This window comes from Bufo gargarizans, chromosome 1 (genome assembly GCF_014858855.1).
Source record: "Bufo gargarizans isolate SCDJY-AF-19 chromosome 1, ASM1485885v1, whole genome shotgun sequence".
NCBI classification, from domain to species: Eukaryota; Metazoa; Chordata; class Amphibia; order Anura; family Bufonidae; genus Bufo; species Bufo gargarizans.
In genome coordinates this window covers 132,260,828-132,382,723 of record NC_058080.1, presented here as the reverse complement: position 1 = coordinate 132,382,723, position 121,896 = coordinate 132,260,828, and the positions used below count along the sequence as shown (strand labels likewise).

The 121,896-nt window shown below is 44.2% G+C and overlaps 1 protein-coding gene across 1 annotated transcript; it reads right to left on the bottom strand.

The window, feature by feature from the left end:
• Positions 1 to 3,578: 3,578 nt before the first annotated feature.
• SLC30A9 (solute carrier family 30 member 9) lies at positions 3,579 to 116,128 on the bottom strand. Its single transcript, XM_044298669.1, has 18 exons — positions 115,937 to 116,128; positions 97,524 to 97,685; positions 83,018 to 83,080; positions 78,973 to 79,072; positions 77,737 to 77,829; positions 74,234 to 74,316; positions 73,151 to 73,209; positions 65,068 to 65,135; positions 64,786 to 64,888; positions 60,868 to 60,923; positions 57,721 to 57,856; positions 57,598 to 57,637; positions 55,199 to 55,270; positions 52,859 to 52,966; positions 48,639 to 48,804; positions 45,342 to 45,471; positions 34,608 to 34,721; positions 3,579 to 3,885 (listed from the first exon to the last, which is right to left on the bottom strand). The coding sequence occupies exons 1-18, from the start codon at positions 116,034 to 116,036 to the stop codon at positions 3,841 to 3,843; spliced, it is 1,698 nt and encodes a 565-aa protein (XP_044154604.1). The 5' UTR covers positions 116,037 to 116,128; the 3' UTR covers positions 3,579 to 3,840.
• Positions 116,129 to 121,896: the final 5,768 nt, after the last annotated feature.

Sequence of the window (121,896 nt, the reverse complement as noted above, 5' to 3'; positions counted from 1 at the left end):
CAAAGTAATCTGCAGGCAGTACGTTATAGAGCCGATTGATATATAATTTTGTGTTAAAAGATTCAGTAAAACTGTATTTTATACATTTAAAGGGAACCTGTCACTGGGATTTTGTGTAGAGAGCTGAGGACATGGGCTGCTAGATGGCCGCTAGCACATCCACAATACCCAGTCCCCATAGCTCTGTGTGCTTTTATTGTGGAAAAAAAAAAAGATTTGATACATATGCAAATTACCCTGAGATGAGTCCTGTCCCTGACTTATCTCACATACAGGACTCATCTCAGGTTAATTTGCATATGTATCATAGTCCTCCCCCCCCCCCCCCCCCACAATAAAAGCACACAGAGCTATGGGGACTGGGAATTGCAGATGTGCTAGTGGCCATCAAGCAACCCATGCCCTCTATACACAAAATCCCGGTGACAGGTTCCCTTTAAATTCCTGCTCAATCTGAGCTTTGATTACTGCTAGGACCGTCTCCTTGACTTCAAAGCCCAGAATGAACAGGAATAGAAATGTATAAATTACATATTTTACTGAACCTTTTCCCATAAATCTATACATCAATCTGCTCAGTTCCTCCTGCTCTATAACATACTGCCGGCAGTTCAGACACCATGTTCAACCTGTCATGTTTCCTTTAAGCACACAGTAGTAGCTTTTTTTCCCCCTGCTAGATACCATAACAAATACAGCATGGACCATGAAGTCCTTCTGTGGACCCTGGGAGGACATTGATGTATATGATACCACTGACCCACTACATAGCGAGCCTTTGTATGCTGTAAATCCCAATCTATCAAACCCATGAGCAGAGACCAGGAGAAGGTTAGACATATGGACACCAGAAGTCTTTAGGCTATGGCTACAAGGTGACATCGGCTGCCTACTGACCCACTGGCAGAATTCTTACCCTGCATGTGGTCCAGTGTGACAAGGTGGTGCACCCCGAAGTAAAGAATTTCTGTATACAGGTGTATTTCTGTGTAGGTGCAGAGTCGGATCATTTGGTGGAAGCACGTAGGAAGAAGTCAGTGGATCTCCATATGTGACACTGGGTCACCAGTAAGGTTTAAAGGGGTTGTCCGAGTTATAAAAAAAAATAAAAAATCTAGCACTGTAAATCTGATGGGCAGCAATATAAAACTAAGCTAAGCAAGTTTTAGTGAAAAAAAAAAATGTATTTCCTCATTTCCCTGGTTCTCTTTTGGCTCTTTGTTTACATGCAATAACAATCTCTGCCCCTCCCCCTGCTCTGCAAAAGGAGTGAATACAAGCCTGCCCTGAGTGACATGTCCGCCTGCTGGGATACTCAGCAGCATGTTGTAAGTGTAGGACTACAAGTCCCAGCTGTACACTGCTGATACACACAGGATCTAACCCCCTACCTGTTCTTGTGCAATGCTCTGCCTAACTCCTCTGTCAGCTCCTGTGCCCAGCATTCGTCTCCTCAGTGCCTGCATCTACTCAGTAAAGCCTTCAGCCCCGAGTCTGTGCAGCTGAAGGGGTTAATGTTTTTCCTTAAGAATCCAGGGAGAGAGCAAAAAGCAGCGAAGTGAAAATGGAGGTTTGTGAAAGCTAAAGTATCAAATATCAAAAAATGATGGGAACAATCCAGGCCTAGCCTTCAGATCTGGGGAAAACTTATTATAGCCATATACACTATTCTTAACGGATTTGTGACATAACTTAACATTGCATTTCTTAGTATTCGGACAGATAATCGCTCAAAAGCGTTCATAAGAAAACTCGTTAGCGATTATCTGCCAGTGTAAAGATGCCGCCAATTGCCAGATGAACAAGTGAAACGTTTGTGTATCGGGTAATATGATAGTTTCTGCGGTCACCTAAATTATTACTGCTGAAAGCAGATCATGCCGTCTAATCACACACTGCTGGCAAACTGATTCTGTATGGGGACAAACCATGGCATTAGTGATCTGTCCTCCCCATACTGTGGAGGAGATTACTGCATGTAATTGCAGAGGTCTCCTTTACTGACGAGCAAGTGCTTTTTCCTAACAATCGTCTGTTAAATCTTTCAGTGTTACGGGACCTTTAGATCACACAAAGGTTAACAACTGTTCAATTAGGATATTTTAATAAAAATGCTCCTGTGTCTAGATATTTCTGTTGCATATTTGGTACAGCGCCGCCTCATTTTCTTTTAATTCACTGTCAGAATGACCGCCGGATGTGTCCATTGCTGGTAAGAAGAAGCTGCTTCTAGTGCTCTGGTTGGCTGCATAGATGGTGGGACTGAGCATGTGTGACCACCGACACTGCACACATTACATGGACATTTTGAGAGGGAATTGGGCACCATAACATTTTTTATAAAAGCAATATCTAAACACAGGAGCATTATTTTATGCAATTATGCAATAAAATGAAATATTATTCATGGGATAAGCCCTTTGCAGGTTCAGCCAACAAATCTTATTCTTTGTATAACTGTCGTTCTGAAATTTCTCAGTACACTTTCAGTATCAATTCCTTGCACTTTCAAGATCTGTGCTTGCAGTTACTCAGTTGGACCCGTCATGCGGTGCTCACACAGTATGGATATCAGAGTTCTGTCTTGTAATGAGCTGTGCACTTGTGGGTCCATCACTCGCCCAAAACAAATGTTTTACCTGCTGGAAATATACAATGAACGAGTCTATTAAATGACCGCACTGCTTAGTCAATCTGCAGTGTGAATGACCAAGCAGTATTGAAGGTGCCACACGGCCGGTAACAATATGGCTGCACGGTACTCGACCACCGAATGGCCGCATCACCACCGTGCCATGTGGTCGAAACCTCAATGTTTCTAAACTACAGTAGAAGGACAGCAAGCATGGAATATAAAGATAAGATGTAGTGTCGCTCCCAATGTCGTCATGTTGTGTGGTGCTCGGCGGTTTGATTTTACATAGCTCAGGGTACTTACACACTAGCGGTTTTCTTTTCCGGCATTGAGTTCTGTCACAGGGGCTCAATACTGGAAAAAAAAAAAAACATGCATTCTGAATGGAGAGCATTACGTTCAGTATGCATCAGTTCAGTCCCTCTTACGTTTTTTGGCCGGAGAAAATAATGCAGCATGCAGTGTTCCGGCAAAACGGATCCGGATTGCCTTTAGAAATGCAAAAAAATAAATAAAAAAATACCGGATCCGTTTTTCTGGATGACACCGGAGAGACGGATCCGGTATTTCAATGCATTTGTCAGATGGATCCGCATCCAGATCCGTCTGACAAATGCCATCCGTTTGCGTCCGGATTGCCTGCCGGAATCCTCTGCCACAAGTGTGAAAGTACCCTTACCTAACTTTCACTAAAAAGGTTTCATAGATTAAAAGAACATTCTAACCACTTCCTCAAAAACAACATGATCTAACAGCTTTTGATTTACAACTAGGTTGGCGGAATGGCCTCAATGATTATTACACTTGCAAAAAAAATGTCCAATTAATAAAAAATAAAAAAATAATAAAAAAAATAAAGAAAAAAGGAAAAAAAATCCTTCCTGCTAATAAAAAGGAACAAAATAAAACCAAAAACTATAGTCTATTATACAGGCCCATGGAATGGAGTAAAACAATGTGGTTTACTGAGGTGCGTTACAAATAAATAACATTCGCTTTCCTTCGCCCTGCATAAAATGCCTAATAATGTTACAACAACGGACTGTACAAGGCTCCTGTAAACATGACTTATTATGCCAAGCATTTGCATTGCACTCATTTACAATTTAGTCATGGAGCATGCACCCTGGAAAATGAAATGAAGCTTCTTGTACAGTCTTCTCCTCTTCCTCTATGAATTGCATGAATAGGAAATTCTCCGGCTTCTATAAAATTTCCAAGTCAACGTGCCGAACGTCAGGATTGCATTGCTGTAACAAAGGAGAGATGTAATTAATGACAAGTAGGGAAACATTTGCATCCTCTGTCTTCAGCAATAGAAAAATGGTCTCTACTCTACATATCTCCTATGAAAGACAACAGTCGGGGAAGATGTGCCCCCTGCTAGCAGAAGTGCAGACGTGCTCTGCAACCGAAAATCTGTGCACATCACAAGTGAGGCATAATGGTCATAATTAACACTGCAAAGTCCTCTACTCCCTGCTCCCAGGAAGGTGAACAAGGAAGTTTGGGAGAAACAGGCGGCTGAGCAGATGCAGACAGCAGGTCTCTCTCCTGACCACACTCAGCCTGTAGCTATTGGGCACTTCTGTCAGGGCGGCTCAGAGTTTCCTTCAGACAGAGCCATATGTATTCAAGTAGGTTGTCATCCCCAGAAGAGCTTCACTCCTAAGCATCAGAGTTTACTATAGACGGCATATATACAGCATAAATGAACAGAGAAGACATGATGGTAGGTGACAAAGCTTCATATGACCCACAAAGCCATCCTAGTAATAACTGATGGTTCTATAGTACTGAAATGTTAGGGTATCATCAGGGAATATCAGCTGAAGGTTTACAATACTGAGCTTGCCAAGAGCTCATTCGCATACCCTCTTCCCAGAATTCCAGAGGTGTGATGCTTCACCTAAGAGAGGGCCTCACACCTTTAGGCCCTCTCTATAAGGAGATATACTTTTCTCCCTTCTCCCAAAAAGATTTAGAATTTAAGGCATGTTTTAAAGGTTTTGTGTCATTTTAGGGTCAAGGGCTGACCCTTGGGTTTTGGCCACCAATTTGCACTGAAACGGATCTGCAAAAAAAGACAAGCCCCATTATCATCATTGGGGCCAATCCCTAGGCTTTCTGTGCAGAATAAGTGGCAAATCAATCATTCACTTTTGTACTGTAGATTGAAATTTTCAATGCAAGTGAACGCGGTTGCGGAAACCCCACTTACTCGCACTGGAGTTGGACATTTAGTAGATTTAATGCAGATTTCGGCACGGAACACGCAACCAAATCTGACCCTTATGACAAAAGATTAACCATGTAACTGTGACCCACATTTGGCAAGTCATGAGCAGTTATTCTCTCTGACGCATAATAAAGTGTATAAAATACAGTTATCATTTTGTATTTATGTTGCAGAAGGGAGTCCCCCGTTTAGGACCGTCATCTAGTAGCCAGTGTAGAGAGTGGCTACAAAGAGGGTCTTTCACACCGGAGGACACATCACAACAGTGGCAGTCAACTAAGGCTACTTTCACATTTGTGTTCGGGGCTCCGCTTGCAAGTTCCGTTTGAAGGCTCTCACAAGCGGCCCCGAACGGATCCGTCCAGCCCTAATGCATTCTGAGTGGATGCGGATCCGCTCAGAATGCATCAGTCTGGCACCGTCTGTCCTCCGCTTCGCTCAGCAGGTGGACACCTGAACGCAGCTTGCAGCGTTCGGATGTCCGCCTGGCCGTGCGGAGGCAAACGGATCCGTCCAGACTTACAATGTAAGTCAATGGGGACGGATCCGTTTGAAGTTGACACAATATGGCTCAATTTTCAAACGGATCCGTCCCCCATTGACTTTCAATGTAAAGTCAAAACGGATCCGTTTGCATTATCATGAACAAAAAAAATAATATATATTTTTTTTTTTTTATATATATATATTTTTTTTTCATGGTAATGCAAACGGATCCGTTCTGAACAGATCTAAGCGTTTGCATTATAGGTGCGGATCCGTCTGTGCAGATACCAGACGGATCCGCACCTAAACGCAGGTGTGAAAGTAGCCTTACTGAAAAGGGTTTTCCCATCTTATAAAATGATGTAAATCACTAGGATGATGGGGTCCAACCTCCCCCGTGGGGCCCGACCTCTGAGATCCCCACCCCTGATCTTGAAAATGAGGAGGGCATGCTGGTTTACACTGTACATTCTCATAACTAGTGGGGTTCCCCTCTTTGACCCCCAATGATCATATAGCGATTGAATATCAGAGCAATAGGATAAAATGAGAAAAAAAACCATCAAAATGTTATTCTTAAAACAATATAAATAAATCACAGGCCATACACTCCATATGATTAGCAGAAGGATAGACCACATCTACTTCTTAATACAGCTGGGGCATTAAGAGGAAAAAAAAATAAAAGATCTCAATTTTTTTTCTCTAGGTGACCGTCATTACTTCATCTGTACAAAGCAAGTTTCTGGTCCTGCAGATCAGCCTCATTCACTATTATATTGATGAGCTAAAATAGCAGACATAGCCCACGGACAAATGATCCTCTGTTTCAGTATAATCATATTAGATTCTGTGGTAGAACAAGGGTTAATGAGTATTTGTGGTTGGCACTACACTCTTGTAAGCCCTGAAGCTTCTGGATTCCACCTCAACCATGGCACGGCCTGCTTGGACATAGGGTTTCCTCTGGGTACTACACTTTTTCCGCAGCTTTCATTAACATTGCTTATGTGCGTGTGTATGAATGCAGAATATTATGGAACGGAAAAAAAAACTGCAATAAAAAAAAATATATATGCAATTACGGAGTCCCAGAGTTTGGAAGTTTCTGTATTCTATACGCTTCAGACTTTCAATATAAAAATCTATCAGAGCTGCTCTTATGAAAGCTACATTTAACATGGAAAATCATCAGTCTGCTCCGAAAGACTATTTCACCTTCATACATAGAGCAGTTATTAGTGAAACCCGAGCTGTGATATATCTGCAGTCAATTTAGAGAAGGGAACACAAGCCCAGCCAGGCTGCTTCTGCCAGAGTGGAAATCAATGGAGGTTTTACCCAAGGGACTAGGGGCAAAATAATAATGTTTAGTCACGGACATAAAATTTGTCCCAAATGCCCCTTTCTTCATCATCCTGAGACGCCTTGCACCCTCTTTACATGTAACAGCAGCCACTGATGCCCCAAGAAGTAGGTCCTAAAATACGAGAAATCATTCCCCAGTCAAGACGGTTGACACCTATAGGCCGGCTTCATCAGACACAGGCCAGTGTAGAGGACTGTCTATAGCAGTCCTCGTCCATTAAAGGGGCATCACTCTCTCTCTTCCACAGGATATGCCATAGATGACTAATTGTCTTATCGTTGCGCGCCCCCCCCCCCCCCCCCCCCGGGACCTAAACCCATCAAGAATGAATGGAGGGGTGGTTTCATACCTGCCTGACTCTCTCACTTCTATTTCGGTTACAGAAACTGTCCAGCACGTGTACAAAGGGGGACCAATCATTTCCTGCACATCTTAGGGTACAAAAAACTCAGTTAACCCCTTCCTCTTATGGCAATTCTTTTTTGTGTTCTTGTTTTTAATTCACAGCCATAACTTTTTTTTATTTGTTTTTACCACCTTCACTAAAACTGACCTGTTCCCTTCATTCTTTGGGTCAGTATAACTACAAAAGATATATGTATATAGGGTTCTTTTTTTTTTTTATAGTTACGTCTTTGGAGGTGTGTGGGGCGATTTGTAATTTTTATTGATACCATTTTGTGGTGTGTATGACTTTTTGATTACATTTAAAAAAAAATTTACAGGTCACACAATGAAAAAACCCCCCTGCAAATCAGCTATATTGATTTTTTTATTTTATTTTGCCAATTACTGTATTGGATACTTTTTTTTATATTTTAATAGTATTACGGTACTTTAATAGTTAATTTTTTTCAATTGTTTATTTTTATTTTGGGGAAAGGGGGGGCTGATTTTGAATTTTTTTATTTAAAAACTTTTTCCTATATTTTTTTTAGGACTCCAACATGCAAATCATTAGATTACTTTTTGTATACATTTATGGAATTTTATCCATGACTGTATACAAAGATTGCTATATTCCAATGCAGTGCTGCCACCTGCAGGCCTGCATTGGGAGATACCAGTAATAGGCCTAGAAGCCTAGTACAGGCTCTGGCTTATTACCTTCATGGAACGCCTTATCAAATCTTAGCCAGGGCAAGGTGTTCTGGACCGGGAAACATGCGCTTCCAGGTTAAATGCATCCGACAGGTTAAATGCGCACGATCGGTGCTATCGGGTATCTGCTATGTAAAACAGCAGGCACCCGGTAGCTATGGCGCATGGAGTGGGAGCCATCTTTAAAGAACCAACATCCACCGCACTGTTACAACAGATGTCGGGAAGGGGTTAAAAATTGCCAAACGGTCTCACAGATGCCTTTCTGACAAATGGCCCCTTTGAACTGTATGGGACCCATCTGTCTGTGATAACGGACAAATAGGACATGTCCTATTTTTTCACTGCCGTTATTCACAGTCCATAAAAAAAAAAAACAAACGCTGTGTTAATAGAACCTTAGACTGCAATGGTTCTAAAAAAAAAGGCTGTGACACGGCCCTTTCTCACTCCAGTAGACTTTTTAATAAGAATGATGTATTAAAGTCTTAGTAAATCGGCCTCATAGAATTTAAATGTAATGCAATAACCCAAATATTTTAGTTTAAAGGGCATCTGTCAGCAGATTTGTACCTATGACACTGGCTGACCTGTTACATGTGCACCCGGCAGCTGGAGACATCTGTGTTGGTCCCATGTTCATATGTGTCTGCATTGCTAAGAAAGATGAAGTTTTAATATATGCAAATGAGTCTCTAGGAGCAACGGGGGATTTACCATTACTCCTTTTTCTGCAACTGCCACACCCTCTCCACTTTGATTGACAGAGCCAGGTGTGGTGATGTTTTCACCCCCTGGCACTGTCAATTAAAGTCCAGCAGTTGCAGAGAGAGCTAAACCTCTAGGTGTAATGGTAACGCCCCTGTTGCTCCTAGAGGCTCATTTGCATATATTAAAACTTTATTTTTCTCAGTAATGTGGACACATATGAACATGGGACCAACACAGATGCCTTCAGCTGCCAAGTGCTCATGTAACAGGTCAGCCAGTGTCATAGGTGCATACCTGCTGACAGATGGTGATGTGGGACCTGCACCTATCATTCATGGTATAGTCTACATGTGTTTCATAAAGTCCAAATAGTACAACCCCTTCCCCTTCAACTATACAGCAAGGCAGCGAATGCTGCAAAACTTCTATTATATAGAAATGTGAAAGATGGAGCCCGGATCAAGGAAAACTAGGCCATTCAAGCTGCAGTGTTAGAAGACAGAGGCGGCTCATAAAGTATATTACTGGGCTGATAACTGGATGCACTCCACGTTTCATGATAATTAGCCCACTGAGCAGCACCGGCATTTACAGACAGGATGACAGCTGCTAAAGATAGTATCCAGCTATTTCATGGTCCTAGCCTTGTGTTACAGCACTTTCCTCAGTCCCCGAGTCGCCCTCCTCTGTCACCTTGTTACTAATTGTAGTCGTCAGTTTTTTGGGGGAATTCTACTCATCTGTTTCTGGGAAAGCTGGGTGACAGCTCGCTTCCACAGATTTCGAAATGCCAGATCCACATAGTTATAAAGCAATATGGCAGGGGCAGGACTGGAATGATAGATGACAACATGCACTCAAAGTTGTGATCTAAGAGATGCAGAACCCCAGTTGGAGTTTAGTGGCGCTGTTAGGCTGTTCAGCAGTCCTTGAAAAGATGTGCAGATACATTTGTGTTGAAAATTATTCAACCTCCAATGCTGTAAAGGGTTTTAGGGAATTCAGTGTACATTTGTAATTGTGTTCAGAATGAAATCTTACAAGGACTTTTTAAAGAACCAAATGCAACTAAAATGACATCAATTGTTTTTGTAATACAGTATTAAATGTTTTTTTTGTGATTTCTTCATTGACACAATTATTCAACCCCTTAAAGACTACCACTCTTAAGAACAGAGGTTCATTCAAGTGTTTTCGATCAGGTATTGAAAACGCCTGTGGATTTCAAGGAGCAGCAATCAAGCATAACAAGCACCAATTAGGCAGATTTAAAAGGACTGTGATACTCAGCTTCTTCTAGACATTTACTGGTGTGTTTACAAACATGGTGAAGTCAAGAGAATGGTCCAGGAAGACAAGAGAAGAGGTGATTTCTTTTCACAGGAAGGGCAATGGCTATAAGAAGATTGCAAAGATGTTAAACATACCAAGAGACACCATAGGAAGCATCAATTGCAAATTCAAGGCAAAGGGCACTGTTGAAACGCTACCTGGTCGTGGCAGAAAGAAGATGCTGACTTTGACTGCTGTGCGCCATCTGAAGCGCAAAGTGGAGAAAAGTCCCCGTGTGACTGCTGAGGAACTGAAAAAAAGATTTGTTGGATGTGGGTACTGAAGTTTCAGCTCAGACAATAAGGCGCACACTGCGTAATGAAGGCCTCCATGCCAGAACTCCCAGGCGCACCCCCTTGCTGTCTCCAAAGAATAAGAAGAGTCGACTGCAGTATGCCAAACGTCATGTGGACAAGCCACAAAAGTTTTGGGATAGTGTTCTGTGGACTGATGAAACAAAATTAGAACTGTTTGGGCCAATGGATCAACGCTATGTTTGGAGGAGGAAGAACAAGGCCTATGAAGAAAAGAACACCTTGCCTACTGTGAAGCATGGGGGGGGGGGGGGGGGGGTCAATCATGCTTTGGGGCTGTTTTGCTTCTACAGGTACAGGGAAGCTTCAGCATGTGCAAGGTACCATGTATTCTCTTCAGTACCAGGAGATATTGGATGAAAATGTGATGCAGTCCGTCACAAACCTGAGGCTTGGGAGACGTTGGACCTTTCAACAGGACAATGATCCCAAGCATACCTCCAAGTCCACTAGAGCATGGTTGCAGATTAAAGGCTGGAACATTTTGAAGTGGCCATCGCAGTCACCAGACTTAAATCCGATTAAGAACCTCTGGTGGGACTTAAAGAAAGCAGTTGCAGCGCGCAAGCCTAAGAATGTGACCGAACTGGAGGCTTTTGCCCATGAAGAATGGGCGAAGATACCCGTAGATCGCTGCAAGACACTTGTGTCAAGCTATGCTTCACGTTTAAAAGCTGTTATAACTGGAAAAGGATGTTGTACAAAGTACTAAGATTGAATGTCACTTGGGGGTTGAATAAAACTGATAATGATGTGAGCACAGAAAAGACATTTGTGGTTATTTCATTATAAATGTTATGTTATATTTGTCTGACTTACAAGTGCCTCTTTGATTTAATTGTAAACAAGATGACTGAAATGATCAAAATCAATGTCAAACTGGCCAAAACACTCAATTTCAGTGGGGGTTGAATAATTTTGAACACAACTGTAACTAACACTGATGGAGGAGGACAGCCATGTCAGCCAGTGGCTATGCTCCAATCAATGGGGATAAGTAACTCCACCACCTACTCTTTACCTCTGTATATCACCTCAGGGGTTGAATGTCTTCCGATATAAAAAAGTGATGTCCGCTGACCAGGCCGGCACGGCGTCTCTGTTCTATAGTAACAGGTAGCGGCCCCTTCTGAGCCGGGAATGTGTTCTGCACATAATGTGTTGGATTCTTACCTCATCTAATGATGCATAACTTAATGTGACAGATCTCATCTCTTCAGTACACGCCTCAACAGACATCCTCTGCCTGGATTATGCTCTGCTATATGACTACATTATAGAATGTGCATACAATAGATAAGCAAACAAGCAACATTACTGCAAGCTCAGGAGAACCGACATCTATGGGAAATAAGATCAAAGAAATCCAGAAGATAAGAATCACTGCATGGTAATACAGATAAATTAGCAATGCTGCACAGAGCGGATTAACACAGGAATACAATGGCAGCCATAATAGCTGTGACTTTGCTGGCAGCCATTGCTCCCGACCCATTTATATACAGCACAGTGTGTAAGTGTTCTCCAGAAGCTGGCACGTCTCCTTTGAGAACAAAGGATTGGTCATCTTTCAGGAGAAAATGGGGCACTCATACACATTACATGGTTGGACGTTAATCTACAGTGCACAGGCCCAGTCACACGACCGTATTTTTGTTCCACATCCAATCCGCATTTCAATGGGGGTGCAAAAAAATGTGGACGGCACACTGTGTATGCGGACATTCGTATGTCCATTCCGCGGCCCCGCAAAAAAGATAGACAACAATAGGACATGTTCTGCTTTGCACACAAAAACAGGCATTGTTACAATGGGTGCGCAAAAAAACTAACAGATGCAACACGGATGTCACGCGTCTTGCGGACCACAAAATACATACACGTGAATGCACCCTTAGGCTTAGTTCTCACTAACTTCAAAGGGCTCCCATGTTGCATATATAATGGATCCTGATATGACACTAGGCCTAGACACACCATTCTGTAATGTCCACTACCCCTCCAGAACCCATTTACAGACATGCCTTCAGGCTCTTCATATTCACAATTTGCAGGATTGTACAGAACATCAAAAAAAAAGTTTTTTTTTTATGTTCTAAATTTTACAGCGTTTATTTTTCGATATACAGTAGATATAAAAAGTCTACACACCCCTGTTAAAATGTCAGGTTTTTGTGCTGTAAAAAAAAATGAGACAAAGATAAACCATTTCAGAACTTTTTCCACCTTTAATGTGACCTATAAACCCAATTGAAAAACAAACTGAAATATTTTAGGTGGAGGGAAGAAAACAAAAAAAAACTAAAATAATGCGGTTGCATAAAAGTGCACACCCTCTTATAACTGGGGATGTAGCTGTGTTCAGAATTAAGCAATCACATTCAAAATCATGTTAAATAAGAGTCAGCAAACACCTGACATCATTTAAAGGGGTTGTCCAAGTTCTGAAAAAAAAATATATAGCACTGAAAATCTGATGGGCAGCAATATATAACCGAGCTAAGCAAGTTTTATGCAATAATAAATAAATAAATATATATTTCCTCATTTCCCTGGTTCTTTTCTGGCCCTTTGTTTACATGCAATAAAAACACACTCTGCCCCTCCCCCTGCTCTGCTAAGGGACTCGATACAAGAGCTGCCCTAAGTGACATGTCTGCCTGCTGGGAGACTCTGCAGCATGTTGTATATGTAGGACTACAAGTCCCAGCTGTATAATGACACTGCTAATACACACAGGATCTTCCCCCTACCTTCTTGTGCAATGCTCTCTCTAGTCCTTCAGCTCCTGTGCCCAGGATTGTCACTGCTGTAGATACCCAGTGTGTGCAGCTGAAGGGGTTAAGAATCCTAGGAGAGAGGCAGTTAAGGGGGGCGTGGCCAGCACAGTGAGGTCTCTTTTACAGGCTTGTAAACAAACTTTCAGAGCAGGGAGAGAAGCTGACATCACAGGTCATGTGACCCTCAGTGAAATTTGAGAAACCAGCCACTGGAGATAAAGTGAGTTAATTGGAAAGCTGTTACATTTGCCTAGTAAGGAACATAGAAAGAACAAAAAAATAACTCGGATAACCCCTTTAAAGTGCCTCTGATTACCAAAATAAAAGTTCAGCTGCTCTAGTTAGTCTTTCCTGAAATGTTCTTACTCGCATCCCACAGCAAAAGCAATGGTCCACAGAGAGCTTCCAAAGCATCAGAGGGATCTCATTGTTAAAAGGTATCAGTCAGGAAAAGGGCACAAAAGAATTTCCAAGGCATTATACCATGGAACACAGTGAAGACAGTCATCATCAAATCAAGAAAATATGGCACAGCAGTGACATTACCAAGAACTGGATGTCCCTCCAAAATTTCTGAAAAGACGAGAAGAAAACTGGTCTGGGAGGCTACCAAGAGGCCTACAGCAACATTAAAGGAGCTGCAGGAATATCTGGCAAGTACTGCCTGTGTGGTACATGAGACAACAATCTCCCGTATTCTTCATATGTCTGGGCTATGGGGTAGAGTGGCAAGACGAAAGCCTTTTCTTACGAAGAAAAACATCAAAGCAAGGCTACATTTTACAAAAATACATCTGAAGTCTCCTAAAAGCCTGTGGGAAAAGGTGTTCTGGTCTGATGAAACCATGGTTGAACCTTTTGGCCATAATTCCAAAAGATATGTTTGGCGCAAAAACAACCCACAGTGAAGCATAGTGGTGGCAGCATCATGCTTTGGGGCTGTTTTTCTTCAGCTGGCACTGGGGCCTTAGCTAAGCTAGAGGGAATTATGAACAGTTCCAAATACCAGTCAATATTGGCACAAAACCTTCAGGCTTCTGCTAGAAAGATGAACATGAAGAGGAACTTCATCTTTCAGCATGACAACGACCCAAAGCATACATCCAAATCAACAAAGGAATGGCTTCACCAGAAGAAGATTAAAGTTTGGGAATGGCCCAGCCAGAGCCCAGACCTGAATCCAATTGAAAATCTGTGGGGTGATCTGAAGAGGGCTGTGCACAGGAGATGCCCTCGCAATCTGACAGATTTGGGCAAATCTTGCCAAATCAAAATGTGCCTTACTGATAGACTCAGACCCAAAAAGACTGAGTGCTGTAATAAAATCAAAAGGTTCTTCAACAAAGTATTAGTTTAAGGGTGCGCCCACTTATGCAACCATATTATTTTATCTTTATATTTTTTCTTCCCTCTACCTAAAAGATTTCAGTTTGTTTTTCAATTGAGTTGTACAGTTTATAGGTCACATTATCTTTGTCTCATTTTTTTACCAGGGGTGTGTGACTTTTTTATATCCACTGTAATATTTTTATTCTCTGGGTCAGAACAATTACAGCGATGTTATGTTTTACTACTTTTTTGCAATAAAACAACTTTTTTTTTTTAAAGGAAGAAAATCTTTTTGCATTGCCATTTCCAAAGACCCATAACTTTTTTATTTTTCTTTCTATGGTGTTGTGTGGAGCAATTCTGCCATTTTGTTTTTCAGCATTCACTGTACGAAATTATTTACATGATATTTGTGTAGGGCGGGTCATTACGGACATGGCGATACCAAACATATAGGGGAGATTTTAATATATTTTTTAACTGTTTTATTAACAAAAAGGTGGATTAACAACAATGTCATATCTTGTTGCCGATTACTGTATATGCATAGAGGTCAAGAGACCAGTATGATCTTATTCTTTTGATACAGACAAATATATGAACAAGAAAAAACAATAATAGTCTGAACAATAACTAACCATCTATTGCATTACTATATACTACCTAGTTCATCAGATACATTTATAGAGTATTTTAATATGTACCGGTATCCCCATTAAACCGACTCAGGTTTCAGCTCCATGTGCCAAAAGTCCGCCTCCTGCTCCCCACACCGTGGATGGCACTCTGCCCATTCTATACAACCTAATAGGTGTTCGATATGACTGATGAATTACATACAACTGGATTATTTTGTTATCGATTGCGGGTGATACTTGATACTTGCATGCTGGCTGCAGCAACTACTATGATACCTCTAAGTATGCAAGTATAGTTAGGGAAGTCCTTATTGAATAACTATAACATGTAAAAGAGAAAACGAAAAGTTATAGTTAGCTATATATGAATCACGTCAACTTAGCCTAGCCAGTCCAATGGCTCCATCTGGTGACCAGTCCTTAGATGGTTTCAGGGACTTGTCTTGGAGATCTTTACCATTGTGCTAGCCATTCAGAAACTTCTCCGGGAGAGGTGAAGAAAACTGCTTTGTCCCAGTCTACCACTCTTAGTTTTGCAGGGTATCCCATGGAGTAGGGTATGTTGACTTCTCTCAGCCGCCGTTTGACATCCATGAAGGTGGCACGTTGTTTCTGCAGCTCCATGGAAAAATCTGGAAAGATGGAGAGACTGGTGTTGTCGTATTTGATTTCTTGCAGTCGTCTGGCTAGAGCAAATATCTCATCTCTATCTTTGCAGTTGAGAAATCTTGCGAGCATGGGTCGAGGTGGGGCTCCAGGTGGTGGAGTTTAAGCTGGTACTCTATGAGCGCTTTCCACTGCAAAGTCCGCTGAGAAGTTCTCATGCAGGAAAAGTTATTTTGTCCAGTTTTCTATAAGCTCATCCGATGCATGACCCTCTGCTCTTTCGGGCAATCCGATAATTCTTATATTATTTCTACGGAGCCTGTTTTCTAAGTCATCTGCTTTCTGCTTCCAGAGTACTGCTTTAGTGTTCAGCTCGGATATGGATCTGGGAAAAGTGGCCGTGGCATCTTCTATGAGTGATATGCGCTCTTCAGTATGCTGGACTCTGTCCTGCAGGTTGTGCATGTCCTGACGCAAGAAGCCTAGATTAATTTTGACTTCATCCAATTTCCCTGTAAGAGACGTCTTGCATGCCGTGATAGCCTCTAGGACTTTTGCGGTCACTTGCTTAAGGGTTGGTTTATCGTGAGTTTCCTCAGGGGCTGATGCAGGGGTTGCAGTATCTGATGCAATCTGTAGTAAAGTGAGGAACCGCACTCAGTTCAAAAAGGCGTCACCGGTGCCAATCAAGGGCTGTTAGGCCATTTATCAAAGTAATAAAGTATTGAGGCACTCAGGTTGATTTGCAATTCAGGTGAGGTTTATTTCATAATCTCTGCATCATCCATTTGCCCATGATATATATGAATCAATAACAAAATATTTCTGACCAGACGTTTCAGTCACGGTGGACCTTCGTCAGTGGTCATGTTATCTGAGTGGTGGGTAGCGGTATTTCTGGGGCGCTGCATGCAATACTTTATTACGCCGTATCTGATGCAGTGATAGCCCTAGTATGCATATCTCGCTCTGGTAAAGGAAACCGCGACGCCCGTCTGGTTGTCTTGCAAATTCTCTCAATTTGTCTGCAACACTCTGTGATTTTTGTGGCCCCATTATTATGCTGACTTAGGGATTAATATATTTTAGGCAGAGCTATTGTCTGCATTTATCTAGCGCAATATGCTATTTTGTGGCTGTAATACCTGCCTGGGGAGTGTGCGCAGGGGTTGTCTTTGATAGTGACCTGCACTCCAATTTAAAGATATTAATCCCAGCAGTGGGGTTGCAGGACCCAAAGTCCTTTTTTTGCCTTGTGCCTTGTGGCAGTCTAGAGTCTCCTCTGCCCTGGATAAGTGCGCTGTTCAGGGCTCCCTCCTCCTTCCTGGAGCCAGTAAGATGGCCGACTGGTGGGAAAATCAGCAGGGGATTGTGGTGCCACCTACCCCTTATCTTACCTTGTCTCCGCTTCTCCCTGCCTGCTCCAGCTCCTCTTCCCGTGCCTCTCACCTTGTGACAAGCTGCTGCTGCGCTATGACCGTTCCTCCGCGTTCTTCTGCGATGCACGTGCTGCTGGTTCGGGTCACTGCCGAGTAAGTTTAAAGTGCGGTATCTGCCTGGTGGTAGTATGGCAACTCCAGAGGGTCTGCTGTGCAGGTTATTTATGTATGATCACTCTTTTACTATGCTTGTTTTTCACTATGCACATTGCACTTTATATTTGATAGTCTGTGTTACCGACCTATGATTTGGGTTGGTCGCAGGACTATCATGATATTAGGATTTAATCATGTAGTCCAATTATGTTGTGCACATTTTTTACTGGTATATATGTTGTATCATGCATTTCTTATTTCTATACATCAGATCCTCATTGTATATATTTTTTTATTATGTATTCTGTATTTCTATGTACTAGGGTTTAAATAGACAATGCGGCTCAATCATGTCATATATGGTGTATACTGTATATTCTACATTGTGTATTTTTTATGTTTTTTTTATATTTTCCTGATCATGTATTTTCTATTCTTTTTTTGATTGAATACCGTAGTGCCCGTATTGTGATTGAACAAATGAGGGCCTATATTTTGGTCGAATCATGCAATATATATATCGTAACTGGGTACCCTATGCACTAATCATGGAAAGATGCATTTACCCCTTTTAGGAAATATCAATATCCATCTATCTTGACTTTCATTTATATATGCATCCGTGTCCTCTGAATGATCGATACCTCCCATATAGATTCCATATGCATGATTCCCTAGTATTGGGGTTAATGCGTTAGATATATTCCGGGCATTGTGGTATCTTGTTTACCTGATCAGCTGATGCAGCGCTCTGCTGTGATGCGCTGTGCGCGGGGTCCTGACGAGTGCGTCGTCGTCATTGTGGGCTCGACGTGCATGATCAGGTATGGAGCGCTCGATATTAGGCATCAGCTGTTGTGATTTTCTATTGAGACAACATGTGTTTGGGCCCCATGGGAGATATAAATAGGGTGATATGGCTACACTTTAAAGGGGCGAAACGAGCGTCGAGGTTCCTATCCTGTCCTGTGCCTGCTGTTTTTCACCCCCCATCATGTCTTGTGGTATGCTTTGATTTCTATCTGTAGTCATTTGCTGGGCTCCTCCATATCCTTTATTATAAGGTTCTGTGCATTGTTACCCTCTGAGGGTCCAATCTCTCCCTCTACTGCTAGATTCTAGTGTCTGCTTTATTTTTCCTTAACTGCATTTTGAGTTGAGCTTTGCTTAGTGGTTATGTACCATAATGATGACCATATGCTTTCTACTTTATAATAGTAGCATTATCCGTGCTACTTCATGTGGAATCACCCTGTTATACACCATCGGCATACTTGACATGTTCCCCATCTTTTGGTGGGTAATAGCCAGTGGATTACGGCATCCGGTTTCCTGCTGGTTCTTCATTTTTTTGTTATTTCTTATATTTTATGAATTATGATATGTTTATTATAATTAAATAAATTATATTTTTGGAATATTTTGGGCATTCTTTTGTTGTTTGTCTTTTAACAACATTATAGGTTTATATTTTATAGAAGTTCCTGTGTAGAACTGCGCCGGCCACGGAGCTCTGCTCAAACAAGACCAGCCATCTTGGCTGCTGGCCATGCCCCCGGGAGATTTTATTTTCACATTTTTTTTCATTGAAAAGAGTAATTTTAAAGAAAAAAAAAAGCTTTTTAATTAGAATTATTTTTTATTTAATAATATTTTTTTTTTTACCACTTAATAGTCCCACAAGGAGCAAAACACTCAAGGCTGGCTTGGGGCCCATACCAGGCCCGAGCCAGCTTTACAAACATTGGCACCCCGCGTTCACATTTGCGGGGTGCCGATGGGAGACAGAGGGAGTCCGCTGTTCCCCTGCTGGAAAAGCTTAACGCGAGTTTGAAAGTAGTCATAAATATCTATTCCTGGATAACCCCTTTAATAAATCTGTCACATCTGTGAGGTCCGTGCACCAAAAAATGAAACCAAGGCCAGCTATGTGCTGGTGCAGAGGTCAGTTCTAATTTACAGAAGTGTTATGAGGTAACGTAACTTATACTAAATATTTTAAAGAAAGCAGAGAGAGTTAAGTGAAAACTAAAAGTTTAAAACTTGTCATAAATTAGGCGCATCATGTGCCAGTCTATGCGTCTAGATTGAGATCTACTCCAGCCTTGACTAGAGTAGATTTGAGTGGTCATTTACCCCAGTTTCCTGGCTTTAATGATAGTGAATTTGCCAGAGTAGATGGCCCCACCACTCCCCAGTGTTAAGGTGTAAATTTAGGCAAATGGGTGTCTAAAAAGTCGCACAATGGGATTGTGGGACTTTTGTACACCACAAATTGGTGTAGTGGGCCATATTAAATGACCCAATGACCCCCCCCCCCCCCCCCCCCATTGTCTATTTTTAGGCCAGGAAACTGATGTACAAATTTGGTAAATGACCCCCAATAAGTTCTCAGGGATTGTTCACATAAGCATTGTGTTTTCAATGTTTCTGTTCCATGAGAGGAACCAAAAACCAGGCAAAAAAAACTGCCTTTTTATGTTGAGCATCAGTCTGTGTCAGTTCTGTCAGGTTTCAGTAATTTCTGAAGGGAGAAAATGCCCTGTCCTCGGCGCTTTCTTTTCCAGCATAAATAATGTATACATGACAGACTGGAAATTTCTGGGTTTTATTTTTAACACTGAAGTAAATGAATGATGGATAGGAACAAATAGTGTTCCATTTATATTCATTATTCAATCTGTTTTAAGGATTTTTTTTCTGTTCCTCTGAAAAGAAATACAGAAAACCCAACACTGATGTGAACAAGCCATAAACTGCTGTTGACCAGCTGCTGAAAATCAAGATGAAGTCCTGTATATACGTATTAGTGAGGGAGAGGCAGTGATGATGCCAGAATGCCTGTGATTGCGCTGGAGACTTCATTGTGATCCTCAAGAGTCAATGTGGACTACCTATTATCAAACACGCACCTGGATCTCAAACAGAACCTCTAACATTGTGCAAACTGTCTTATCTGTAGGCTGCATGTTATAGAGCAGGATCATAGATAGTTTTATTGGAACAGGTTCAGTATAACTTGCGCTTCATTCATGTAAATGACTTAGGAGTCCAGTGGGCGGTCCCATCAGTGATTAACCTCTATTTTGTATCAGTAATCCAGGAATGGCTGTCATTAGGACCACCCACTGGACTCCTAGGCACAGAGGTTTATTAGGAATATGTCAATTTGCTCAGCTCCTCCTGCTCTATACCATGCTACACTATGCACATATCAATCATCATATTCTACATGATAGGTTCCCTTTAACGAGTCTATTCAATCAGGGCTATACCTGTCTATATGTCCTTTTAGGCATATGGACATCATAGCCTAGCAGCAGCTCTCAAAGACTTGGGTCCTATATGAAAGGATAGCCATCTGGAGGGTCAGCATGTAATACTTCATTGGTCACCTGCAGTGGCCCTTGGGAGCAAAAGGCCAACTCATATTAAAGGAGTAGCTCTTCAATAAGACATGTGACTTATTATTCCATGAATTATTAGGATTTCTGGATCATAAGGTGCCAGATTACAGGAAAAGAACTACTCACTTAAAAAAATGAAACAATTAAAACTTAGCCATTATATCAGCAAATTACAAGAGCTTTATATAGGACAGAAATAGCAGCAGACACGTGACCACGAACTTCATGCACTTAAAGTGTACTGTATATGCCGATAACCTTTTTAATAGCAATTTTATTAAAAGACCAGGACTCATATTTCATAAAATTCTAAATCATTTCAGTAATAATCACATAATTAATCTTTAATTATCGTTACGCCAAAACATGATATATTATTCTGTTAAACGGCAGACCAGCAAATTAATTATGTGAAGCTATTAGAACTCAAATACTGAGACTTTCCAAAAGGTGCATGTAATAATCTGGTAAAAATATGAAGCTGCTTTTAATTGTATCATCAGAGGATAGTGTTGCAAGACCATAACCCAGCACATCTAGGGGGCAGTTTTTTTTTTGTTTGTTTTTTATAAACAAGAAAGTGAACCCGTCACCATAAAATGTAGTGCAATCTACAGGCAGCATGTTATAGAGCAGGAGGAGCTGAGCAGAATGATCTATAGTTCTATGGGAAAAAAAAGATTCTGTAAAATTTATCCATGCTATCAATCACGGATAACCCCCCCCCCCCGTGTACAGCTATCAGTTACTGACAGCCATCTCTGTATACATACTTACACAGAGAATGCTATCAATGACTGAAAATACCCCACCTGTGTACAGCCATCAGTGACTGACAGCTATCTCTGTATACATACTTACACAGAGAATGCTATCAATAACTGTTAACAACTCCACTGTGTACAACTATCAGTGACTGACAGCCATCTCTGTATACAGACTATCGATATTACTTTTGTACCGGTTTTGATTCGATACAGGGATTTGACATTTACCTAAACTAGTCTGCGCTTCTGTGCTGCTGCCGCCACCAATAAGAAGAGAGCGGGGCGGAGGAAGGGAGGGGCTGTGGCCAATGCGCCACCAATGATCACTCGCCAATTAATACAAATACAGGAGGCGGGCGCCATCACCAGAATCACACAGCCGGCACCCGACCGCTATGACAGGGTGCTGTGATCCGCGGATCGCAGCACCCTGTCATAGAGGTTGGGTGCCGGCTGTGTGATTCTGCCGCCGGCACCCGCCTCCTGTATTTGTATTAAAAGGTTACTTATCTTCATTGGTGGCGAAGTGCGCCCCCCCCCTCCTCCCAGTATTATAACCATTGGTGGCAGTGGCCACAGGGTCCCCTCTCCTCTTCATTGGTTGTGCAGTGGCAGGTTCTGATCGGAGCCCCAGCAGTGTAATCCTGGGGCTCCGATCGGTTACCATGGCATCCAGGACACTATTGAAGCACTGGCTGCCATGGTAATCTCCCTGCTGCTGTGAGCACTATGCACAGGGCAGCAGGGAGAGTGTTAAGTCCTATTTACCCCCAATAGATCTCTATTAGGGTGAATAGACAAAGGGATGAAAAGATCCAGGCTAATAGTTATAATAAAAAAAAATATATATATTTTTTTCAAAACAAACACCAAAATATTAAGTATAAATCACCCCCTTTCCCAATTTTACATATAAAATATATAAACAATAAATAAACATATTACATATCGACACGCCCAAAAAAGGGCGAACTATTAAAAATATTTAAAAAAAATCTCCTATGCAGTGAAACGCCGTAACAGGAAAAAAAAACGGGCGATTCGCCATTTTTTTGTCACCTTGACCCCCCAAAAAAATAGGATCGGACTGATTGATTATGGGCCGGATGTTCCATAAATCGCGGAATGCACTTGGCTTTTTTTGGGGTTTTATTTTTTTTGCGTGTTATCGAAAGGTATCAAGTATCGCAATAGTTTTTTTATGGTATCGAAATGGAATCGAAATTTTGGTATCACAACAACCCTAACACAGACTTAGGGCTCATGCACACGAACGTTTTTTGCGTTCAGTATACTGGCCGTTTTTTTAGTTCAGTATGCGTTACTTATACTGAACCATTCATTTCAATAGGTCAGCCCAAAAAATGGAAGTGTCTCCGTGTGCATTCCGTTTCCGTTCAAAGATAGAACATGTCCTATTATTGCCCGCAAATCACGTTCCGTTGCTCCATTCAAGTCAATGGGTCGGCAAAAAATACGGAACACATACTGAATGTACTACGTATGTCTTCTGTATCCGTTCCGTTTTTGTGGAACCAGCTACTGGAAATTTTATGCCCAGCCCAATTCTTTTCTATGTAATTACTGTATACTGTATATACCATACGGAAAAACGGAACGGAAACACTACTGAAACAAAAAACTGAAAAACGGCCCGCAAAACACTGAAAAAGCCATACGGTAGTGTGCATGAGCCCTTACACAAAGAATGCTATCAATCACTGATAATAACTCCCAAGTGTACAGCTATCAGTGACTGACAGCTATCTCTGTATACGCACTTATTACGTTCATCGGGTAATCGGCGGCAGTATTACACTGTCAGATGATCGATAACGAGCGTTACCACAAACACTCATTAGTGATCATCTAAGTGATTATCTATTGGTGTAATAGGGCCTTTAGACACAGAATGCTATCAATCACTGATAACACCCTACAGGAGCGCCAATGTCTTCTCATCTCAAACAGATTATAGGCGGGGGTCCTGTGCTTAACCCCCACCAATCAGATACTTAGGACTTAGGCCTCATGCACACGACCGTTGTGTGCATCCGTGGCCGTTGTGCCATTTTTCTTTTTTTTTTCGCGGACCTATTGACTTTCAATGGGTCCGTGGGAAGGAAAAAAAAAAAAAAAAACGGAAAATGCACCGTTTGGCAGCCGCATCCGTGATCCATGTTTCCTGGCCGTGAAAAAAATAGGACCTGTCCAATTTTTTTCACGGCCAACGGTTCACGGACCCATTCAAGTCAATGGGTCCGTGAAAAATCACGGATGCACACAAGATTGTCATCCGCGTCCGTGATCCATGTCCGTGATCAGTGTTTTTTCCTATCATTTTAATGGCAAACTTGACTTAATTTTTTTTTTTCATTTTTCATGTCCGTGGATCCTCCAAAAATCAAGGAAGACCCACGGACGAAAAAACGGTCACGGATCACGGACCTACGGACCCCGTTTTTGCGGACCTTAAAAAAAAAAAAACGGTCGTGTGCATGAGGCCTTATTCTGAGGATAGGTCATCAGTATAAAAATCTTAGAAAACCCCTTTAAACCCTATCTTGTAGAACCCTTTAATAATCCTCCCCGCTGCTTTCTAATGTACTGCCCTGCTAAAGTGACACAGTCATTCTGGATAGTCCTGCTTTATGTATGAAGCACATATGTATGTATGAACAACATACTAAAAAGGTCAGATGAACAAATTTCTAAAGGTGTCACAGCTGCTAAGAGACTCCCTTTAACTCCCCAGCAAGGGCCCTCTGTAACAAAGTTCAAGCAGCACCTGGGATATGGTTTACTGCCTTCTTCATCACCTGTCTAGTGATGTCAGCAGTTTTGAGGGGTCAAAACCCCTATGTAAATAGATTGCGGCCATATTGCAAGGATGTACACTTGGGGTTCATTCACATGTCCGTATGTGTTTTGCGGATCCGCAAAACACAGACACCTGCAATGTGCGATCCGCAATTAGCGGACACATCACAGACACTATAATAGAAAATGCCTTTTCTGGTCCGCAATTGCGGACAAGAATAGGACATGTTCTTTTTTTTCAGGAACGGAATTGCGGATCCCGAAAAAACGGATGTGGATCGCGAAAATGCGGATTCGCATCCGTTGCAGCCCCATTGAAAGTGAAAGGGTCCGCAAATTGCGGAACAAATGCGGACCCAAATTACGGACATGTGAATGTCCAACTCTGTAGAAACACAACCTACTGTAGAGAAGGAATTTTTTTTCCCCTAAAATGAGGAAAGTATATACTGTATATATCCAGACTACAATTATTCCAGATTCAGCATGCCTGAGGAAGGGGGAGGCTAGGCTCCTGAAATGTTGCTGATGTGTATCGCGTTCCATCTACCTCCGGAATGAAGCACCCAGCAGATACCCGTATGATGCAGATTTTTGGACCCATTTTGTACACTGATGATATGAATTTGGAATAAGAGTATTTTGGATACATACATACGACCCTTGCATCTTTTCTATTACTTAATGGATCCTTTGAGCAGGGAACTTGGCAGTGTGGTGGTAAATCAGCGTGGCAGTTTCATATCTAAATGATGGTTGGCTTCTACCTCACAGTTTTTATTTTGCCTTCCTCTGGATCAACTTTGCTGGAATCGGACAGATGTCTTTTTTTCAGACTTACAAACTATGGGGGTCATTTATTATTAGATATATGCCAATTTTTTACGTATATTGTGCAGATTCGATCGCAAGGGGAATTTGCGGCCACAAATCTGCCACTTTTTCCTGCTTACGCCAGAGCTGGGGAGGCGGCGGGTCGGCTGGCCCATTTCATTAATCATTTTCTATGCCCGTTTAAGGTGTACAAAATAATCTAAATCTATGCCAGCAAGGGAGCTCGCATAGATTTAGGCGGGCGGTGGATGCGTCTAAGTTATATAGAGGCTGGTGCCTCCACATAGCTTAGACGCATCATGCGCCATTGCAGGGTTATTAAGACCTGCATCTAGAACGCCAGTCTTAAAAGGGGTTCTCCAGGCTCTCCTATATTGATGATCTATCAATATCAGATTGGCGGGGGAGGGGGGCGGACTGTATGAGGAGACGGTGCATGCAGAGTGCACATGCTGTCTCCAGTCTCTCTTCTTGCTTGCTTGCTGCTGTCTATGGCAAAGCAGCGGTGAACAGGAAGATAGACGGCATGTGCACACAGAGCGCGCCGTCTCCTCATACAGCTGATTGTAGGGGTACCGGGTGTCGTACCCTCGCCGATTTGATATTCATGACCTATCCCGAGGATAGGTCATCAATATACGAGAGCCCAGAGAACCTCTTTAATAAATGACCCCATATGTACCTACTGACTAGGGCATCGTAATACACAGATTGCAGACTTTGCTCATGTTTTGCTGGGCAAGTTCTCAGGTCATGAATAGGTTAAACAAATTTAAAAAATATTATAAATGCCACAAATTTTTCACTTATTCACATGTATTCAGCAATTTGGATCAATGATTAATAATTCTATAAAATGAAAGTTTTTTTTTTAAATCTTTTTGACTTTGAATACTCGAGCATCAGGAATCCTGCCAATATGGAGATTCAGAGAATGGACATTCATGTTTCTATTTTGTCAAGCTAGCAAAGAGAATCCAAAAATTAAATAAGTGAGAACGCCCGAAAGGCCGCAGGTTCTATCAAGAGCACTGTGCGAGCACAGCATGGGAAAACACATGTACACAGAACCGAAAATAAAATCTCCGGGGAACTGACAAGTTAAATAGTGAAGAAATTAGCAACTATAAATTAGCGGCAGCAGAATCTGCAGCAGAAACACAGAACTAAATGTCAAAAAATAACTGGTTCATTAAGTGGGGGTTCTGTGACCGCAGGCCCTGTGCCCTCTGACGGCTGCATTTCCAAAGAACATAAAATGCAATTAATCAGCTGTACTTAGAAAATGTAACGTGTGCTGCAAATATCCAGAAATCAGATGCTTAACCTCTTAAGGACACATGACGTACCGGTACGTCATGAATGGTTCCGATCACCGCCGCTCGGCGGGCGGTGATCGGAACCCGGTGCCTGCTCAAATCATTGAGCAGGCACCTGGGGCAAATGCGCCGGGGGGTCCTGTGACCCCCCCATGTCGGCGATCGCAGAAAACCGCAGGTCAATTCAGACCTGCGGTTTTCTGCGTTTCCGGGTTATTCGGGTCTCTGAAGACCCGATAACCCGGAACAGGATGGTGATGGTGGTGTGATTTCACTCCACCAATCACCATCCAGCGATCCTGAGTGGTGATGGTGACATCACCACTCAGGATCGCTTTCTGATTGGTCAGTGGGCGGTCCGGCGGCAGATTCAAAAGAGGCAGGCGCTCCTCTCCTCCTCCTTTTGTGTTCCGGAGCCGGAGGAGAGAGGAGCTGCCTGCACGTGTCTGCTGCCGCTGCCTGCACCCGATCTGTGCCCTCAGGACCCGATCTCTGCCACCAGCACCCCCCATCAGGTACATAGGGACAGCTAGGGAAAGTTTGGGTTAGGCAGGGAAAAAAAGGGAAAGTTAGTTTTTTTACTTTTCATTGCATCACCCTAGTTAGGGTGTCTGGGGTCCACTTGCCCCCCCCCCCCTGCCCCCCCTCCCCCACTTTTTTGGGGTGCAGGATTTTTTAATTTTTTTTTTGTGTACGCTGACTGTGGCCGGCACTCTTAGTGTCCGGCCACTGTTAGCGCATCGCACACCCCACCGCTGATCAACTTCGGACGGTTGATCAGCGGTTTTGAATTTTTTTTCCACATTTTTTGGCCTTTTTTTAGTCAGTTTTTTTTATTTTTTTTTTAGTTTTAGGGTGAGTTCGTGAACACCCGTGCCCCCACACACACGCACACAAAATAAAGAGTTACACACACGCACATATACACGCAGACACACACTCCCCTATGGCCCGCCGGACGTTCTCGGCCGAGGAGGCATACGCCCAGCTTGCCTCCGAATCCGAGAGTCCCAGTGAGGATGAGGATGACCCCACATTCCTGTTGTCATCCGCATCCTCCTCATCATCTAGCGATGATGATGAGCCCCCAAGGCGGCGGAGACGCCGCCAGGCGGAGCAAGGGGACCGCCATGTTAGGGACCCTGTGGCCCAGCCTAGTACGAGCAGCTCTGGGGCTCGTACTGGTTTCCCGGCCCACCAGTTAAATCCACCGGAGCACCCTGCCGGTGAATTTGTCTGGTGTAGCCCAGAGCGATACGAGCCCGCGATTCCTGATTTTGTAGGCCAATCAGGAATCCAGATTTCCACAGTGGGCTACACTGAATATGACTTTTTTCGTCATTTTTTCAGTGACCCACTGGTAAATCTGATGGTGGAGCAGACAAATCTGTACGCCCAACAGTTCGTCGCTCAACACCCGGGCTCCTTTTTGGCCAGGCCCGGTGGCTGGACGCCGGTCAGTGCAGCCGAAATGAGGACATTTTGGGGCCTCGTGCTGCATATGGGCCTGGTCAAGAAACCCAGTGTCAGGCTGTACTGGAGTGGGGACGTCCTATACCAGACCCCACTGTACAGTACGGCCATGACACGCTCCCGGTTTGAGGCCATCCGGAAATGTCTGCATTATTCCGATAATGCAGCATGTCCCCCCCCCGAGGTGATCCTGCCCATGACCGTCTGTACAAGATACGGCCGGTCATCGATCACTTTGGGGCCAAATTCATGGAGGCCTATGTACCTGGAAGAGAGGTCGCGGTTGATGAGTCTCTCATTGCGTTCAAGGGGAGACTCATTTTCCGCCAGTATGTGCCCACCAAGCGAGCGAGGTATGGCGTGAAGCTATACAAAATTTGTGAGAGTACCTCAGGGTACACTTACAAATTTCGTATATACGAGGGGCGAGATTCCCGGATTCAACCCCCAGAATGTCCCCCCACTCTGGGTGTTACCGGGAAACTTGTGTGGGACCTTATGTTCCCACTGCTGGATAAGGGTTACCACCTTTACGTGGATAACTTTTATACCAGTATCCCCTTGTTCCAGTCCCTTGCCGCCAGATCCACGTTCGCTTGTGGGACCGTGCGGAAAAATCAACGCGGCCTCCCTGCCCTCCCCCTCCATCCCCCTCCAGGTACCTATCCCCAGGGGTGAGACCCGTGCCCTTACCACTGGAAACCTGTTGCTGGTCAGGTATAAGGACAAGAGGGATGTCCTTATGCTGTCCACAATTCATGGTAACGGCATCACCCCTGTCCCTGTGCGAGGTACCGCGGCAACAGTCCTCAAGCCCGATTGTATCGTCGCCTACAATCGGTATATGGGAGGAGTTGATCTCTCTGATCAAGTCCTCAAGCCATATAACGCCATGAGCAAAACCCGGGCATGGTACAAAAAAGTTGCGGTCTACTTGGTGCAGGTTGCCATGCACAACTCTTTTGTACTATCCCGAAGCGCTGGCAGCACAGGGACATTCCTCCAGTTCTATGAGGCAGTCCTCAAGGCCCTGATCTTTTCGGACCGGGAAAGAGCAGGCCGGAGTACCTCGGGAACTGTAGGCGCCCGGATCGTCCCTGGCCAACACTTTCCAGGTGTGGTCCCCCATACTGGAAAGAAGGGACGAACCCAAAAAAGGTGCAGAGTGAGTCACAGGAGGGGGATACGGAAGGACACCACAACTCAATGTGACACGTGCCCCGATCATCCGGGCCTCTGCATTATTGGTTGCTTCAGGGAGTATCACACTTCCATGGAGTACTAAATTTATATCCCAATTTAGGACTGACATGGGATAAAAAAAAAAATGGTTCTCAGACTTGAGACACCCAAAAAAACTATAATTTATTAAAAGTAGACATATTGGGTATCGCCGCGTCGGTAATAATCTCCTCTATAAAAATACCCCATGATCCAACCCCCCCAGATTAACACGGTCCAAAAAAAAAAAAAAAAAAAGTGCAAAAAAAGATTTTTTTTTGTCACCAAACATAACAAAAAATTTAATAGCAAGCGATCAAAAAGTCATATAGCCCCCAAAATAGTGCCAGAAAAACCGTCCGCTCGTCCCGCAAAAAATGAGCCCCCACATAAGATAATCAGATAAAAAATAAATAAAAAAAATGACACCTAGACTTTAGAGATACCAAAAAAATGTTTGGGTATCAAAAAGGATAATATAGTCAAAAACCTAAATAATTATAAAAAAAAGTAGACTTATTAGGTATCGCCGCGTCCGTAAGAATCTCCTCTATAAAAATATCCCATGACCCAACCCCCCAGATTAACACGGTTAAAAAAAAAAAATGAAAACGGTGCCAAAAACTCAATTTTTGGCACTTTTTCATTTCAATCCGTTTTTTTCGGTAACAAAACAAGGGTTAACAACCAAACAAAAGTTAATATTTATTACCCTGATACTGCAGTTTACAGAAATGCCATATTTGTGGTCATAAACTGCTGTATCAGTAAAAGGGAGGCCGCAAAAGGAAAGGACCGACATGGTTTCTGGAAGGCCGATTTTGATGGCCTTTTTTATTGACACCATGTCCCTTTTGAAGCCCCCCTGATGCCCCCCTAGAGTAAAAACTCCCTAAAAGTGACCCCATCTAAGAGACTACACCCCTCAAGGTATTCAAAACTGATTATACAAACTTTATTAACCCTTTAGGTGTTCCTCAACAGTTAATGGCAAATGGAGATGAAATTTCAGAATCTCAATTTTTGGTAACCTTGCCTCACAAAAATGTAATATAGAGCAACCAAAAATCATATGTACCCTAAAAATAGTCCCCCAAATAATGCCACCTTATCCCATAGTTTCCAAAATGGGGTCACTTTTAGGGAGTTTCTACTCCAGGGGTGCATCAGGGGGGTTTAAACAGGACACGATGTAAATAAACCGGTCCATAAAAATCAGCCCTCCAAAAACCAAACGGCGCACCTTTCACTCTACGCCCCGCTGTGTGGCCGTACAGTAGTGTACGGCCACATATTGGGTGTTTCTGTAAACGGCAGAGTCAGGGCAATAAAGATACAGTCTTGTTTGGCTGTTAACCCTTGCTTTGTTAGTGGAAAAAATGGGTTAAAATGGAAAATTAGACAAAAAAATCTAATTCTCAAATTTCATCCCCATTTGTCAATAACTCTTGCGCAACGCCTAAAGGGTTAATGACGTATGTAAAATCAGTTTTGAATACCTTGAGGGGTGTACTTTCTTAGATGGGGTCACTTTTAGGGAGTTTCTGCTCTAGGGGTGCATCAGGGGGCTTCAAATGGGACATGGTGTAAATAAACCAGTCCATAAAAATCATCCTTCCAAAAACCATACGGCGCACCTTTCACTCTACGCCCCGCTGTGTGGCCGTACAGTAGTTTACGGCCACATATTGGGTGTTTCTGTAAACGGCAGAGTCAGGGCAATAAAGATACAGTCTTGTTTGGCTGTTAACCCTTGCTTTGTTAGTGGAAAAAATGGGTTAAAATGGAAAATTAGACAAAAAAATGAAATTCTCAAATTTCTTCCCCATTTGCCAATAACTCTTGTGCAACACCTAAAGGGTTAACGACGTATGTAAAATCAGTTTTGAATACCTTGAGGGGTGTAGTTTCTTAGATGGGGGTCATTTTTGGGAGGTTTCTATTATCTAAGCCTCACAATATGACTTCAAACCTGAACTGGTCCATAAAAAGTGGGATTTTGAAGATTTCTGAAAAATTTCAAAATTTGCTTCTAAACTTCTAAGCCTTGTAACATCCCCAAAAAATAAAATATCATTCCCAAAATGCTACAAACATGAAGTAGACATATGGGGAATGTAAAGTCATCACAATTTTTGGGGGTATTACTATGTATTACAGAAGTAGAGAAACTGAAACTTTGAAATTTGCTAATTTTTGCAATTTTGGGGTAAATTAGGTATTATTTTGTGCAAAAAAAAAAATTTTTTTTTTACTTCATTTTACCACTGTCATGAAGTACAATATGTGACGAAAAAACAATCTCAGAACGGCCTGGATAAGTCAAAGCGTTTTAAAGTTATGTGCACTTAAAGTGACAGTGGTCAGATTTGCAAAAAATGGCCTGGTCCTTAAGGTGAAATAAGGCTGTGTCCCTATGGGGTTAAAGGGGACACTGTCACCTGGATTTCACTTACTGAGCTATTAACACCACCACATCAGTCTCCACGATTTATGTTAAAATATACTAGTATTACTGCCCTGTGTCTTGTAATTTGTCTGTAAAATCGCTTTTATTAATATGCTAATTACCTCAATAAGGAGCCCAAGGGGCTGTCCCTCCAGCCGCTGGAGCCCAGCCGCGCCCATTACTTTGGAGCCCAGCACCGCCCCACTGCTGATCGGCAACGTATTTTTTTATTTTTTTATTGTTCATATTTTTTTTAATATAATTTTTAATATGGTGTTTGGTGTTTTGTTTAGGGGCTAGAACCTGGGATCTTTTTATCCCCTGTCCTACTGGAGATCTATTAGGGTGCATAGGATCTCACACTGTCCCTGCTGCCCTGTGCTTTGTGCACATGGCAGCAGGGAGATTACCATGGCAGCCATAGATGGCTTCAGTAGCGTCCTGTCTGCCATGGTAATCAATCGGAGCCCGCAGATTTCACTGCTGGGGCTCCGATCAGAAGCTGCCACTGCACCACCAATAAAAAGGAGAGGGGACCCTGTGGCCACTGCCACCAATGATTATAATACTGGGGGACTTGGGTGCACTGCGCCACCACTGATTATAATTTATAATACTGGGTATGGGGGGGGGGGGGGGGGAACTGTGACACCAATAAATGTAATTAACCTCATGATACAAATATATAGACTGCGGGTGCCTGCCATATCACACAGCCGGCACTCTGCCTCAATGACAGGGATCCCGCTGAACCGTGCCAATTAGCCCCTCAGGTGCCGTATTTGACAGGTAAATTGCCTTTGGTTCTCGGGATCGCTGCTTCCTGTCATTGAGACCGAGTGCCGGGTATGTGATATGGCTGGCACCCGCAGTCTATATTTTAATTGAGGGTAATTCTCATTGGTGACGCAGTGGCCACAGCCCCTCCCCTCCTCCTCACTATTACCTTCTCATCAGTGGCGCAGCGGCAGCCGAATCAGTGGGGAGGGACTCTCCTTCTCCACTGTGCCGGCTGTAATGTGCGCCAGACGTTTTAGAGGCATTCAGCACTGCGACGTGCGATTGCCCCTATGATGTTACTAAAATACAGCAGAAATTAAGAAATGGCGATATCGCCATATCGCAGTTTCTTAATACCGCGGTATATCGTTAATACCGGTTTATTGCCCAACCCTAATTCCTACTAGAAGTTTTGAGTCAATAGCCACCAGTCTGCAATATAGGTTCAAATGGTGTTACCAGTTGCAGATTCTGAAACAATCAAATAAGCATTGCTATTGTCAGGCTGTGCAGGGACATACTCCCTACTGGGAACACCCAGCAGGACCTTCATTGCAGACTGCTGGCAAATCATTAATAACTTTTAGAATGAATAATAGCGGAATGGCACAAATAGTCAGAAGAATGTTCCAGAATTGTTATTACAAGGGGAATACAAGCAGTTACTAAAACATGTATGACTTGAGGGCACAGGAGCTGGAAGTGCTTTCCCCTGGACATACAGACCACCCATAACTTAAAGGGGTTATCCCATGAGTAATGTAAAAAATGGAAATCAGACATCACATAGTACATGACTCCCTCTTCCTAACAAAGCTAGAACCAGCCCTGTACCTCACATGGATCCAGAGATCTCCACGTTCATTGACAACTGACAGCTCAAGGGGAGTGTCTTTTCTGCTGCAGCTAGGGGGCGTGTCCATGCTCTGCCCATCACAGCTCAGGAGGATGAAACTGAGCATGTGCGGCATTCTCAGTGAGCAGGTCACTGAAATAAGGAAAAGGGCAAACAGCAGGTGGCGCTATACAGATACATTTTATTGAATAACTTAGCCCCGCCTAGGCCAGTTGATACAAGTCGTGACGTCACTCGGCCAGCGGTAAACAGTGAGAAGGCCGTGGCGCTGCTGGAGCGCCGCTTCCTTCTTGAACAGCTGATCGGTGGGGGTTTTGGGTGTCGGACCCCAGCCGATCAGATGCTGATGATCTATCCAGAGGATAGATTATCAGTTTAAATAAAGTGCAGAACACCTTTAATATTGCTTATTAGTGGGAAGCCAAAAAACAAATTTCAAATGGGGTGAAAAAAATAAAAATAAAACAATCCCGTCACAGTTTTATGGGTTTTGTTTCTACTGCATTCCCTACCCGTGACCTTCATTCTTCAGGTTAGTACGATTACGGCGATAACACATTTATATAGTTTTTCTTGTGTTTTAATACTAAAAAAAAAAAAAAGAAAAAAAAACTTTGGAAAAAAGGTTTTCTTTTAATCCTCCCATTTTGACCGCCATAACTTTTTTTATTGTTATGCCTATGAAGCTGTGTGAGAGCTCATTTTTTGCACATTGATCTGCCGTCTTTATCGATACCATTTTACGGTGCGTTTTTGATCACTTCTTATTAAATGTTTTTAGACAGATGCTCAGACAGCTCTCCCTCCTGACCCATCTATACACCTGTGACACACTCCATCCAACTGAATATGTGTTCGGCTACATGCACACGACTGTATGCGTTTTGCGGTCCGCAAAAACATACAAACGGATGACATCTGTATGTCATCTGTTTTATTTTGCAGATCCATTGTAACAATGCCTAAAACGAACAAGAATAGGACATGTTCTATTTTTTTTTTTGCGGGGCTACAGAAAGGACATACTGATAAACAGAACGGACACGGAAACAAACAACGTTCGTGTGCATGTAGCCTTCTGCATGGGGGGAGAGGATTAAGCCACTGGTAGACACTTCAGAGGACAAAAGGATTGAGCCTGTGGATATCCAGCTGCCCGATTGTTCTTGTTCTTGATATCTGCCTTCTAGCAACAAGTCTACTTCTCTACATTATTATAATGGGGTGAGACTCCAGGGAAGCACATATATAATAAACACAATAACTGGGGACATTTATGAAACAATGTAAAAGAAAAACCTGTTTTATTGCCCATAGCAGCCAACCATAGAACAGCTTTCATTGGTTGCTATGGGCAACAAAGACCGTTTTTATTTTAGATTATTTCAATTTATCAAAATTAGAACACTGGCCTTGTTGCTCAAAGCAACCAATCAGAGCTCAGCTTCAACTTCTTACACTGGAAACTCCACACTGATTGGCTGATATTGGCAATAAGGCCAGTTTTTTTTCCCTGTTGAGCAGGTTTGATAAATGAGGCCCATAATATTTTGGGCCAGATACAGAAATTGCGTGAAAGAAAAATAAAAATCCCATTGTCACTTACTTTCAGTTCCTTTTCAAGTCTGTCTACTTCTGCTCCTAGCGTGTCTATGATATTTTCCCCATGTTTGAGCATAAAAGCTTCCAAGTCTTCTGGAGTCTTCACCTGTCGGATTTCCTGCATCACAAAACGAGAAGCTGATTAACAAATATTTCACATGGTGCACAACCCCTCAGTACTGCATGAATAATACAAGTATAACTCCACCAAAATACTCGCTATGCAGAGATCAAAGGGCACCTCCCATGAGGAACCCGTCACGTCTCTCGCCAGAAGTGACAAAGGAAAACAAAACCAGAAGTGTGTGCGATCTGATTGCTCAGAAGCCGGATCGTAGCCTAGACCCCAGACCACCCACTGTCACTTTTTAAAAACTGAACACTGGCAAAGCTGGCCATGCACAAGACAAAAATTGTCCAGAATGGCCAATTTCAGACATTTTTGTCAGACTGTTTGAAATAGTAGCACGAACGATTGTTGTGATCAAGGTCCAGGGAGTCAGTTTTTCATAAAAAAATAAAAATAATCGACTCCCTGGCTGGTTTAGGCTACTTTTACACTAGCGTTTTTGCTGGATGCGTCATGGATCTGCAAAATGCTTCCGTTACTGATAATTCAACTGTCTGCATCCGTTATGAATGGATCCGGTTGTATTATCTTTAACATAGCCAAGACGGAACAGTCATGAACTCCACTGAAAGTCAATGGGGGACGTATATGTTTTCTATTGTGTCAGATTGTGTCAGAGAAAAGGGATCCGTCCCCATTGACTTGCATTGTGGGTCGTTTTGCTCCGCATCCCAGGACGGAAAGCAAACTGCAGCATGCTGCGTTTTGCTCTCTGGTATGAGAACGGAATGGAAGGCATTTTGGAGCATTCTGTTCTGTTTTGTCCCCATTCATTGACAATAGGGACAGAACGTAACTGAACAGAAGTGTTTTTTTCCTGTATTGACAACCTATGACAGATCTCAATACCGGAAATAAAAACGCTAGTGTGAAAGTAGCCTAAGTCTGGACTTTTTACGCTATGTGGCCGATCATTATCTCAAGTGTATCAACAGCTTAAAGTGGTATTCCCATCTAAGACATTGGAGGCATTTTACTAGGATATGCCACCAATGTCAGATAGTAGCAGCTCCCACTACTTTCTCCAGAAAGGGCCCTGCTAAAGTGAAGGAGAGTGCACAGCACAAGCACAGCCACCATTTATTTACTACTATCGGAATTTCGAGAAGTGCAGAGCGGTGGCTTGGACAGGTGTCTGCACAGTGCGCTCTCCTATACTTTGGGAGGGCCCATTCTGGAGATAGGTGTGGCTTCCAGAGAAGAGACTTGCACCTACGGTATCTGACATTGCGTGGGAGTTTTGTTTTTATGGCATTGACTTTAACCTGCATTTTAGGTTTTGTTTTCATGGTGTTGACCATGTAAGTTGCCATATACCGTATTTTCCGCTTTATAGTTTGGGGAATATGGCAGTGTGTCCTATAACGCGAATACTAGTGACCACTTTCATTGTAGGAGCACTCACTAGTATGCAGGAGTTGCATTGTACTCACCTCTCCCTGGTCTTCCCCGGGTGCCGCGCTGCACTATACTGACTGTGTACAGCATCAGGACGTAGTGCACACACTAAGACTTGATGCTGCATGCAGTCAGGAGACAGTGAAGAACAGGAAACGTGACTGAATCAGAGAGCGCCGAACCCGGAGAGAATGGCAGAGCAGGAGAGGTAAGTGAATTTATTTCATCTCTGATGGGCATCTGATCTAAGGTCTGACATGGGCATCTGATCTAATATGCGGTCTGATGTGAGCTCTGATGCAGAAAGGCCGACATGGGGGGGGGGGGTCTCATCTGTGGGTTTGATATTGGGGGTCTGATCTGAGATATGATATGGAGGTCTGATAAAGACTGAGGTGTAGTTTGGGCGTCTGTTCTGAAAAATAAAATTTATTTTCTTATTTTCCTCCTCTAAAACCATCATCAGGTGCGTCTTATAAGACAAAAAATACGGTATGGCTACTTTCACACTTGCGGCAGAGTGATCCGGCAAGCAGAACTGTCATCAAAACTGCCTGCCGGATCCGGCAAAACGTATGCCAACTGATGGCATTTGTAAGACTAAGTCTGAAAAATGCCTGGTCACAAAAATGCATTGAAATGCCAGATCCGTCTTTCCGGTGTCATCCGTTAAAATGGATCCAGCATTTATTTTTTTTCACCTTTTTTCAATTCGGCATTTTGAATGGAACTAAAACATTCCTATGGAAAAAAAAATGCCGGATCCGGCATTCAGGCAAGTCTTCAGTTTTTTTGTCCGGAGATAAATCCGTAGAATGTTGCGGTTTTATCTTTTGCCTGATCGGTCAAAAAGACTGAACTGAAGACATCCTGAACAGAATGCTCTCCATTCAGAATGCATGGGGATATGCCTGATCAGTACTTTTCCGGTATAGAGCCCCTAGGACAAAACTCAGTGCCGGAAAAGAAAAACGCAAAAGTGAAAGTAACCTAAGTTGCATGAAAACTTTATTTTGCAGGTGAGTTTTTTTTTTATTGTTTTTCTACTTTTGCTTAATAAAACACTTGTTAAAAAAAATAAAAATAAATTTTTTTGGGGGGGGGGGGGTCACTGCTTTTAAAGAGCGCATTTTTATGTGCGAGCTTGCATTTTTGGAAGACATGTAGTTTTAATTTGTGTCATTTTGGGGGTATAATGAAAAAAATTTATCACTTTTTATTGTATTTTGTAATGAACAAAAAAAACATCTGATTTTGATAAGAAATATTTATGATGTTTATAGTGTGGGATAAATGAAGTCATCACTTTATTGAATGGATCATTATGGATACAGAAATTACATATAGTTTTTTTTATGTACAAAAGGCAAACATTTTTAAATGAAAAGGGCATTTAAAAAAAAAAAAAAAAAAATTGCTCAAATTATTATTTTTTTTATCTTTTATTTACATTTTTTCCCTCATGGTAGACTTGAACATGCAATCCTTTGATCCTCCATAACACACTGCAATATTTCTGTGTTGTTTTACATAAATAAAAAGGTGTAAGTTACATAAAAAACTGACATAATAAGGAAGATTTATCAAAACTGGTGTAAAGGAAACATTACTTAGCTGCCCATAGCAACCAATCAGATTCCACTTTTCATTTTAGCTCTGAAAAATTTGGTGGAATCTGACCAGTTTTGATAAATCTTCCCCATTGCCTATTATGTTTTTTCCAAAGGAGGCCTTCATAGGTATCCCAACATGGTGGGCCTGGGGGCCATTGCTAGGCCCCTGGCTGCCAAAGCAACCCCTCTGCACTTATGATCATATCATTGGGGGAGGGGGGGAATCAGGTGAGAGAGCGAGCCCCTTCCCTCTCCATAACTACTTAGATGCTTCAGTTAGCATTGAAAGTGGCGTCTATGGAAGTTAAATGTCCGGAATAGGGGGGCGTGGCCTGACTGCCGATGTAGGAAGACGCATGGCGTAGAGCTCCTGGAAAAGAATCCTGATTTTCATGTCTGCTCACCTCCTGCCTAACTCCAGAGACAGCCGACTGCACACTGAAGCCTCCCTGGATGCTGGGGTATATCCTGGTGCTATCATGACCCGGCAGAAGCAGAGGGAAAAGGAGGGTAAAGACGGCGGCACGGACACTCCGTCCAAACAAGATGGCGCCGCGCAAGCTGCGAAGCTCACTGATGTGGCGGTAAAGCTGGGGAGGTTCGCCCGCACCCCGGCCGCCGCGGCTACTGATCCGGAGCCTGAGACTGCAGTGTCTGATGAGGTGAGGGGAGCGGAGCCTCAGCAGGCAATTACTTACGCCTCGATTGTAAAGCAGAGAGAGGGCCCAGCATTACTACCGGAGACGGAGCCTGTCCCTGAACCTACCATTGCGGACGTTTATAAAATGGTAGCGCAGTGCAGCGCAGCTCTCACATCCCTGAATACTAATATGGGAGGCCTCAAGGAGGAAGTTTTATTAATCCGCCAGGATATGCGGCAATTTAAGGAGAGAGTGGGAGAACTCGAGGGTCGCGTCAGCGATATGGAGGATCAGTTGCCACCTGTAAAGAGAGACTTGCAGCGAGTTATTCATAATGTGTCATTGCTGATAGCCAAGTCTGATGATATGGAAAATCGTCTGAGGCGCAATAATGTGCGCTTTATTGGGATACCGGAACGCACCGAAGGTTCGGATCCAGTTTCGTATATGGAAAAGTGGCTGGTGGACACTGTTGGCAAAGAAAAGCTATCCCCACTGTTTGCAATAGAGCGGGCCCACAGGGTGCCGTTTCGGCCTCCACCTCCGGGGGCGCCTCCAAGACCTCTCCTGATTAAAGTTCTCCATTACAGAGACCGTGATGCCATTCTTAGAGCTGCCAGAGATACTCCTGACATCCAGATTGCTGGTAGTAGAATCCTGATGTTTCCGGATTTTTCTGCAGAAATTCAGAAAAGGAGGGCGAAATTTTTGGACGTAAAGAGGCGTCTGAGGCTTTTACAATGGCCTTACTCCATGTTATACCCGGCTAAACTTCGGGTTGTGGCTCATGGGTCCACGCACATGTTTGAGGATCCGGCTGAAGCGTGTCAATGGCTGGACAGTCATGAGAAGGATCGGCGTAGCAACAATACCTGAGGACTTGGTGATATTATTGATAGAACTTTTTCTATTATAATGTTTACTTACTGATGGTTTTTACTGCCAGCTATACATGTATAGCGCTCTGTTGTTTCCGTATATGATAGGGCGGCTATATATACTGCCTTAAAATCGGTTGTTTCTTTTCTATTCTGCTTAGGTATTTATAGGGCAGGGTAGGAGGTTGAGTGGTTTGTTCTTATAGTTATCCAGGCTGCTGCGCCACTAAGTGATAGGGTACTACGCTTCAGTGTTCTTGTGCATATACCACTAATTGCGGCAGTTAGGTTCACTTTGTGTGTGTATGGTGTACCCCTATACATCAGATTTATGACTTACAATAGGTTTACGAATGTTGGGGGGGAGGGTGGGAATCTGGGAGCAGGCTCTATTTTTGCATTTACCTCAGGGGGGAGGTTTATATGGATCTATCGACACTGGTTCTTGTATCTGATTCTATATGTTCGTGATGTCTTCTGTTAACATAGTAGCCTGGAATGTGCGGGGCATGTCACAAGCCTCTAAGCGTGCAGCAATATTTCATGCCCTGAGAGATGTACAACCAGCTATTGTTTGTTTGTCTGAGACCCATTTAAATGTGGATAAGACGCACTTGGCGCACAGAGCGTGGGTAGGTTATGAATACCATTCTACTCACTCCACACATGCTAGGGGGGTTACCATCCTGGTTCATAGATCTATACCATTTACTGTGTATGACTCATGTATTGATGATGGTGGGAGGTTTGTGTGTCTGAGTTGTAGTATTTTTCATTTCAGGATTGTTTTGGCGGCGGTGTATGTTCCCCCCCCATATTCAGCTGAAGTTATGAAACTAATTATCTCCTTCAAGTCTAGGTTCCCATCCATTCCGCTGCTGGCCATGGGGGATTTTAATATGTATCTTAATGGCTCCTTGGATAAGTTCCATAATGGGCTGGGAACATGCCCCGCTGCTTCTACTTCTCTGGCGCGTTTGTTGTCAGAGGTGGATCTATGTGATATATGGAGAACTTTGTATCCTACGCAACGTCAATTTTCTTGTTATTCCACCACACATGGTTCCTTGTCCAGAATAGACTTGGCTATTGGATCCTTATCTTTAGTGGCCCTGACAAAGAAGATTTTGTATCTACCTCGTAGCATATCTGACCATTCTCCACTATTGCTGACTCTGGAAGTAGGTCCCCAGACACATGTTATTAGACCTATTTGGCGCCTGAACCCGTTCTGGTTGTCAATAGTGGATACTGGTACTGTGATATCCGGGGCTTTGGCTGATTTTTTGTCTATTAATGTGGGCTCGACGTCTCTGGATGTGGTGTGGGATGCTATGAAGGCATATGTGAGGGGGCTTTACATTAAACATATCAGCATTAAAAAATCTAAAAGTCGTGCTCTGGACAAGGAACTCTCAGATCGGGTTACGCATTTAGAGGCTGATTATGTTGCACAGCCCACGGTAGCTGGGGAGCTGCGATGGAAGGAAGCCCAGAATCTTCTGAAGGAGCATATACAGGCTAGAGCGGAGGATAAACGGTTGTTTACGACCCAAAGGTATTTCGCTGAAGGTGAAAGTGCAGGTCATTTGTTAGCTGTGATTTCTAGGGCTCAGCAGGGTCCTTCTTCCATCACTTCACTTAGGGGAGGGAATGGACAAATGGTGGTGGGGAATGAGAACATTCTGGAAGAATTCTATGTACATTTTAAGGAGGTTTATAGGTCCAGGCTGGTCGCCACTGATTCTTGTAGGTCTGGATATTTGGAGGGAATTGACATGCCTGTCCTGTCTGAGGAGAATAGGGCGATCCTTGAGGAGGATATTACGTTGGAGGAATTGGAAGAGGCACTAAAGTCCTTGCCTAATGAGAAAGCACCGGGTGGGGATGGTCTCCCTGGGGAATTCTATAAAAAACATGGAGAACTGCTACTTCCGCACCTGCTTGCAGTATTTAAGCATGCTTTTGGTAGAGGTATTTTGCCTTCCTCCATGAGAGAGGCTATAGTTGTAGTAATACCCAAACCGGGTAAGGATCCAGCTTTGGTAGATTCGTATAGGCCCATTTCTCTCCTGACAGTTGATGTCAAACTCCTGGCAAAAATTCTAGCTAACCGATTGAATAGAGTTATTCACACCATTATTCATGATGATCAGTCCGGTTTTATGCCTGGTAAGTCTACGGCTTTAAATCTTAGGAGGCTATTCCTGAACCTCCAGTTAGAGGGTAGGGATGTGTCGGATAACAGGGCCGCGGTGGTCTCTCTGGATGCTGCCAAGGCTTTTGACAGTGTTGAGTGGGACTACTTGTGGGCGGTCATGGCTAAAATGGGCTTCGGGTTGGATTTTATGAAGTGGGTTAAACTTTTGTACTGTGAACCCAGGGCTAGAGTGCGAGTTAACGGGCATTTATCGTCAACTATTGCTTTGGAGAGGGGGACAAGACAGGGCTGTCCGCTGTCTCCGTTATTGTTTGCGATAGCCATTGAACCCTTAGCATGTATCCTGCGTTCTACTTCTTCTGTTGGTGGGTTATTGCGGGGCTCAATGGAGGAGCGGGTATCGTTATATGCGGATGATACATGGATATATGTGAACGATCTGGAAAAGTATATGGATGCAGTAATATCTGTGGTGTCTCAGTTTGGCGACCAGTCTGGATTACTAGTAAACTGGGATAAGTCAGTTATTCTTCCAGTATCCTCTCAAGTACCGTCACGTTCTGCTGTCTTCTCCGGTCTTAAGGTGGTGCAATCCTTTAAGTATCTTGGGGTAATAGTGTCCATGAACCCTGCAGATTATATTACTAGTAACCTCCTACCCTTGTTGGAGAAATTCAAACATAAGATCGCAGTGTGGCATAAACTGCCTCTGTCGATGATAGGAAGGGGAAATTTGTTGAAAATGATCCTTATGCCGCAATTGCTTTATGTCCTGCACAACTCCCCTGTTTGGATTCCCGTGCATTACTTTCACAAAATTTTACGACTGTTTCGTTTTTTTCTGTGGAAAAGTAATAGGGGGAGGATAAAGTATGAGACGTTACAGAGGAACAAAGATGCAGGGGGACTTGCTCTGCCCAACCCTTTACTCTATTTTCTATCGGCCCAACTGCAGCATTTTAAGGGGTGGGGAGTGGGGGGTAGCCCAGGTATGAGGAGTGGACGATTGATGGAGTGGGCATCGAATAGATGTCCCCCATTGACGGCCATTGAAGGTAGGGTAAAGGAAGATGTGGGGCGTATCCCAATACTAGTGCTCATGAGGAAAGTCTGGTGTAAAACCAAACATATCTTGGGATTAGAGGGATATGTCAATATCTCGCCTATTTGGAGGAACCCAGCACTGCCAGAGTTGGAAGGTCTAACTGGGTTCTCTGGGTGGAATAACAAGGGAGTATGGAATTTGGGTCATATCTTCTCAGGTGGGGTATTGAAGCAATATCAACAGTTGTGCTCGGAGTTTGGGCTTCCTTCCTCGCAGTTCTATAGATATCTTCAGCTCAGGCATGCACTAGACGCTCAGGCTAAAGTGGCCCCAATAGTGTTCACATCCACTCATGCGCTAAACACGGTGGTGGCTGCTGGTTCGGTGGAAGGGGCAATCTCCGTGATGTATCAAGCCTTGCTAGAAGATTTTCTTAAGGGATATCCGTTAAAATGTAGGCAGCAATGGGAGAAAGATTTGGGTGGGCTTACAGATGCGCAATGGTCAGAGATAGTGGCGCTTACTCCTGATCTATCTCTTAGTGAGGCGGCACGTCTCTCCCAGCTGTATCTAGTGCACAGGGTATATAGGACTCCGGTATTTCTGCATAAAGTGGGTTGCAGGGATAGTCCCAATTGTCCGAAATGTGGCAGCGTCGGAGCTGATCTTCTGCATATGTTATGGTCATGCCCTTCATTGACCTCTTATTGGAGAGCAATACTACATCTTATTAACAAGGTACATAGTACTAAATTTAAAATGGATCCAAGAATATGTATTCTGGGTATACTGCCAGAGGACAATTTGCAGTCTACAGTAGCTACGGGAATAGAAAGGATGCTCTATCAGGCGAGGAAGACTGTTGCAGCAAAATGGATACAGGGGATACCCCCGGCAGTACCGGAGTATGTTGCTAGAATGAATGTGGTAGTGCGTCTTGAGAGGGGTGTGTACCAGAAAAGAAAATGCTTGTCTAAATTTGAGGCTATTTGGGGTAGCTGGATAGATAGATCGGGATGCTGTAGTCCTTGGCTAGCATTGACGAGGAGTGCTTTGATTGCCCGGTAAGGCTGATCTGGGGAAGTGACTGTGTACATCCTGGTGTTTGGTGGACTGTGTGGTGTATGACTGTTGGCGTCTGCTGTGTGATATGTGAATGTGGACTGAGTGCTATGTCTGTGTGGGAGTCTACTTACTTGGGGCTCATAGCCTGTATTGTTTTTTGAGTCCAATCGAACTGGTGCCGATAGAATGAGGAGACATGGAATCTGGAGGTAGTTATGCTCTTATTGCAATGATGGCCTGCTCTTGGAATGTTTGGGAGGGGTGGGGGGGGGGGGGGGCTGTTTATAAGGATGTTTGTTGAGGGAGAAAACAATTAGATGAATAAAGATCTGGATCTAATGTGTATATTCCTACGATGTCATATGGTCATAGGAAGTATATTATGTAAAATGTGCATATGTAATATTTTGTACTCTTGTCTTTTGTACATGCTGTCTTTTGATGACCGAATATTTGATTTGATTTGACTGTCATTTGATGATGAAAACGGGAAAAAGATTTGATAATAAAAGATTATCTGATTTAAAAAATGTCCGGAATCAGATTTATCTCCAATCCTGGCTGTTAGAGTGGACTGTCTTGCTGTGTAACAAGGCTGGCACTCGCAATGAATGAAATGGGAACAGCTCTTGGGCCAGTGCCATTAGAGTGCCATATTACAGTATTACAAAGACAAGTATTAACTACCTATTACAGCAATGTAACAGTACAGTGCAGATCGTGAAAAGGTTAATATCATACTTGCATGCTGACTGTAAATTTGTGCTGCCAATAGCTTTCATGATCAAGTAATGCGGCTACCGTATGCACAACATGCTGCACATAGCCGCATTACTTTATCATGAAAGCTATTTTCTAAGGTGACCTCAGTGCATGTGGTGTCCTCCAGTGGTGTGCGATGACCGATATGGGGCTGTATCACTTAAAGGGTTTGTCTCACTTCAGCAAATGGCATTCATCATGTAGAGAAGGTTGCAATGCACTTACTAATGTATTGTGATTGTCCATATTGCATAGTCACGCATGCGCAGCAGCTCCAATCCTAGCCACCTCTACCTGCACTGCAGTAGTGGTCAGAACCCCTGGAAAACGAGCAGTGTATAATGTGATGGAAAACTGAATCCAGCCAGCAAAGGAAGCAATATGGACGATCACAATACATTAGTAACTGCCTGGTATTAACTTTTTCTACATGATAAATGCCACTTGCTGAAGTGACACAACCCCTTTAAAGAGGATGTCCTCTCAGGTAACATCCGCCCATCTGTGTACTTGGGACCCTACCACGTATTACATGAAGGGCAATTACCTTACAATACTTCAATCAGCTGGATCAGTTTGCCGTGAACTCCGTAAACCTGGCTCCAGTACGCAGTACTCATACCTCCCTAAGGCTACTTTCACACTCGCGTTTGGTGCGGATCAGTCATGGATCTGCACAGACGGATCCGTTCAGATAATACAACTGTCTGCATCCGTTCAGAACGGATCTGTTTGTATTATCTTTAACATAGCCAAGACGGATCCGTCTTGAACACCATTGAAAGTCGATGGAGGACGGATCCATTTTCTATTGTGCCATATTGTGTCATAGAAAACGGATCCGTCCCCATTGACATACATTGTGTGTCAGGACAGATCCGTTTGGCTCAGTTTCGTCAGACAGACAACGATCATTATGGCAATCTTCTCGCTAGCCCATAGCAAAAATGGCAGGATTAGCCATGTTTAACTCTTTCTGACATTTTGTAATTAGGTGTTAGTGTATGTATTTTTATCATTATTAAAGAAGAGGCAATAAACTTACATGTAACACCTGGTCGATATCCTGCTTTTCTAAGTATGACCTGGTTACTACACGTCCATCAAAATCAACCTCTGCTTTAAACCGTACTTTACTCATTCCCATGTCTGTGGCTTTTACATCATGAATGGCCCTGAAAAAAATACATATGGCAAACAGAGCATTCAACATTACCATCTACTGAACATACACCTGACATTAAACCTGTTTTTTCCCCATACTTTTCCATTAGTCGGTAAATGGATTGAAAAATCGGACCATGACTATTAAGTGCTGTGTACCATTAGTGAAGATTAAATGCCTATTAATATACATTTACTGGTCTCTCTCTGCAATTACCACCATGCTGCAGATGAAATGTGTCCTGTAGAAACTGGATACAGATTAATCCTGGCCTCTGATGGCTTATGCTGCAAGACAATAATTGTGTGCAGGTTCGGCGGGAAATGCAGGTCCCCCAATAACAGGAAAGCCGCCGGCTACCCCTTCATAAACATAAGCTTTCCTATGCCATTCAAGTGAATGGGACGAAACTACAATAGCCCCCAAGTGTAGATAGACGGACCCATGTAAACAATCAAGCCGAGGAAGTGATGCGACGCCTTTCATACAGCTGAATGCCAAGAATCAGACCCCCATCAATTTGAATCTAGGAATAGGCCATCAATATACTAATTCTGAAAAACCCCTTTTACTGTTATTTCTCAACTTAAATGAAAAAAATTAGGAAAAAATAAATAAATAAATTTCAGACAAAGACTGTTTGCCAATAAGACACACAAGAAGTTTGACTCGGTACGTTGTTTTCATATTGCTAGTAGAAGGTTAGTTATAAAATAATAGCTGCAAAAGAGCAATTCCCATAATCTCTTTCATTGGCAGAAAACCACCAAAAAAAGAGTGGGGAAAATGTTAACCTCCCTGTAGTTACCCGAGTGGCCCTGTTCGGGTCCTACAGGGAGGCAAATTCTTGAGTACATGAATATATGCAGAAAACATTGGCCACAAATACAGTTGTTTAGAGATATATGTGTGTACATGCCTACCCACTGACCTAACCCTAGCTAAATGTGATGTGAGGCCCTTTGATGGAGTCTAGAACCATATTTGGGTCATGCGGGTTGTCAGGTGGATCATCACTGCTATAGAATGTCAAATAATATTTCAAGTCTGGGTAGCAGGGAAGAGGAGAATTGCCCAAGAGTCCTAATCTATTTGCACATGCTCCAGCTTATTAAATAGGCATTCCCATCTTACAAATTCATGGCATAGCCATAGAATATGCCATAATTCCCATTGCAGGTTTCAACAATATCAAGAAAACCGGGGTACTGTGATAGAATCTGTATTCAGTGGAAAGACAGGATTATGTTAAAGGGGTTCCCTGGGAATTAAGAAAATAAAATTACTGAAAATACCTAAATATTAATTTATTATAAATATATTCCCAAATAACTTTCATTAGTTATAATGGCTCATTTTGTCAGGGGAGTAATCATTAGGAGAAATAAAATGTCTGCCGTCCTATAAATAAAAAACCTGTCCTAATCGCATCGGAGGACACGTTACTTCAGGACACTGAGCTAAAGAGCTGCCTCATTCTCCTCTCCTACTTGTCAGGCACTAGGATTCTGAATACAGCTCATAAGAAAGAGGACGGACAGGACAGACTGTGGTAAAGGAGACTCCATACAAGTGCTGCTGCTCATCAGCCTGCTCCCTACCTCCTCTCTGTACCACATGCCCCCTTATGAACTCCATTCCTATAGAAATTCAGCTGAAGATCATATTAAACTGTATTCAGGATCATAATCCCGGACAAGTAGGAGAGGATGAGGCAGCTCTTCAGCTCAGTGTTGTGAAGTAACTTGTCCTGCTAATACTTATAAAAGGTATTTGGGAATATGTAAGAGATTGATTGAGAATTAATATATATATATATATATATATATATATATATATATATATATATATATATTCTCAATCTAGTGGTTCACCTTCCTGTATTTTAGGGTCAAAGTGCACTGTCTTTGGTGCACCTAATACCAAATAATTGTGTATAATATAATATAAATTGTAATGACAGGCACTATCATCTAGCATCGTATGGAGAGCAATCTACATTACACAGGTCATTGTATCATTTCAATCATTTATTACCCCACATAGCAAAAAAAATATCTAAAACAATAGATACAATACCAATTGATAAACATATAATAATATATGTCTATCTAAATCCCCATGATTAGTTAAAAAAAAAAAAGTAAAACATGATTATCATGCCTTTTATAATTCATTCCATAAGTATCAGTTCATGTCCTTGTGTCTCTCTCAGCCGTTTTGATGAATTATCCTCAATGATACAGTACATACATACAAAAATATGTAAAAAAAATATATGAAACATTCAACAATGTTGAGCTCCTAACTGTATAGTCACCTAACTAGTTACTGGCCAGCAGATCCTGCTGTATAAACAATGATTCTCTAGGGTTGAGCAAACGCAACAGCGATCCCTCATCCCCATTCATTGGAGGCATGTAGATGCAGCTCACACCTCCTCTGACAATCAGGCAATTATTGGGAATAGACAGATACTCCCAGATAAATGCATGTTGTGTTGCCTCATGTAAAGACGGTTTAAAGGGGTTATCCAATACTATAAACTGCCCCTCCCCCATATACCGGGCCCATCAAAGGGAATGTACTTACCCCACGCCACTCCTTGTCCCTGCACCGCAGCTGCTTCTTCTCCCCATGCACCGATGAAAACATCCAGTGTCATCAGGGGGAGCAGCCAATGGCAGGTGGGAATGGGGACGAGCCTCCCTAGTGTCACCCGCGATGCTAGGGAGGCTAGTCTCCATCTGCCATTGGCTGCTCCTCCCCGACACCGAATGTTTTCATCCGCGCACGGGAAGAAGCAGCATTGGCAGTGCGGGGACCAGGAGCGGCGCATGGAGCTGGGAGTGAGGTAAGTATATTGCCTGTGAGGGGCCCGGCATATGGGGGGGGGGGGGGGGGCAGTTTAGTTTATAGTATTGGATAACCCCTTTAAGCCTCAGGACTCTTGGAAGAAAAAGCTGTCGCCAAGCAGGTTCTCTGAAGAACAGACCTTTTTTTTTTATTAAATGGCGCCTAAAATCACAAACTGGAAGAAGCAATACTCCATGAGAAGTCTTGGAGAAGACACAAGATTGCCATAATTTCTCTTAAATATAAGGTTTTTTAACACTAAGACAAAAAGAAGTGCAGTTGTTCCATCTTCTGAAACCAATGTTTGTACAACGCTCTTACCTCACAGCAGGGTCACTTTCAAGGAGTTCGGTAAGACGTTGGAGTTGCTCTGGTTGTATGGACCGACCAATGAGGGCCTCAGTGTTGGTGTAAATGAGGAAGGCAGATACTGCTCCTAATAAAGTCCCCACGCCCAGCGAGCCCAGGCTGTCATAGTAAGGATTCCCTAAAAGACAATTTTGACAGAGGAAAGAGGAGAACAAACTAAATAATAATCCTACTGTTTACTCCAGGTACCGCTTCGGCGGGGACAAGTGGCAGAAGTTTACACAAGAAGTCAGAAGAAAGTCACTGTAGGCAGCACTAGAGATCGGCAGAGCGGATAAGAGTATTAAAAACCCTAAAATGTAACCTGTCTCTGTGACAGGTGCCACGCAATAAAACAAAGACTCGAGCCTGCACTCGGCAGAACTAACAGATGTGACTGCTGAGATTTATGAGGTGCAAGAAAGCATTAAAAGTTCAGAAAATAGCAGCGCACCCATAATTCATGGAGATTTGCCTTGGGTGCCTGTGTCCAATCAAGGAAATGTTTCCAACAACTATATCAAAGCCTGATTTATTACTAAAAAACTGAGGGCAGATGCAGCTTATTGGAACTGCAGGCTAATCACACAGAAACAGACAACTACCTCAGCTTTTTACCTTTCCAATCTGGATTTCAGTAATGCACCAGGGGGTATTCCACACCGAACGGTGACCTGGAACCTCACGTGTCCCGTTCTCCATATAATGACATACAAGAGCATCCATAAGCGTTGAACTGGCTCAATCACCATTACGGTACAGCCGTAGAGAGGAGCGAAGTTCTCAAAACTTTGATTTGGCTGCTTTGCCGCATTTCACAAAGAAAGTTGCTTAGCGACGATTTACTTTGTCTTGAAGTGCAATTCTTTATGAGTAGTAGGCACGATGACGGGGAACAACGATTACGCCGCCCCCAAGCCCCCACCGTCACTGAACCTCATCGCTGCATCCGAGATAAATATTCAGGCCTTTCAGGGGTTGTTGAGGGTTGAACTTCGATTCGCTAGTGCACACTAACAGTTCTTCAATGTATGTTGTACAGCAGATTCCTCTTCTCTATAGCAGCACAGACCGACCAGGGCGCGTGATCTGGTGGATTATATCTATGCACTAGAATAAACAGCATCCTGCTCAGTCTCCTCGGCTTCTGTGCCCAGAATAGGAGCCATAAATCCAACTGACAGCTCATGATACCTGGATGCGTTGCGCGGGAAGGGGCAATCCCCAAAATGAAATAATCCCAGCAAAGTTTTTCTTCTGAATTAATATGCTTTTATTTCATCCACAAATAATATGATACAGGAGGCGTTTCGGCCTGTCCAGCAGTTGAGAAAAGCTGGACGGGCCGAAACGCGTCCTGTATCATATTATTTGTGGATGAAATAAAAGCATATTAATTCAGAAGAAAAACTTTGCTGGGATTATTTCATTACCAGAATAGGAACCAGTGATGTAGGATGTAATGTGATCTAACAGCACTGGGTTCTCTACTAGATCAGTCAGCTGAGGAGATACAGCAGGATGCTGTGTAATCCTGTAGAAGTGGATCTACTACCGAAGAGACAGAGCAGAACGTTCTGTGTCCCAGTAATGAGCAGCCACAGCCGGTCCATGCTGCTGTTTGGAAGCAGAATCTGCCGACCCAACTACATTCTCTAATCAACATTTTTTAAATACTCCTTAAAGAGGACCTTTCATGGGTCCAAAGAATATGAACTAAGTAGCAGGCTGCATAGAGCGGCGCCCAGGGATCTCACTGCACTTACTATTATTCCTAGGCGCTGCTCCATTCGCCCACTGTGGCCCCCGGTAATTTCTCAACATTCAGAGCGAGGAGGAGGAGACGCCATTGTCTCTCCTTCTCCCTGACAGCTGTCCAATCGCAGCTCAGAGCCAGGGAGGTTTTTTTTCTCCCTGGCTCTGAGCTCTGCGTTGCGATTGGACAGCGCTGCTGTCAGGGAGAAGGAGAGACACTGGCGTCTCCTTCTCCTTGCTCTGAATGTTGAGAAATTACCAGGGGCCACAGCGGGCGAATGGAGCGGTGCCTAGGAATAATAGTAAGTGCAGTGAGATCCCTGGGCGCCGCTCTATGTAGCCTGCTACTTAGTTCATATTCTTTGGACCCATGAAAGGTCCTCCTTAAGCCTAGAATGCAGTTTTTAATGCAGCTTTTTACCTGCAGCTACTAACACATGTAACGGAACGCAATCGGAATGTTCAGACGGTGGCTTTTAAAGTAGAATTTTGTCATGGACAGCTGCGCCGAAAACCCGCCAACGGCCCCGTCCTCTCTGCACCCATACATCTCAATGAGCAGCTGCGCCGCTTTGAGGAAGGACATGCCCCTTCTGTCCGCGCCAAAAAGCTGCCGTGTGTATGTCCCCTACAGCTGGGTTTTTTATGTTCCTTTTTTTTTTTTATGACAAAGCAAGGAACGGATGATAACATAAAAGGGAAGACTGCCTTCTCCTCTTTTTCAATCCATTCCTGGCTTTTTGGATTTAAAAGCTGCATAAAAAAAACCTGAACATGTAAACCCGTCCTAACCGTACGGTGACTAAAGCCCCTTTACACGAGTAGATAATTGATTTGATCAAACGAGTCGTTTTTCGAACGACAATCCTTTAGATGCACAAAGTATCATGTAAAAATTTGTGAGTGCGATCATGTCATAGATCGTTTGTCAGGCAAACAGTAGCATTTCCACCCACTGTGTTACCCCCTGTGCTGTAAACATGGCAAGGAATGATGTTCATTCGCTCATTCAGTGCTCTTACACTACTTGATAATTGATCACTTTTGCTCGATTTTAAGACTCTCCAAAATATTATCTACTCTTGAAAGGGGCCTTAAGGAGTCACTGTACTTTCACACAATTTAATTTCATGTAATGAAGAAGACAGCTGAGATGAAGTAGGGGCATGTCAGAGCTAGCTGAGAGCTACACTGTTTCCGAAGATCACAGGAGCCTCTTGTGTGTCTGCAAGTGTGATCTCTCCCTCCTTATCTGTTCTGTGAGCTCTGGAGCTGAAAACAAACATAGTGGGAAGTAAGGGAAAGGACATCACAGCAGTACAATGCTGGCAGAGTCCACAGAAGGGAGGCCTCCCCCACTTGTGAGAGAAATGCATCTAGCTGTGCTGCTGAATAATATGGCAGGAAAAACAGTAGGGAAGCCCCAAAAAGACCTCTTCCTTCACAGCTATGATTGTACAAACTTTTTTTTTTTAAACTTAGGAACGCTTCAAGTCAGGCACTGGTGTGTACATCATATGAGCAGGACCTTATTCAAAGGATGTAAACAATGAAGACTCCTACTGAATGACAGCTAGCAGAGATCTCGAAAACTGTAAACCTGTCAGTATGACACATCAATAAAAACAAGGACATCAGTACGACTGAGACTATACACCTCCCTAAAAGACTAAATCCACAAGCAGATCATATGGATCCAATCTGACTCCTGTTTCTGAGAAGTTATACATCATGTGACATCACAGAACCAAGAAGTGCACTTTTTTTTTTTTTTTTTTTTTTTTTTTTTTACACTTGCGTTTGGTGCTTTGCAGACTGCTTAGTGGATGCAATTACACCCAAGGCTCTGTTACATGATAGGCATTTGACAAATGAGCATCCGATTCATGGCTGACTGCATCCTTCCTACGAGCATTAAAATCTCCACCTGTTGCAGCACTTTCTCCTGTGTAAATAGGAGATGTGCTTCTGACAACTGCACACAGAATGCGGGACGAACAATCGTAATAGTGGTTGCTCGTTCCCATACACTTAGCTTGCAAGAAGATTGTTCTGCTTAAATGGGGCTATCCCTTGGGATGAAAATTTGACTTTGCCATTTTCCCTTGCCATGTCCCAAGGCTTATCAAAAAGTTGAATTTTGACTCAAAGGGAGCCACTTCCATAAGGTGGCGCTAGCAAGATGGTTCTCTTTCCTTGGGGGGGTACCTCTTTGCGTAAACGGGAGCTATAAATGAGCACTTGCTATATAAAACAATTTGCCCTCGATCTGCCAATGTAAAAGGAACAGTCCACTTTCTTCTCCGGTAACATCCCCTGTTTTACTACTTGTATACGTGTATGTGCATACTGCTCAATTACATTTCTGGATCAGTCATACACACAAGAAAGCATGCACACCGACAGGCAGATTTCAGCTAAACTGTGTAACTTATTACCTGTGAGCGAAGTCAGACCCATACAGGAGGCAGCCATAATCACCCCCAAAACTGCGGCAGTATCCTCCATCAGGACCACGTTAGTACTCGGATCCCGAGACTGGATCACTAGAAGAACAATGCCAGAGTTTATCCTGCTGCAAATTATAAACAAGACTCCTAAATGAATGTTTCACTACAAAAATAATCACGCAATACTTTAAAATAGAATATAAAAGAAATACAAATGGACTCACCACTGAATCAATGGAAATACCATGTTATTTCAGGTTTTGATTATAAAGCATTCACTATGCTCTAAAAATGACGTAACAATCTTATTCTGCGGGTCGGTGCGATTACGGCAATACCAAATTTATATTGTTTACATTATGTTTTACCATGTTAAAAAAATAAAAACCTTAAAACATTTTTGCACTGCCATATTCTGCCATCCATCTTTTTTAATTTTCTGTCTATAGAGCTGTGTGAGAGGAGAGATAATTATTTGTGGGGCAAACTGTAGTTGTTATTGGTACCACTTTGGAGTATATAAGCCTTTCTGATCACTTTTTATTCAATTTTCTGGGGTGGGAGAGCAATGCGACCAAAACAGGCTAGTTAAAAATAAAATAAAATCCCCCTTTATGGCATCCACCATACCCATAAAAATCTTAATATTTTATTAGTTTGGACATTTTAATACCTATTATGCTTAAAGGGGCTTCTGTCACCCAACTAAACCTTTTTTTTTTGGGCTTACTTATAATCCCTACACTGCGATTTATGCCTACATAATCTAATTAATGATTTTGGTCCTGTAGATTTTGTTTAAAACATGCTTTTAAAATATGCAAATTACCTTGCTGATAGCAGCCGCATCCTCCGATCCTAAAGACGCCCCCTCCGCATTGTGATTGACAGGGCCAGGGAACGGGATCGCTCTCTGCTGGCCCTGCCTGTTTGCATTCAAAATCTGGCGCCTGCGCCGCGGCCGTACCTGTCTTCAATCGGCGCAGGTGCACTGAGAGGCGGCTGCTCGCTCGGCCGCTCCAACCTCAATGCGCCTGCGCCAATGACGTCACATCTACACCCGGCGCAGGCGCATTGAGGATGGAGCGGCCGAGCGAGGGGCCGCCTCTCAGTGCGCCTGCGCCGATTGAAGACAGGTACGGCCGCAGCGCAGGCGCCAGATTTTGAATGCAAACAGGCAGGGCCAGCAGAGAACGATTCCGTTCCCTGGCCCTGTCAATCACAATACGGGTGACAGATCGGAGGATGCGGTACTTGCTGGTAGCAAGGTAATTTGCATATTTTAAAAGCAAGTTTTAAACAAAATCTACAGGACCAAAATCATTAATTATTTAGGCATAAATCGCAGTGTAGGGATTATAAGTAAGCCCAAAAAAAAAAAAGGTTTAGTGGGGTGACAGAAGCCCTTTAACTGTTTTTTTTTTTATGTAAAATTGGGAAAGGAGTGATTTTGAATTTTCAATGTTTTTTTTTAAATATTTTTGAAACCTTTTTTTTTTTACAAAGTGATTTTTAGTCCCCTTAGGAGACTTGTACATGTGATCTTCTGATCATTTGTATAGACTGCAACAGAATACTACCACAGTCTATGGGATTTTTACACAGACTGGCTCTCAGGCCGTGCCACTGACATGACTGTGAGCATTTACAAGGCCACAGGCTGCCCTAGCAATCAGAGCCTTATGATTTTGATACGGAGTCTTTGATTGGAGGATATATCTTTGTCTAACCCCACAGATGCTGCGGTCGTTATTGACAGCAGCATCGGAGAGGTTAAATGACTGGCATTGGAGTCATCTGCGATCTTGGTCACTGCTGGTAGGTGTCTGCTTTATCATACAGCTGGCAAGGGCTTCGTAGCACCCTCCATACAACCGCTTAATGCATACGACATACAGGTACGTCATATAGCGCTAAGGGGCTATTCTAGACGTATCATACATCCATATCACTGGTGAGTGTCATGGCCCAGCCGTGGGTTCAACAGATCTGAACTGACCGTATCATAGGAATCAGCTGAGCCAACATAATTTTTTGGAAGTGTAACCTGAGTTTAACTAACAACAGTAGAAACATATACTAACTCCAACCATACCCATACGTGCCAATTTAGTTAGTATATTACCCATTCTCAATGGTGTGTACCTCCCCGTATCGTAGTAGTCTAACCATATGTCAGATGCGCCGAGTGCCAAACGTCACACAAATGTTAGCAATTTTACATTTTCATATTCCATATTTAATACATTTCCTTTTCTGAGCTGAATGTGGCTCACAAGATACAGAAACGTTCAGGGTAAGTATACGTCAGTGCCAAGTCTAACATACCATACTGATAAAAGGACAATCCCTTTATTCTCGAGCTTTTCCTAAGCTCATTAATAGCAACCAGGAGTGTAGCTGAAATACAGAAAACATTAGAGCAGAGCGCTCGTTAAGACATCCAAAGCAATACATTTAGGCTGAGACTACACGGGCTGGTACTGATTGGACCTGTGGATTTTATAAATCACACCCACACAGAAAGTAACTTACGGTGTGAATTTTGGAAAGCATGTCAATTTCACATACTGTTTGTGCATTAGTTGCAGATTTTCCCAATTGACTTCAATGGGGAAGTCAAAATCCACAATAAAATCTGCAGGCCATGTGCTGCTGCTGAGGATTAGGCTACTTTCACACTATCGTTTTTCTTTTCCGGCACTGAGTTCCGTCCTAGGGGCTCTATACTGGAAAATAACTGATCAGTTTTATCCCCATGCATTCTGAATGGAGAGCAATCCGTTCAGGATGCATCAGGATGTCTTCAGTTCAGTCTTTTTGACTGATCAAGAAAAAGATAAAACGGCAAAAGGCTACGGTTTAATCTCTGGCGAAAGAAAAACTTGCCTGAATGCATTTTTTTCCATAGGAATGTATTAGTGCCGGATCAGGCATTCAAAATACCGGAATGCCGAATCCGTCCTTCCAGTCTGCGTATGCGCAGACCAAAAAAAAGGTGAAAAAAAATAAATGCCGGATCAGTTTTTCCCGATGACGCCGGAAACACGGATTTGGCATATCAATTTATTTTTCTGACTGATCAGGCATTTTTAAGACTGATCAGGATCCTGATCAGTCTTAGGCCGTATGCACACGCTCGTGGTGTGTTTTTTCATTCCGCAAAACACGGATGGTGTCCATGCACGTTCCGCAATTTGCGGAACGGCACGGACAGCCTTCAATAAAATGCCTATTCTTGTCCGCAAAGCGCGGACAAGAATAGGACGTCATATTTTTTTAGTGGGGCCACGGAACGAAGCAACGGATGAGGACAGCACACGGAGTGCTGTCCGCATCTTTTGCGGCCCCACTGAAGTGAATAGGTCCGCATCCGAGCCGCCAAAACGGCGGTTTGGATGCGGACCCAAACAACGGCCGTGACGGAACTGCTTGCCGGATCACTCTGCCGCAAGTGTGAAAGTAGCCTAGCCCGCAGATTGGTAGTAATACCCACAAATGCGGATGTGTATGAGTTTTTTTCAGCTTCTTAGGAAATTCGCAGAGCCAAATCTGCACCGAATCCATGCAGTTTGTCGCGCGACAATTTTTATAATGGCAGTCTATGGTGTCGCACTGCAACATGCGACATGTTGCGACTGCGATGCGGCAGTCGCAGAAAAATCTATCTTGAATGGATTTTCTGCGACTGTCGCGTCGCAGTATGTCGCATGTCGCAGTGCGACACCATAGACTGCCATTATAAAAATTGTTGCGCGACATTGGTGCAACAAAATGACACGCGACAAATGTCGTCGTGTAGACCTAGCCTTATGGCTCATTCGCACGTCATTGATTGCCATCAGTGATTTTGAGCCAAAACCAGGTGCGGCTCTAAACACAGAACAGGTGCAGATCTTTCCCTTGTACCCTATGTCTGTGGAGGCTCCAATCGTGGTTTTGGCTGACAATCACTGACCAAAACACTGACGCGTGAATTACTGTGGAAATTATCCGCAACAAATTTGACCTCCGTGAACTTACCCTTAGGCCCCATTCACACATCCGTAGCGTGACCGCACATCGCCGGCACTAATAGAATATGCCTATTCTTGTCCGCAATTGCGGACAAGAATAGGACATGTTCTATTTTTTTTCGGGAACGGAAATGCAGACCTGGAAGTGCGGGTCTGCATTTCCGGAGCCAGGCCGCACATCATGCGGCCCCATAGAAATGAATGGGTGTGCAATTCATTTGCGGAACGAAATTGCGGACGTGTGAATGGGGCCTTAGGGTGCTGCCAAACGTTTAGGTTTTTTGATGCAATTTCCAAAATTAGGAGTGGATCATAGAAAGGGTAGAAAGTATTAATGGGCTTGTGCACTTTGGGGGAGGGGATTTTGGCAAACACTCTTCTTGGGAAAACCTGCTACTTACCCGTTTCCCGACACTGGCTCCCAGGTCCTTCTCTCCGCCAGCCCCGGCTGCTCTGTTGCACTCCCAGGATGTCAACTTCTATTTTGATGTAGCTGCAGCCAATCGCTGGCCCCGGGAACCGGATAGGGAAGGAGCGGAAAGCCAGTGCTGGGAAACAAGGTCTGTCTGGGGGGGAGGGGGATATCAATAGTAATGATATTTCTATGGTAAAACTGCTTATTACACTTGTTATTTCTCCTAATTGCACCCGTAATGACAACGGATTCAAGCTAAAGAAAGTAGAACACAATGCGTAGATAATATTACTTACCTCCTTCGGAAACTAATGATCCCGCCAGAATACAATACGCCTGCAAGGAGTAACACAATTCTTTCACTTTCTCACATTGGAGGCTGCATATCAGCGTGCAGTAAGGAGAAACATAGGGCTTACCCAAAGCAGAGACTCTATAGGTTGTGGATGCAGTAACCCCATGATGCCATGGTACCAGGACAGTCCAGAACCCATCATAAAAATGCCAACGCCGCTGATCAATGAAGCAATATAGCGCATATTGGTAAAGCCATACCTGTGTGATGTAAAACAAACAGTTCATATTATCCATTTGCAATACATTCCTAACATTCCTAATACAAACCATACAGTGCCGCCATCTCATGTTAATAAGATCTAGGGTTCCCTGTAATATCCATACAGTACAGAGTCTAAAGGCAGATTCTATTAGTGGATTTTGTTCCATCACTTAAAATACTGTAACCTGCGACCCGTACATAACGACTGTAACATATTCCAAGCCTCTGTTTAAAGGGGTCCTGCGAGAATGATTTAAAATAGTCACCAGCAACCTGTCCTAAAATGCGAACAGAACTGGTTGCCTCCACTTGCAGAGCTGTCTAGGGGGTGAGGGGCCTCACTACACACTGTGCTCTGGCACTTGCATATACTACATATTGGTGAGCGTTCCTGTCAGGCTGCTCAGCCATGATGGCATATCGTAGGCAGGATCAGACCATTTATTGTAGAGCAGTGTAGTTAGGCTCCCTCACCCTCCTAAGAAGCTCTGCATGTGGAGCCAAACCGTTCAACGCATTCTAGGATATTTTAAATCATTCAAGGAGAACCCCTTTAAGGAATCAGATGGGCAACTACTTCACATGCTGAAAATTTTGCTGAAGAAATATTTCTGCGACTGAATCCGTTCTATTCATCTGAATGGGGTGGTTTTGGCTGGAAGCACTTGGATTTCTGCGAGCTCGTTTCAAGTGAACGGGACTGATAGTCACAGAAATGTTTCTGCAACAAAATCTGCCACTTGTGAAGGTCCCCTTAAAAAACTGCATAGGTAAAATGCCTCAAAAGGGTTTAACTAGTACATTACTTTGACAGCTCCCAGAGTAGACGGAATATGGAGCCTGGCATCCAGTTGAAATGAACATAATATGTACATGTTTAAGGGTTTTTTTTATGTTAACTGTACTCAAAATATATTTTCTGTGTATTAACTCGTTTTAAAACCTTTTCCCCCCCCATCAAGGGACTTTTATTGCACATTTACGTTATTTCTGTACAAATAACATTACGGCATACTTCTCCATGCCAGGATATAGTGCCTGTGCACACAGATAGGCACAGGCGCCAACTACGACATAATACAAGCGTGCCCGATAAGCGTACACATGACACACACCTTGGCTGTCTCTATAATGCTATCCCTGGCGACTGTGTCGCTGGGCCCGCTCCGGCGGACTCAGGCTATTCATACGAATAAGCATTCATTCCAATGGGCTCATGTATACTACCTACCTCCCCCTGGTAGTAGCCACAACTTCCCCTGGCAAAATCAAGGGATATCTGTGACCAGACCACCAATGCAAATAATAGGGAGGCCTGGCGTATGTCACAGTAGAATTTTGCAGCGCTGTGTAATAACTGTTACAGAATAACGTGTGGAATTACAGTAAGTAGCGCAAAAGTACACAAATTAAGACCAGGGCAGAAGCTTTTAATAGAGTATTATGACTGCATGGCCTTTTCAGTGTTTCAAAAAAAAAGTAATTTCATTCTGTAGACTTTTTTCTAATCCTCTCCCTGCATAGGCTATTTAGATCTAATCTTATTACTTTAATGTTATGCACCGCAGCTGCTGATGAAATTGATTTAATCCCTTTTTTTAATGCATTCAGATGTTTAATGAACAGGGCAGTGTTTAAACATTCGCTGTAACACCGGCCTGAATTTAATTTCTCCCGTCGTTGTGACCAATTTCAGATATGTTTTGATACATGAAATACATTTTCGGATTTAGAATTTTACAGCATTTAGAAGTCCGGAAAGCTGGTTAATTATTATCAGGGAACAGGCCGATTGTGCCTCCGATGAAAAGGGGCTTTGTAGGAGGGCGGCTGCTTCACAGGTGTATGGTACTCTGCAAGCACTGCACCCCCAGCTCACACTCTAAGGCCTCATGCACACGACCGTTCTTGTGTTCCGTGTCCGTTGTTCCGTTTACCGTGATTTTCTGCGGACCCATTGACTTTCAATGGGTCTGTTGAAAACTCAGATAATGCACCGTTTGTCATCCGCGTCCGTGATCCGTGTTTCAGTCTGTCAAAAAAATAGGACCTGTCCTATTTTTTTCACGGACAACGGTTCGTGGACCCATTCAAGTCAATGGGTCCGTGAAAAACCACGGAGGCACACAAGATTGTCATCCGCGTCCGTGATCCGTTTTTTTCCTATCATTTGCAAGGTAAATTTGACTTAGAATTTTTTTTACTTTCCTTTATGTCTGGTGATCCTCCAAAAATAAAGGAACACACGCGGAAACAAAAACGGACACGGAACAACGGAACCCCTTTTTGCGGACCGCAAAAAAAATACTGTTGTGTGCATGAGGCCTAAGGCAAACAAATGGGAAGGGGGGGGGGGGGGAGTTGGATATTGAAATATTTCAGAAAAAACATGGACAACTATATGCAGGCAGCTGCTCGGTAAAACGAAAAATGGTTCTGGGGGAAACTGACAACTATATTATGAGCATGAGGACCTCTGTGCCGTCCTGTACGTGTATGGGGACGTTGGAAGATCTAACTATTGGCTGAAAGATCACTTGGCCAACAATTATTACAATTTAAGACATTTTATTTTATACTATTTAAACTTTTAAGTATTTTCAGATTAAAAGAATTCTAAAAGATTAGAAAAACATGGCTGCATTCCTCCAAAAAGTGCCACGACTGTCCAAAGGTTGTGTGTAGCAATGCCCCTCAGACCTACTCTCTTCAATGGAGCAGAGCTGCAATACCAGACAGAACCGATGGACAGGTATGGCGCTGTTTCCACAAGAAGGCAGCTATAGGTGTCTCATCCTGGACAACCAATGCATCTCCGACTGAAGAGACCTGGCCTGTGTAGCTCTGCTGTGGTCCATGATACGACATATTCAGCACAGAACGGTTATGAATGCCACAATGCAGATGTGAACAGATCACATGTGAAATAACGAGATCCCAGAAAGTATTAAGTAAACTATCTCGGGATCTTTTCATTGGCTAATTACTTATAAATAACCGCTCTTACGGGTGTCCAGGATCCGGCGTCCGTGCAGACTGTGCAATCCCTAAAGCCAACAGAGCCTGAAATATACAAGCAGGACATTATCAGCTCACATCGCAATCATTCACCTAAAGGGAAGATTGAATAAGGACCATCACCTCCCCTGGCGTGTCAGCTTAGGGGCTCATGCACACAACTGTAGCCTATTTTGCGGTCCGCAAATTGTGGATGTGCAAAACATTTTGCGGAACAGAACGTCCAGGCCATAATAGAACAGTCCTATCCTTATCCGTAATGCGGACAAGAATAGGACATGTGCTATATTTTTGTGGATGCCACAGAACAGAAGTACGGTACATATCCGCATCCGACCCACAAAAAATACAAAGGCCTTTTCTTACAGGCCTTTGTATTCTGTTTCCTGAACGTGATTATGGGGCGGCCATCTTGCCTGAGGCGTTCTTAACAGCATTTACACAGCATTAAAAAGACATGCTTTATGGCAGCCCCATGGGCCATAGACACATTGGTAAGTAGGGACCTCAGTGACTTCTATAGGAGAGGTTTCTAGGCATGCTGTGTGATCTGTGCAGAGGACATTGTACAAGGACAGAATAGATAATCTCTGACAATCACCTATTGTGAATGGTGGATCATGTCTTATCTATACACAGAGGTGATATCGTTACAGGCAGGATTAGAATGACAGATAAGCAGGTAACTGCAGTAAAGTGATCTGCACAGACCAAGAAGTGGTGCTTATTAGGCTTAGTGGCCAGTGAGAAAAAGGCAGAATTTTATGTTTTTTGTATAAATATAGATATTGACATGGAAAATTAAAAATAACATAAAAAATTATTTAAAAATATGTTAAACAATGGGTTATTTTCTGATGACACATTCCCTTTAAGTAAAATCTTTAATAAATATTGTCCTTTGTGGGGGGAGAGTTATCAAAGACCTTTGTTTTATATTTGTCTTCGAAATCTGCAGTGTTGCCGGAGGATGTGGCTAATTTATAGCGAGGTGCAGGTCTGATCATATATTAGGCGCATCCTCTGGAAGTCTGTGCCGTAAATATTTGTCATTTGAGCCTGAAAACAGGAGCAAATAAAGATAAATGTGGCCAAAAAAGAGGCACAGGGAGATGATAAATCTCCAGCTATGTCCTCTTAGAAATGTATAGATACATTGACAACTGGGTGTTACCAGTGAGGACGGTGTCTTTGTAGCATGCAAGTACACACCACTTTGACCAGAGGAATGCCAACACCCAGCTGTATTCATACATTTCCAGTAGGTATAACAGAGGGTTGGCACAGTGCAAAAAAGAAAAGATGCTCCAGAATAGTTATTTCATGGAGAATCAAAATTATCAGCTAATAAAAGAATATTTCAGCATTATAACTGTACAGGAGACAACTAGTCTACATGAGAAGTTACCTGTCCAGTGTTGTAAACTGTCCAAATGAAGACAATATTGAGGACGCAGCAAAGTGAATAATCATATGACTGATGAGTCCTGCAGCATTGTCTGTACGGCAGTAACCCTGACATCCATTCCCTGACCCTAAGGCCTCTTTCACACGAGCACGACGGATTAGCTCCGGATGCGTTCAGTGAAACTCGCACCATTTTGCAAGCAAGTTCAGTCAGTTCTGTCTGCGATTGCGTTCAGTTTTTTCCTTGCGGGTGCAATGCTCTTTGATGCGTTTTTCACGCGTGTGAAAAAAAACTGAAGAAGGTTTACAAACAACTCTTAGCAACCATCAGTGATAAACGCATTACATTCGCACTTTCTTGCAAATGCAATGCCTTTTTTTACGCAGCCCCATTCACTTCTATGGGGCCAGGGCTGCGTGAAAAACGCTGAATATAGAACATGCAACGATTTTCATGCAACGCACAAGTGATGTGTGAAAAACGAGGCTCATGTACACAGACCTACTGAAATGAATGGGCCAGGATTCAGTGCGGGTGCTGTGCGTTCACGTCATGCATTGCACCCGCACGGAAAACTCGCCAGTGTGAAAGGGGCCTAAAACTAGCCACCAGGAACATGTGAACCCCTTTGCAATTGCGGACAAGAAAAGGCATTTTCTATGAGAGTGCCGGCGATGTGCGGTCTGCAAAATGCAGAAGGCACATTGCCGGTGTCCATGTTTTGCGGATCCGCAAAACACATACGGACGTATGAATTGACACATACAGTTCTCTAACGCATAGGCCGGGAAAAGCTCTCAATGTATATAAGTGAGATGTATCCCATGGCCCCCTATTCACCTTTGGAGGTCCAAAGAGTGTCCAGTCAATCTGTCTGGTCAGTATGCATGGACACCATTTTTTCAAATGTATAGGAGAGCGCAGAGGGTCACCACAAAAAGATACAATGAGACCCTATGGGTTACTGTATAGGATCCATCAAAGCCCTCTGTTGGATGTATACACCATGAGCATATACCTCAGGTGGAAGATACAAGATGGTGGAAGTCCGCTCCTTTCTGCTGGCCAACATTTTGGAGAAGCGTATGCAACCTATTACTGATTAGGACTCTTTGTATGCGATGATAATCATTTAACCCCTCCATACCACCCGGTATAAACACTTGCTTCCTTATGTATCACACTCTGGGCACACTCTATGCAGTCTGTACTATGAAACATGCAATGCTGCTACTAGATGAATAAAGAGTAATAACATGACATTAATACTAATGCTATTAGTGCAATAGAGCGGCGAGAGCAGCAGCAACCTAAACCAGAGACCTGCTCACCATTTGATGAAAAGCAGTGCCACCTAGTGCCAAGACAGAATAGTTACACTTATGGTAAATCCACTTCGGCAAGATCTCTGTTTGCTGTCATCGATTAGGAATCTTTAATGCTAACTATTAGTGGATAAATAACGTCTCCTGGTTGTGTAATGGAAGCCTTGTTAGATTTTGAATGTGTATGCCTGGCTATGACTTCTGTTAGTCGACAGCCCTCTCTCCTGACACCATATACATACACATTCAGCTCAGCCAAACGTGTGTATTCTATGGGGAGAGCGGAGAAAGCTGCTAGTCGGACACTTCTGGTGGTGGCTTACCTCCCAGGAGAACAAAACAATTGGGTGAAAATATATTTATCCAACCCTCCGTTCTTGGCAGTATCTCCAACAATATACTAAAAAGTGTATGGGGGCCTTAAAGGGGTTGTCTCATGTGGACAAGGTTAATACATGGCACTTAAAGGGTTTCTGTCACCAGAATTACCCCATTTAGACTGGATGACATTAGCGATGGGGCATCAATAAGCATAAGACTAGTACAGTTACCGTCTGTTGACATTAGCACATCGCTAATGTCAGCCAGGCTAATAGGGTTAATTCTGGTAACAGAAACCCTTTAACTAAAGGGGTTTTCCGAGACTTTAATACTGATGACCTATCCTCTGCATAGGTCATCAGTACATGATAGATAAGGGTCCAACACCTAGGACCCCCGCCGATGAGCTGTTCCAGTAGGCAGCGGCGCTCGCAGTGGCACCGCGGCTTTCTCTCAGCTTTTCCTTGGCCAGTGACGATCTGTTCGTTATGAAAAGCCATCCCATTAAAGAGGTTTTCCGAAGTTTTGCTACTTTAAGTAGGTAAACAATGAAGAGAAGGCTGCGCAGGCACAGTGCACGGCCTTCTCTTCAACCAGCTGATGGGCGGGGATGGCAGGTGTCGGACCCCTGATCTGATATTGATGACCTATCCTGAGAATGGGTCATCAATAAAAATATCACGGAAAATCTCTAATTATAAGCTCCTCAGTGACACACTTGCTGAGATCAGATACCCGTTGTATGCGGTGGCCTGGGTTACAGTCAGCTGTTCTGGTAACCCTCTAAGAATTCCCCCCCAATAACCTATAAGGATATGTCACTTAGCAGCATACATTGTCTTCTGCATCTTACCTGGTTGCAAGTGTCAGCTAAGGAGTGAATAGCTTCAGAAAACATACTGGCTGATCCAGTGTACACCCAGGCCAGCAGCTTAAAGAAGAAGTTTAGTCCATTTCTGCATATCAAGGAAATAAAAACAGGAATAAGTCGGGTCCTTGCATGAATAATGACTAGCAGAATAAATGTATAAGAATAAAACAAGTAGCAGCTTCTTCTTCTCTGGGACCATGTAGAGAATAATACAGCGACAATTACTACAGAAGATCTTTAGTATAGTATATAAAATATACCTACATGCAAATAGCTACCATCACAACTTTCCCAGGGCCCTTTAAGAACATGGATGCTGTACTTAACCGGGGCTGAAACCATAAAAAATACATCCCATATTCAGACCATGCATTGCAAGAAACCAAAGCTAAACTGAAATGTCACATCACATAGGTTCACCGGAATAGTTAATACGGGAAACATTTTGATTGGGGACTTGAACAAGATTTTCTAAGAGTTTTGCTCCTTTCAGACGAGTGAGGTCCAGGCATTGGACTTGCAGGGTGAGTATGCAGCAGCTCCCGTCCTGACCTCCCAACACTGCCAGGGTCGCATAGCATTATACTGATTTATGATGCTATGTAACGCTTGCAGTTCTGGAATGTTTTGTATAACACCGACAGCATTATGTCACTGCTATACAATACATTCCAGACATCTAAGGGTTACATGGCAGCATAAATCAATATAATGCTGGGAGGTCAGGACGGGTGCTGCCGCATACTCACCCTGCAAGTCCAATGAGTGGAACTCATCTAAAAGTATCCTTGTCTGTTTTCAGTGGGAGTCTTTGTCATAGAAATTGATCACCACCAGGTGCCATATTCAACACTTGTCAGGAAGGCAATGTGCACACAGAACAGGATGAGGACATGCCCTCAATTACTCCCATTCATAATACACACAAATAACCAGCTGACATACAGTACAGACCAAAAGTTTGGACACACCTTCTCATTCAGAGAGTTTTCTTTATTTTCATGACTATGAAAATTGTAGATTCACACTGAAGGCATCAAAACTATGAATTAACACATGTGGAATTATATACATAACATGACAAAATGTGTCATATTCTAGGTTCTTCAAAGTAGCCACCTTTTGCTTTGATTACTGCTTTGCACACTCTTGGCATTCTCTTGATGGGCTTCAAGAGGTAGTCACCTGAAATGGTCTTCCAACAGTCTTGAAGGAGTTCCCAGAGATGCTTGGCACTTGTTGGCCCTTTTGCCTTCACTCTGCGGTCCAGCTCACCCCAAACCATCTCGATTGGGTTCAGGTCCGGTGACTGTGGAGGCCAGGTCATATGGCGCAGCACCCCATCACTCTCCTTCATGCTCAAATAGCCCTTACACAGCCTGGAGGTGTGTTTGGGGTCATTGTCCTGTTGAAAAATAAATGATGGTCCAACTAAACGCAAACCGGATGGAATAGCATGCAGCTGCAAGATGCTGTGGTAGCCATGCTGGTTCAGTATGCCTTCAATTTTGAATAAATCCCCAACAGTGTCACCAGCAAATCACCCCCACACCATCACACCTCCTCCTCCATGCTTCACGGTGGGAACCAGGCATGTAGAGTCCATCCGTTCACCTTTTCTGCGTCGCACAAAGACACGGTGGTTGAAACCAAAGATCTCAAACTTGGACTCATCAGACCAAAGCACAGATTTCCACTGGTCTAATGTGTGGCATTGACCTGGTCTCTAATCTGAGCTGCTGTTAACCTGCGATTTCTGAGGCTGGTGATTTGGATGAAGTTATCCTCCGCAGCAGAGGTGACTTGGTCTTCCTTTCCTGGGGTCGGTCCGCATGTGAGCCAGTTTCTTTGTAGCGCTTGATGGTTTTTGTGACTGCACCTGGGGACACTTTCAAAGTTTTCCCAATTTTTCGGACTGACTGACCTTCATTTCTTAAAGTAACGATGGCCACTCGTTTTTCTTTACTTAGCTGCTTTTTTCTTGCCATAATACAAATTTTAACAGTCTATTCAGTAGGACTATCAGCTGTGTATCCACCTGACTTCTCCACAACGCAACTGATGGTCCCAACCCCATTTATAAGGCAAGAAATCCCACTTATTAAACCCGACAGGGCACACCTGTGAAGTGAAAACCATTTCAGGTGACTACCTCTTGAAGCTCATCAAGAGAATGCCAAGAGTGTGCAAAGCAGTAATCAAAGCAAAAGGTGGCTACTTTGAAGAACCTAGAATATTACATATTTTCAGTTGTTTCACACTTTTTTGTTATGTATATAATTCCACATGTGTTAATTCATAGTTTTGATGCCTTCAGTGTGAATCTACAATTTTCATAGTCATGAAAATAAAGAAAACTCTTTGAATGAGAAGGTGTGTCCAAACTTTTGGTCTGTACTGTATGTCCAAAGGCAACAATGTCACATACCAGATCTGGCTGCTCAGCTCCAAATGCACCTACCTACATACACACAGATCTAGTTTTCTGAACATTAGAACAGTGGAATCCGTACACTACTGACATGTCAATGGTGCACGGGGATATGGATTTAAAAGCGCTAAGACCCCTGAACCTCAGGTGCTCGCTCAGCATTTTCCAGAAGCCCCATTGAAATGAATGGGAAATGCACCGCTCCATTCACTTCTATGGAGCTGATGGAAATAGTCGAGCAGCTATTCTCTGGTGGTAGTGCATGCACAGTGCGCCCTCCTTTACTTTGAGGGCTCCGTTCTAAAGATAGGTTCTCGGTCCTACCTCTGGGGCAGTACCTATCAGAGACTGGGGAATAGCGATATGCCCCCAAAGTCTCAGATGAGACAATACCTTTAAAGGGGTTGTCTCATCACAGACAATGGGGGCATATCGCTAAGATATGCCCCCATTGTGTTAGAGGTGTGGGTCCCACGGCCGGAACCCGCACCTGTAATCGAGAACGGAGCCCCGAAAGCGTTGGAGGGCACACTGCGCATGCGCAGCCGCCCTCCATTAATTTTCTATGGGGCTGCCAAAAATAGCCAAGCATTGGCTCGGATATTTCCATCGTGCCCATAGAAGTGAATGGGAGCGGTGGCCAGTCATCTGTGGTGCGCTCCTGTTCACTTCAGTGGGGAGAGCACTTGGTGGTGGTGGCCAGACTGGAGTCCTCCAGCCACCACCTTGCGGGCCTCCGTTCCCGATATATTATTTTAACGGAAGCGGTTTTGCAGATCCCTGATGGATCCGCAAAAAACGCTAATGTGAAAGTAGCCTAAAAGGGGTTGTCTCATCACAGACAATGTGGGGCATATCGCTAGGATATGCTACCATTGTCTTATAGGTGCAGGGTCAACCGCTGGGACTCGCACCTATAAAGAAAATGAGGGCATATCCTAGCGATATGACCCACATTGTCTGTGATGAGACAACCCCTTTTAGGCTACTTTCACATTAGTGCTTTTTGCGGATCTGTCATGGATCTGCAAAAACGCTTCCGTTACAATAATACAACCGCAGGCATCCGTCATGAACAGATACGGTTGTATTATGTATTCTATAGCCATGATGAATCCGTCTCGAACACCATTGAAAGTCAATGGAGGACGGATCCGTTTTCTATTATGCTAGATTGTGTCCGAGAAAACGGATCCGTCCCCATTGACTTACATTGTGTGCCAGGACGGATTGCTCAGCACCACATCGCGGACAAAAAAAAACGCTACATGCAGCGTTATGTTGTCCGCCTCCAGAGCGGAATTGTAACTGAATAGAGGAAAACAGATGGATTCTGAGCGGATCCTTTTCCATTTAGAATGTATTAGGGCAAAACTGATCTGTTTTGGACGCTTGTGAGAGCCCTGGACGGATCTCAGAAACTGAAAGCCAAAATGCTAGTGTGAAAGTAGCCTAAGCCACAAAAACAGTATAATAAGTAAATTATATTGCAAAAATGAATTTTGAACCTTTTAGAATAGTTTAAAATAAACTTAAAGGGGTTCTCCAGGAATTAAGAAAATTAAAATACTTAAAGTTTACTTTATTATACGTATGTTCCCAAATACCTTTCATTAGTTAAAATGTCTCATTTTGTGTGGGGAGCAATCATTAGGAGAAATAAAATGGCCGAAGTAGACACAAAACCTGTCCTAATCTCACAGGTCAAGTTACTTCACAACACTGAGCTAAAGAGCTGCCTCATCCTCCTCTCTACTCTGCTCGTCAGGGATTATGGTCCTGAATACAACCGATAAGATCTTCAGCTGAACCTCTGTAGGAATGGAGACTTGACGTAGGTGGGGATGTGGCTGATGATCAGCAGCACTTGTATGCAGTCTCCATTACCACAGCCTGTCCCACCCCTATGTACTTAGTCTCCTCATGAACATTCCTACAGAGATTCAGCTAAAGGTCCTTTCAGCTGTATTCAGGATCATAATCCCTGACAAATATGAGAGGAGGATGAGGCAGCTTCTAAACTTGTCCTGCTGTGTGCTTAGGACAGGTTTTGTATGAACTAATAGGACGGCGGCCATTCTATTTCTCCTAATGATTGCTCCCCAGGCAAAATGAGCCATTATAACTAATGAAAGGTATTTGGGTATATATTTATAATAAGGTATTTTCATTTTCTTAATTCCCGGAGAACCCCTTTAAGAAAAAGGTTAGTTACCCTTTAGTTAGCCTGAGAAATGTAACACTAGTCGGGTCTCATTTAAAGGGAGTCACCAGGAAATTCACCATTAAACCATTCACAATGCCTTGTAGGACTAGCTCAGCACAATGTAATGATACCTTTCACTTAGCGATCTGTTGCTTCATTCTGGAAAAAAAGTACTTTTAATTGATACGTGAATGAGCAGTAAGGGTCCATTCACACGTCCGCAAGTGTTTTGCGGTCCGCAAATTGCGGATCCGCAAAGCACGGACACTGGCCATGTGTGTTCCGCATTTTGCGAACCGCACATGGCCGGCACTATAATGGAAATACCTTTTCTTGTTCGTGTCTGCGGACAAGAATTGGACATGTTCTATTTTTTTTGCAGGGCTGCGAAACGGAAGAGCGGATGCGAAAAGCACATGGTGTGCTGTTCGCATCTTTTGCGGCCCCATTAAAAATGAATAGGTCCGCACCCATTCCGCAAAATTGCAGAACGGATGCGGACGTGTGAATGGACCCTTAAGTCCACCAAGGGCATCACAAGACATTTGGCGCACCCTTGCTCCAGTGCCTGCTTTAACAGTGAATTTGATGGCGACAGAATTCCCAGAGAGAGCAGACTTGATTCCCTTAGCACTGCAAACAATAAATTAGTTTTACTTCTAGAAAATCAATAACTGTGATTTATGGCTTCATTATTACACAATATCTCAGGTCATTACCCTAAACTTCTATTACAAGAGAAATAGCGAGACATTAGACATTTCATTTGTGCCTCTAATAGCCTGCATTACCAATGATATCAGCTCTTTAAATGAAGTCTGGGGCTGATACACAGGTTAACGACAGGTTAATGCTGTATAAAACTTGTATCCTAAGAAAAGGGCACTGAGGATACAAATGGGCACAGATGTAGAACACCTTCTCAGTCTGGCACATCCACACACTGTGCCGCAACGAGTGCAATTATCACTAGTACGAAAAAGGGTCCGATGCTCAAAGGCCCAGCAGAGTCTTCTCAGCCATTCAGCAGCCCCAGGGCACATGTCCCATCATAAATGGCAAATACCACAGGATAGTCACTGGACTCCAGGGGTGCCACTATTCTCATGGACAGTAACACAGCTGATAGTCTGCCTGTGCGATCGGCTGTGTTTCGGACTGCTGGGCCACAGGATGAAAGCTCCTGCACTCTAGCGGTCGATGACAGGTAGGCTAGGGCTACACAACAACATTTTTCGCAGCAATGTCGCGAGACATTTTTTGTAATAATGTCAATGGTGTCACATTGCAAAATGCTGCAACTGCGGGCGACAGTCACACAAAAATCCATTGTATTTTTGTGTCACTGTCACATGTTGCAATCCGACACCATTGTCTAGCATTACGAAAAATGTTACCCTTTTTGTGTCGTGTAGCCGTTCCCTTAAGGGCAGTGAATAGAGGAACAGCTATGAAGCTATTGGACCCAGGGAGTCACGTGATTGCCAGGTATCTCAGGCAGAGGATGCTCCAGTGGGGGGGGGGGGCAGTGTCCCCCAGGGGGCTTTGACCTCTTGGGAGAGATATGTGCGAAAAAGGTGTGTAAAAATAAGTAAAACATAATAAAATAAAAACACCAAATGTCATTATCCACACTTGGGATATATATTATCTGTCAAAAATAAATGTAAAAAATAATTTTAAAAAAAGTATAATAAAATACAAAAAAAAAGGCCACGGCAACCAAAACCAATGTCATTATCACCTCAGTCACATGAAACTATACATATACATCAAAACGAGCGACACAAAATAGGATACACATTTAGTTTATTTTGGGGTCAGTTTGCATATTTAAATAATAAGGAGCTAAAGTTTGAAACAATTTCATTTTTTTAGATTTTTTGCACAATTTTCCCCAAATAAAAAAAAAAAAAAGCTCAAAAAAATTACAAAAGCCCTACGTGTCACACAAAAAAGAAAAAGTTACAGCCAGTAAACAAAAAAAGCACTAAAACCTAAATATAGTGGTCTTTAAGACCTTTTGAGACCTTGTCATTAACCCCTTCCTGACATTGCGATTTTCCTTTTTCGTTTTTTTAAACCCTAGCATGCCCAGAGCCATAACATTTTTATTTTTCCATTCACATAGCCGTATTGGGGCTTGTTTTTTGTGTAACCAGTTGCACTTTCTAATGGCACCATTTATTTTGCATAGGATGTAGAGGCAAGCTGGAAATAAATTCCAAACGTGGTGGAATTGGATAAAAAAATAAAATAAATACAATTCCACCACAGTTTTATTGATTTTTCCTACATTCACTGTGCGGTAAAACCAACCTGTTTATTTCATACTTTGGATCAGTACGATTACAACAATACCATTTATAGCTTTTCTTGCGTTTTAATACTCAAATAAAAATAATAACTTTGGAAAAAATTCAAATATTTTTTTTTTCAGCTCCAAAATCTGACTCCTATAACTTTTTTTTTTATAGTTCTGTCTATGTAGGGGGGGCCGTGTGTGGGGAGCTGCCACCCTACCACCTGCATTGGGATAGACCAGCAATAGGCCTAGAAGCCTAGTACAGGCTCTGGTTTATTTATACAATGGAACGCCTTAACCAATCTCAGCCAGGCAGAGGTGTTCCCATCCAACGCTTCCGGGTTTTTTTCCTTTCACATGTCACATTTGCCCACGACATCTGAGGTGTTAACTGTCCACTATCAGCATTACCACCGATTGCAGACATTAGCCCCGGGTGTCTCCTGTGAGAAATAGCAGGCACTCGCTCTGCTCCGGAGCGGGTGCCATCTTTAAAGACCCGCCATGTCGAGAAGGGCTCAAAGGCAGCCTATTATCATGAACATGCGAAATAATCTGCAGGCAGCGTTTTATAGAGCAGGAGGAGCTGAGCCAAATGATAAATAGTTTTATGGTTATAGATTCAGTATAATTTATACATTTAAATTTCTGCTCATTCTGGGCTTTGAAGTCCAGGAGGCGGTCCTATCAGTGATTGACAGCTATCTGTATATACACAGTCCTAGAGGGAAGGCTGCCAGTCACTGATTGAAGTCCAGGAGGCGGTCCTAACTGTGTATACACAGTCATAGAGGGCAGGCAGTCACTTATAGGACCTCCTCCTGGAGTTCAAAACCCAGAATGAGTATGGAAATAAATGAATAAAAAAAAAGGTTATACTGAGGTTCTTTCCATGAACGTATGTATAATCTGCTCAGCTCGTCCTGCTCTTTAACATACCGCCTGAAGCTCAGACACCATGTTCAACATGACAGGTTCCCTTTAAAGCATGGGGAAGATGGTCAACCTCACTGACATCCATTAGGGGTCTTTCATCATGATCCGTTTAAGGTATGTGCTGAGGCATATATGCCAAACTTATACTGCTGAAAGATGCCATACAATGCCCCCCCCCCCCTCCCTCATAGGATCACACTTTTAAAAAAGTTTTTTTACTGGATACAGTAATATGGAGTAATGTGGCCTACTACTCTAGTCCATACAGTTTTTTTTATCTTGCAGTACACTGACACATACCGACCAGATGGAGATCAATAGGGTACTTTTTGGTCTCCGACCAGCTAATGTAACCCTCCGGACAGATTTAGCATGTACATTGGGAGCGTTCCGTGCACACATGCTAAACACACATTAAAAGCATGAAGCGAACAGAGCCGAAAAATAACAGTTAGAAAAATATCCATACCTTTGTATTTCCTAGAAAATCTTTGTATTCTTTTAATAATTTCTGATTTCTAAATGAGTCTAAATAAGCCAAGAAGAAACAGACAGATTCAGTAAGATGCGTCACACTGTCCGGGTGTCAAGGAGCCAAATCTTGGACGCTGTTCACATTACCTTCTGAAGCTTCCATAGGGGTTTCCTTCTGCTTTCTTGTGGGAAAGCCATGGATATCATACATTACACATATTAAATCAAACTAAATCATTAAAAGGGTTTTTCCAAGACTTTATAACGGAAGACCTATCCTCTGCATAGGTCATTAGTATCTGATCGGTGGGGTCCGACACCCAGGAACCCCACTGATCAGCTGTTTGAGCGCTGCAGCATTCTCCGTGCTTACTAAGTACAGCGCAATACATTGTTTAGCGGCTGTACTTGGCATTACAGCCCAGGCCTATTCACTTCTATGGGGCTGAGCTGCACCTAGGCCATGTGACCGATGAATGTGATGTCACTGGCCTAGGAAAAGCTAAGAGAAGGCCCGAAGACAGCGAGCACCGCAGCCTTCCCAAATAGCTGATTGGCGGGTCCCGGGTGTCGGACCCCCACCGATTAGATACTGATAACCTACCCGTTTAAGACGCAAGATCACCTGCTACACACACTACCGCTTCACTGAAAGTCTATGGTACCGTTAAGCGCTGTACTAAGCCATCTCTAGCAGTCCCATAGACTTTGATTGGAACAGCAGTGTTTATACTCGACCACCGCTCCAGGACCCCTGTTCTTATGATCAGTGGTGTTTCCAGCAGTCAGCCCCCCACAGATCTAACAGTTATCCCCTATCCTGTGGGTAACTTATGGCTAATAGAAATTTACAATTCCTAGTAGTAAACCTACAGATGTACATACAGCACTGAACCACAATAAATGAATAACCTGCACACCGCAGCCTCACTTTCATTTACTTAACTTATACTGCCATCTGTTGGCCTAATTTATGTAATGCAATATCAGATAGAAATACTGGAAAGGTATGATAAGTTACCATCATGGCGGCCAGGGGTCATGGTAACACCAGCTACATCTGTATATAGCCACTCACTTTCTTTGTAAGCAATCTCTTCTTCTTTCCTTAACTTCCGTTCCCTGAAAATGGCTTCAGGGCTCCCCCAAACTTCCAAAGCTCTGTGAAAAGAATCAGCCATTGTTAGACTCCTATCTTCATGAGTGGATACAGAGTGTCTCCTCGCCATCTCCTCAAGTGTACAGAAGGATTTTCAGCTTACTTAAAATATATTCTTAAAAGCAAACACCATACTGCAAATTGCAGACATGAGGGGATCTGACAGGTTTTCTGGCATGTCCGTTTGACTAAATTCTTGCATCACAGGTGGAATTACATTGCACAAAACTCTAAATGACGACATTCCTCTGTTATTCCTCCTGGAAATATAACTAAATGCACGACTGGGAGTTACCATCACACCTGGCAGCAGGGCGTGTCCTTGCAGTTTGACACAGTCAGAAAGTAACTGCACAACGTGAAATAAGCAAGCCCAGCTGAAGCTATGAAGAGGTCACATTAAGGTGCTGCCATACTATGGCTCGTAAAAAATGCCATAAAATGAATGCGTAAAGAGAGAAGTCAATGGGAAAAGACCTGAAAAATGCTACATTCAGGGCATGCTACAAAGGGAGCAAAAAGTCTAGGAAACGGTCATAAAACTGTACTGCACTGCAAAAAAGCTTTTTTTAAAAGGAGTTTTATAATTTTCTATTGGCCAACATGTAACATCTGGCTGTGTGGGGTTTTTTTTGCTTCCAAAAAAAGCATTTTTGCAAAAAGTGTTAAACTATAAATAAGCGAGAGTCAATTTATTTAACGACTATGAAACAAAAATGTTGTCATGTGATATATTTGTCAGTTCAATAAAAATTCCCAATATTTTAATGGGATTTTCCAGGAATGCACAACTATGATCCATCCCTGGAAGCCCTAATCAGAATGCCGAGGTGGCATCACTCACTGGGTCACCACAGCCCCTTGTGGTTCGGGTACAGCAGTGCACATACACAGGTAGTAGTGCCCTAAACTGCAGCTCAGCCACAACCATTCTGCGGGGATCAATGAGTATTCCCAGAAAATCACTGACTATAAAACCTTTAAAGGGGTTTCCTAGATTTTAGTTCAGATGGCCTCTCCTGAAGATAGGCCATCGCTATCTCCACGGCGGCGGTCCGAAACCTCGCACCTGTTCTACACGGCTGCAAAAGGAGCTGGTTACTGACCTGAACGGGAACAGTGCGGCACTAACCAGCTCCGGATGGAGTTGTCGTTCCAGCGCTGGAGCTGCTGCAGAACAGCTGACCAGCCGGGAAGCAAGGTGCACATCAGAGCCGCTCAGATATTGATGGCCTTTCCTGAGGATAGTAAAATCCTGGACAACCCCTATAAAAGGTCTTATACATTATCCATAGATGTACAGAATCTGTCAGGCATCTCCAAACATAACCATATGCCGAAATCTTCAACGAGGTCCTGTCACCACTCCTGGCAAATCTGTTTTAGTAATATTGCATTCTCATTAAAGGGGTTGTTCACCTTTATCACAGACCTCACAGCATGGATAATCGCACTTACCTGATCCCTATCCTGCAGGTCCTAGCTGTCCTCGCATCAACATCTGCTTTGACGCTGGGTCACATAAGCACTGCAGCAGTGGAGTGTCATGTGACCCAGTGACATGTTGCACAGGGACTCGTAACTGCTGCAGCCAGTCATTGGCTGCAGCAGTCACCTGAACCAACCACAAACCGGATACTGAAACAGGAGACCCGGGACCTGCAGAGCTGGCAGGCCAGCAATGGAGCAGGAACCCATTTGTGGGGATTAGAGGGTCTGGTCAAGCCATCTGGTCTGTACACAAGGTCACTGCATTGTATATGGCGGGGGGGAGAAGGGGGGACAGTGACTACATAGTATATAGTCAACATAGATATGGCTGTAATATAGCTTAGATAGATATAGGTGTCATACTTGACACCATTGTGTATCTAAGCCAATACCTATATTTATCTAAGCTATATTAGATACATAGAGCTTAGGTACACAGAGCTGCCACAGGGCTTAGGTACACAGAGCTGCCACAGGGCTTAGGTACACAGAGCTGCCACAGGGCTTAGGTACACAGAGCTGCCACAGGGCTTAGGTACACAGAGCTGCCACAGGGCTTAGGTACACAGAGCTGCCACAGGGCTTAGGTACACAGAGCTGCCACAGGGCTTAGGTACACAGAGCTGCCACAGGGCTTAGATACACAGAGCTGCCACAGGGCTTAGATACACAGAGCTGCCACAGGGCTTAGGTACACAGAGCTGCCACAGGGCTTAGATACACAGAGCTGCCACAGGGCTTAGATACACAGAGCTGCCACAGGGCTTAGATACACAGAGCCGCCACAGAGCTTAGATACACAGAGCCGCCACAGAGCTTAGATACACAGAGCTGCCACAGAGCTTAGATACACAGAGCTGCCACAGAGCTTAGATACACAGAGCTGCCACAGAGCTTAGATACACAGAGCTGCCACAGAGCTTAGATACACAGAGCTGCCACAGAGCTTAGATACACAGAGCTGCCACAGAGCTTAGATACACAGAGCTGCCACAGAGCTTAGATACACAGAGCTGCCACAGAGCTTAGATACACAGAGCTGCCACAGAGCTTAGATACACAGAGCCTGTGTTTCTACAATGTGACAGGATGATCTGTCTGTGAGCTAGGAGATGATCATGTGACAGTTTTTTTTGTTTGTTTTTTTATGCAAAGTTAGGATGTGCAGAGCAGGGTGAGGGGAAGGTCAGATTGTTCACGCCCAGAAATATTCATGACAGAACCATGAAAAGGTGCAAGTATGGTTTTCTCTCTTAAGAAATCAAGCTTAACTAATGTATATGTATGTCCTTATGAGTTTTATAAAAAAAAAAAAAAAAATTTTTCCATAACTCTGATAACCCCTTTAAGGCATTTTAACCTCTTAGTGATGCAACTAATGTGTGGGGGTGCAATACTTTTTTGATGCCATGATCTGGACGTTGGTAAATATCTGGGTTGTGACATCAATGAAAGGCCTAACTAGGTGCAAAGGGATCATTAGATAAGCTCATCTTCTAACCACTTTTCTGGAGATAAGACCTTCATATGTAACAGAGAGCAAGTATGCTTTTTGATTGATGGGGGGTGTGGTCATCTACAGTTACAAAGGGAGAGGAAATCTTTCCTGTTTCTGAAGCCTGTCAGAATTCCCCCTCTCCTATTCCACCCACAGCTGGGTGAGTAGGTGGGGGCTGCTCCTACCTGGTATAACGCAGGCTTGACAGCAGCTAAAGATATGAGTCAGGTATTAGCTGCAGGTCTCATTCCCAAACTGGTTTCTTAAGGATGTATCTCTGGCTATATGGCAGCTAGAATGACAATCTTAGATTGTCAGTGCAGAATCTAGCCTAAGAAAGTGCCCAAACAGCATTATCCTTTTCTGCTTGAACCCTGCTAGCTGATCAGTTGAGGGGGGTAAACACAGTTGCTCTTACACACAATGTACTTACTTTGCTTCTACATCTGATCTTAAGAACACAGTAAATGATTCACTGTCGTCATGTGGACTTCTTCGTCTAATCTTCCGTAGCGACTCCAGGTCACTGATGTAACAATTAGAAATAATGGTAAAGGCGGATAAACTGGATTTCTCTTGGACAGAACATAATTAAAATTGAAGCTAATCTGGTATTAGCACAGCTTTTCCATTTCTAACTGTACAGTCCAAGCACCACCATATCAATTATATCCCTCTTCACTGCCTGCCTCAGCTGAGACTACATGGACATTCACCTTCAATTTAGGCTCCATTCACACGTCCGCAATTTCGTTCCGCATTTTGCGGAATGGAAATGCGGACCCATTCATTTCTATGGGGCAGCACGTTGCGGAGGTGTGAATGGAGCTTTATGCGGCTTTTATGGCACCTAACATTCTGCATCAGTGTACCGAGACTGTCAATTCTCACAACAGACCCTGTGCCCCATCACAGCACATTGGGCATTATGTGAAGGTGCTGGATGTACGTTCCCAGTGTGCTGGAGTTTTGATCTACCCTAATTTCATATAGGCATGTAAAGGGGATATCCCATCACAAACACCCATCCCATATTCTCAGGATAGCAGATAAGTGTCTGTTCGGAGGGGACCCAACAGCTGTTGCCCCTGCGTGTCACAAGAATGGGTGGCCCCGTGTTCACCCATTTGAATGGAGTAGTCCTCACGCGTGCGCACTAATTCTCCATTCAACTCTATGGGACATAAGATACTGACGGGTGGATACAGCCGAGTACAAGTGCTCAACTATCTCCAGCAGTCCCACAGAGCTGAATGGAGAGGCATCGAACATGCATGAGCACAGCTACATTTAAATGGGGTACCATGGGGTTCCCGTTCTTGCGATCAGCAGGGGTCAGACCGTTTGGGACCCAATGTCGATTTAAGTGTTTGTCATGGGACAACCCCTTAACTGGCTTACAAAATCAGCACCACACCAGTCAAAGAGGTGTCTGATACGGCATCTTGGCTCCACTGAATTGAATGGAGCAAAGATTAAATTCACAACCTATGGACAGGTGTGGTGCCATTTTTGGAAGAAGGCAGCCATGCTTTTCTTATCTTGGGCAACCCCTTGAAGCTCTGGATTTCTTGAGTGACCAGTCTCTATGGTGGCATGCTCCTATAATATATGGACACTCATTTCTTTGATTCAGCAAACAAGGACTTTATGAAAAACAGAGGAATACCTGGGTTTAAGGCAGAATTCATTCATTGCTCGTACTCCGGTAACAAAGTTATTTTTCATGTACTTGCTTCCATATTCTCTCTTTTTCAGCACCGCTTTAACTGTAAAATATATCCAAGCACAGGCAAAGGCTATGAACAGGTCACATTAGTTGCAGGACATACGGTTATCAAAATGTTCTCATGGTATATAGTTGTCCGTTCAGCAAAACTTTCCGAAATCTTTAATGGCTGTTATCCAAGACCTAAAATGCCCCACCATATGCCTGGGCCCCTCACACAGATAGTACTTGTCTCGCTCCCTGGCTCCTGCATCGCTTCTTATGCCAGCATGGCCGCGCATCTTCCCGTCGCACGGATGAAAACATATGACGTTGAGGGTCAGCCAATAGCAGGCCGCGAAGGGAACAAGCCTTCCGAGCATCACCCCCTTACGGCCAGTAATGTCCCCCCAGTGCCCCCCATATGGCCAGTAATGTATATCCCCCCCCCAGTGCCCCCCATATGGCCAGTAATGTATATCCCCCCCCCAGTGCCCCCCATATGGCCAGTAATGTATACCCCCCCCCCCAGTGCCCCCCATATGGCCAGTAATGTATATCCCCCCCCCAGTGCCCCCCATATGGCCAGTAATGTATATCCCCCCCCCAGTGCCCCCCATATGGCCAGTAATGTATATCCCCCCCCCAGTGCCCCCCATATGGCCAGTAATGTATATCCCCCCCCCAGTGCCCCCCATATGGCCAGTAATGTATATCCCCCCCCCAGTGCCCCCCATATGGCCAGTAATGTATATCCCCCCCCAGTGCCCCCCATATGGCCAGTAATGTATATCCCCCCCCCAGTGCCCCCCATATGGCCAGTAATGTATATCCCCCCCCCAGTGCCCCCCATATGGCCAGTAATGTATATCCCCCCCAGTGCCCCCCATATGGCCAGTAATGTATATCCCCCCCCAGTGCCCCCCATATGGCCAGTAATGTATATCCCCCCCAGTGCCCCCCATATGGCCAGTAATGTATATCCCCCCCCAGTGCCCCCCATATGGCCAGTAATGTATATCCCCCCCCAGTGCCCCCCATATGGCCAGTAATGTATATCCCCCCCCCGTGCCCCCCATATGGCCAGTAATGTATATCCCCCCCCCGTGCCCCCATATGGCCAGTAATGTATATCCCCCCCCGTGCCCCCCATATGGCCAGTAATGTATATCCCCCCCCCGTGCCCCCCATATGGCCAGTAATGTATATCCCCCCCCGTGCCCCCCATATGGCCAGTAATGTATATCCCCCCCCCGTGCCCCCCATATGGCCAGTAATGTATATCCCCCCCCGTGCCCCCCATATGGCCAGTAATGTATATCCCCCCGCCGTGCCCCCCATATGGCCAGTAATGTATATCCCCCCCCAGTGCCCCCCATATGGCCAGTAATGTATGTGCCCCCCATATAGCCAGTAATGTATGTCCGCCCCCAGTGCCCCCCATATGGCCAGTAATGTATGCCCCCCCCCAGTGCCCCACCTATGGACAGTAATGTATGTCCCCCCAGTGCCCCCCCTTATGACCAGTAATGTCCCCCCAGTGCCCCCCCCCCCCCCTTATGACCAGTTATGTTGGCACAAAAAAAGCTAAAATCTTATACCCACCTGTGTCCTTTCGCTGGTGCTCACTAGCAGCTGGTACGGCCTGGGATGGTGCTAAGCAGACACCCAGCACAGGCGGGAGTGATGACGACATCACGCCAGCCTGCTCTGGGATTTCACTACCTCAGACCTGTAGCCTATGACAGCGTAGGTGATCGGCGGCCGGGCAAGGAATTATTGTCTCCCGTGCCCCTGTCGCAATATTCAGCTACAGCGTGGCAGCCCTGTCGCAAGTGGCGACAAGGCTAAAAAGGCTTGTTTCAATTTGCTAATTTTAAAAGGCACATTGGCGACTGTTTTGGTCGCCATCTGGAGCGCTGATTATAGGTCTTGGATAAACCCGTTAAAGGGTTTTCCAAGAATGCACATGGCCTATACCTGGAACACCCAGCATCATTACCATTAGGCTGTGTCACTCACCATAACACTACAGTCCCCAAAATGTTTTTCCAACATAGTGGGGAGGGATATTTTGATGGTTACAAATTTTTCACAGAACTTTGCATAAATCAATAGTATAATCAGTACAAGTAAAGTCAAAAAGGGACAGGACATGATGTACCTCCTGACGAAGCCCACGTGGCGAAACACGTGTCGAGGTGGATGTGTTTCGGGATCTGTGTCACCAGTTTACAGCAGCAATATGGGTAGGTAACATGGTACCTTGTGTAGGGTTGGACGGGTGGCTATAGTTATTGTTTAAATTGTCATCTTCATGTTAGCACTCCACCGTCCTTTGATTCCCTACAGTGTCCATATTTGTGATGCTCAGGATGTTAGTTGTCACGAATTAGGGAACAGCATTATGCACCCGCAACTACTCCTGTGTCCTTAGCTCCTGTATATTTGTGTGATCTGCTGTTCATGGTCACGCTCACCCCCAAATGTGATTCTCCACACTGTAGAGCCCCTTAGAGTCTCAGTCTTCATGTTCTGTCCCTTTTTGACTTTTACTTGTACTGATTATGTTATTTGATTTGAATAAAATTATTTTATATCGTTATACATCCTCGCTACTTTTTTTGTATAGTTTGTAGTATGTGGAGGAGTTAGGTATTGCATTTTGGGTTGTATTAAGTTATAAATCAATAGTATAGACAAACATAAGAACCTTTGTAATATATTATATCAAAGAAAAATGCCTCTTTCCACTCTATCAGTTCTTTTCCTGACCAGACACCCCCCCCCCCCCCCCCCCATGCTCACCGAAGGATCAAATTACAGCTGCCTGTACAAGTCTATTTAGAAGGGAGGGGGCTATATCTCACTCTAAGTGCCTTATTCACATCAATGCTGCAAAGAACTTCTCTATAATGTGCAAGATCAGGGATGCCCAACCTGCAGCCCTCAAGATCTTGCAAAACTACAACTCCCAGCATGCCTGGACAGCCTACAGCAGGCCATAGTGGGAGTTGTAGTTTTACAACAGTTTGAGGGTCGCAGGTTGAGCATCCCTGTCCTAGATGGAGCTTCTGGGTGATTCTGAGTTAAAGAGAATTAGGAAGCAGAAACTCCAGTTTTCTCCCTGTGTAGTCTATAGGAGACATGAGAGCAGCTAGTCTTCACTCACTAGCTCAGGGACTACTGAGAATTAGAGATAGAGCCTGCAAAGGAGAAACTGACAAAAAATGCCAGCTATAAGTCATCTAATGGGCAGATTGCTATTACTCGTGTACACACATGGTACTCAAACATGAAGCTAGGTACACTTTAAGTATATATTTTGGTAAACTGTATTGAAGTTGCTTTAAAGTGATTTCTCAACTAACTCACACTCCACAGGATAAACATCTGATCTCTGGGGGTGGTCCGACTGCTGGAGGCCCTGGATTTACCGTATGAGAATGGAGCAGTAGTGCGAATGCGCGACCAATGCTCCATTCACGCTCTGGTGCGGTTGAGTATAGCACTGGTGGCTCTTTCCGCCAGTGGATAGGGTATGTGGATTTTGTGGGAAACGTCCTTTAATATACATATGATGGTAATTCTTCTTTAAGAGCATAAAGGACAAAAATATCAAAAATATATTTAATCCGCTTAAATCACTCAGGAAAGCACTGATAATGTGTCATATCCATATAAATAACATATGTCAGCATAGACAAAGGCAGAAAATAAGATTCATACATTGGCCCTGGGGTCTGTTTCACAGGGGATGTGGTGTTTTTGTGGGAAGAAACAGATACTCTGCAAGGTTATTCTTGCCTTCAAAAACACCCAAAATTACCGTAGTTGGAAACCTCGATGGATCTCATTACGGGTCTATGGGATGCATCAGGTTTCATTGGGATCAGTGTAAAAACATATCTAAGTGTCAGGGATCCATCAGGAAAGAAAGTCGTGGCACTAGTGTGAACAGAGCCCAACACGGAAAAAAATGACTGTAGTAAAACTGACCACAAACCTTTTACTTGAATAGGGTCTGTGAGTAAAGTGCTTCTAGGTTCAGATCTGCCAGGATCCAGTCCTGATAGACACAAGAAATCTGTTAGCAAACCTTCTTCAAAATATACATTCTCATCACTGTTTTCTCAATTTGCATTACTTTTATTGTAGATTTATAAACAAAACGTAAAAATGTTGTTATTTCTAAGAATAAATATTTTTAATGTGACCAGAAAAGTAAAGCAAATATTGCCAATCAGACTGCAATGCAAAAGTAAAAAAAAGTTATTTCATGTTTTTATTCACAATAAAATTATATTTCCCCAATGTAAATTTGGCTCATTTGCCCAAATATCACCTCATATGAAAAATGATCCATTTAGATCAACGCAAGAACGGTACGAGTTGAGCAACTTACTTTACAGACACAGAATCTCATTAGTTGTAAATGGAGTTATGTCTAAGGGTGCATTCACACGATCGTGCCGTGTTTTGCGGTAAGCAAATTGCAGATCCGCAAGACACTGATACCGGCCGCGTGTCGCCCGTGTGCGGACAACAAGGTGTCGCCCGTGTGCGGACAACAAGGTGTCGCCCGTGTGCGGACAACAAGGTGTCGCCCGTGTGCGGACAACAAGGTGTCGCCCGTGTGCGGACAACAAGGTGTCGCCCGTGTGCGGACAACAAGGTGTCGCCCGTGTGCGGACAACAAGGTGTCGCCCGTGTGCGGACAACAAGGTGTCGCCCGTGTGCGGACAACAAGGTGTCGCCCGTGTGCGGACAACAAGGTGTCGCCCGTGTGCGGACAACAAGGTGTCGCCCGTGTGCGGACAAGAATAGGACATGCTCTATATTATTTTGCGTGGGCTGCAGAATGGAACATCCATTCACACGTCCGCACTTTGCGGAACGGAATTGCGGACCCATTCATTTTTATGGTTTTATGGGGGCAGCATGATGTGCTGCCCGGATCTGGAATTGCGGATCCGCACTTCCGGGTCCGCAATTCTGTTCCCGAAAAAAATAGAACATGTCCCTTCTTGTCTGTGTTTTGCGGATCCACAGATCCGTAAAAGACACACACAGACGTGTGAATGGACCCTTATAGCGCAGGTCAGCCATTGGCCGCAGAGACCAAGACACTTCCCGGCTGCTTGTGGTGTCCACCAGTCTGGAACAGGGTAACTGTGTAGGATTGTTTTTTTTTGTGGGCACAGGTTAAGACCATTGTGGTTTCCTGGGCCAGACAACCCCTTAATCTGATTAGTTAATTGGGTGTGTTAGGCTGTGTAAGCCTTCAGTCTATGACACTGATCTTCTTGGAGGGTTACAGATTTTTTCTTCTTTTTTTTATCTAATGGACACATTGCAAATGGACTAAGAGAGAAATAATTGTTGCCCGCAGCAACCAATTACAGCACGGCTTTCATTTTCCAGGAGCAGTATTATAGAAATGAAAGCTATACTGTGACTGGACAACAAAGCAGTCCAAACAGATGAATTTCCAAAAGCATAGAAATCTAAAATGTCAGAGAGACCGAATCACCCGCATAGACTGCTTCTTTGCAGGAAATGTAACACACTTACCAATTAAACGGATTTTGCTCAGGGTCTTCACGTGGAAAAGCAAAGCCCATACAAAAAAACATTTTGGGTCACAGACATGTTATTTATGCAATGTTTCCACAAAAAGGGGGCCCTGGGCAAAATCTACTGGCAGGGGTCTTGGGCTACGTTCACATCTGCATTAGAGGCTCTGTCGTAAATGGTAGATCTGGTTTCTGTTCCAGTGAGCGCCGATATGAACCGAGCATTTGCTTTCCATTTACAGTCTATTTATCACTTCGGGCCGGCCGAACCGCTTCAAAAGTCACTTTCTCCTAGAACAAACTCCACAGGTCACCTTTAGGGCTCGTTCACACGACCGTATGTCTTTTTCAATGTTTTGCGGGCCATTTTTCAAGGATCTGTTTTTCTGGGGGGTTTCAGTAGTGGTTCCGGTTCCGTTCCGTTTTTCCGTATGGCATATACAGTAATTACATAGAAAAAATTGGTCTGGGCATAACATTTTCAATAGATGGTTCCGCAAAAACTGAACCAATATGGAAGACATACGGAGTACATTCCGTATGTGTTCCGTTTTATTTGCGGACCCATGGTACGTGATTTGCGGGCAGTAATAGGACATGTTCTATCTTTCAACAGAAAAACTAAAATGGAATGCATACGGAGTACATTCATTTTTTTTTTATTTTTTTTTTGCGGAATCATTGAAATAAATGGTTCCATAAACAGACGCAAAAAAACGGCTCGTATACGAAACGCAAAAAACTTTGTGTGAACGAGCCCTTAGAGAGAATAGCAACCCCCCGCTAAACAAAACCTTTATGATATTGTGCCCCCAAGTTGATTTCTGTTCCTTTTATTTGAAAAAAAATAAAAATGGAATACAGACAGGGCAGAAATTATATCTACAGTGCCTTGCAAAAGTATTCACCCCCCTTTGACTTTTTCGTATTTTGGTGCCTCACAACCTGGAATTAACATGCATTGTTTGAGGATTTGCATCATGTAATTTACAGAACATGATCACAACTTTGAAGGTGTTTTTTCTTTTTTTTATTGTGAAGCAAACAACAAAATAGGGAAAAATAACAGAAAAAGTAAATGTGCATAACTATTGATCCCCTAAAGTCAATACATCGTAGAGCCAACTTTTGCGGCAATCACAGCTCAAAGTTGCTTTGGATAAGTCTCTATGAGTTTTCCACATCTTACCACTGGGGTTTTTGCCCATTCCTCCTTGCAAGACTGTTCCAGCTCCTTCAGGTTGGATGGTTTGCGCTTGTGAACAACAATCTTCAAGTCTGACCACAGATTTTCTATTGGATTGAGATCTGGGCTTTGACTAGGCCAAACACAATTACATGTTTTCCCTTAAACCACTCAAGTGTTGCTGTAGTAGTGTGTTTGGGGTCATTGTCCTGCTGCTGAAAAACATCCCCACAGTATGATGCTGCCACCACCATGTTTCACTGTGGGGATGGTGTTCTTTGGGTGATGTGATGTGTTGCGCCAGACATAGCGCTTTCTTTGATGGCCGAAAAAATTTCAATCTTAGTCTCATCAGACCAGAGCAGAGCACCTTCCTCCATACATTTTGGGAGTCTCCCACATGCCTTTCGCAAACTCACAACGTGCCTTATTGTTTTTAGCTAAAAGTAATGGCTTTCTTCTGGTCACTCTGCCATAAAGCCCAACTCTATGGAGCGTACGGCTTATTGTCGTCCTATGTACAGATACTCCAGTCTCTGCTGTGGAACTCTGCAGCTCCTCCAGGGTTACCTTAGGTCTCTGTGCTGCCTCTCTGATTAATGCCCTCCTTGCCCGGTCTGTGAGTTTTGGTGGGCAGCAGTCTATTGGCAGGTTTGCTGTTGTGCCATATTCTTTCCATTTGGTTATGATAGATTTGATGGTGCTCCTGGGGATATTTTTTTATAACCTAACCCTGACTTGTATCTCTCAACAACATTGTCCCTTACTTGTTTGGAGAGTTCCTTGGTCTTCATGGCAGTGTTTGGTTAGTGATGCCTCTTGCTTAGGTGTTGCAGCCTCTGGGGCCTTTCAAAAAAAAAAAGGTGTGTATATGTAATGACAGATCATGTGACACTTAGATTGCAGACAGGTGGACATCATTTCACTAATCACGTGACTTCTGAAGGTAATTGGTTGCACCAAAGCTTTTTATGGGCTTCCTAACAAAGGGGGTGAATACACACACACACGACAATTTTCTATTTTCTAATACTAAACAATAGTTTTTTTTATATATTTTTCTCATTTCACTTCACCAACTTAGACTATTGTGTTCTGATCCATTACATAAAATTCAGATTAACAAAATATTGAACTTAAGGCGGTAATGTAATAAAATACAAAAAAATACTGAATACTTTTGCAAGGCACTGTATGAAGAACAACAGTTCATTAGAGTTTAATCACAGCGACATTTATAGAGAAATTCTGTGAAGGTCACGGCTCAGGAGTCTCTTTATTAGGAGTACTCTTGGAATACAGGTCTGTCTATTGCCCAGGAGACGGAAACCAAAGAGCAGTGACTGACCCTCACTTTGACATGGTGTGCCATCACGGGGGTGCATTGAATACCTTTTGCGGACAGAATGTGAATATAATATACTGATAGGTTATCAATGTCAGATTAGTGGGGGTCCGACACCTCCAAAGATCAGCTGTTTTGGGCATCATGCTCTTGAGCGTCGGCTGAAGTTCCATCTGTTCATGTAGACACCTACTGAAACAGCTGATCGGTGGGGGGGGGGGGGGGTGCAGGAAATCGGACCTCTGATATTTGATTCAATTCAAATTCTGGTTAACCCTTTAAATGCTAATTACAGGCTCAAAACGAGTTTTCTTTTATTATGCGAACGCATTCGATATAAGGGATTGTCCCGATTGGTGGGATCACAGCTGTTGCGGTGCAGTGTAACGACAAGTACTCGCTCCATTCACTTGAAGTACTTGTAAATTTGTAATTCCACTATACCACCACTCCACAAGAGACGAGGGGCAATGTAATCACCATGGAGCACAGGCTCCGCTTCAAACAGCTGATCGGCGGGGGTGGCAGGTGTCGGACTCCCGCCGACCCGATACTGATGACCTATCCTCATGATGCTGTAGGTCATCAATATATATGGCAGGACAACCCCTTTAGTACTGTTATAGATCTAGTTTTGCTTACACAGCTATAATGCTAACCAATGCGTTTCCATAGTAACAGACAACAAAAACGGATCCTGCGATCAGACTTTCTTCCATCAGTTTACTACTTCTTGGAAACTACTGAGTGTATGTGAGCATAACGCTGGGAACACATGGAAGCAAGTCTGACTCTAGGATCAGACCATACAGTGTTCGGCGTCCTTTTCCCTGGAGGCTCAATGGTCTGTGTAGAGCTGTAGGCCCAAAATGATAGGACATTTGTAATGAAAGTGAACCCATCGGGTGATTTTTATTGCCACATCCGAGAGCAGGATAGGATAGAGGAAGAGAAGCGGAGGTCTGTGATATATGGGTTTATATGCCTTGGAGCAGGAAGGTCTGCGGGGGCGGGGTACTCAGGACTCTCACTGTCTCTACTAGGAGTCCTGTCTGCTTGTTTACTCAATTCAAATAATCCTATATATCACCAATCTCAGCTTCTCCCCCTCTATCACATCTGCTCTCAGATAGGGCAGCAGAAAGGTTCACTTTAAGACCTATTCCACATCGGGATAATAGCTTGGTTAGGAAGGAGCGTGCAGCCCTAAATGTACTGACTTCAGGGTTTCCCATGAAGATAAGCCCTGTTCTAATGCAAACGGACGTAAATGAAAGGACGTCCATCTATTGGGCAGAATGGAGCGTTGCCCTGTAGGAGCCCCCACTGCCAACACCCTCCTTTTGTACCGCATTGGCTGCTAATCACAAGGGGTATTAATATCAGGCGGAGAAGAATTGGCTCCAGAAAATGTGGCTTTTTCTAAGCCGAAGATTGAAAATCTGATTTTGTTTTTCTACAAAAGACTCAGGACAATACACAGTGACGGAAGGCACGCAATGAATAACTCTAAACACATACATTTATCACAAACCATCACATAGAAAGAACAAAACTTCCCCGAAAATGCAAACAAGCGATGGATTTCAGGGAAATTAATATCCGTTTGTTTTGCTAATGACGGCAGATGGTTTTGTCTTATAAATCTTATGCGGGGGAGATGGAGCTTGAAGTATTGCTGCTTAGATATTCCGGATTTGTAATAAGTGACTAGCTTGTTGCCTTAAAGTACTTCTAGACGTGGTCGGAATTGGAATGATTTTAACCATTTGGTGGCTGGGCACACAATGAAAATGAGCAAAATGTAACATTCCTCTTAATGGGGTTTTATGATTTTATAAGGGGAATGTCCATCCCGCACATATATAGCATATCCACAGGTTATGCCACAAATGTGTGGTCCACAACCACTTTTTTTTGGTCTGGGGGCTATCTCATTGCTCTATTTCAAGGGGCCTCAAAAAATGAGCGCTCTCCTTCCCTGCAGAGGATGGCTACCATTTGTTATTACCGCCTCCTGTCCCCCAGTTACAGGTTATATCTGTACGACCAATAAACGCTTTCCATTACTAGCAGAGAAAGCACTAATTGATTAACCCTTTATAGGGGTTGTCCTCTTTTTAATATTGATGACTCATCCTCAGGATAGGTCATCAATACCAGATCGGCGGGGCTCCAACTACCCGGCACCCCTGCCGATCAGCTGTCTGAACAGAAGGCGGTGCTTGTACAAGCGCTGCCTTCTCTGCTCTGTTTACCTGCTCGCCGCAGTAATCGCAGTGGAGAGCTGTGCAATTACAAGTATGGCGTCCACATTCACTTCTATGGGGCGGATCTGTCTGTTTAAAGGGGTTGTGCAAGTTATTATTATTGATGACCTATCCTCAGGATAGGTCATCAATTTCAGATCGGCAGGGGTCCGACGCCCAGCTGATCAGCTGGTTGAAGAGAAAGCGCATGCCGTGCCAGCACAGCCTTCTCTTCATCGTTTACCTGCTCGCCATCGACATCGCAGCGGAGAGCAGTTGTCATTACAAGAAGCCGTCCCATTCACTTCTATAGGACAGCTCTGTAGTATTCACTTGAATAGGAATGAGGCGTCCCATAGAAGGGAATGGGACAGCTTCTTGTAATGACACCTTCTCTCCGCTGCTGTGATGCCGACGGCAAGCAGGTAAACCATGAAGAGAAGGCTGTTCTGGCACAGCATGTCCTTCTCTTCAACCAGGTGTTTGACCCGCGCCTATCTGATATGGATGACCTATCCTGAGGATTCAATAAAAATAACTTGGACAACCCCTTTAAGTGAATACTTACTACAGAGCCGTCCTATAGAAGTGAATGTAATACTTACTTGTTGTATTTACACCGCTCACCTTGCAAATGCTGCGGCGAGCAGGTAAACAGTCCAGAGAAGGCAGCACTTGCACAAGCGCTGGCTTCTCTTCAAACAGCTGATCGTGGGGGTGCTGGGAGTCAGACCCCCGCCGATCTGATATGGATGACCTATCCTGAGGATAGGTCATCAATAGTAAAAAGTGGAAAACCCCTTAAATGAACAGGTCTTAAAAGGCCTAAATGACCAGAGACTCTTTCGTGATTTATCTCATGTGGTGGTGGTTTAATGGTAGTAACTAAGGCTACTTTCACATCTGCGTTTTCCTTTACGCTATTGAGATCCGTCATAGTATCTCAATAGAGGGGTAAAACGCTTCAGGATTATCTCCATTCACTGTCAACGGGGACAAAACTGAACTGAATGGAACGCAGTGCACCAGAATCCATTCTGTTTCGTTTCATTGCGTTCCCATGACGCACACAAAAGCTCGTCATGGGCTGCGGAGAAAGACGGATCCTGCATGAAACACAAAGTAAGTAAATGGTGCCGGATCAGTTTTCTTGCACACAAAAGAAAACGGATTCGTCCCCCATTGACTTACAATGCTTTTAGTGCCACCCAGTCATGGCTGTTTTAGAGATGATAAAACCGGATCTGTTCATAATGGATGCAGACGGTTGTATTACCATGACGGAAGTGTCTTTGCTGAACCATGACGAATCCATCAAAAACGCAAGTGTGAAAGTAGCCTTATTTGTTGGACTTCCAAAACAATTTTTTTATTTTTTTTTACGACACACAGACTGTGCAAAACAAGGTAATTTTTTTCAAGCTATAGCTCCTTATTTATTAAATATGCAAACTCAATCCAAAATAAATTAGAATTAGTAGTATTATTTTCGGTCGGTCATTTTAAATTATATGTATAGTTTCATGTGACAGGAGGGATAATGGCTATGGTTTTGGTTGGCATGGGTGGTTATTTTTGACATTTGCATTTTATGTCACTTATGTTTTTCTACCTTATTTTTTGTGTGTGTGTGTGTGTGTGTGTGTATATATGTATATACACATTATATATATATATATATATATATATATACAGACGTGGACAAAATTGTTGGTACCCTTTGGTCAATGAAAGAAAAAGTCACAATGGTCACAGAAATAACTTTAATCTGACAAAAGTAATAATAAATTAAAATTCTATAAATGTTAACCAATGAAAGTCAGACATTGTTTTTCAACCATGCTTCAACAGAATTATGTAAAAAAATAAACTCATGAAACAGGCATGGACAAAAATGATGGTACCCCTAGAAAACACAGAACATAATGTGACCAAAGGGACATGTTAATTCAAGGTGTGTCCACTAATTAGCATCACAGGTGTCTACAACCTTGTAATCAGCCATTGGGCCTATATATATGGCTCCAGGTAATCACTGTGTTGTTTGGTGATATGGTGTGTACCACACTCGACATGGACCAGAGGAAGCAAAGGAAAGAGCTGTCTCAAGAGATCAGAAAGAAAATTATAGACAAGCATGTTAAAGGTAAAGGCTATAAGACCATCTCCAAGCAACTAGATGTTCCTGTGAGTACAGTTGCACATATTATTCATAAGTTTAAGATCCATGGGACTGTAGCCAACCTCCCTGGACGTGGCCGCAGGAGGAAAATTGATGACAAATCTAAGAGACGGATAATCCGAATGGTAACAAAAGAGCCTAGAAAGACTTCTAAAGAGATTCAAGGTGAACTTCATGCTCAAGGAACATCAGTGTCAGATCGCACCATCCGTCGTTGTTTGAGCCAAAGTGGACTACATGGGAGACGACCAAGGAGGACACCATTGTTGAAAACGAATCATAAAAAAGCAAGACTGGAATATGCCAAACTACATGTTGACAAGCCACAAAGCTTCTGGGAGAATGTCCTGTGGACAGATGAGACAAAAATCGAAGTTTTTGCCAAGGCACATCAGCTGTATGTTCACAGACGAAAAAATGAAGCATATCAAGAAAAGAACACTGTCCCTACTGTGAAACATGGAGGAGGCTCTGTTATGTTCTGGGGCTGCTTTGCTGCGTCTGGCACAGGGTGTCTTGAATCTGTGCAGGGTACAATGAAATCTCAAGACTATCAAGGAATTCTAGAGAGAAATGTACTAGCCAGTGTCAGAAAGCTTGGTCTCAGTCGCAGGTCATGGGTCTTGCAACAGGACAATGACCCAAAACACACCGCTAAAAACACCCAAGAATGGCTAAGAGGAAAAAATTGGACTATTCTAAAGTGGCCTTCTATGAGCCCTGACCTCAATCCTATTGAGCATCTTTGGAAGGAGCTGAAACATGCAGTCTGGAAAAGGCACCCTTCAAACCGGACACAACTGGAGCAGTTTGCTCATGAGGAGTGGGCCAAAATACCTGCTGAGAGGTGCAGATGTCTCATTGACAGTTACAGGAAGCGTTTGATTGCAGTGATTGCCTCAAAAGGTTGCGCAACAAAATATTAAGTTAGGGGTACCATCATTTTTGTCCATGCCTGTTTCATGAGTTTATTTTTTTACATAATTCTGTTGAAGCATGGTTGAAAAACAATGTCTGACTTTCATTGGTTAACATTTATAGAATTTTAATTTATTATTACTTTTGTCAGATTAAAGTTATTTCTGTGACCATTGTGACTTTTTCTTTCATTGACCAAAGGGTACCAACAATTTTGTCCACGTCTGTATATATATATTTTTCCATAGGTGGTGCTGCCGGTAGATTTTTATACTATATATATATATATACACACACAAATACATTTGCCACATATGCCGCCCAAAAGGCCATTGAAAGAGCTCTGGTGGACACTAACTTTTTTTCCCCTTTTACTATATATTATATTTTTTGTTTTATTTATTTATAGAGATGAGCAAATCGAATCCAAATTTCCTTGTGCTTCGTGTCAGTGAATCGATTTAACCCGAAATAGTATAAAAATCAAAAAAATTCAAACTTACCTCCTCAATTTGCTCGCAACGGGCCGGCTGCCGCCATCTTGCTTGAAGATCTCGGCCGAAATCTTCAAGCAAGATGGCGGTGGCCGGCCAGTTGTGAGCAAATGGAGGCGGTAAGTTTGATTTAATATTTTTTTTTTATTGTTAATTTTACACTAAGATGCCGCGATCATGTATAAGGGGTACAATGACGGGGGCGGCGCTATCGCAGCTCTCTATCATTGCATCCGCTACTTACAAAAAAATGTGCTTTACACTCTACATCGAAATACACTCTGGTTACGCTGGACCAAGCCTTTATTCCACATATAGCACTACCGAACCTACTGCAGATCTCATTCGGAAATCTCCCCCAAATGGTAAAAACGAATCCTCTCCTCATGACAACATGGCGGGCATGGTGCAGGGCAAGAGTTCTGTGTAAATTACATGCATCATTTTCGGTGCATCTGAAACTAGTAAGGAACCCCTCATTTCAGAACGGATCTTCCCACTCAACGTTCAAACGCTGGCAATCGCAAGGCATCACCAACATTGACAAACTTATAAGCACGCAAACACGAATGGTTAAACCACTCCAGGACTTGCAGAAGGAATACCCACACATAGTTTTTCCCTTTTTCCCATACTTACAAGCAAAAAGCCTTGACGGAACGTGAGTTGAGTCCATACTTAAAAAATGGTTCTCGAATGCCAATGAGGGGAAGAAACAAATTTCAACAAATTACAAATTCCTCCATGTACCAATTGACTATTCCACATCCACAGTTCCCATGACTAGATGGCAGACAGAGGTACCACAAGCCACCCCATCAGTGATACTCCGGGCACTGGAATTCTCATACAAACATTTACCTGTAGCAAGATACACAGAGATGATCCTACAAATCTGTCATAGATCATATCTGACTCCGAGAAGGGGGTTTAGAATGGGTATATATGACACCACCAATTGCTTTAAATGCGGGACTTTGGACGCTGGACTTTACCATTGTCTATGGGACTGTCCAATGATAAGAAAGTTCTGGGACAGAGTCATCACCTTCACTAACGCACACTTGACCAATTTTACCCCACGCGACCCACTTTGGGCGCTGTTTGGTTATTTAAATAAGGACAAATACAACTGCACCCCGGGATGTAGGAAACTGCTACACTTTGTGGCAGCGGCGGGCACCAAGGCAATTTTGCAAGTCTGGCTACAGCCCACAGTTCCCCCTTTTAAATTATTCTTGGAGAAACTATCTTATATCATGCGCATGGACTGGGTGGAGGCGTCACACCAAAAAGACAAAAAAGTAGAACATTTCTTTCAGGTGTGGGAAAGCTTTATTAATATACTGCCGTTACATATCCGTTAGGCCATACACGAATGCTTTTCGGGGACCACATGGTTTCTGCAACAGATGACAGCTGGCGAAGAACCGGTTCTACTATCCTGAATTGGGAAGGGGGGGGGATCATTGAGCCCAAACACTCCCGAGCATCTCAGTTTTTGTTCTAGTCTTTTCTTTATTTGTCTGTGTCGTTCTCTAATTCACTACTACAAGGTACAATAGGAATGAGACAATATCAGGGCATCTACCCCGGGAGCCCACTGGGGATCATATCAGTCTATAATATTAAGGCTCTCTCGGGGATGGCTGCTATTGTATCCCACGGAGGCGGACGGCTAATACTGACAGCTTAGTTGGGTTTTTGTCAGCCTCTGTATGTTCATGGACACTACAACTGGTAAATTCCTTTGCACTTGTAAGAATGAATACCAATGGTAGCAGTGCGACACTGCCTTTGTTTGTATGTTTATTCTTTAAAAATGTGAAAACTTAATAAAAACAGTTTAAAAAAAATAAAAATGTGCTTCGTCACAAAGCAAATTTTTGGGTGAAATTCGGTGAATCAGACAAACCAAACTTTTAAGAAATTTGCTCATCTCTATTTATTTCTCTAATCATGCTTTTACTTATTGTTTTAATATATTTTTGCCATACAATATGTCACCCTGGAGATCATTTGAAGACATCTGGGAGACAAACACTTCTTTTTTTTATTTTACTTGTATTTCATTATATATTATTTTTTTATAATTTTTTGCCACATAATTTGCCCCCCCCCCCCCCCCCAAAGGTCATATTTTTTTTCTATTTTGCACTATTTCCACTGAAACTGGGGCATCCAAAGAAGCCCCAGTTACAGGGGATACTGCTAAGACACTCTGTGAGAACATGATCACCAGGTCCAATAGTAGAAGCGGCATAGCAGCATCCTCCATTCCCTGCACAGCGCTATTTAGCGCTAATCACCCATTTGAGGAGAAGGCAGAAGCAGTAAAAATAACAACAACAAAAAAAAAAACACTTCTGTCTTCTCTTGGGGCCCGAGAGTGCAGGAGCAGGACCTTTAATCCAGCCCTGTGCTGCTCCAGTCAGAAACACAGCTGATCGCATGAGGCTGCTGCGAATAAAGAGGCTGTGCATGTGTGGCGCTTTCCATTCATTTAGAGCGCTGCATGGCTATTATTAGAAAGCCCACAAAAAGAACCTAGCCCCCATTCTTCCCTGTAATCCCAGGCCTGCACCGTACAGCACGCCCTTGCAGTAGATCTCTTTGTCCTAGAGTAGGGATCCATGCTCCGAGGGAGTACTGCACAGTGCAGGTGTGGGAAAACATTTCTAAATAATGCCACAATAAATTGGGATGAGTAAGGTGGCATTTTACTCGATGGGGCAGCATTACCAGGCTGGATACTCTTACCCCTGGTGACAGATGCTCTTTAAAGTCCATTTATACAGGCTGATAATCATACGAAGCATGATTTGTACAAAAAAAACTAAAATCACTCAAAATCACTGGCCAAATGACCAGTGATCAAACAATGCACAATTAACCCCTCCAGGACCAGTCTATTTTGAGCCTTTATGGTGAAGCAACTTTCCCCCATATTTCCATTCCAAAAAGTTTCCAAAAATGTTTTTCATTTCGCTGCTCTGCTGGTCCCTCTCAACATGCAGGAGGTGCTCATGATTGAGGTGGGTCACCATTGTATGGGCTCATGCACACAAACATATTTTTTTTGTCCGCATCCAATCCACATTTTGTGTGGGTTGGATGACTACAATGGGGCCACAAAAGATGCAGACAGCACACCGCGTACAGTCCGCATCCATATGTCCATTTATTTTGGACAAGTATAGGGCCGTTATATTATGGGCTGGACGTTCCATAAAATGCGGAACGCACATGGTCAGTATCGGCTTTTTGCGGACCTCAAAACAGAATACGTACGCAAGCATGAGCCCTATGAAGTGAATGACTGATCAGCCCTATGCCTGCTTGAGCTCTGTTTACATCAGCCTCTTTTTTTTTTTTTTTTTTTTTTTTTTTTCTGTACTGTTCCTAAAACAGGAAAAAAAATAAAAACGCTCCTGAGTTTCTGTCAGGGTCTCCAGCAGTTTACCGTACACAATACTGTAGCGTCCCATTGTGTTCTGCGATGAACATTCCATTGCAGACATGAGCACAGATTTACCTTGCCATGTTACGCCATTTTATTTATGCACTTCTATTTTACTCAGCATGGTAATATGAAGCTCAGAGTTTATGCACCACTTTATTTTGCATTTTTATTAACTCACATTACTATTCACCTATCTTTATTGACATCTTTATTATTCATACAATCCTTAAAGGAATTTTACAATATATTTATACCGATAGTCTATTCTCAAGGTTAGGCCATTAATATCAGATCATTGGGGGGTGAGACTACCGCTCTTGGGTAGTCCGCTGGTGTGGTGGACGTAGCTGGTTACTGCAGCACTGCTCCCGTTCAAGTGAATGGGAGCAGCATTGTGGTAACCAGCTCAATCAACTGCACAATGCGCCTACTTCTGACACCAGAGTTACAACAGAACAGCTGATCGTCAGGGGTTGCAAGGTGTCAGATCCTCCTTGATCTAATATCTTGAGGATAATCTATCTATATTAGAATACTAGAGGCGCCCTTTAAGTCCACTGTACTACAACAGTATACCGCACAGTATCCTGCTTTTGCAGTGTTCTACTATACAGGAAAGTGCAGTTTGCTTTCCTATACAGTAGAGAGGAAGGTATACCAACATATACCAGCCTACGGAAGCCAAATACAAACTTTTTTAGCCTCTGTCAGGTTAATGGATTCTTATGGATATGTTAAATGTACAAGTCATGAGCTGTCCTTCATATATATTCCAAGCTTCGGGTTCAGACGGGAGTCCACAGATCCCAATTTAACTTCTAGCCCAGAGATCAGTAACCATTGGCACTCCAGCTGTTCTGAAACTACAACTCCCAGAATCCTTTCACTTCCATGGGAGTCACAAGAACAGCCAAGAAAGTTTTCATGATGGGAGTTGTAGTTTCACGGCAGCTGGAATATCGACAGTTACTGATCCCTGTTCTAGCCCCACACGGAATCTTCATTGGATAATTTGGTCAGAGTAAAAACACTGGTGATGACCCCATAACATCTGGATAGGCTATTCGATAACCAAATAAAGGAATCGGGAGTTCTTTACCTGCTGGAGATTTATCTGTGGAGCCTGTGGCACTGGGCTCGATTGGTCCACCGCCTTCCCTGGGCTCATTGGAAGAATAAAGACGGATTTGTGCTTGCACTGGCAGCCGACTGGATGGCATTAAATACAAGAGCCCTGTACTCTTCACAGAGTGCTGCCATCCTAGAGAAGACACACAGGTAGTTATACAGTAATAATGACATACTATACATACACTATATACTAAGAGATACATAGATGTAGTAAGAGCAAGGACAAGCTTCTCTCCGCTGCGTCCATCAGGAGCCGCATTCTCAAGAGGGGCCACCACAGGTCCTTTTTCAGAATTACATGTACAAAAAAGAAGCAACTAGAAGAGGGTAAGATACAGAAGGTCTAAGTTGGCCACAGCACAGATATGGCTGATGGACAAATATCATGTTAGAAGAAGCCTTAGTGAAGCCTCTAAGTGCTGCAATAGACGTCTGGCCTCTTGCAGGGGCGTTGGCCCTTTCTCAGGACTAGTAGGGGTCCATCCACCAACAGGACATTTTATAACATGTGTAACTGACAAACCATAAGCTATTTTTGGGATGATCCCTTTAAGACATACCCCATAGATGTGCTGCTTGCACAGGCAGCCATGTGTTTTAGTTAGGATAGATGAGACATGTTAAGACGTAATTAGCAGAAAATATGAAATATCCTTTCCCAGAGAAGAGCATGCTGGCATGTCACGAGCCCAAGTACCATCCGACACGCATTATAGCTATGTCCCAGGAATCCGAGGCTGCATCCGGGGACACTCAGGACCACTACAAATTCCATTTGCACCAGAATTCTGGCAGAAAAAAAAGTCACAAATTTTGGTGCACACCATTTTGTGCAAAATTAGCAACTTTTTGTGACTTTTTATACTGTTCTCACTGGGTATAAAAGTGGGCATGGTTAGCTACAATACAATAAAGAGAATCTGTAACTAAAACCAGCTGCATGTTCAGATGTGGACTTGTCAATCTTGGTCCCATCCATATCCGTCTCCCCTATTCTAAGAAATAAGGCTTTTCATTTTATACAAATTAGCCACTTGGTGCAACAAGAGCATTGCTTCTGCACCTCGCTGCACTAGAGCAGTGATGGTGAACCTTTTAGAGACCGAGTGCCCAAACTGCAACCAAATACCCAGTTATTTATCGCAAAGTGCCAACACGGCAATTTAACCTGAATACCAATATAGAATTTCTTCCATGTACTTTATCATTTAGCTATAATAGCTTAATAGCCTACATTCAGGTGTGCTGCCTGTGCTGTTCATAGTGCATCCTGTGCTGATGAATAGTAGGAAAAGTCTAAAGCATATTGGTACACCATAGACTTTTTCCAAGGCGCGGGTGCCCACAGAGTGCCGCCTCTGGCACCCGTGCCATAGGTTCGCCATCACTGCACTAGAGGCTCCACTCATTCTCCTTGCTGCTCACCCCCCTGCTTTGACCGACGTGTTTGACGCCTGCGCTGTACACGGCTGACGATCACCGGGCAGATGGAAATACAAGTATCTACTAAAGTATACATGTCACTGGTCCACACTGAATCTGTCATCTCCAACAAGCCCTATGAAGTAGAGGAAACATCTGGCTGACCTCAGATCTCAGTTTTCTATGTGGACACTCCATGGATTTCAGGTGCACAGGAGGATGGGGGTGAGTATCCTCATACAAATTACTGGTTCAAGCCCAGCAGCAGGTGTTGTATACAGGTATTACCGCACTTTGTAGGGCTTGTACAAGTGGACAGATTTGCTTTCATGGAGTACATGGCAATTTTAAATACAAATGGGGTTGGAGTGGGGAAAATAACAACCAGTACTCATCTGCCACTGCTGTTCAGAAGCTACTTGACAGTCACCGATCCTCTCTACTTTCAGGCTCAACATAGAGGAAATGGCGTGAACTGCTTGGTTAGCCAATCGCTGGCCGCAGTGGCAGCCCATGCCATATATGCCGTGTGGAACCACAGACTAGAAAATGGGGGGGGGGGGGTTGCAGCAAGCAAACAGCAGTGGTGGGGCATGGCAAGGTGAGTAGTTTGTTTCCGACTTTACGTTTTTTGAAGACAGATTTATCTTTGAGATCAGTAGGAGCTAAATAAATCCACATGCAGACATCCCCCCCTAGTGGTGGCTGCCAGCCGCCACAGTTTTATAATTTAACATATACAAAGGATGTGGAGCTTGCGTACCAGAAGAGTGAGGCTTAAAGGGGTTCTATGGGAGTCCAATACTGATCTCCTATCCGCAGGATAGGTCATCAATATCCGATTGGGGTGCTGAGAGTCAGACCCCCACCAGTCAATCAGCTGTTTGAAAAGGCCGCAGCACTAGGCCAGTGCCATTACATTCTTTGGTCAAATGACCTATCTGCAGCTGAGTGCCCTTTAAGTGAATACCAAGCTGCAATACCAAGCCCAGCCTCTATACAATGTATGGCGCTGTGCCAGGTAAGCTGTGAGGTGGCAGTGGCATCTTCAAATAGCTGGTCAGCAGGGGTGCCAGGAGTCAGAACCCCGCCCATCTGATATTGTTGACCTATCCTGAGGATGGGCCATCAATACCAAACTCCTGGAAATCCCTTTAAAGGGGGACTTTCACCTAAAATCACCATTATAGAACACTAACATCAGGATCTCCATTACATTCCCCATATTAGAATGATACCTTCCATATTGCTGTCCATCGCCGATTTTCTCAGCAAAAACACTTTTATTCAATATGTTAATCAGCTTCTGAAGGTGCCCAGGGGTGGCATTCATGCGGCTGTTGCCCAGTCCCCTCTGTGCTTTTCATACGAAACCCCAACATATTCGCTGCACTTGCGCACTTCATTCCCCATTATGGGCAGAGGCACAAGAGCGTTTAAAGCACAGGTGCCGGCCCATACATCCCGATCTAGCCGGCCTTGTGCCTCTGCCCATAATGGGGAATGAAGTGCGCAGGTGCAGCGAATCTGTTGAATGGCCCTGGATTTCTCACTAACGCTGGGTTCAGACCTGAGCGTATTTGAACGTACGCTCTGTATGCGCGATTGTACGGGCGTTTGCAATCGAGCATACAGAGACAAGCGAACGCCTATTGTCGCGCGTTCCCGCTGAAGTCTATGTACTGGGAACGCGCGACAAGACTCCCCAAAGAAGCTCCTGTACTTCTTGGGGCGTCGGGCGTTTTACAGCGCGATCGTACGCGCTGTAAAACGCTCAGGTGAGAACCATTCCCATAGGGAATCATTGGTTCTTGCCTGTTGAGCGTTTTACAGCCCGTAGGAACGCGCTGTAAAACGCTCAGGTCTGAACCCAGCCTAAGAGGAGGACGTAATCAGAAGAACCTAGGGTAGGTCAGAGGGGTGAAAGGGGAGGGGTTTCGTATGAAAAGCGCCGAAGGGCCTGGGCAACGGCCGCATGAACGTCAACCCTGGGCACCTTTAGAAGCTAATTAACATATAAAATAACATATTGAGAAAATCGGCGATGGACAGCAATATGGAAGGTAGCATTCTAATATGGGGAATGTAATGGAGATCCTGATGTTAGTGTTCTATAATGGTGATTTTAGGTGAAAAACTCCCTTAAAATAACTATAAAGATATGTTATCAACACAATCGGCACAAAATGTTGGACTTGTTAAAACTAGGGGGAAAAAGCTACATTTAACAAAGCCATAAGGTTTGCCTGAAAAAGATTATGTTTGTTGCCAAACCAATAATTAATAGATCAGGAGTGGCCAACCTGTGGCTCTTTGCTTCTTCAAGTGCGGCTCTAGCTGTGGAGCCGGGAAGCAGTCAGGCGGCTCACTCTCCACTCCATGGTCAGATATCTTTTCCTGATCGGGCACTGTTACTACTTTGCAGCACCAGCTCACTCTCCACTGCTTCCTGATGCACACAGTGTGAGAACGTAGTACCTGGAGACACGCACTATGACCTGACGTTGTGTTCATCAGGTCACAGTGGAGAGCGTGTCAGACCTGCAGAGTAGCAGGTGCCCGAGCAGGAGCCCAGCACCTGATTAGGAGAGGGAAGAGATTTTTTTAGATTATAGAATGGAGCATGGGGGTCTGATCTAAGCATGGGAGGCTCTGATCTGAGCATGGGGGGTCCTGATCTGGGCAATGGGGGTCTGATCTAAGCATGGGAGGCTCTGATCTGAGCATGGGAGGCTCTGATCTGAGCAATGGGGGTCTTGTGCATGGGGGGGGGGGGGTTCAGATCTGAGAATGGGGGATCTGAGCACTGAGGTTCTGACACTGGGAGTCTGATTTGTGTTGTCTGATCCGAGCATTGGGGATCTTATTTTAGGTCAGATGAGGATTAGGAATCTGAGTCTGATCTGAGGTCTGATGAAAAAATATATTTTTTCTTTTTCTCTGCTAATGAAAAATAAGATAAATATTTTTATCACACCTCAGATCAAATGAAAAATCTTTTTTTCTCTTATTTTCTTTGTTAAAACCTAGGTGCATCATCTTGTAGGGCGAAAAATACGGTGACTCGTGTGTAAATGTATAGCTTGTGGCTCCTGGTAGTCATACTTTTTTTTGGCTCTTCGTGTCTGTGAGGTTGGCCACCCCTGCAATAGATCTTTCTACAGAGAGAACTGGTGGAGCACAGCGACAGGAGGGCATGTCTCTCTCCAATGTGAACGTATTGCAGGTTGTGGGTGCCAGACCTCTGGAGAAGAGATTAGGTCAAGGGATTTAATCTGCATGGTACTATCTAGTTACTGACTTACTGTGCACCACGTTGAGGTATCCTGCTGCAATGTCTCAAAAGGAGTGCCAAGTAGCATTACTATATCACTGTAGTAGGGAACGCTATGAAAATTAGATAAAACTAATACTTTATTTATTTATTTATCACCACCTAACCACAAGGTGTGAGTCAGATCAAGATGGCACATGAAAACCGCAATAGGCGGTACTGCTCAGTTGTGGATAGGGTCGCTAGAAAGTCCACTACTGGTGCGTTACTAAAAGCTGCACCACCAGGCCAGCCGGCCGTGATGAGTTGATACAGCCAGAAGTGTGCACCGTGGTACGGACAAAGGTGCTCTGCTCAAAAAGAAACAGCTTGGTGTGCCCTGGACTAAAGTTAACAAGCTAATCCATTGATAAACATCTACCTGTAGGGACTGACCTGCATTAGAACCATCTGTTCAGGTGTGAACCAGATGTCTGAGTGCCGGCCCTACGAGCACGAATCAAGAGACACTAGACTTAGCTGGGTTGATCAAAAAAGGCTTGATCGCAACTGCTCACAAACTGCAGAGGGCTGGGGTACCACAGACCTCAACTGCAGTGTGAGCGCAATACAAGTCACATGCAAAAAGCATAAGTTTGCCCCCACTCATCGCTCAACGCGTTTCGCCATGTGTGGCTCGTCAGGAGCATAAAAATGTGGGTTCGAGAAACAGCAAAATAAGCTGCTAACCTCCGTAACAGAGGTTGCAGCACTGAGTGGCCTCCCCTCTTCTGAGTCAAGCCTCTGGGGCGGCCAATGGGAAGACAGGAGGCGCGGCATCGCCGCATCAGCCGTCCCGCCCCCTCTGTAAGACAATCTCAGACGAATGTCAAAACATTCGTGTGCTGGATATAGAAGTGACCAAACGGCGGCTGTACATTACTACGGCAGTGTGGTATTGCAGGAACCGGGATAAGGGTTTCAAGATGGTATATGGTCAAGTGTATTGATAACGATATTGATTACAGGATGAGATGAAACGGCAGGGACAAAGGAGAGTCCTGCCATATCTCACAAATAGGGTGGTGCTTATAGCGACTTAGCGAGTGTTCGCAAGAACCCTTTTTGGCTACAAAGGATCGGGTGTCCAGATTAAAGTGGCAGCCAGATCAAGGAAGATCATGCCCTAATTAATATTGCACCCGTTACGATCCATAACAGAATATAAAGGGAACCGCATATACAGTGACTAAATGTCAACAGGCAAGGGAGCTGTGTTCATTTAGTCCATGTTATTGGAGTGCATGGATCAGGAAAGATCATGCCCTGATATTCCACCCGTTACACTCCATATAGTAATTTGAAGGAAACCGCATGTGCAGGGACTCAAAGAAAGCAAAAAAGGAGTTATACTCATTCAGTCCCTGTGGTTGGAGTGCATGCAAGCGGTAGATCCACTGTGTCTCCTTTTGTAATAGTCGCTTGTCAAAGTCGCCTCCTCTTGGGGATCTTCTCACCACCTCGACAGCCTGAAATTTAATCACATCCGCATTGCCACCATGTAAAGTGGATATGTGTCGCGCAATAGGAGTATCAACACCTTTGCGGATGTCGTTGAGATGTTCTGCGATTCTCCTGCGGAATTCCCTAGTGGTTTTGCCCACATACTGTTTTCCACAAGTACACGTGGCTAAATATACCAACCCTCTCGTCTTGCAATTGACAAAAGATCTGATGGTAAATGTCCGCTCAGTGACGCTGCAAGTGAATGTAGCGCCTAACTGGATAGCGGAACACGCCACACACCCTCCACATCGGAAGGTCCCTTTGAGGTTGGTACTCAACCAGGTGGTTGTGGTGGGGGCCTGAAAGAAGCTGTGGACCAGACGATCTCTCAGATTGCGTCCACGTCTATACGTTATAAGAGGTGTATCGCCTACCATATGCCCGATATCGGGGTCAGATTTTAAAATCCCCCAGTAGGTCGTAAGTAACTCCCTTACTGTATTATGTGCTTCATCATAAGTGGCCACAATGCGCAGTTGTTCTGATTCAGATGGTCCTGATTTAGGTGTGAGCAAGGTATCCCGATTCAGGGCCAGCGAATGTTGGTAGGCCTTTGCTAACACATGCTGCGGGTACCCCCCGCTTCTAAATCTGGTCTGTAAGTCATTGGACGCAGTTCTAAAATCGGACATACTGGAACAATTGCGCGTTACCCTAAGGTATTGACCTTTAGGAATTCCCCTCTTCAGGGGCAACGGGTGGCAACTGTCCCACCTAAGGAGACTATTCGTGGCGGTCTTCTTACGAAATAGCCGTGTGCCAATGTTGCCATTAATGTCCCTGAAGATAGTCAGATCAAGAAACGTGATTTGTGATTCCTGGATCTCAGATGTAAAAAAACTGTCCCATCGTGTTATTATTCAGGTCTGTGACAAAGCTATTGAAGTCATCTACACTTCCTGACCACAAAATCAGCACATCATCGATGTAACGTAACCACAAATTGATGTGGTCAGCCCATCTCTGGTTGTTGTCAGCAAATACAACTTCCCGTTCCCACCAGCCCAGGTAGAGGTTAGCTGGTGGTACATACGGTGATCAAAAATAAAAAAAGTTGTGTTCAAGAATAAATTTCATCAGTTCAAGAACAAATTCGTTATGCTGCCAAAAATGGATGCCTCGTTGGTTTAAAAATGAGGCCACAACTCCACACCCCTTTTCATGAGGCATGGAGCTATAAAGGGCCTCCACATCCAAGCTGGCCAGCATGACGTTGTCACCAATATGGATCCCCTCCAATTTCTTGATCACATCCAAAGAATCAAGTACATACGAGGATAGGGCCACCGCAAACTGTCACAAAATCCTATCCACGTATGTACTGATCGGATGTGTCAAGCTCCCAGTCCCAGAGACGAGGGGACGTCCCTTGAGTGGTGAAAGCCCCTTGTGTACCTTGGGCAATCCATAAAAACATGGGATCTGGGGATGTTTGGGGAACAGAAAATCTAATTCCGTCCGACTGATCAAGTGCTACATCCAAAATATTCTTCAGTTTTTTTCTAAATATTTCGATTGGATTTGTCTAGCACACGATAACATGAATTATCACTAAGAATGTTGAGACACATGGCCTTATACTGTTCGCAATTCATTGCGACAATATTACCTCCCTTGTCAGATGGTTTAATGACAAGGGAGGTATCATGTTCCAGAGAGAGTAATGCGTCAATTTCTCTCTTATGGAGGTTTGATTCAGTCCCTCTGATTGCGTCAAGCATTCTAAGTTGGTCTGTCACGATATTTAAGAAAATGTCAGGGGGTGTGCCATCACTCATGGGTGGGTTTTTTGTGGAGGACAATTTAAGGTCCGTAAAAGGACCCTCTCCAAGATCCCTTTCCCCTTCTTCCATGAGGGCTACCAACAGTTGGATGTCCGGCAAGTCCTGGATTTCAATTCCAAGTTCATTGCATTGTTGTTGGTTATGCGTGGCAAAAAACTTTTTCCATTTTAGTCTCCTTACGAATAAGGTCAGATCCTTTACCCACTCGAAGGAGCTAAAAGAACAGGTGGGAACAAATGATAGGCCCTTACTAAGTAGTTCCAACTCTACTTCTGTCAGGGTCCTATCAGATAGATTAATAATTTGTAACTTATCCATTGGCTCGCCTTTAGCTGTGGAGTCCAGTTTGAAAACCAGTTGCACCCATCCTTTGACGGTGTGCTATTGTTTTTTTCTGTTTCTCAGGCTGTATGATCTCATGGTTTGGTTCCCTAAAAAAAAAAAAAAAAAAAAAAAAAAAAAAAAAACTGTGACCCGGGGGCTCCTACCCCTTCCGCCTCTACCTCTAGGTCCTCTGTTGGAAGGCTGAAATATGGGGTATTGGCTAATTGGGTAGGGGGTGCCCTCTGTCTCAGTTTCACCCTCTGATGATGAGAGTTCTGTCTCAACCTCGAGGGTCCTAGCGGTTTTGGTCGCAAACTCAAGGATGCGCCCTTCTTTAAAATCCGCTTTGTGCCTCAAAAATTGAGAGTGTTTGCGCTCTTTTAACTGAGCTGTAAACCGTTCCACAGTCTGCTGCAAAAAACCTTCCTTACGAGTGAAGTCAGAGCTGTTGGAGAATTAAGAGGGGGCGGAGCGATGGGGCGGGACGGCTGATGCGGCGATGCCGCGCCTCCTGTCTTCCCATTGGCCGCCCCAGAGGCTCGAAGAGGGGAGGAGTTCTCTCCTTATATAGTGCGCGTACTGGCGGCCGCGCACGGCCACTCAGTGCTGACAGCTGCAACCTCTGTTAGCAGCTTATTTTGCCGTTTGTCTCGAACCCACATTTTTATGCTCCTGACGAGCCACACATGGCGAAACGCGTCGAGCGATGAGTGGGGGCAAACTTATGCTTTTTGCATGTGACTTGTATTGCGCTCACACTGCAGTTGAGGTCTGTGGTACCACACCAAGCTGGTTCTTTTTGAGCAGAGCACCTTTGTCCGTACCACGGTGCACACTTCTGGCTGTATCAACTCATCACGGCCGGCTGGCCTGGTGGTGCAGCTTTTAGTAATATAGGTTGTAGTTTTCCTTTCCCCCTCTCCCCTTTTTCTTGAAACAATAAAGTATTAGTTTTATCTAATTTTCATAGCGTTCCCTACTACAGTGATATAATTTTGATGGTGGAACGTATACCCAACACCAGAAACTTGTCAGTGATTTGCCAAGTAGCATTACCCAGAATTCCCTAAACATGTGTGGAACCCAATTTCTAAATTAAGGGGCTATAAATTTCATCAAAATTGATGGCCTATTGTTGAGATAAACCATCTCCCCTACCCCACCAATGAACTGCTAGAAGAGGCCACGGTGCTCTGGCAAGTAGCAGAGTTTATCGGGCACAGCTCGGTGCTCTTAGTAGTGGCGGTGACTGGTATTACACGTCAGAGATTTCACTGCAAAGCCAGAAGTGGATCCAGCAGGAAGAAGTAGAAGTCCCTCCTTTATATTTCCATTCCGTTTCAAATCCACTTCAGGCTTTGGCTGAAACACCTGCGGGAAAATCTGCCTCAAGTACTCTGTGTGAACGTACCCAAAGTGTTCGGCCGCTGCTCCAGTCCCTGCTCTTCTGCACTTCCTGGTCTCAGGCTGAACATATCGGAAACGTACTGGACTGCCTGCTTGGGCATCCTCGTCAGCAGCTGCTAGTAAAAGTACTACGCCACAGACCCTTCAAACAGGTGATCGCAAAGTGGGGGTGAGAGACAAACAGTAGATCTATGGTCATACCCCCTGACTGCTGTGCCTTCAGCCTCGCATGATGAAGAGCTAGTAGATGAGAATGAAGCGCATGGCTGCTCTGGATGAGGTGGGGAAATGGCCATACAGTTTTTAATTTTGAAATAAAAATGACACAGCACAGAACAAACAGTACAAAGAGTACAGCACCCAACAATACATCGTAAAAGTCACGCACAACCTCCCCAACCCACAATTACTGGCTGCGACCGGTAGCCTTTTGTCCTCTATAGGAAAGCTGCCCGAACTTGAACTACTCATGCAGAAATGGATTTAGATTACTACATTTCTCTAATTTTATATATTACAGAAAATGTATATACAGGGCAAATAATGGAACATGAGCAGATATAAGTGGTGGGACCCATTCTATCCGGAAAATAGTGGACGCCCCAGCTACAGTACTACCAATGTCACCTTCTGTCATATGTCAACATCAAGTGACATCTTAGGCTTGTTTCACACTGGCGTTTTGGCTTTCCGTTTGCGAGATCCGTTCGGGGCTCTCACAAGCGGTCCAAAACGTATCAGTTTTGCCCTAATTCATTCTGAACGGAAAAGGATCCACTCAGAATGCATCAGTTTGCCTCCAATCCGTCTCCATTCCGCTTTGGAGGCAGACACCAAAAAGCTGCTTGCAGGATCTGTCTTGGCTATGTTAAAGATAATACAAACGGATCCGTTCTGAACGGATGCAGACGGTTGTATTATCTGAACGGATGCGTTTGTGCAGATCCATGACGGATCCACACCAAACGCGAGTTTTGAAAGTAGCCTTAGTGACAACAAATTCTCCTAATGAGGTTCTCCATCAGGACAATGGCCTGTCTATATGGATGTCATAGAGGGGGTCTCCCCCCTTCAGGGGTCCCCTTGATAAGCAAGAGTGGGGAGCTGCAAGAAAGGGCATTACGTGGAAGAGCATTTGCCTGCAGGGGAAAGGATACGCCATAGGCAACTTCCCCAGAGAATTACACGAGAGCTAGTGAAGGCAGCAGTATTCTGGACTCATAAGGCCTGGGCTACACTCTCTCACATCTAGCAAGTATTACTAGGAGGTAGGGCTGCAACGATTAATCAATGTAATCGATTATATTCGATAACTGGATTCGTTGTCGACGAATCCAGTTATCGAATAATCGCCGATTCGTTGCTATGCGGGCGGGCGGGCGGTCGCTGCATCTTTATTTTACCTTTTTACAATGACGCTCCTGTAACAGCCAGGCAGAGAGGACGGCGGCGTAACGTCACTCAATCACGTGACATGCCTGCTCCGCCTCCTTCATTCATGAGGTGGGCGGAGCAGGTGCGTCACGTGAGTGAGTGACGTTACTCCGCCGTCCGCTCTGCCTGGCTGTTACAGGAGCGTCATTGTAAAAAGGTAAAATAAAGATGCAGACGTGATTAGTCCGACTTATAAGCATCGGGGCCGGGGCTGTTATGGGGAGGGGGGAGGATCTGTCTATGGCACTGCTATGGGGAGGGGGGTCTGTGTATAGCACTGCTATGGGGAGGGGGGAGGATCTGTCTATGGCACTGCTATGGGGAGGGGGGTCTGTGTATAGCACTGCTATGGGGAGGGGGGGTCTGTGTATGGCACTGCTATGGGAAGGGGGATCTGTGCACTGTTATGAGGAAAGGGATCTGTGCACTGTTATGCCCATAACAGTGCACATATCCCCCTCTCCATAACTGCGCCGCCCACAGATCCCCCTCTCCATAACTGCGCCGCCCACAGATCCCCCTCTCCCATAACAGTGCACATATCCCCCTCTCCATAAGTGCGCCGCCCACAGATCCCCCTCTCCATAAGTGCGCCGCCCACAGATCCCCCTCTCCATAAGTGCGCCGCCCACAGATCCCCCTCTCCATAAGTGCGCCACCCACAGATCCCCCTCTCCATAAGTGCGCCACCCACAGATCCCCCTCTCCATAACTACGCCATCCACAGATCCCCCTCTCCATAACTACGCCACCCACAGATCCCCCTCTCCATAACTACGCCATCCACAGATCCCCCTCTCCATAACTACGCCATCCACAGATCCCCCTCTCCATAACTGTGCCGCCCACAGATCCCCCTCTCCATAACTACGCCGTCCACAGATCCCCCTCTCCATAAGTGCGCCGCCCACAGATCCCCCTCTCCATAAGTGCGCCGCCCACAGATCCCCCTCTCCATAAGTGCGCCGCCCACAGATCCCCCTCTCCATAAGTGCGCCGCCCACAGATCCCCCTCTCCATAAGTGCGCCGCCCACAGATCCCCCTCTCCATAACTACGCCACCCACAGATCCCCCTCTCCATAAGTGCGCCACCCACAGATCCCCCTCTCCATAACTGCGCCGTCCACAGATCCCCCATAATAGTGTCGTCCACAGATCCCCCATAATAGTGTCGTCCACAGATCCCCCATAATAGTGTCGTCCACAGATCCCCCATAATAGTGTCGTCCACAGATCCCCATAATAGTGTCGTCCACAGATCCCCCATAATAGTGTCGTCCACAGATCCCCCATAATAGTGTCGTCCACAGATCCCCCATAATAGTGTCGTCCACAGATCCCCCATAATAGTGTCGTCCACAGATCCCCCATAATAGTGTCGTCCACAGATCCCCCATAATAGTGTCGTCCACAGATCCCCCTTCTCCCATAATAGTGTCGTCCACAGATCCCCCATAATAGTGTCGTCCACAGATCCCCCATAATAGTGTCGTCCACAGATCCCCCATAATAGTGTCGTCCACAGATCCCCCATAATAGTGTCGTCCACAGATCCCCCATAATAGTGTCGTCCACAGATCCCCCATAATAGTGTCGTCCACAGATCCCCCATAATAGTGTCGTCCACAGATCCCCCATAATAGTGTCGTCCACAGATCCCCATAATAGTGTCGTCCACAGATCCCCCATAATAGTGTCGTCCACAGATCCCCCATAATAGTGTCGTCCACAGATCCCCCATAATAGTGTCGTCCACAGATCCCCCATAATAGTGTCGTCCACAGATCCCCCATAATAGTGTCGTCCACAGATCCCCCATAATAGTGTCGTCCACAGATCCCCCATAATAGTGTCGTCCACAGATCCCCCATAATAGTGTCGTCCACAGATCCCCCATAATAGTGTCGTCCACAGATCCCCCATAATAGTGTCGTCCACAGATCCCCCATAATAGTGTCGTCCACAGATCCCCCATAATAGTGTCGTCCACAGATCCCCCATAATAGTGTCGTCCACAGATCCCCCATAATAGTGTCGTCCACAGATCCCCCATAATAGTGTCGTCCACAGATCCCCCATAATAGTGTCGTCCACAGATCCCCCATAATAGTGTCGTCCACAGATCCCCCATAATAGTGTCGTCCACAGATCCCCCATAATAGTGTCGTCCACAGATCCCCCATAATAGTGTCGTCCACAGATCCCCCATAATAGTGTCGTCCACAGATCCCCCATAATAGTGTCGTCCACAGATCCCCCATAATAGTGTCGTCCACAGATCCCCCATAATAGTGTCGTCCACAGATCCCCCCATAATAGTGTCGTCCACAGATCCCCCATAATAGTGTCGTCCACAGATCCCCATAATAGTGTCGTCCACAGATCCCCCATAATAGTGTCGTCCACAGATCCCCCATAATAGTGTCGTCCACAGATCCCCCATAATAGTGTCGTCCACAGATCCCCCATAATAGTGTCGTCCACAGATCCCCCATAATAGTGTCGTCCACAGATCCCCCATAATAGTGTCGTCCACAATTTGTTTTAATATGGCCTTTGAACATATTTTTTCAAGTAAGATCATATAAACCTCTCTGTTTTGTAATTTTGTCGTTTTTGCCGATTAATCGTAGAAATTAATCGGCAACTAATCGATTATTCAAATAATCGTTAGCTGCAGCCCTACTAGGAGGGACATGTCCACATGAGAAACGTGCAAAACTAAAAGCAGGCTGTAAACCGCATATCAGGAGTCAGAAATCAATGAAGGAGCGGAGATTGCAGACTGAAGCTTAGTGCGACATATATGTGATATGGTCACACACACAACCATGCCGGCATGATCTCCAGACATTTAACCTCTAAAGTACCACATCAGTAACATGCTGTTGGCCTCAGCATTGCCGGATTAATGGTGACAGCCTTGGGCCTGTCAGGAAATACCATAGGTACGGATATATATAAATACATTTTTTCAGTTCTCCAGTGCAATTGTAAAAACCACAAGTGGAAAGTCATGTGCAAACCCCATAAGCCTGTGCTGAATGAGATGTATGTGACATAAAGCAAAGCAGTGACCAGTACGCAGCACAGTGTGTGGACCATGCATGATCCAGCATCATCTGACCTGGGAGCTGATTCCAGAAGCTGCAGCTTCATTATGATCCACGTGCCCTACAGCAGAGGCTTATGGAAGCTGATTACAAGTAATGACACAACAGCCTGCTTGTTAAAGGAACATGTCATTCAGAATCACGCTGCCCGCTATTAACTCCTTAGTAACCACCCATATGCCTTTTTACGGCGGTCACTAACGGGTCTTAGGCTAGGCCACTGCACTGCACAGCGCCGTACGCTCTATAGCGTCTGTGCTTGGTATAGCAGCTCAGCCCTATTCACTTCAATGTGGCTGAGCTGCGCCTAGGCCACGTGAAGGTGACATCACATGGCCTAGAAAAATCTGCGGCAATACTGCAAGCGCTGGTGACTTCTCAAGGAGCGGATTGGCGGGGGTCCCAGGTGTTGGACCCCCACTAATCAGATAATGATGATCTATCCAAAGGATAGCTCATCAGTTATAAAATCTCATAAAACCCTTATAGGTGTGCACCATAAATTTGGCCAATAAAAACTATAACTTGTCCTGCAAAAACAAGCCCTCATACTGCTACATTAACAGGAAAATAAGAACGTTACAGCTCTAACAAGGCAACGATGAAAAAAAATCAACCTGAGCATAACTAGACTTCATATGTGTATTTAAGGGTTATCCTCATTCAGGAAGAAAATCGGACAGCACATGCGATCCACCTGAGGTACAGAACAGACTCTTATCAAACAGATCCTGCACCTTCGCTCTGACAACTGCAGAAAATCACTGGCCTCTTCAGTGCACTGCTGAGGCCAGTGATTGGCTGCAGCAGTCAAATGTTGCCAGCATGATGTCACCGCTGCAGTCGGGTAGACAGCCCTGCCAGGAGAATTGGAGCAGCAGGCAAGTAATGATCTATTCTTTATTACAGGTGGATCATATGTGTTGTTCAGTCTCCTCCTGAAACTGGACAACCTCTTTAGGTGGCAATTTGGTCCCAGAGAGTAGATCTCAGTAGAACTGTAGAAACCTTAAAGGGGTTCTCTGGGCCCGCGGCCTGCTTCTCTAAACAGAAGAGTCATACTTTCCTGTTCGCCACTGCTCCAGTCCTCCAATGTGTCCATGTTCCAATCCCCGCAGTGTTGACATCCGGCACAGTGTGACCATGGTCACATGCTCTGCTGCAGCCAATGGTTGGCTTCAGCGGTGACGTAACTGCTTGTGGCCACGTCACGGCTGAAGCAGAGTATGTGACCATGGTCACTCAATGCTAGAAAACAAACAAGTGGACACAGCTGAGGCAGCTTGGGGGACTGGAGCAGGTAAGTACATACGAATCGTCTGTTTAGTGCAGCAGGCTCTTGCTAAAAACGGATTTTTCCCTTACAACCCCTTTAATAGGTCTAATGCAGAATTCATTTAATCCGGCATCTGATAACTCAATCTGGAATTTCCCCAAGATCAGAATCAGCAGACTGACCGTATCACTGGCTGAACCCACCAATGTTGGCAGGACTGGCCAACCAGCTAAGGTGTATGGGAATGTGCCAGCCCCCCCTCCACCTGACAAATGAGGATCGGGCTGTTGAATTTGAACATGTCCTATTCTTTTGTTTTTTCTCGTGCATACCAAAGCCATTGTGCATATGCATGGAGGTTCAGAAGTAGTAGCTGTGACCTTAAAGGGAGTCTGTTGGCAGTTATGACCAGATAAAACTGCTGACAGTGCCAGGCTGAGGTCACTGTGGAAAAGAACTTCTAGGGCACAACCATATGGTGCAGAACCGCAGACGGAAACTTTGCAGCATTTTCCAGCAGCAGCAAAGTGAATGAGAGTTAAACATGCTGACTTCCCAACACGTTGGCACCCTGCAGTGGGCCGCTTCATAACCCTTGTCCTGAGTGATGGCTGCAGGATCCAACCAGAGCAGAGAGGGGGCGCTGTTGAGCAGCACCATCGACAAAAGTACATTTACCCAGCTCTCCACGGCCCTGAACTAGGGCTGTCAGCAGTTCTGCTGGGTCAAAACTCCTAACTGAGACTCTTCAGGAATGATTGCATGAAACCGTTACAACGCTGAGTGCTGGGCCTCTGAGATCGGATCTCGGGGATCAAATTACCAAATATAACGGTGCATACTTATCAATATAATAAGTCAGAATAGGTCATCACTATCAGATTGGTGGGGGTCCGATATCCGGCACCCCTGACCAATGAGCTGTCCGCTGCAGCGGCCGGAAGACAAGCTCTGTCCACTGTGTACTGGCTGTGCTCCCATTCCTGAAGTAAGGTCATCAATATCTAGAGAACCCCTTTAACATTACTAGTCTGAAGGAGCTTTAAAGGGGTTTTCCTGGGAGAAATAAAATAAATAAAAAAAATAAAAAGGGAGACCAGATAATGCCAAAATTAAAAAAAGAAGCATTACTCACCTGTACGATCTCCTGCTGCTGCTCTCCAGTTCATGTACCTGATTGACATTGCAAAAGTGCCAGGAAAGACCCACTCACTGGATGAGGAATAGTGGAGGCGCGCAATGCGGCTTCTTTTTTTTTTAACCCCCTCTAATCCTTTTTTATATCTCCCTGGAAACCCCTTTAATACAGCCTCTTTCCATACATCCCATTAGCCAGATGGCAGTGCTGCCACAAAGAGTCTCTCTCTTCTGCTGGGGGACCTGGTACAGATAGTCCACCAGTGAGACAGTTCCCGTGGCAGGTTCTATCCATAATGCCTGATCATCCCCTTCCTGGCGCCATCTCTATAATACAAGTGGTCAATCACTCAGCTGACTGGACAATCAGGTCATTTCCTGGATCTATTTGTGTCCTGCAACGACTGCCAGATTCACAGAGTTTCATACAAAGCATTAAATGCAAAGTATGGACGTGTGTCCGCTAACACAGGGGAGTCCCGATGCTGGGGTACTGGGGGGTTCCAACTCAATGATGTCCCTACATCACACAGAGTAATAGCTGGAGGGGACAAAGCACGTGGCAGTAATATATACCTCCCAACTGTCCCCTATCCGGTGGGACGGTCCTGGATTTTGGGGACTGTCCCATGGTCTCAGGACAACTGAGGTACTGCATGTCCAAATTTTTTCTATATCCTTGTCCTGAATGCAATAGTGAAGCTCCATCAGCTCCCTCCTTCACCATTCACTGGCCCGCGCTCTCCACAGCAGCAGGTGTGACACGGTGACATCATCGCACCTGGCGGCACTGAGAGGGAATACCTCCTGCGTGGCGGCCCTGAGGGGGAATACCTCCTGCGTGGCGGCCCTGAGGGGGAATACCTCCTGCGTGGCGGCCCTGAGGGGGAATACCTCCTGCGTGGCGGCCCTGAGGGGGAATACCTCCTGCGTGGCGGCCCTGAGGGGGAATACCTCCTGCGTGGCGGCCCTGAGGGGGAATACCTCCTGCGTGGCGGCCCTGAGGGGGAATACCTCCTGCGTGGCGGCCCTGAGGGGGAATACCTCCTGCGTGGCGGCCCTGAGGGGGAATACCTCCTGCGTGGCGGCCCTGAGGGGGAATACCTCCTGCGTGGCGGCCCTGAGGGGGAATACCTCCTGCGTGGCGGCCCTGAGGGGGAATACCTCCTGCGTGGCGGCCCTGAGGGGGAATACCTCCTGCGTGGCGGCCCTGAGGGGGAATACCTCCTGCGTGGCGGCCCTGAGGGGGAATACCTCCTGCGTGGCGGCCCTGAGGGGGAATACCTCCTGCGTGGCGGCCCTGAGGGGGAATACCTCCTGCGTGGCAACCCTGAGGGGGAATACCTCCTGCGTGGCGACACTAAGGGGGAATACCTACTGTGTGGTGGCACTGAGGGGGCATAACTGCTGTTTGGCAGGACTAAAGGGAGTGTATAGACAAGCACTGAGCCACTATGCACCAGTGATGAGTTTTGTTCCTGCTCCTCCGGCTTTTTAGAAGTTGGCAGGTAGGGTAATATGTGGCCCCCAATTTGACAGTCACCAGGGCCACGACCTGGCAGCCACACAGGTGACACAGCACATTATACAGCATATACCAGTGCTGGGCTGAGGAGGGTAACACTATGTCTGGCCTCCTCCAGCACAACGCCTTGTACACTCACCGTGGCAGGCCCGGCCGCAGCTCGGCGGTACCGCATGAAGACGCAGGTAAAGCCTGCAGAGTGAGGACCAGCCCCGGCTCCGGGCAGACACCCCCGCCATAGTGCAATCCGGCTCCTTTCCGGCGGCACACACAGCTCATCCAGCTGTCTGTGTACCTGTCAATAGCCTGTCCCTAGAGCAAGAATAGGGCCGGTTCATGTGTGTCTCAGGTCCGACGCCATATTGTTGTAGACACCGCCATTGCTTTCCAGGCAAATCGCCTTTCAGAACATGGCGGAGAGGACTGACTGCTACAGAACGCTGCGTGCCGCTATGACGAGCGGGGTTTGTGTACATCATGTGTGACATAGAATACAAGCGACACGAGGCACTGGCGCCATCTACCGGGAGACAGCGGTACTGCAACACAGCTTTATTTACATCAGAGCAGGTGCCTGCTGGGAGCAGTGTGGATTATATCTGCAAAGGACCAGCGTTAAAGGGGTTGTCCAGCCAACTAACATAAAAAAATAAAATAATGCTTCAGATGCAGTAACATAATAAAATAAATGATACCTTACCAATCACTGGCAGTAAGGGTGACCTCAGTGTTGTGGACGTGTCAGTGATTGGCTGCAGCAGTCACATGTCTGTGTGCACACATCAAACCAGTGGGGGAATCGGTAAGGCTAGGGCTACACAACGACATGTGTTGCGCGACAGATAGGGCACAACTACACTGCTACATGTGTTGCGTGACATTGATGTTGCACCATTGTCGCGCAACAATTTTTTATAATGATAGGCTATGGTGTCGCAATGCGACATGTGACATTCTGCGATACGCCTGTCACAGAAAAATCCATCTTGGGTGGATTTTTTGCTACTGTCGTGTCGCAGTCGCAGCATAGACTATCATTATGGATTTTTCTGCGACTGTCGCAGCATGTCGCAGTGCGACACCATAGACTATCATTATAAAAATTGCCGCGCGACACATGTCGTCGTGTAGCCCTAGCCTAAGGCGATGTTCACATTTGCATTGGAGGCTCTGTTAGGGGCCTTTGTAGCAGATTCCCTTAACCCTTTCTACCCCAGAGGTTTTTTTTACTTTACGTTTTGTGCTCCCCGCCTTCCCAGAGCCATAACTTTTTTATTTTTCTGTTCACATATCCATATGAGGGCTTATCTTTTTGTGGGACAGGTTGCACGTTCCAACACCACCATTTACTATTGCATAGAATGTAGTGGACTGCCAGGTTGTGGCCCTGGTGACTGTCAAATTGGGGGCCACATATTACCCTACCTGCCAACTTCTAAAAAGCCGGAGGAGGAGGAACAAAACTCATCATTGTTGCATAGTGGCTCAGTGCTTATCTATACACTCCCTTTAGTCCTGCCAAACAGCAGTTATGCCCTATAGTGCCACCATACAATAGGTATTACTCTTAGTGCCTCCAAACTGCAGTTATGCCCCCTTAGTGCCGTCACACAGTAGTTATGCCCCCTTAGTGCCTCCAAACTGCAGTTATGCCCCCTTAGTGCCGCCACACAGTAGGTATTCCCCCTTAGTGCCTCCAAACAGCAGTTATGCCGCCTTAGTGCCGCCACACAGTAGTTATGCCCCTTAGTGCCACCACACATTAATTGGAAAACAAACGCAATTTTGCCACAGCTTTACAGGTTTCCTTTTACAGCGTTCATTATGTGGTAAAACTAACTTGTGATTTTTATTCTCCAGGTAAGTACGAATCCGATGATACCTCATATGTATAGTTTTCCTTGCGTTTTGATACTGGGGGGAAAAAATTGAAATTTTATTTATTTATTTTTTATTTTTTATTTTTTGCTGTCATTTTCTGACCCCTATAACTTTTTTGAGTTATGTGTGCGGAGCTGTGTGAGGACTCATTTTTGCGGAGTGATCTGTACTTTTCATTGATACCATTCAACGTTTGGATAATTTTTTATAATTTTTTTTTTATTGTATGAAACAACAGGTACCCGGTTGCAATGGTACTCGCTGCGCTGAGGAGCAGGCGCCATCTTTAAAGACCAAACATGTGACGTAATAGTACGTCACGTGTCGGGAAAGGGGTTTTCCATTCTTTTATGAGGATGGGCCATCTATATATGATCAGTGGGGGTCTGACTCCCTGCACCCCTGATGATCAGCTGCTGTTTTGTAGCTACAGGGAGGACTTCCACATCTCCCTCCATTCAACTCACTGGGAGCAGCGCTGCAGTAACCAGCTCTGTCCACAACACAATGGGTGGAGCTGTGTAGTTCCAGAGCTACCACCGAACAGCCAGACCCCCACTAATCAGATATTAGTTCTGAAAACCCCTTTAAAAATGTGAACAAATGCCTGGCTCCCTAATGGAAAGCCAGCAGACCCCATTATATCCAATGGGGGTCCATCAGGTGTTGCGTGTTTCCATCATATGATGGATCTGGCTCTGAGAAGTTTTTTTCTGTTCCGAGAATGCAACAGAAAAAGGTGCACAGATGTGAATGCAGTCTTATGTGAGTGTCACAACACCTTTAATGTCCACTGTCATTTTGAAACGTCATTGAGGTTTATTCACATGCTGCGGTTCTACTGTTTTTGTAGTGATTTTTACATAATCCACACTTTCCTTCATGCAGTTAAGTAATAAAACTCTTCTGGCTGCATTAGGGGAGTTAACCATATGGATTTAGGGTGTATTTTTCTTGTTTTTGTAGGGTGTAACTTTCATAAGTTCAGCAAAACTGCATTACTTTTTGTAAAAAACTAAAATAAATAAAAATACAGCAGTATTTCCACTATTAACAAAATGCTGAAAAAGTGAAGTAAATTAATACTCATATAGATATTATTGAACTCGTTACTAGCTGTAAAGATCTCCACACAGTGAGCTCCCCCTAGTGGTGGCTACAGGAAATATTGGGAGCAGGAGAAAAAAAACAGTCACAATAGGAATAGCATGGGAGTTGTGCCACTGGTTGGCAACTTTTCTTTTTCCAAAGGTCACCCAAATTCTGTCTATCTGTATATATCTACTGTATATGCCTATCTAATCCATCCATCTCTATACACATACATACTGTATACATAAGTTATACTAAACACATACAAAAATATGGACACATCACAGAGACATCAATAGTCTAGTAATGTGTCCAACAGGTGAATGTAACCCCCCATCAGGGATATCCTGTACCTCATCACACAGGATAAAGTGAAATCATGGGCAGAAAACTTAAACTGTGAACTCTTCAGAGCGTCAACCCTACTGAGACCAAGTATCCAGATTATGTTGTAGGGTAGTGGAACATGAGGATAGCAGAGGTGCTCATGATGTCTGGAAGACTTAGTTTTACGAGGGGCGTTCATTAAAGATTTCCCCTGACCCACTTCTATTTATCGCAGGATGCTGAAACTGCACATGTGTAATGATATAAGTCTCTATAGGTTACATGCCAATTTGCATCTCAGAACTGATAATGGTCTTGATTTTACTGGTGCTGAAGCGGTGTGAGGTTTGATAATAGACCCAGTGGAATACAGAGCAGTCATCAAGTTCCTTTACTTGAAATGCCGCACACCAAAGGAGATGTTCTATGAGATGAAAGAGGTTTATGGTGATGATTGCCCATCATATGATGTAGTCAAGAACTGGCATAGTCAATTCAAATGTGGTCGGACTTCGGTGGAAACAGCTCCAATTCCAGGGCGACCCCACTCTGCTATCGATGAACACACCATCCAGCAAGTGGAGGTCGCCATTTTGGAAAATCGCTGCGTAACCATTCGCCACCTAGCCTAAAATGTCAAGATTAGTGTGGAGTCCGTGGAAAAAATCATCTAAGACCATCTTCACATGCATAAGGTATCCGCTCGCTGGGTTCCCTGGCTGCTCTCACCTTTCCAGAAGCCGGAACGAGTCGAATGCTCTCAGGCTCTATTGACGATGTGCCATGAAAACCAGGAGGACTTTTACAGCAGACTGATCACACAGGATCAAAGCTGGGTCCATCACTATGATCCGGAGACTAAAGTCCAGTCGATGCAATGGAAGCATCATGACTCACCGCCTCCAAAGAAGGCACGTGCCCAACCCTTGGCAGGCAAGGTCATGCTCACAGTGGGACCAGCACGGAGTAGTATTGATGGATTTCCTAGCAAAGGGTACCATGATCACTGGGGCATACTATGCTTCACTGCTGCGGAAATTGCGGGAGGCCATCAAAACCAAGAGACGTGGCATGCTTACCAAAGGTGCCCACCTTCTGCAAGACAATGCACTAGTTCACAACTCACATGTCCAAATAGAAGCATGCTCATGTGGCTTTGAAATTCTACTGCATCCCCCTTATTCACCTGACCTGGCACCACCGGACTTCCACCTCTTTCCAACAATGAAGTTATTTTTGAAGGGCAAGCATTTTCAAGATGATGAGACTCTGATTTCCGAAGTCACAACGTGGCTTTTGGAGCAACCTGGCGACTTCTACAAGTGAGGTGTTAACAGTTGCATAGAGATGTGAGAAGTGTGTGTCCCAAGGAAGGCACCTATGTAGAGAAGGACTAATAACTGTGCCAAGTTTCATTTCCCTCAGTCCACAGGAAGTGGGTCAGGGGAAATCTTTAATTAACGCCCCTTGTACATTTGCTCCAATCCACATATTCCATTTTGTGTTTTTTTGTTAATTTTCACAATTTAGCAATTTTATGCTCATGAAAATTGGAATTTAAAAGTATTTTTATGGGTTTCTTATTTTTGCATTATCTCTTATAATATAAAAATTAGTTTCTGTTTGTCTGTGGACGTCTGTCTGTCTGTTCTTTATGCGTGACCAAACGACTGGACCGATCTTAACCAAATTTGGCACACAGGTACATCAGGTGTCTGGGAAGGTTTTAAACCAGGACGTACCGTTCCTGAGATATTCCCCCAAAATAACCTGCATTAGCTAATAGAAGCCTGGAAGTTTTTCACTCATATCCCAACTGCCATATACACGGTCACATGTCCCTTATCAGCCAACTAGCAGAAGGACCCGACTTCGCACAGGTATATTTCATCTATTTTATTTAATGTTTGTGTGTGTCGTTAAAAGATATCGACAGCACTTGTAGAGATGAGAGTTTTTTTTATAGAGCGTTCCGCTTACCCCTCTATCCCAGATAGATAGGAATTATTTGGATGGCCCGGTGGATGTGGGGGAGGTTAAGGCGGCAATTGAGAGCATGTCGGTTGGGAAATCGCCTGGTCCGGACAGCTTTTCGTTGGAGTGGTACAAGCTCTGGTCAAGCTCTTTGAATACGCTTTTGAGGCCGATAGGCTGCCCTCGTCTTTTATGGAGGCGACTATCGTGGTCATTCACAAACCGGGGAAGTTCCTATAGACCGATTTCCCTTCTAAACACGGATACCAAAATTTTATCAAAAATTTTGGCCAGACGCCTCAGAGAAGTCATATTATCGATTATAGACCCAGACCAATCTGGCTTCATGACGGGCAAGACAACTGATATCAACCTTAGGAGGTTGTTTACTAATTTACAGGTCAGACATGATAATGCAGGGTCGCGTGCGTTGGCTTCTCTCGATAATGAGAAAGCCTTCGACTCCGTGGAGTGGCATTTTATTTGGCAGACGCTACAATGCTTGCGTTTCCCCCGGTCTTTTATCAGATGGGTCCAATTGCTGTACCAGACCCCCAGGGCCCTAGTAAGGGTAAATGGTTGTCTGTCCCGACCTTTTAGTCTACATAGAGGCACCAGGCAGGGATGCCCCTTGTCGCTGCTGTTGTTTGCCCTCATTATGGAACCTCTTACCCAACTGATTAATAATAGTTTACTGATAGAGGGATGGACGATAGCAGGAATACAAGAAAAATTATCGCTATACGCGGATGATATGTTAGTGTACTTGGCAGACACCGGCCCTTCTCTGGAGGCATTTCTGGACACGGTAGATGGGTATGGGAG

Excerpts from the sequence above, each read along its gene's own strand:
- SLC30A9 (XM_044298669.1), bottom strand. The coding sequence starts at position 116,036 with ATGGCGGGGGTGTCTGCCCGGAGCCGGGGCTGGTCCTCACTCTGCAGG. Across the intron at positions 64,889-65,067 it reads GTGATGGTAGCTATTTGCAT|AAATGGACTAAACTTCTTCT; the intron begins GTAGGTATATTT and ends CTTGATATGCAG. Across the intron at positions 60,924-64,785 it reads TAGCTGACACTTGCAACCAG|GCTCTGTTGGCTTTAGGGAT; the intron begins GTAAGATGCAGA and ends TGTATATTTCAG.